The sequence below is a fragment of the Syngnathus scovelli genome, chromosome 1 (genome assembly GCF_024217435.2).
Source record: "Syngnathus scovelli strain Florida chromosome 1, RoL_Ssco_1.2, whole genome shotgun sequence".
NCBI classification, from domain to species: domain Eukaryota; kingdom Metazoa; phylum Chordata; class Actinopteri; order Syngnathiformes; family Syngnathidae; genus Syngnathus; species Syngnathus scovelli.
Genome location: NC_090847.1, coordinates 13,154,342 through 13,274,304, shown reverse-complemented (window position 1 = coordinate 13,274,304; position 119,963 = coordinate 13,154,342). Strand labels below are relative to the sequence as shown.

At 41.6% G+C, this 119,963-nt stretch overlaps 13 protein-coding genes across 40 annotated transcripts; 4 read left to right on the top strand and 9 right to left on the bottom strand.

The window, feature by feature from the left end:
* Positions 1-775: 775 nt before the first annotated feature.
* On the bottom strand, positions 776-11,609 carry LOC125993717 (E3 ubiquitin-protein ligase RNF38). 4 transcript variants are annotated; one of them, XM_049762542.1, is made up of 13 exons: positions 11,272-11,609; positions 10,445-10,851; positions 6,313-6,362; positions 6,012-6,193; positions 3,983-4,400; positions 3,771-3,911; positions 3,449-3,640; positions 2,870-3,031; positions 2,687-2,790; positions 2,469-2,550; positions 2,263-2,384; positions 1,962-2,061; positions 776-1,610 (listed from the first exon to the last, which is right to left on the bottom strand). In XM_049762542.1, exons 2-13 carry the CDS (start codon positions 10,731-10,733, stop codon positions 1,548-1,550), a joined length of 1,905 nt encoding a protein of 634 aa, XP_049618499.1. In that variant the 5' UTR covers positions 10,734-10,851; positions 11,272-11,609; the 3' UTR covers positions 776-1,547. The 4 variants fall into 4 exon arrangements, with proteins under 4 accessions (XP_049618499.1, XP_049618510.1, XP_049618521.1 ...); XM_049762553.1 differs by having other exon boundaries at positions 10,445-10,739; XM_049762564.1 differs by lacking the exon at positions 11,272-11,609 and adding an exon at positions 7,790-8,014 and having other exon boundaries at positions 10,445-10,593.
* Positions 11,610-15,088: 3,479 nt separating this feature from the next.
* On the top strand, positions 15,089-21,569 carry LOC125993744 (signal-transducing adaptor protein 1-like). 2 transcript variants are annotated; one of them, XM_049762611.2, is made up of 10 exons: positions 15,089-16,639; positions 16,722-16,793; positions 17,554-17,670; positions 17,766-17,822; positions 18,702-18,898; positions 18,973-19,104; positions 20,087-20,156; positions 20,570-20,672; positions 20,963-21,106; positions 21,193-21,569. In XM_049762611.2, exons 1-10 carry the CDS (start codon positions 16,538-16,540, stop codon positions 21,198-21,200), a joined length of 1,002 nt encoding a protein of 333 aa, XP_049618568.1. In that variant the 5' UTR covers positions 15,089-16,537; the 3' UTR covers positions 21,201-21,569. The 2 variants fall into 2 exon arrangements, with proteins under 2 accessions (XP_049618568.1, XP_049618563.1); XM_049762606.2 differs by having other exon boundaries at positions 15,092-16,639; positions 21,188-21,569.
* Positions 21,565-29,014, bottom strand: ankrd13d (ankyrin repeat domain 13 family, member D). Of its 2 annotated transcripts, none has more exons than XM_049762585.2 (16): positions 28,174-29,014; positions 27,953-28,088; positions 27,734-27,858; positions 27,438-27,483; positions 27,087-27,230; positions 26,813-27,002; positions 26,335-26,401; positions 26,031-26,112; positions 25,838-25,899; positions 25,383-25,513; positions 25,145-25,302; positions 24,952-25,065; positions 24,535-24,707; positions 23,911-23,990; positions 23,440-23,676; positions 21,565-22,692 (listed from the first exon to the last, which is right to left on the bottom strand). In XM_049762585.2, the coding sequence occupies exons 1-16, from the start codon at positions 28,255-28,257 to the stop codon at positions 22,629-22,631; spliced, it is 1,893 nt and encodes a 630-aa protein (XP_049618542.1). In that variant the 5' UTR covers positions 28,258-29,014; the 3' UTR covers positions 21,565-22,628. The 2 variants fall into 2 exon arrangements, with proteins under 2 accessions (XP_049618542.1, XP_049618551.1); XM_049762594.2 differs by having other exon boundaries at positions 27,953-28,085.
* A 612-nt stretch (positions 29,015-29,626) lies between these two features.
* On the bottom strand, positions 29,627-41,544 carry kdm2ab (lysine (K)-specific demethylase 2Ab). 4 transcript variants are annotated; one of them, XM_049762505.2, is made up of 23 exons: positions 41,310-41,544; positions 40,899-40,939; positions 37,464-37,602; positions 37,228-37,306; positions 37,099-37,145; positions 36,806-36,984; positions 36,600-36,706; positions 36,368-36,461; positions 35,515-35,668; positions 35,333-35,448; positions 35,066-35,192; positions 34,705-34,979; positions 34,541-34,618; positions 34,125-34,376; positions 33,861-33,989; positions 33,674-33,760; positions 33,361-33,585; positions 33,231-33,260; positions 32,172-33,148; positions 31,932-32,095; positions 31,531-31,677; positions 30,855-31,070; positions 29,627-30,758 (listed from the first exon to the last, which is right to left on the bottom strand). In XM_049762505.2, the coding sequence occupies exons 1-23, from the start codon at positions 41,314-41,316 to the stop codon at positions 30,577-30,579; spliced, it is 3,852 nt and encodes a 1,283-aa protein (XP_049618462.1). In that variant the 5' UTR covers positions 41,317-41,544; the 3' UTR covers positions 29,627-30,576. The 4 variants fall into 4 exon arrangements, with proteins under 4 accessions (XP_049618462.1, XP_049618470.1, XP_049618486.1 ...); XM_049762513.2 differs by having other exon boundaries at positions 33,361-33,582; XM_049762529.2 differs by having other exon boundaries at positions 41,343-41,544.
* Positions 41,545-42,743: 1,199 nt separating this feature from the next.
* Positions 42,744-57,234, bottom strand: stx3b (syntaxin 3b). 14 transcript variants are annotated; one of them, XM_049749596.2, is made up of 12 exons: positions 56,803-57,233; positions 51,761-51,835; positions 51,578-51,677; positions 50,953-51,027; positions 49,628-49,698; positions 49,438-49,546; positions 49,289-49,362; positions 48,883-49,017; positions 47,462-47,572; positions 47,139-47,249; positions 43,276-43,356; positions 42,744-43,193 (listed from the first exon to the last, which is right to left on the bottom strand). In XM_049749596.2, exons 1-11 carry the CDS (start codon positions 56,830-56,832, stop codon positions 43,279-43,281), a joined length of 969 nt encoding a protein of 322 aa, XP_049605553.1. In that variant the 5' UTR covers positions 56,833-57,233; the 3' UTR covers positions 42,744-43,193; positions 43,276-43,278. The 14 variants fall into 14 exon arrangements, 13 of the variants coding, with proteins under 13 accessions (XP_049605553.1, XP_049605608.1, XP_049605558.1 ...); XM_049749587.2 differs by lacking the exons at positions 42,744-43,193; positions 43,276-43,356 and adding exons at positions 44,802-44,931; positions 45,210-45,329 and having other exon boundaries at positions 56,803-57,234; XM_049749577.2 differs by lacking the exons at positions 42,744-43,193; positions 43,276-43,356 and adding exons at positions 44,815-44,962; positions 45,210-45,329 and having other exon boundaries at positions 56,803-57,234.
* Positions 57,235-58,116: 882 nt separating this feature from the next.
* ran (RAN, member RAS oncogene family) lies at positions 58,117-61,382 on the bottom strand. Its single transcript, XM_049749746.2, has 7 exons — positions 61,257-61,382; positions 60,418-60,464; positions 60,229-60,313; positions 59,084-59,209; positions 58,816-59,003; positions 58,570-58,740; positions 58,117-58,492 (listed from the first exon to the last, which is right to left on the bottom strand). The coding sequence occupies exons 2-7, from the start codon at positions 60,451-60,453 to the stop codon at positions 58,448-58,450; spliced, it is 651 nt and encodes a 216-aa protein (XP_049605703.1). The 5' UTR covers positions 60,454-60,464; positions 61,257-61,382; the 3' UTR covers positions 58,117-58,447.
* Positions 61,383-62,422: 1,040 nt separating this feature from the next.
* Positions 62,423-114,717, bottom strand: ndufs8b (NADH:ubiquinone oxidoreductase core subunit S8b). Of its 4 annotated transcripts, none has more exons than XM_049749706.1 (7): positions 114,712-114,717; positions 64,506-64,556; positions 64,357-64,416; positions 64,189-64,278; positions 63,603-63,775; positions 63,393-63,521; positions 62,423-62,817 (listed from the first exon to the last, which is right to left on the bottom strand). In XM_049749706.1, exons 2-7 carry the CDS (start codon positions 64,552-64,554, stop codon positions 62,686-62,688), a joined length of 633 nt encoding a protein of 210 aa, XP_049605663.1. In that variant the 5' UTR covers positions 64,555-64,556; positions 114,712-114,717; the 3' UTR covers positions 62,423-62,685. The 4 variants fall into 4 exon arrangements, with proteins under 4 accessions (XP_049605663.1, XP_049605653.1, XP_068507780.1 ...); XM_049749696.2 differs by lacking the exon at positions 114,712-114,717 and adding an exon at positions 66,605-66,704 and having other exon boundaries at positions 64,506-64,554; XM_068651679.1 differs by lacking the exon at positions 114,712-114,717 and adding an exon at positions 65,792-65,941 and having other exon boundaries at positions 64,506-64,554.
* tbc1d10c (TBC1 domain family, member 10C) lies at positions 66,097-73,652 on the top strand. 2 transcript variants are annotated; one of them, XM_068651668.1, is made up of 12 exons: positions 66,097-66,236; positions 66,888-67,102; positions 67,228-67,410; positions 67,524-67,612; positions 68,889-68,988; positions 69,067-69,174; positions 69,405-69,511; positions 69,609-69,723; positions 69,813-69,878; positions 70,090-70,279; positions 70,790-70,947; positions 71,772-73,652. In XM_068651668.1, exons 5-12 carry the CDS (start codon positions 68,971-68,973, stop codon positions 73,368-73,370), a joined length of 2,361 nt encoding a protein of 786 aa, XP_068507769.1. In that variant the 5' UTR covers positions 66,097-66,236; positions 66,888-67,102; positions 67,228-67,410; positions 67,524-67,612; positions 68,889-68,970; the 3' UTR covers positions 73,371-73,652. The 2 variants fall into 2 exon arrangements, with proteins under 2 accessions (XP_068507769.1, XP_049605364.1); XM_049749407.2 differs by lacking the exon at positions 67,524-67,612.
* Positions 73,445-77,535, bottom strand: rad9a (RAD9 checkpoint clamp component A). The gene is made up of 12 exons (XM_049749543.1): positions 77,290-77,535; positions 77,134-77,207; positions 76,957-77,030; positions 76,822-76,870; positions 76,572-76,686; positions 76,338-76,437; positions 75,972-76,078; positions 75,740-75,846; positions 75,587-75,651; positions 75,394-75,483; positions 74,355-74,556; positions 73,445-73,785 (listed from the first exon to the last, which is right to left on the bottom strand). The coding sequence occupies exons 1-12, from the start codon at positions 77,321-77,323 to the stop codon at positions 73,678-73,680; spliced, it is 1,125 nt and encodes a 374-aa protein (XP_049605500.1). The 5' UTR covers positions 77,324-77,535; the 3' UTR covers positions 73,445-73,677.
* Positions 78,333-83,330, top strand: zgc:113229 (uncharacterized protein LOC550612 homolog). Of its 2 annotated transcripts, XM_049749465.2 has the most exons (7): positions 78,333-78,576; positions 78,760-79,536; positions 79,600-79,724; positions 80,169-80,568; positions 80,917-81,025; positions 81,103-81,278; positions 81,620-83,330. In XM_049749465.2, exons 2-7 carry the CDS (start codon positions 78,760-78,762, stop codon positions 81,863-81,865), a joined length of 1,833 nt encoding a protein of 610 aa, XP_049605422.1. In that variant the 5' UTR covers positions 78,333-78,576; the 3' UTR covers positions 81,866-83,330. The 2 variants fall into 2 exon arrangements, with proteins under 2 accessions (XP_049605422.1, XP_049605431.1); XM_049749474.2 differs by having other exon boundaries at positions 78,333-79,536; positions 80,917-80,983.
* Positions 84,989-89,962, bottom strand: p2rx3a (purinergic receptor P2X, ligand-gated ion channel, 3a). Its single transcript, XM_049749530.2, has 12 exons — positions 89,675-89,962; positions 88,812-88,947; positions 88,542-88,613; positions 87,982-88,051; positions 87,593-87,689; positions 87,436-87,513; positions 87,222-87,363; positions 86,769-86,905; positions 86,610-86,703; positions 86,341-86,406; positions 86,182-86,259; positions 84,989-86,097 (listed from the first exon to the last, which is right to left on the bottom strand). Exons 1-12 carry the CDS (start codon positions 89,797-89,799, stop codon positions 85,957-85,959), a joined length of 1,236 nt encoding a protein of 411 aa, XP_049605487.1. The 5' UTR covers positions 89,800-89,962; the 3' UTR covers positions 84,989-85,956.
* ssrp1a (structure specific recognition protein 1a) lies at positions 94,029-105,690 on the bottom strand. 2 transcript variants are annotated; one of them, XM_049749446.2, is made up of 18 exons: positions 105,560-105,690; positions 104,944-105,017; positions 104,533-104,718; positions 100,345-100,450; positions 99,980-100,173; positions 99,798-99,898; positions 99,492-99,621; positions 99,254-99,357; positions 98,862-98,990; positions 98,541-98,762; positions 98,113-98,185; positions 97,348-97,480; positions 96,624-96,669; positions 96,410-96,545; positions 96,132-96,299; positions 95,596-95,693; positions 95,346-95,526; positions 94,029-94,471 (listed from the first exon to the last, which is right to left on the bottom strand). In XM_049749446.2, the coding sequence occupies exons 2-18, from the start codon at positions 104,995-104,997 to the stop codon at positions 94,406-94,408; spliced, it is 2,127 nt and encodes a 708-aa protein (XP_049605403.1). In that variant the 5' UTR covers positions 104,998-105,017; positions 105,560-105,690; the 3' UTR covers positions 94,029-94,405. The 2 variants fall into 2 exon arrangements, with proteins under 2 accessions (XP_049605403.1, XP_049605410.1); XM_049749453.2 differs by having other exon boundaries at positions 105,621-105,666.
* On the top strand, positions 107,385-119,741 carry clcf1 (cardiotrophin-like cytokine factor 1). The gene is made up of 3 exons (XM_049749519.2): positions 107,385-107,738; positions 115,720-115,874; positions 116,881-119,741. Exons 1-3 carry the CDS (start codon positions 107,723-107,725, stop codon positions 117,985-117,987), a joined length of 1,278 nt encoding a protein of 425 aa, XP_049605476.1. The 5' UTR covers positions 107,385-107,722; the 3' UTR covers positions 117,988-119,741.
* The last annotated feature ends 222 nt before the right edge of the window (positions 119,742-119,963 follow it).

Below are 119,963 nucleotides of genomic sequence, written 5' to 3'. Positions count from 1 at the left end.
CCACCAGACTCGCCAACAGCTTCATTCTCCAGGCTGTTAGGACCCTGAATATATACACATATACATACATATATACACATATACATACATATATACATACATATATACATATACATACATGTATACACGTATATACATGTATACACGTATATACATGTATACACACACACACACATATATATATATATATATATATATATATATATATATATATATATACATATATATATATAATGCATGCATCTTGCCATGCCCATACCAGCTCTGCTGAACCCCTAAAGCCGAATATATATATATATATATATATATATATATATATATATATATATATATATATATATATATATATATATATATATATATATATGTATATATGTGAGTTCTCTTTAAAGTGTAAATAAGAACGCTCGAAATGCGGCAGATCTTGTCAGATGGTCGTAGAGAAAAACGTCAACACCATCTTGTGGCAGCTTCACGGGAGCGCACCACTAAGACAAAAGTATCACCTTTCTTTGGGAAGGGCGCCAAAGAAGAAAATAAATATGAAATTTTATTTAATTGACACAGGATGAAAAAAGTAAGATTGCTCAAGTAAGTAAATTGTCAGTGTCAGAAATTTGGGAAACTGGGACAACAGCAGCCTCGGGCCTTAGATTACCTTCATACAAAAGGTTCGATCCCTAATATAACTGTCCTAAATAAAAAGGAAAGGGAAGGGGGGGGGGGGACAAACCAAACCAAACCAAAACCAAACCAAACCAAAACAAAGGCCAAGTTTAAAAACTTCTTATCAAGCCTTTTATTTGGTATACAGATATTCATACATTTATACAGTATACATATTTATATAGTGAGATATAGTATCTATATAACATGTGCCACTGCAAAGTCACAAACATTCAAACAAAGAAAAAAGGGGGAAAATGCATAATATGTGCTTACTTTTAGTGCTGTGAAGCTCTGGTGGAGACAAGAATGAGGTAAAATGCAAGGCAGGACAGTCACTCATTATGGTCAATATAACCACTAATTCATGAGGACCATCAAAAAAACACAATGATTAAATAGTGGCACCATGGACCCTTGAAGTCAAACTAAAGAAAAGGGAATTTCTTAATACACATTGTTATATTATACATAAAGACCCATAGTGCAGGAACATACAAATGGAATATTACCAATCACTCATGAGAAGTCGTCAAGTCTTTACTCTGACACATACATTCGGCACACATGCACACCTGCACGTTCATGCTCAAATGTCCACAAAAACCTCACACACAATCCTCTTTTAGAGGCTTGCATAATAAAGCTGACCAAAATACACGTCGACTCTTATGGTGCACACATCAACAGAGTAATTAAGTAGGAAGGTTGTGCCGGTCAAAAAGAAATAAACATTGGGCACACACAACTTAAATAGAAATAATGAAGGAAATTGTGTCTGTCTGTGCATATACAATCATGTACATGTATGTAACAGATGAGGAAGAGGCAGAGCAGGCAGTGCTGAAAATGTCTCATTTGTATTGTAGCGCATCATGTGATCACTCAGAATCTCTCTGGACCTCGGAGGCGTCAGCCCTGCAAATGGGACACGTCCGGTTGGCCTATAGAACGAGATGACCTGTTTAGTTCACCGTATTCAAAATTACTGCCACCTAAAGGACTGCAAATTGATCTCCAGTGGTATTAGTTATTCCCAGTGAGAATATATGCTTGCGAGTATTGTTGTAGGCTCTGTTTGTATTTATCGCTGCTCCTTGTGCCAAATGTTGGAAAATTGATAAATACTGTAACATCTATGCCAATTCCCTTCACGTAGTCCATGGAGTTTTGTTTCTTTTAGCGTTAATGTAGCGGACTTTGCTTAGATGAAAATATATGACTAGGTTGAATATTTTGATGTTGATGTTTCATTCCCTTTTCTTTTGTGTCAGTTGTCCAGAAAAGAAACTTACCCTCAGCCATTTATCGACACACTTGCCGTGGAATTCGTGGCTGCAGGGTAGAACTCGAAGCAGTTGGCGGGACTCAAAATCACTCATACACACCACACACCTGTGTGATGACAACAAAAGTACAACAAATTTGGTGTGCTAAATTGTGTTTGAAAGAGCTCCTACAGGAGTATATCTATGAGAATGCTTTAAATCAGTGGAAGCCATAGAACAAAAATTATTTTTGTGATGATCATATACTGAAAGAAGTTACATTTAATGATTTATTAAAGAGGTGTGATGCATTGGCGGCTGCATTTACAGTGTTTGTTCAGATTGATGGTTGTTTGGGTTGAAGCGATAGGAAGGAAGCTGCTCAATGTCGCCCTTGGTAAGTCCTCTGAGTTTGGCCTCCCCAAGACGCTCAGCAAGATTGAGGAGGGCCTGCAACAGAAAATTAGTCTTCGGGGTTCAATACAAACTTTATCGTTGTTTGTTTTGTTTTTTTTAACTGCCTTATCGACAAACCTCATAATTTTCCACTTCTCCATCATCGACATCCAACTCAAGACTGATTGCAGGGCCAGTTGGCTGGACAGGCAGCATTGATCTACAGAGAACACTTTTAACTGTTAACTACATTTATTATTATCCTTTTTAAAATGACCCTCACACCACAATAAAAATGCGTGTGCTTTCTCAGAAATGGAAGCTGTTTTTTTCAGTGAAAAAGGAGATCAACTCACAGGAAGTAAGGCAGGAGGCTGGGGTGATAAGGCGAAGGCGGCAGCGGCTGTTGCGAGCGGTACCTTCGGCCCGCGAGGCGACGGGGGATTAAGTTTGGGTAGGACTGGGAGACAATTGGCATATGCCCATCGGCTTAATGTTGTTCCATTCAACAGCAAACTTTAACTGGTCTTAGGACTCACCACTCCAAAGAACTCCTGGGGCATTGGCTCATGGGAGAGGAAATGGAGCTGTGTGGAGTGTGGGGTGAGGGCTGGGTGGGTGGCAGGAGGGTAGTGAAGTCCTGCACCCAAAGACAGATGCTCTCCCAACAGCTCCACGTCATTTTCTATCCTCTGTAAAGGCTAGATGAGGTAAATGGGGTAAAAAAAGTGTTAATATTACGGCACTGACACACTGTATGGATCATTATTACATACAAGCTGAGACTGATGAGGCTTGCTCGTGTTATTTTGCTTTACTGGTACGGAGACTATCATCATTGGGACCAAAGAAGATTGGAGTATGTGAAACACTATATATTCTCTTCAAAATGCCATCTTCTAAGTTGTATGTCAAATGCATGTGGTTTAAGTAAAAAAGCATTGGTCACAAACGACCACCAGAATGTTCTCATGAGTTCCATCACATAGGCACATATAAGCACAAAACGATTGAAATTATAACCAACTTTTCTTCCTGACTTTCTTCATGGGTTGCAAAGGTCAAACATGGAGAGATTATCGAAATTTTATAGCCCCAAACTGTTCTTTGCTACTTACTGAACGGGCCTGCTGTGTCGTGTAGGGTCCAAACTGTCCAGGCTGCGGCAGGTGAGGTGGATGGTGGGAAAGATGTGTGGGAGGATGAGGGAGGTGAGGAGGTGGGGGGAGGAGAAAGGCTTGGTCACCGGATAGCAGGGAAGGGAACGGGTAGGGCATGGGGAGGTGCTGCACAGAGCAAGTCTGCAGGACCTGACAAGAATTATGAGAGGTCAGAATACAAATGACAGTATGTGAGTAAAACTAGCCAAGCAAAAAGGCCTAGATGTAGACTGTACTGTGAAAGTGTAGGTTCTATAGCTGCCATACAGGACAAACTCACAGGAGGAGCGACACTGCAGACGGGATAGTGCTGTCCACTGAAGACGACTGAGCATGCTGGGATTTGCTGCGGGGCTGAACGAGGCGGTAGACCAGGCGGAGGCCCCGGGGGGGACACGGGATATGTTACCGGAGCTGAACCCTGAACATGGAGAAAAAGGATTGCAACCATTGTTCAGTCTGACAACCATTAAAGCAGTCATTTACACTCACCTGTTCCTGAAGGTCCAACACCCCGCTACTCTGTTGCTGCGATGGGTGTGGGTGCTGTGGGTGTGCCGCAGGGTGCAGCAGTCGAGGGGACAGGTTTGAGGACGGATGAAGGGGTCTCGGGGAGGGGTTTGGGGGGTGGTAAACTTGGCGCTCTTCCATGCTGGACCCGGGCCCTCTATGGGGCTGCTGGCCATAGGGCAGGTAGCCCTGAGGGGGGGCTGAGTGACGGTAGTTTTCGTCTTGGTGGCCGGAGGTCGGCCCATGGTGGGAGTGCAGGTGGTGATGATGGTGGTGGTGGTGGTGGTGAGGGTGATTGTTTGGGTGGTGATGGCTGTTGTTGTAATGGTGGTGGTGATTGTGTGTGTGGTGATGACGTGTCAGGCGGTCTCTGCGACCACGAGGGCGTCGCATTGGCGGGCTGAGAAGAAAGAAGAGTTTGCGGTATAAGCTTCTTTGTTGCCTATGATAAATATGAAGCACTAAATCAACCAATAGATGTTGATTTTACTAGTGTATTGACTCTTTAATATAGGATGTGCAAACTTTTATTGTATTTTTGAATCGACAGCTGCACCAGATCAAACTCATGTCATTGTCATTCTGAAATCGTTTGGCCACTATTGTGCCTATTGGATGCACCAAGGTGCCTCAAAGGCACCCAACCTCCTGCGCTGCTAGCCTTCGCATTGCGCCGTAGCAGCACATACTCAATGGGTTGGTCAACAGCACATGGTGAAAAGTTCTTTCCAGTCAGACATTACGATTCATTATCGCTTGGTTTCCTCTATGACATAAATTAAATGTACCGTAATTTTCGGACTATAAGTCGTGTTTTTGATCATAGTTTGGGTGGGGGGGCCACTTATGTGAATTTTTTCAAAAATGTTCCAAAAAAAAAAAAAAAAAAGTGAAACCGCGATGTAGCAAGGGATTACTGTAATTTGAATTTCAAGTGACGTCAGCAGCGCGGCCGTTGTTTACAAAAAGGACAAAGATTGATCACGGGATGACGAAGATGACGAAGGGCCCCACGTACTACCGGCATCATTAGCGGCTTTGTTTCCAAGTGACACGGAGGACGAAGAGTTTGAAGGATTTAAGTATTTGGAGTGACACAGAAGGTTTGAAAAACTATTATGGCTTTTACGCACGCCCGGTCCTACTCTACAGAGCTCTTTCACCTCCGTGGATAGAAGTCGGGGGCCAGCGCTCGGCCGGGTGGCTGTCCGGGGACGGTAGATGGGGCTCGGTCATAGCTTTTTCGCACGCCCGGTCCTATTCTATGGATCTCTCTTCCACCTCCGTGGCTGGAAGTCCACGCCGCCACACGCCTGGAAGTTGGTTTTGTTAAATAAAGATCCGTTTACCAAACCCATGTCTTTCCTTGTACTTTGTTAACGCTACAATATAGTTATATACTAGATCTGTGGAATAACAACGAGGCTGACAACAGGGCGCACGCGCGGCGTTGTTGACAAAGGACGAGGAATTTGATCAATGGATTTAATGATTTAGAGTGCACAGATGGTTCGACAATATTATTGCTTATATACGTAATAGTTATTTGATATCTAATTTATACACCGTTATATGGGCCTGTGGAATATTTAGAAGTGCAAGCGCAGTCAGCGGCGTGCACCCATTGTTGACAAAGGACGATCGATGGATTTAATGAATTGGAGTGACACAGATGGTTTTATAAACGTGTTATGTAATAGTTTTTTTTTAATAACTTTGAATGTTACGTCAGGCCCGTTCTCAGCTCTTCGTTTGTGTTTGTCACGTTAGCATACCTATCGTTTAGCTTATTGTTGCTCGTTCATGTCTGTTCTTGGTGTTGGATTTTGTCGAATAAATTTACCCCCAAAGTGCGACTTATACTCCGGAGCGACTTATATATGTTTTTCACGTTATTGTGGATTTTTTGGCTAATGCGACCTATATTCCGGAGCGACTTTTAGTCCGAAAATTACGGTACGCATCTGTTTAAAAAAAAAAAAAAAAAAATGCCAGCGTGTTGCGTACTTACCTTCTTCGATTGCGGACAGGTGTGTGACATCTCTCCGGTGCATAGTGGGCATGCGGCCTGCGACTGGGGGTGAGCTCCCAGGGACGAATGGGAGAGGAAGGGGTAGAGGAAGGGGCGGAGCTTAGATCTAAAATGGACTGCTGAGAAAGACGCTGTCTTTTTGGGCTAGGGCTATCTTCCATCTGGAAACAGTGGACCAAAAAAGTGTAGTGGTTGTCCAGGAAAATGCCGAAATTATTAAAACAAATGTAAATGAAAAAAAAATGTGTTAAAAAAATAATAATAATGTGTCGTGGCTTACTTTGTCTCGATCCTCATTGAACACATTATCTGGATGAAAGTGTAGCACCCCTGCAGGCAAAAGAGAAGCAAAGAATGGGGCAACATAATCAGATAAGATGATGCTGAGAAAAACATCATCACAAGACGCTTGTTGAGCCAGCACGACAAACTGGCTGCCTCAATCTGATTTTCCTGTGCAGGATCACAAAGGATATGAAACAGTGATCGGTCTGTTACCCCATGTATAAACGGGCATCGATGTAAATCAATCAGTGTTGTGCTTCTTTGGTCTGACAGGCTTTTTCAATGGTGGCTTGAAACAAAGCAGAGGAAGCTCTCTGTGGAAAACGCTACTCTGGATCTTTCATTGCCTCTGATGTAGTACCAAAAACATCTGCCGCTGTATGGCGCTTCTCTCCCAATCTTTGGATAGTGACATGCTGCTATGGTTGTTATCTTTATTAATTGTCAAACCAATGCACAATGTGCCACAAAAACGTGGCGCTCTTAACCCACTCCGAAACAGCTGTTGGGTTTAATTTATAGATCGGAGTTAATTTACAAAAAATAGCTTGAAATATAGCTTTAAATATGAATGTTGCTGGGAAGTACAGAGAGATCTAATTTGGATGGACACCAAATGGCAAAAAGAAAGTCCATGGATAGCTGGCCTCCTGAATGAATCAAGTAATTAAGATTCATGAATTATTCACTGACAAATTATCCCGACGAGCCCAGAGGTCATAGGTTCAGCAGTTTGCTTGATTTATTTTGGGCACGTCTATAAGGAGAACCACACGTTTGGCGGTGGGAAAGGAGAGCTTTGAGCCGGCCTGCCAGACAAGTGCAAAAACACTAAAACTCAATGTAAGTGTTCCAAAAAGCTCAAACTTTACAAAGTAATGGTGAATCCACTGGACAAATCTGTAGTGCAGTAAATGCTGGAGAACTGCCATTGTGGCCAAAACAACACTCTGCTCCTCCATCAACGATTGGTTCGTTGTAATTCCCAAACTGACCACATAGGCAAGGACATTTTCCACTTCCTCCATTCCTGTTTTCAGCAGGAGCTGAATATATTTGTTTTTGATAAATGTGTTTTTGTTGTTGTTGTTTGAAAGTTCAAAAGCATGATTTTTCTGTTCAAAACAATGCATTACAATCAAATCAAAATTTTGCCAAATACTGTTAACTAAACGTGCAGCAAAGAAACCTCTTGGGTTGGGCTAAATAACCAACAAACAGCGAAGAAATTTGATAAATCTGTTCTGAATAAAAACAATATATGGCTAGCCGCTTATCTGACAGGGCACATGTGCAATCTGGAAGTAGCACATACACACATTTTATGCAGCATGAAAAGACGTCCTTCAGATGACAAGACTTTGGCTTAAGCAGGGCTGAAAAAAATCTCATCACCAAAAGGGGTGGGGGAGATCCCCTCCTCTCCATTCCATGTCTCCCTCAGAAACAACAGATCTGAAAGCACACCCAACCTCTTTGTTGTCCTTTGCAGAGCCACTCTGGGGCCATGTGATGTCTGCGATAGTGATGGCTCAAAGACGCCCCGCTAGCGACTCTGAAGAACAGATGCAAAGACGGCTGACTGAGCAGCTGACACTGGAGGCAACATGCCGTCGTCATAGCTTTCTCCATCGACTTCTAGCGCTTGCTGGGTCGTTGTCCCGCATGCATTTTGGGGAGAACTAGATCTTTAAAGCCTTGGAGAGAAAACAAGCTTATTTCGTCAGAATAACGGTGCTGTTGAAGTAGAACACAATTGATTCCATTTTATATGTATTATTTCATTACTAAACTTTTCCTTAAACCAGTGCACAGTATAGACCTTCTGCTGAAAGTACTGTTGTGTTGTGTTGCGTTGTGTTGGGCATAAAAAGTAAGGCGATGCATAAATTGAATGTACAGATTTAGGCGACATTGTTAATGACGACCTACACAGATTAAGATAATAGATGCTTGCAGGAACCCTGTAGAATTGACAACATTCTGCGACCTAATAATTTGGGAAAACACAGTAATGTTCATAAGATATGTCTGCAGTGGATAAGTGTTAAAAAAATGTGATCCATGACCAAAGGGCCTTTTGTTTGATTGCCGCAGCCAGTATTAGTTTATTTTCATCGGTTTCGAGCTGCAATGAGACAACAAAGCGGTCCTAATTTGAAGTCTTAACTGACAACGGTTGCTTCTTAAACATTGTCTTGCAATGCATGTCAGTGAAATGCAAACAAGCAGACAAAACAGGACTCTGTGAAGCCTGCAGCAGCAAATGTGTAATAGGGACAGTCGGAATGGCGCACGCCGACACTATTAAGTGACATGTCACGCCTCCGACTGTGGAACATTGGCTCACCATCTAAGATTCCACGCTGAGGGGGAGCATGAGGACGGTTTTGTTTTGATCAGTGTAGCTGCCACAAAACAGTTTAAAGGGGGCGGTTAGTTTTAGGATGGCATTGTGTTAATGAATTCAAGGGGCCTACAGATTATTATGGGTGAACCGCTCACACACTCAATATCAATTCTTGATTGATGATTTTGGATCACTTTCAATCTGATGTCACGTAAACCTAAAATTAATCTTTCATTCGTAAAAAAAATAAAAAATCAGGGTTGGTTCTACAGCAGCGAAAGAGCAAACTATTCTCCGACTAAAATAAAGAAAACTGTAAATACTCTATGTAGACCTATTACAATCGGTTAGACTTCATGTTAATTTTTGCAAAATTATGCTCATGCCTAATGCGGCAGGAAAACAATTGAGGTTTGTAGAAAGTTGTCAGGCTAAGGACTACATGCACGTCAAAGTTTAGCACCCGTTTTTACACAGATACACTCACTGGCCACATACATGAGAAACACAGGAACAAGTCATTTGTGACCCGCTTCATAACTCAAAACACATATCTCAAATTATATTTCCAGCCCTACCTCACACCCCTAAAGAATTGTCATGTTTTTGGTTTTTTTTAGTATTTTATTCAGGAGCACTTCATAAATTGTTATTTCTAAAGACAAAGTCAGGAGATAGTTGAATATAATATAAAGAAAATGGCAAAAATTTTACCTGCAATTGACTTTACTTTGCTTATGGGCAAGGGCCCTTGACAGACATACTGCCACACTTGGCACCAGTCACTCTTTAGTAGTACATGGCTATTTGTTAATTTATCAATGACAGTCACATATAGTAACAGGAAAAACAAAGTAATGCTCTTCCACTGACTAGGTGATTGATGATGCATAATTAACCTGTATATCCACTTTTTGTTAAAGGTTTTGCAAATTTGGGCACCATGATTTTTTTCTTCCAATGTGAAATTTGTGCCCTGGCTCAATAAAGCTTGAGAAACACTGGCTTAAAGGGTTATATCACTGAGACACGATGCTATTGATTAGCCCGTCTATGGTGTTTTCATTTAGGTGTTGGCATTAAGCAAGCTACCTTTATAGCAAAGTGATATACTTGTTTGAAAATACACATGTAATTGTCTTTATGGCAAAGCTACGTGATTTTAAATAAACAGCGACGAACTCTTTATTTGGACAGTAAACCGCTTCAAGAAGGTTTGCTTATTTCCAACTGCAGGTTTTTATATACTTGAGCTCACTGCCTCATTACTAAAGTCATAGCTCAGATTTTGAAAACAAGAGGAACGATATCATGGGTATTTGTGAGATGTGTTTTTTTTTTTAATTGACATTGTCAGTGAGAAATGGTATTTTTTTTTTTTTCAAATTGGGATAGACTTAAATTCTTATAGTTATATAACACTATTGAGACTTGCACAAAATGTTTAACTAATCAGCTGAGGGGAGCAAATGTCTCATGTTAGATGTGGTGCAATCCTACAACATGCAAATTAGTGCTAACCTAATGAACAAACATGTCAAATAAAATCAATATTATCGTTGTAAGAGCATAGGTTGTAATATAGAACCACCGCACTGGATCTCACTGAGCTGTTGAGGTGAGTGCAAACAGTGGACAAACGTCCTTTATAACACACAAAGGGTTTTTGTTCGAACCACAGCTCCTCGATGAAGCCCAAAGGATGCTTGGTAATAGCCGTCCTCACCCCTATCAAAGACGAATGTAATGGTGTTTCAAACAGGCCCACGCCACTTACCGTTTCCAGGGTGCCGGTGAGCTCCGTGACGCTGCGCCCCTGCGGGCAGGTAAGTGCCCGGCTGCTGCTGCTGGTGGTGGTTCTCCGGATAGCCGCCGCGGCCGCCGTGATGCGGTGCCCAACCCGCGTTGCTCTGCTGCGGGAAGCTCATTCCTCCTCCCCCTCCTCCGGCGCTCATCATGCTCCCGTTACCGAGCGCGTTACCGCCGCCGTTACCTCCAGCGGGGTTGCTCACGGCAAAATGATAGAAGCCAGACCGAGACCGTGAGCGTGTCCTCGGGGGGTCCATGGTTGGCTGGAGCGGACGAGGAGGGCGGCGACGGTGGTGGTGGTAGAAAAGTAGGCGAGAGACTCAAAAGAGGAATGGAACCTCCCTCGTCAGACAGCTTCCCACTCTTGCTTGAAAGCTAGTTAGCGTGGAAGATGGTCTTATTCCGAAAGTAGTACTAAAATGGGAATTTTAACCGGAAATCTTGCACTTCAACATCCAAAACTAATGACTACAAACACAAACCGGACCAAACAAAAATACACTTTCTATTGTCTTTTTTTTTTTTTGTCCCAAAAGATTAGCACTGATGCCGACTGTAACTACTAAAAATTACACACAAAGTCAACTCATTTGGTTTTTTACCAACTAACTCGTGTCCGATATAAGCTAGATTTCTTGTACATATATCTTTACAGGACGAGTTAAAGCCCTCACTGAATCAACATGGCTAAGCTACAGCGGGTTAGCAACAAACATTAGAACCACCGAGAGCGAACTGTCACACTATTGTCGCATTAACTTTTAGGTTTTGAATTAGACGATCCGATCAACCTACCCGATCGCGGTGCAGTTCCACCCCTTTGCGATGGCAAACTATACTGGCACGTTCATTAGCATAATGTCGGTTCCCCTAAGCTAGCACAAGCTAACAGGAAGCAGGCTGCGATGGGGAAAACAAGTCCAACCGTGTCGACGTTAAGTGGACACTAAACGCCGTGTTATGTCGACGTAAGGCCGACAAACGGTGCTTCTGGGTGGACTTCTTCAGACCGCGTTCGTCCAAGGGCACCAAAATGGGGAAATATGAACGTTTTTTCGCGTTAATTAATTCCCCTCCTTGGGTTCGCTATCAAATGTTTTCTCCGGTCAGCAGGGAGTGTAGTGGAGATCAATCAATGGGATTTTTATACTATGTTCAGTTACTCTCAATCGATCCCTGAAACATTACATAACGCATACTTGCCTCGTTTTGAGATTAATCGACTGCACATTAAAGTTATTTTATTAAAGTGTGCACGGAAATACAATAAATGCGACAAAGTGGTACGATGGTTGAGTTCAAATATAACCTTGTTTGCAATTTCGATTACTAATGCCTGGCACTCTTGCAGGCACTTGCCCAGCTCATTAATAATTCAGCAGCTTCAAACCAGCAATACTACGGTAGTAACTGTACTAGTAAAACGCGATGGATTTCGTGTTGCCATTTCGAGCATGAAAAATAATAAATAAATAAATATAAATAAATATATTAATATAAATAAATAATAAAAAATGGGGCCCGGCCGGGCATAGCCCGAAATGGAAACGTGGGTCCCCCTTCCCATGGGCTCACCACCTGTGGGAGGGGCCGAAGGGGTCGGGTGCAATGTGAGCTGGGCGGCAGCCAAAGGCGGGGACCTTGGCGGTCTGATCCCCGGCTGCAGAAGCTGGCTCTTGGGACATGGAATGTCACCTCTCTGGCTGGAAAGGAGCCCGAGCTGGTGTGTGAGGCAGAAAGATTCCGACTAGATATAGTCGGACTAGCCTCCACACACAGTTTGGGTTCCGGTACAAGCCCTCTCGAGAGGGGCTGGACTCTCTTCCACTCTGGAGTTGCCCACGGTGAGAGGCGTCGAGCAGGTGTGGGTATACTTATTGCCCCCCGGCTGGGCGCCTGCACATTGGGGTTCACCCCGGTGAACGAGAGGGTAGCCTCCCTCCGCCTTCGGGTGGGGGGACGGGTCCTGACTGTTGTTTGTGTCTATGCACCAAACAGCAGCTCAGAGTACCCACCCTTCTTGGGGTCCCTGGAGGAAGTGCTGGAGAGCGCTCCTTCTGGGGACTCTATCGTTCTACTGGGTGACTTCAATGCTCACGTGGGCAATGACAGTGAGACCTGGAAGGGCGTGATTGGGAGGAACGGCCCCCCTGATCTGAACCCGAGCGGTGTTCTATTGTTGGACTTCTGTGCTCGACACGGATTTTCAATAATGAACACCATGTTCAAACATAAGGGTGTCCATGTGTGCACTTGGCACCAGGACACCCTAGGCCGCAGTTCGATGATCGACTTTGTAGTCGTGTCATCGGATTTGCGGCCGCATGTTTTGGACACTCGGGTGAAGAGAGGGGCGGAGCTGTCAACTGATCACCACCTGGTGGTGGGTTGGCTCCGATGGTGGGGGAAGATGCCGGTCCGACCTGGCAGACCCAAACGCTCTGTGAGGGTCTGCTGGGAACGTCTGGCAGAATCTCCTGTCAGGAAGAGCTTCAACTCCCACCTCCGGCAGAGCTTTTCCCACGTCCCGGGGGAGGCGGGGGACATTGAGTCTGAGTGGACCATGTTCCGCGCCTCCATTGTTGAGGCGGCCGACCGGAGCTGTGGCCGTAAGGTCGTTGGTGCCTGTCGTGGCGGCAACCCCCGAACCCGCTGGTGGACACCGGCGGTAAGGAATGCCGTCAAGCTGAAGAAGGAGTCCTATCGGGCCGTTTTGGCCTGCGGGACTCCGGAGGCAGCTGACAGGTACCGGATGGCCAAGCGGAACGCGGCTTCGGCGGTTGCTGAGGCAAAAACCCGGGCGTGGGAGGAGTTCGGTGAGGCCATGGAGAATGACTTTCGGACGGCTTCGAGGAAATTCTGGTCCACCATCCGGCGTCTCAGGAGGGGGAAGCAGTGCAACGTCAACACTGTTTACAGTGGGGATGGCGTGCTGCTGACCTCGACTCGGGACGTCGTGAGTCGGTGGGGAGAATACTTCGAAGACCTCCTCAATTCCACCTACACGCCTTCCATTGAGGAAGCAGGGCCTAGAGACTCTGAGGCGGATTCTCCAATCTCTGGGGTCGAAGTCACTGAGGTAGTTAAAAAACTCCTCGGTGGCAAGGCCCCGGGGGTGGATGAGATCCGCCCGGAGTTCTTAAAGGCTCTGGATGTTGTGGGGCTGTCATGGCTGACACGCCTCTACAACGTTGCGTGGACATCGGGGACAGTGCCTCTGGATTGGCAGACTGGGGTGGTGGTTCCCCTCTTTAAGAAGGGGGACCGGAGGGTGTGTTCCAATTACAGGGGAATCACACTCCTCAGCCTCCCTGGTAAGGTCTATTCAGGGGTGCTGGAGAGGAGGGTCCGTCGGGAGGTCGAACCTCGGATTCAGGAGGAGCAGTGTGGCTTTCGTCCTGGCCGTGGAACAGTGGACCAGCTCTACACCCTCGGCAGGATCCTCGAGGGTGCATGGGAGTTTGCCCAACCAGTCCACATGTGTTTTGTGGACTTGGAGAAGGCGTTCGACCGTGTCCCTCGGGAGGTTCTGTGGAGGGTGCTTCGGGAGTACGGGGTGCTGAGCCAACTGATAAGGGCGGTTCGGTCCCTGTATCACCGATGCCAGAGTCTGGTCCGCATTTCCGGCAGTAAGTCGGATTCGTTCCCAGTGAGGGTTGGACTCCGCCAAGGCTGCCCTTTGTCACCGATTCTGTTCATAATATTTATGGACAGAATTTCTAGGCGCAGCCGAGGCGTTGAGGGGGTCCGGTTTGGGGACCTCAGCATCGCGTCTCTGCTTTTTGCAGATGACGTGGTGCTGTTGGCTTCTTCAGGCCGTGATCTCCAGCTCTCGCTGGAACGGTTCGCAGCCGAGTGTGAAGCGGTCGGGATGAGGGTCAGCACCTCCAAATCTGAGTCCATGGTCCTCGATCGGAAAAGGGTGGAATGCCCTCTCCGGATCGGGGATGAGATCCTGCCCCAAGTGGAGGAGTTCAAGTATCTTGGAGTCTTGTTCACGAGTGAGGGGAGGATGGAGCGTGAGATCGACAGGCGGATCGGTGCAGCGTCGGCAGTAATGCGGACCCTGTACCGGTCCGTTGTGGTGAAGAGAGAGCTGAGCCAAAAGGCAAAGCTCTCAATTTACCGGTCGATTTACGCTCCTACCCTCACCTATGGTCACGAGCTATGGGTCGTGACCGAAAGAACGAGATCTCGGATACAAGCGGCCGAAATGAGTTTTCTCCGCAGGATGTCCGGGCTCTCCCTTAGAGATAGGGTGAGAAGCTCGGTCATCCGGGAGAGACTCGGAGTAGAGTCGCTACTCCTCCACGTTGAGAGGAGCCAGATGAGGTGGCTCGGGCATCTTATCAGGATGCCTCCTGGACGCCTCCCTGGGGAGGTGTTCCGGGCATGTCCCACCGGTAGGAGACCCCGGGGACGACCCAGGACGCGCTGGAGAGACTATGTCTCTCAGCTGGCCTGGGAACGCCTTGGGATCCCCCGGGATGAGCTGGATGAAGTGGCTGGGGAGAGGGAAGTCTGGGAGTCCCTCCTGAAGCTGTTGCCCCCGCGACCCGACCCCGGATAAGCGGAAGAAGATGGATGGATGGATGGATGGAAATAATAAAAAAATGGTGGCACGCAAAACCCCTTGCCATAGACTACTGACGATTCCACTGACAGCCTTTTTTTATTGGGATTTTTCCCCCAAAAAACGTATACTTCACTGGCATCACATTTAAATAACGATGTAACATATCAATGTAACAAAGACAACTGCAAAAAAATATTGATACAATAAGACAACCAAAATATTAGCCTACTGGTAAGGCCTATAATATTGGTGACCTTACTCATAATCGTAGATATACAAACTGGAGCGTCGGATGCTTTCTTCAATACTAAAGTGAATACAATGACACTGTAGCAAGCACTTTAAAATCTATTTTCACTCCTTTACAAGTAACATTGTTTCCAGTAGCATGTTTCATTTTACATGGGTTTGATGGTACCCAGGGAAATGTTTATCATACTGTTTTTAGTCATTTAGTTTTAGCCATTACTACCTGAGAAGGAAATTATTTCAACACTTGTACTGTATTTGCTAAGCATATAATCAGCATTTAGCAAAGTATCAAACATTTTAAGACCCCTACTAATTCACTACTAATTTCACTCTCCATTCAATTTTCTACTGTAGCACTGTTGTCAGTACTATTGGCTGTTGTTGAACATAGTATTTGGTGTTGCTGTGAAAAAGGTTGGAAGTTTTGATTTAAAAAACAAAACAAAACAAAAACGCTCATTTTCATCTCGGCTTTTCCTCTTCACTCCACTGGGATAACTACGCTTCATTTTCCTCACAGTTGCGCCAACATGTTTGCTTTTTTCTGATTCAAGTCTGCACATGAGCAGTAAGAACGTGGAAAACCCCAGAGCATGAGATGTAGCCACAACAATTATATCGGATTAACAATTATGACGTGTTTTATATGGCTAAAACAAAAATAATTGCTTTAAATTCAACAGAATATAACATTTATCAATTTCATGTTTTGGAAGCCCATGAAAATTATGGGGCCTTAGATAATTGGCTGTGTTAGGTAAGTATGCCCGTTTATATCAATGATTTAAAATGCACTGGATTCAATTTTAATATGGATGCATTTGTAAGTCTGGGTGTGAAATCTCACAGGTACATATCTGCCATGAAAAACAAACACTTGTTCAATAGTTAACCTGCCTTATATTTTAAGGCTTTGCATGGGATCTGATCATGTTGCATACGTGGTAAGAGTTTTTACAGTATATTGGGGGTGTTAAACTGTATTGACAAATGACTACTTCCTCATTAGTAAATCACCACAGTGCTTCCTCATTCTCGCTAGCATGACCCCATGATAACTGAGCGAAAAGGAGAATGACTAAGCTTGAGTCCATCATTATTGTCAGGAGCAGCACAAGGTAAACACAGAGACTAAGCTATGCGGAGGCTCTAAAGAGTTTCTGGACTCCAGTTAGGCCAACTTGGATTAAATCAGGAATTTGGAAGCTCAGAGAACCCGTAAGGCTCGAAATCATGTCTGTGCCCACCAGAGAGGTCCACAAGCGGAGGGCCCACATCACAGCTCTGCCTCTCTACTACACAGGGCACCTGCTCAAGAAACGCTCCTACGAGACGGTGAGGGCAAATGATAAAAACTGATTTGGGAATAGGAATGTAACGTGAAGCTCAGCCATCCTAATGTCATTATCATCTTCAGGATTTCAAGAAGTACTTCGCAGAGCTGCGTGGAGACACCTTGTTTCTGTACAAAGACGATAAGCAGGATACAGTGAGGCCACCTCTTGCATTTGCTTTATTTATGATTGGCTAAAATCATCATTCAACAAGCATAACTAGAGAGATTTAAATACGAATATATTGTGCTGAATAATAATGATAGCAACTAGAGTGGAAGGTCGGCTGGAATTACTCTCTATCCACTATCCACTGTATGATGGCTGTAAAAAATTCAAATTAATTGTAGTGGCAAATAAATCTTTTTTTTATATAGGAGCTGTGGGAATTGGTGAAAACAAATGCTTTTAAAACCGATTCGGGGGAAAATGATACAGATTTTGGGTCCAGTGAAAGGAACAAATCCTGTTATTCATAAATATTAAGTAGACACCTATTTTTTTGCTTTACTGGGCCACATAAAATTATGTGGCAATCTGTACCTGACGCAAAGTGATTTGGTTGTCGTCATTCTGTAAAATACACATATGTGAAAACGGCATAATAGTATTATAATGTATTATTTAGTCAATATTTGTTAGAGAAGAGTCACCCGCTGACATATAACTGGTACGTTGTATTTGTGTGACAGCAGTGACGTAATTAACTGTGCCCTCCAGTAGTGTTTCAACGCTGTCTTCATAACTGCACAATCCATCGTATATAAAAATGAGACTTTAGTGATTATTGATTTGGCAAAATGTAGAAGATTCCCAGTCATAATCCAATAATTAACTGGCATTATGTCTAATTATATATAATTAGACATAATGCCAGTCAATTAACATTACTTCATGATTTCCTTCCTCTGTCAGTATACAGAGAAGCTGAATCTGCTGCAGCTGAGGTCCATGCAGTTAGCCTCCCCATATCAGAGGAAGATACCCACCATCTTCATCATCATGATGCATACAGAGGAGGTCCACTTGAAGGTATTGGTATCTAGTCCAAAAACCAGGCTGTAATGCTATCACTACAATTTATTTGAGGAGAATGATGGTATTTATTTTTTGGTGGGGGGGTGCAGTTGGACAACCCTGACACAGGAGAAGAGTGGCGGGCCTATATCATGACTATGGTCAAAGTGAGTAAAAACACACACACGCACGCGCATACACACACACACACACGCACACGCACACGCACACACACACTCTAATAACAGGTAAGCATTTGAATAACTCAGCAAGCCATACACAATTTATGAAAACAATTGGGCATTTTTGAAAAGCACTAGAGAAACAAATTGCTGTATTGTATATTATTAATGGACATGGTACAATATGTAATCAAACCACTGTTCATAATTTCACATTAGGGGCACTTAGGTAGGATACAGTAGCTACGTAGTGTGGATGAACAGATGGACATCCGTCCATAAAAAGATAAAAAGACAGAAAAAAGAGAGAACGAAAGGAAGATATACATACATGGTGGGAATTTTGGAGTTCTTTTTTATTGACATATTCAGGGTCGGCATGCAAGGGACAAACCCACAGTATACCCAACCAGGAAGGATTCTTACATCAGGTCAACAATTAACTAACCCATTTAAACACAAACTTGCTTTCCCTGATATATAAAAAGAAGAACAAAAAACAGCACAGACCAGCATGGTTTCATTGCATTTGTTTTTCAACAAGACCAACAGAAAAAGCAAAACATCACAGCCAAGATTAGAACAGCTTAAACCTTCATTCACTGATAAACTCGCTTTAGGAACCAAGCCTCATCCACCCAGCTGGGTCAGCAACTCAGCATGTTGATGGGGCCCGCCCAGGAGCTGGTGATCGTTGATGACCCACTGGTTTTGCTGGTGTCACCAGGACAAATACAACATGTTGGCCCTGCTGGGTGTCTGTGGCTTAGTTGGTAGCATTGTAGAGTGACTAAACATTCGCCCATCTGTCCGTCTGTCCATCTATCCAGTTGGATGTAAAAGTATTTGTATGTTACTCTGTAGAAAGAGATTCCCAGCCAGCTGCAACTCCTGCCCGGCCAAAGGTTGCTGCTTGAAGATGCTCTGGCTCAGGAGAAGTTAAGAATTTCCCAAGTGGAGAAACCCCCGCTTCCTCCTCGACCTGCGCACCTTCTTGGGGCCTACGCATCCGTGCCCCCACAAAAGGAAACGCATGATCACATCAGTCCAGAGATGTTACCGTGACTATGTTTTGTTTATTTCTCTTGTGTTTATTTTTTATCTAGCCATTAAATCTATTCTCCGATTCTTTCAGGTGTTTCTTCAATGTAACCCGGCAGGAAGCTGAGAATATGTTGAGGCAGAACCCGGAGTTTGGAGACATCATCCTCCGCCCATCCGCCATGGCCAACAACTATGCCCTCACCCTCAGACATGTCACAGCCAAGTACATTACTGAATACGTATTATTAATACCGTAATTTCCAGACTATAAGCCGCACCAGACTATAAGCCGCACCAGCTAAAATTCAGGGATATTTTAGTTTTTTTCTTACATAAGCCGCACCGGACTATAAGCCGCACGTGCACATGAGTTTTTTTTACAAAGAAAGGCAGTACACAGAAAGCCGTAAAAATCCTTAAATACGCCACGCCGCCATTTAAGACTCAGGGTTCAAAGTAACCTTCTGAATAAAATGCATTAAAAGTTCACATTCATTACAACTTGTTTTTGGTGAGCAAAATGTCAGAAGAATTGAATTTAAATGCTGATTGATTGGGTTTTAATACAATGCAGATGGTCCAAACAGCGCCACTGCTTTGGGTAATCTCTGAGTCACATGGCAGAGTATGAAAAAGGGTTTAGAGCCCTTTGACGCAGGTCACCTAGCGTGCATTCCTACTAAAGCTCATAATAGTCACAAGCAACACAGCCAGAATAAGCAGCAGGCATAGTAGTGTTTCAAAATAGTATTTTTGTTGTTGTTTTTTTTCTTCAAGATACCGCACAACAGTGGTCCACAGCCTTTTTACGAGTGTATAAAAGTGATCAAGTCATCACAAAAATCACGAAAAAAAATCTTATATAAGCCGCACCTGACTATAAGCCGCAGGGTTCAAAATTTTGGAAAAAAGTCGCGACTTATAGTCCGAAAATTACGGTAATTACTTTGTCTGAGATGATACCCGAAAATGGCAAGTGTATTCCAAGGGTACGCTAAGAGTATCATAATAGTCACATAATGTAGCGTGAGACAGAGGAAATGTTTTATTAAAGTATTTGAGGCACTGTATTTGTAAGGGACGACAAATATAAACGTAAGTACCGTATATAAAAATGCTAGTATTGTTCTGAAGTTTAGTTTCTTATCTTTTTAGTGAACAATTTTGAATATGCATTGCAGTCATGATAACTTGTTTTGTTTCAGGGGGCCTGTCATGAAGAACTATAGGCTGATCTACACCAAGTCGGGATTTATCATCCAATTAGAAACAGCAGTATGTTTTTCCAGCTCTCATAGCATTATACTTATAAATGCAACCACAGCTTGAGTGAGTTTAGCAAATATGAAAACTCATCAAGCACTTTATTAGGTACACTCGCACAAACAGAGATTTGCATCCAAGATTTCTGATCAATTCCACCTTTACACAGAGATAATCAAATTCAAATATGAAAGATCACATTTGTTTTTGTTACTACACAGCAAGCACCAAAATCAGTGTGTAATATTTTTTGCCTTCATAGAAAAGGTCATCAAAATATTGGAACCAGCTTTGAGAATGCAATCACTGTAAACTTCACCCACAATAACCGGATTACAAGAATGTTGTTATATTCTGACATTGTCGACACAGCTTTGTGGTCAATGACATTTTTGACGCGCCTCACACAGTCGGTTTCCCTTCAGGTGACAGTCTCCTCCCTGCAGGAGGTATTAGAATATTTTCTAGAGAAGACAGAATACAGGCTTCATCCTTACACACCGGGGGGCATCTACGAAACTCGCATCGGTGAGTACTGCATGGGATTGGTGACCGTTTTAAAATATTGGAATGACTGAAATCCTTTCACACAAATGTGCTAATATAATATTCGCAAATGTGTTTCACTTGTATATATGAGTGCACAAATTACATACAAGAGAAAAATGTCTATCATTAGTGAATGTGAACAATAAAGAAAAACAGGAGCAAAAAAAAAAACATTTCAGTGATGCGTATGTGAGAGCATGTGAAAATAAAAATTCTGCAGCATTTCAGTAATGTGTGAGAGGTCATCCTTAATTGTCACATACTTACAGCGGTAACACATCCCGAGTGCGTCACTCCCTCAACACAGCCAAATGTACCCAAGGCACAAGTGGCGCCATCGATGCTGATGTGTTCACAGAACAAGCCTGGGGAAGGGGAATATGTGGTCCCAAATGAGCACAACTTGAATAAAGGTGCAACTAAAAATGTGCCAATGTGTTAACATAAATGTGTTGTGTTAAAATGAACTGAAAGTTTGCATTGCTTTCAAATAGTTCAGCTGGATGAAGAGCGACAAGTTGTACGATTGTGGCAGAACTACACGAAGAGCGAGCGCACCAAGTATACCCTCACTGGCACTCACTTGCCATTTATCATGCAAAATATATCCGTTTGTGATATTTAGGATATTGTTTCAGTTTTTGTGACTGTATTCTTTTCTTGAGAATATTTTGCAATGTTTAAAGACTACCGAAGGACACTGCAATGAAATCTCCCTTTATTACCACAGCTATTGTTTTGTAGGTTTATGAGATTGTAAACACAATAATTCACTCCCATGTTAATAAAAGGAGTTTTGTACAGTATGTCACTTCATCAAGATGACACAGGCTAACTCTAACATGCAAATGAGTAAATAAACCATCCCCAAGATGATCTATTTTTTTTATTATTTCATTTTTTCCACACAAACATGAGCAAGTCAACAAATGTTTCAAAGGTTCTCTTTGTATATGCTGTTTTATTATGGTTTTCTTCATCAGTACCATGGATCATTATACTGTAGGTTTAAAGAATTAAGACCATTCATCGTTCTTTAAAGACAGCAAGACTCAGCAAAATATAGAATTATTTTAATTTAAAAAAAAAAACTCCCTTTTGTTTTCCTCTGACATTGTTGTCTATCAGACTATTAATTTGCACATTGTGGGGCCTTATTTTGCTAAACTGAGGCCCATGCACTGGGCGTAACTTCATTTTCATGCCAGTGCAAGTCTTGTCTAGCGTATTTGGGGCTGTGCTGCGCTCATCTGTGCCGGCGGATAAAGCAGCTTCGCCGTCGACTCACCTGCTAATTTGGTGACAGAACGCAGTCTGCACTTAGCTTAAAAAGTAGATGATTCTTCATTTTTGTTCAAGGGTAATGGTTTAGTTTGGCGTATTTGTGAATTTGGTAGACGCACTATGCCTCTCTGGGCGTTTCTGCCTCACCCACTAGCGCATCTTCTAATTTGGTAAAAAACAGTAGAGATAAATTCAATCTAAATTCGAGCCTAAAAAAAGCAGGTCTACTTACTGCAATGTCAGGCACGGCAGACTCGGATTTGCGCTTCAACCGTGCTAATTTTGATGCAATAGAGGGACATGGCAGGATTTGCAGTGAAAATTCTACTTCCGTCCCACAACAGCACACAAAGGCACAAAAGGCCCTCGGTACACCCAATTCTACCCACGTAAGGTCTAGCAAAATACCAAAAGAAAGAAAACTCCACCCATGCGCAAGTAGACTGCGCTCTGCACTAGACTTGCGCCCGGAACGAAAACAGGGCCCTTTGTGTCACTCACTCTTGTTCACACTTTTTAGGGACAGTAATCAGGTAAAGGAATAAATAATACATCTGTAATAACTTACTATCTCTGGGTTTAAAAATAAAACCAGAATAAATTAGGAGTTTGCGTCCCCCAGTGAAGACCTGCCTCTGAATTAAAGTGACACTACTTTTCGGTGAGTGATAGTTGCAGGATCCTCTCGAGCTCCTCTTCTTCCTCTTTACGCTTCCTGTGAAATGAGAACAAATCATCCGACTCAATAAAATGATGTGGATTTGATAATGGACTACCATGAAATCCACATGGGGGCAGGTTAAAGTGTTGATCACAATTCTAGATTTAGACTACAATAAATCCCAGTTGTTTGAGAGGGACAGGAACAGAACCCTGCTTCAAATAGCGACAATAACAAAGGTTTTAGAACTGCAGAGAGTGGACATCTTCGTCGCTCAAGCAATATCTACACTCCGGCATACAATGATTCCTTGAGGTATAAAACTTCAGTTTTATCAAGATATGACATTGTGTGGCGCCTGTGGCTCAGGCAATAGAGCTGTTCAGAAACCGAAGGGTCGACGAACCCAGCTCTGACCGAGTCACGTGTCCTTGGGAAAGACACTTTATACACCTTGCCTTAGGGATGGACTACTGATGAAAAAATCCCTTTGGCAGAAATGTTCATTGTCCCTGTCAATTAAACAAAATGAAAAATAAATAAATAAATAGTTTCGATTTTTTTGCTTTGACTTGCAAGCAAAAAAATAATTGAGACCTGGGGGGAGTGAACTTAACTCAGTTCACCACTGTTTAGCAGATAGTAAACAATTATTAAAAATTATTATAAAAGAATTCAAGCTTTCAGCTGAAGTTTATACAAAAAGATAATTACGTGTTTTGTAGTTAAAAATACCACATAACTTTGTTTTAGCAATGTATTGATATCTCTATCTAAAAGCTGATAAACGTAGAGCCTCACTTGTCTATCTCCTCTTGCTCACGGCACGACAGCTCCATGGCAATGCGCAACTGCTCATCGAAGCTGCTCGCTCCACCAAAGGGTCCCGATAACGGCGGCTCAGTCGCTGTATTGTAAGAGAGAGGGTAATTGGGGGTGGGGTTCAATGGAGAGTCTGTTGGAGGCTGGCTGGGGTCCTCCGCATCATCTACCCCTTCTCTGCTAGCCAACGAGATGGACAAAGACTCTTGAATGGCCCTGTCCAAAAACATAGGAATAGGAAGAAAAGACAGAAATGTATCACTGCTGGGCCTCAGTCGAGGATGACTGGGAGTAGTCGCTGCCCCCCGAGTGGGTTGAAAGGAAGCGCTAATCACAGACTTCTATTCACAGATGCCTAATTATCTTACTTAATTACATGTGAGAGCCTTTCTTCTACCAAATCAGGCAGATACCATCATGATTTTGAAGCCTGACAAAATGTTAGCTCACCTCTCCAGCTGAGTATCTTCCTCATAAAGGGGCGACTGAGGTCCTGGACGACTGTTGGTCAGAGCCTCCCAGATGGTTACCTAAAAAAAAAAAAATAAATAAAAAAAAATCAAATCATGCTATATTGGTACCTCTACCTACGAACTTAATTGGTTCTACGATCGGGTTTGTAAGTAGAAACGTTTGTAAGTAGAAGCAACGTACTCCCTGAAATGTGCTCATGTACTCGTCACTTTCTGGTGCAATTATTGAGTTTTCCAACTGCGTGAGTGGTCATTAAACGCACCTCGTGCAGAACGCAAGTGAGAACTTGAAAAAAAATACAAGAAAAGACAAGGACTCTAGCTTCGCTGGAGCGTCGGTTCGGAAGTCGAAAATTGGTTCCTAAGTAGATGCCAAAAAATCACGAGGCTCCAGTTCTTATCTTGAAAAGTTTGTAAGTATAGGCGTTTGTAAGTAGAGCTACCACTGTATTCTAAGCTTTCCAGTTAACTATATTCAACTCATATTAATTTTGAATACTATTAAAGCCATAACTGATTCCAATGATTGTTCAAACTATCAAAATTGTTGTTCTCGTTTACGTGATAGGAAAGAGCCGTGTGATTGAGGTTGTGTTCTAACCTGGTCGCTCTCTGTGCCAGCGTCCAAAAGGCTCTGCTGGATGGCGAATTGTAGCAGGTTGTCATCCTCGTCTCTCATTGGCTCGCTGCGCCCTGGTCCGAGGGTCGTGTAGTCTGCTGGGGGCTCAAACACCGAGGGGTCCACCTCGCAGTGGAAGGGAGCGGCCGACTGCCCTGTGATGACGGTTTACAACAAATTAGAGATGACTACTACATGTGACTATCATTGCTAATAACTTGCTAAATATACTACTTTAAATGTAATTTTGCAAAGATGGCTGGACTACATGATAACAGATGCGATTGGCTGGCAACCGTTTCAGGGTGTCCCCCGCCTACTGCCCGATGACTGCTGAAATAGGTTCCAGGCTTGTGTGTCTGAGTTACACAGACCAAAACTGTGTGAATTCATAGTTACCTGCTTCTTCTGAGCTCTCCGGTTTGTGAACCGTCACTGAGCTCACAGGCTCGTCACAGCCGCACAAGTTACTGAAGGTCACTCTGGCATTCAGCACGTGAAACAGCGGAATCTCTGAAGAGCAGAGGCAATTCAATCAGAAAAGCAAATGAGGTAAATGATGACCAGCCCTAAAATGTGACTTTGCTCTCACCTATTTTGACTGGAAAACCTGGAGGCAAGCGTAAGGTGATGAAGTCACGCAGCTTAGCAAAGTGAGCGTTGGAGATGGCCATGAGGTCAATGATGGGCGTCACCTGTTCGGCCAACGACAGCGGGTGGGTCTCACTCAACCACAGATTTGCCTTGAACCTGGAGACAACCAAGGCAGAACAAATGTTGAGATCTATCATGCTGGCTCTTATCTTTTTTTATAATGGCTCAGTCAGTACCTCTGCACTTTGCTGGTGAGCTCGATGGGACGTCCAATGTCCCGGCCATTGAGGTTGAACTCTGGATTGAAGTATTCTTCAGCCGTGATGGCTGTGGGATTATGTGGACTGGCGCACTGGGACACATTACTCTACATGAACACGAGAGAGACGCTGATGTGTGAACTTATTCGACAGACAAGCACTGTCTCCTCACAGAAAGGTGCCACGTTGTCGGCATGCTTTTGTTGGTTCTATATAACAATACAAAAGGATTCGATCTACAAGACACTTGTCCATAGGTGAAAAATCAAATGTTGTATTGGATCACAAGGTAAAATTTTGCATGTTCGCTATAATAGAGCGAGAGAAAAAAAAAAGTTTCTTCATTCTCTCTCAGGGACTAATAAAGTGTTATTCTCGTCAAAGAGGCGGCATGGAGTGTAGGTGGGACCATTTGATTCAGTGGTGCTTACCCCATTGTGAGCAGTGTGCTGTTCAGCTATTCCCAGGAAGGACTGCAGAGGAGTTTTGGAGCCTGAATGGGACATATTGAAAAAAGCATATTGCATAAAGTCAAAGGGGGGCACATAATGTGTGTTACATTTTAAGGTTCTGTGGATGGAGATTGTACTTTTGGTCTGTCATGAAATTGCTCTACGATCTCACCTTTGCTCCGGGATTTATCCTGGTCTGATAAATGCTCTGTTCTTGACCGAGTTACCAGCTCCACATTGGTTGCACTGTAAACCTGAATACCATCACCATATGTTATTTCTGAATAAAAATAATATCTTAAGTACACCAGAGATTCTAACCTAACACAGTATATTGATTGTATACAGTTGAACACAAACAACACAAAATGGGTTCATTAGGTCGTATTTTCAAAAATACATTACAGTATACGGATTGCCCAAAAAAAAAATACTGCTCTGAATTCTATATCAAATAATGAAGTCATAAGTCTCACCTTGGCTTCATATCCACTGACCATTTCACTCTTCTCAGAACGCCAGCCCCATATGCCAGACTTGTTCCTAAAAAGAAAATGCACATGTGGGTCACAACTTTCCCATTTTATGTATGCCTCGGTTTAAAAAGAATTCCAGTTATGCTAAAAATATTCAGTTGAAAATTTAACTCTATTTATACTATATATTCAATATATACAAACGGTTTTAGTTGGATCTATGTGTGGTCTATCTATGCTGCAGAACCTATTGGTCATGTGCATAACGCATTGCTGTACACTAAAAAGTAGTTGTATCCCTCCGTGGCTTAACACACAAATGAGTTGTACTTAGGCATCCAATCACAAATGATAGATGTGCTAGTCTAATAGAAGATCAAAAATAATTTTATTTTGGTCAGACAATACTATCGACTGTATCTCGTTTCATTATTTGACTTGGGGTAGGGTTTTATTTTTGACAGAGCATGCACCTTACCGCTCAAAGGCAATGTTGCGCGTGTTGAGGTGCGTGGAGACGATGGGCGATGTGAGTCTCTGCGCAGTGTTCTCTTGCGATGGCTGCATGGCGGCCAGCAGGGACGGCGCATCGCGTGGAGACAAGACGAGCGGCTCTGTGTACACCACCTGCTTCTCATGGTCCACCTCCATGACTACCGCCCCATTGTCTACAGAAGAGGACAGATGACAGTGAAGCACAAAGGGCTTAGTCGGACAAGATTTTGGTTGCAGTCAAACTTTTCCATACAAACCTCCACCCTTAAAAATGTAGCTCCGTCGTCCTTTCAGCCAGGTCATGTGTTCAAAACCCAGGAGGGTTGTGTCTACACGGAGACACGAGCCACTCTTCCACACCCGATACACGTCACTGGGGCAGACCTTGGACACCAAAGGCACTGAGGAGGAGAATTGGTAGAAGTTATATTTGAACAAAGACAGGAAGTGTGATATCAATGCCCCTGGAATTTATTATTTCTATCTCCATTATTTCCTAAGGGGAAACACTCCAACTGAATCAAACTTTGAGATTACACAAATAGTGAGGGCCAGCTGGTTTCATAGAGGCCTTAGTACTGAAAAGAATGATGAATAAAAACAGTCACCCCAACTGGTAAACTCCCACTTCATCTCCACATAGAAGTCACGCGCCTGCAACAGATAAAGACAAAAACAGAAAGACTTGGTGTTTACCAAATTTTATTGAGCCACTGCGTGTATTTTATATCAGACAAAAATCTCAAGGCATACAAAAATGTCACTTAAAAGTAGAGTTAAATGCGACTTAATGTACAGGCATCATGCTTGAATCAATCGTGAGGGGGGGAAAACAAGCAGAAATTGCAGCTCTAATTAGATGAAGCATTTATTGGTTCTCTTTAAACTTTTTTTTTTTGGTTACCTGTCTAAGTTTACTCAGAAGCTCCGGAATTCCGGCCAGCCGCTCAGTCGCCCGCTTGAAGTCTCTGTATTGAAGCACCAGTTGAACCAGCTCAGGATCTCCAGTGCTCACAGCCTCTTGCAAAACTGAACCCCAAACACATGACCGGTCATCTGTGATGCTTTGTTGAACCCTGCCAGCCCTCAAGAAGCAAACGCGCAGGCACAACAGAGCACCCACTTGTCCAGCCTTGCGCGTTGCAGTGTGTCGGGTCTGCTGTGTATCTGAGCAGCACTCGGGTGGACTCCAAGTGGCCCAGGGACACAGCGAGCTCCAGTGGGGTGCGCCCCCTCGGATCCACTCGTTCCAAATCCTGCTGCGGTAGCGCACACACACGCAACAGGCAGCTTCAGCGCAATGCGGTGCGCCACAGAAGGGAAAAAGATGCCAAACAAACCTACCTCTGCCTTTTGCATCGCTTGGTCGAGTTCTTGATACTGATTGTTCCACACCAGGAAATGCAGTGGATACTCTTCTTGGGCCATCTTTGACCCTCGATTGACCGTCCAATTAACAATGGGGGGAAGAAAACTTGCGATGGGACTTAGCGACTTTTGGGGGCAAGCTAGTTGGTTGGTTAGTTAACAGGCTAGCTCTAGCAAAGCAGCAGCAAAATACAGTGCATAAACCAAAAACAAAAGGGGCGGGGGGAAGAAGCTTCACTGGTAAAAACCTGTCGCAAATCAAATATATCCGCGTTGCTGTCGCGAGGAAGTCAACGAAACTGTCGTGTTTTTTAAATTAGTGGGCTGAGTTGTCAACTCAGCCCACTAATTGGATGTAACGGTGGAGAACTAAGGCTAGTGAGCTAGGCTAACGTGGATAACTGGCGCTGAGCATAACTGTGTCTTGCTCCACCTTTCCATCATGAAGGAAAACCACTTAAGGCACCTTACATCCATGTGCGTTCGTTATCTTCCCTTAAGTGAGTGGAATCCGGTCGACGTAAAAGCTTGCCACCCACATCTCGGATGTATTCGCAGTACTTTGTTCAAATATTCGGCCTTTCTTCGAGTTGGACATCCACAACTCCCCCGGTGTCGGTGACAGCCGCTGACGGCTACGCTCAGCACTTGTCCAATTGAAATCCAAGCGCATCACTTGGAAAGTCTGCGGAATGTGCGTGATGACATTTTTTTTCTTAAACAAAACAGGACGCCAGATGCTAGTTTATTTATCCGTAGAGGCGGTCGCGGCTCTTCCTGGTTGAGGAGGGCGGAGCCGCCCATCAGCTGACAGGCTGCAGGTCACTCCTTTATCTTCAACTGTGGTTCCCAACCTTTTTGACACACACTGAGTACCTGCTCACTCATATATGGTGATGGTTATACAAAAACAGAACGTAACACGACTTCAATATATTTTTTCCTCCATAATTTTAACATTTAATTCTTGGCCATTCACTCTCCCTCTCAACAAATCAAACAAAAAAAATGAGAATCAAAGTTAAGAGCGCTCCTTAGTTATCCATAAAACTGGAGGGTTTTATTTTTACTAAGTCTCGTTTAAAAATAATTTAGAACCCTAAATGTCATGAACCAAAAATAATTTTGAACCCTAAATGTCATGAACCAAACACTTAAAAATAATATTCAGATCTACAATAGCAGCTTTATTTTCATCAGTCATTTGAGACTTAATGAGTCACTTGAGCTGACTGTGGTTGAGCTGTTGTGGTTTTGTTTCAGCTGTGCCCCAGGTTATTGATCTGGGGAAATAAATTGTTAAATGTTTCGACATACCGCTGGTTGGGAAAGTGACCTACAATAATACCCCTGGTTGGGAAAGTGACCTACAATAATTTTGTCATTTTCACATATTACGTGTGTGTGTGTTTGGGGGGGGACTCAGTACTCACTGAGAATCATTGTTTTTATTTTTCTTGAAAAATACATAAACGAAGTAAAAAAAATCTGAAAATAATTATAATGCTACAAGGATCCCAGTTTTGAACACCTAATAGAGGGAAAACATTTACACAAAAGTATATATATATATATATTCATTTGCAGACATGAGGCTACAAAAGCAGTCTCTGCCAGGTGTTTGTATCAGGTTAAAGTTACTTGTTGGGTGTAACGAAACAGACAATCCTATCCCTATTTATGCCGCCCTCCCTCAAATAAACAAGTTGTACATTTCTACAATGAACTGTGTCTTGATATTCTGTGAGAAAATTTAATTCCAGAAAAATATATCAGAGGTGGGGAGAAAGGGTATACATACCTGCATTTCTCTAAACAATCTCTGTACAAAAAACAAAGTGTTTGGAAATAATAGCACCTGATGTCTAATGGTGGTTGAAAATCCACCACTGATGTGACACCTGCTCCTTGGCTTGTTATTGGAAACAGCCCACCACCCCCTGACCGCTCATGGGGTAGGGTCTAGTTGCCGTATTGATTAGACTCATAATTCTCTTACTCATGCATACTTGCCAAGTAAACAAATTTACAACTTAGAGATTCTATTTCAGAGTTTGGCTTTAGTTTAAACGAATATCAAGCAACAGTTGCTGTGCATGAAGCAAAAAGGTGTCACCAAAATGGAAGCAAAAAGTGACAGACCCAACCAAAAGGAGTTGAAATGTAGTCTAAAACAGCTAACAATAACCTATTTTCTCCCCGCCGCTCAAACGGTAAGACAAAACCAAAAATAAGGACTCCTGAGTCTCTTTAGGTACATTGTCCTTTTCCTCAACAGCAGAAGAGGGAGTAAGAACTCTTGGTGAGGTCACTCCTACATTGCTGTGGTACATGTGTACTTGAATGTCCTCGCTCTGCTGTGACACTTAAAACCGAGCTTTAGGATATCCTTTGGATCAGTTTTTCATCTGACAGGCAGTAGAGCGTATTGACTGATAGCTCTGAGATAAAGGACTCGCACGCTTTGCGGGAGACACCTTTACAGCCTCGCAAGTCGAGTAGTGATATGCAAGACAGGCGGCGGAGATACGTTAAACACGCATCTGTGAGTTTACTGCTCCCTGAAACACAAACAGATGCAGAAGTCATCATTACAACTGGGGGAATAAGACCATGTATTGGTGTTCTGCATTCTAAAACATCCGTCCGTCTCTTACCTCCTAAGTTGAGCTCTGTTAGTGTGTTCCGGGTGGACGAACCCACCGCAGTCAGAAGGTTGATGGAGTGGTCTGTGAGGTTGTTGCAGTGAGAAAGGTCCAGTTTGGTCAAGTGGGGCATGTGGCGGATCACCAGGCGCAGGGTAGAGTCACTAATGTCCAAGCCGGCAAGTCGCAAACACTGCATGGTCCTCAACTGACTGCGGTTGTCACAACCTAGAACATCACCAGAAAGGAAATTCACTGGTTGGAATGCTTCATAGTCACAAAACGTCCTGGAAGGAATACTTGTAAAATATGAATATGCAAACATCACTATGACATAGTACTCATTTGTCTTTTGGGGACATGCCCTTGTAAGCGCTCTCAGTCGCTGTGACTCCAGCCCCAGTGTTAGCATCATCTGCATGCTCCTTGCAAGTGATCCCCTTTTTTTAGTTGGGTATTTGACTCCTATCCCGCTCAATAAATGGCTGAGTGTAGTGGCGACTGTCGCTCTCCTTTTTCTTTTCACATTACTCAGTAGCATGTCTGAAACTTGTTCTTAATCAATTTTTTACTCTCAACAGTCAAAGCATTAAAAATGGGGGGAGGGGCGACAAACAAAAAAAATATTAATAACTTCATCTACTCAAAGGTCAAGATACTATTGTATTAAAGACAAAAAAAAAAACACCTGGGGGAGTGACCAAGTCTCTTATCTGAGCATCTTTAACCCCATCTGCATACCGCACGTCCAGAGTGCGGAGGAGAGGACAAGCAGAGGAACAGAGTGCTGAAATGGACGTCCAGGGACAACCTGCCAACATCAGATCCTTCAGACCTGAAAAACAAGATTGCTGATTTCATTTTCCTTTATAATGTAACAAGAGCACATGCAGATGACCATTAGACATTAAACAGTTATTCTGCTTGATTTTAGTATCAGAGCCATCAGAGAGGTCAGAAGTAGATATTAACGTACTGATGACACTCATCCCTTCCACTTTTTTGCTGCTGTCTTGACAGTCAGATTGCTGAATGCCATGTTGCTACATGAGCCTGTAACTGTTCAATGGATTATATCAAAGAGATCACCTGGAAGGCGACCAACAAGCCAACCGAGTTGTTTTTTGGAGATGTTGGTCCAGGAAAGATCAAGTGAAGCAGGCTGTCTCTTTATGATTCCCGTCAGGGCTTGAGGTGTGATGGTGCGTTTGATGCTCAGGTCAATCTGCGCCCAAAGTCGCTTGTCAAGGCACCTGCAAATGAGCGGACATAATGGAGTATGTCGACATTAACAACAGGCCTAAGTAAAATAAAATGTCGAACACTTACCATTTGTACCAATTTTTGCAGACCGCCATACACACACAAAGATCTGCTCGACTTAAGTAGCGGAAGACGGACACCCATACTTCCCTCTCGCAGTCTGGCCTACTCTCACCACCTGCCCTGTCAGCTTCACTACCTCCATCTTGCAAGGCAGACAAAGGGATGCGATGGTGCAGAAGCTCAGAGGAGCAAGAGGAGGAGGCACCGTTGCTCAGCTTAGCTGCACTGCTCTGCTTTTTTCGTTTGGTGATTTCGTGCCCCTCTGTTTGGTGGGATGTCCGTGTGTGGCCACCGCGATTGATTGCTGGCACCTGACCGCTGGAATGTTTATTAGGGTTTCTGATAGGTGGCCTGATGAGGGTTTTGTTGGGGTTGTGTTTTGCCGCAGGGGCAAATTGAGGTGTGATTGCCTCTAGTTTGGGAACAATTGCTGAAGGTTCCTGCTTGTCATTGGTTGGCCTTTGGAGTGTCACTTTAATAAACGAGCCATTGGCGCCCTGCTCCATCTCATTGCCACCATCCTCTCCACCATTTTGGTTGGTGTCTCGCCGCTCTTCCTCTTCTCGATCTTTGGCTGCTTGTCCTCCTGAACTTGACAGTGGCTGGTTCTCTTTATTGCCTGCTTGCTTGCCATTTTGCACTCGCTCCCCTTCTTCGTCATCGTCAGAGCTGCTGCTGTTAGTGCTGCTGCTGCTGCTACTGTCTTCACTCTCCACTTCCAGCCCCTGATGGTACCTACTGCCTGTCATTCCTCTTCCTGCTCCTCCTCCACGCAGCCTCACCCCTCTCCCCCGCCCTCTGCAAGGCTCTACCTTGGGTTCGATGGCCAGACTGGGAATAGACTGTAGCTGGAGGGACCCAGTCACTCTGGAAGAGCTTCCGTGAGGGTAGGAGGTGCCCCGACCTCTTCCCTGAGATAGTGCATTTACTGGAGAGCGCAGGCGCGACTGTAACCTGGCACGCTCCATTACTTGTTTTTGCTACAAATGAGAGGGAATATTTTTTCAGCACACATCATGGCTTTACAAAAACATTTCTTGCAGAAGTATGTGTTCAACTTACTGCAAGAATTTTGCTGCGCTCTAGTTTTATCTACAATTTAAAAGAAAAAAAAGACAGCATTACTCTCACATTACATGGCACAATAATCAAATTTAAATGCAGCAATTTTTACACTATAACGATTGCTTACCCTTTTCTTGAGTCGCAGCTCCAGTAGACTTGCTCTTTTACGGCTCCGTCGATGCTGCAGTAGCAATTTCTGAGAGGGTGGCGGGGCTGTGGGCCGAGCAGTGGGTCGTGATATGGCTTTGCCCCGTCGGCCCCGTACGCCAATACCTTCCCGATACGCAGGTTTTGATGGAGGCAAGGACGTTGAACTCTCTGATTCTTCACTTTCCCCCTCACTGAAAGACTGCTATTTCAAGAAAAAAAAAAATCGTATCATTGTAAAGAAAATATTGTGGGTTATTGGTTAGAAAAATAAATAAAAAATGAGTACATACATCTGACTCAGAGCCTTTGCTGTTATAACACCGAGGACATTCCCAAAGGCTTGGCAAATCTGTATTTATTTTACCCTCACCAGGATCCTAACAAAATAAAGACATTCAGAGATGTAGGCAGCCATAAAAAATAACAAAAAAAAAAAACCAGTTTCTATGTGATTAACTTTTTTTAAAACAATTTCACCTTCATGCAACGCCGATGGGTGATCCGTGAACAAACAGAGCACTCCATGAGCGTGTGAGTGCTTGGGTGAGATTCCTCTGCTTCGCCTTCTTCACAAATTGCGCATCTAGCTGTATTTGGCAAAGCAGGCTAGAGAGACAAGAAATGTTAGGTTTAAGCACGTGCACATTTTGACCCCAGACAACAACAAATTAAAATGTTATTTTTATTTCAATAAAAAAAAAAAAAAAAAAAAAATCCCAGGCCCCTTATAGAGAAACTTACCATGAGACACTGTCTCATGACGCAGCCCTTCTTCATTCTTCCAGGCCCGCCAAACTTCCTCATGTCAAGACAGAACTGGCAGTCACCACACTCTTTCCTGCTGCACCCGGCGCAAGTCTTGCACCGCACTCGTCGGCGCCTCAAAGCAGAAATGCGCGATCGTTTGTGGCCCAACGATTTGTGGAGCGGAGGAGCCAAGCGGGAACGGTAAAGCGGCGCTGGTGGAGGTTCTGGGGGTTGGTACCATGATGGCTATATAAAAGAAAGCCAAAGAACTTAGTAATTGAAATTGGTTAAAAAAAAATTGTTTAAGATTGTAATGGCACATTATTGCATTTAAGTTGCTTGTGCATCATATTGCCTGGATGGTATTGAGATTTTTTTGTATAACTTAGTAATCAATAGATTCTACTTACTCTTTTGGGCCACTTGACAATGGGTTCTCCAGTGTAGGACAGCTTGGGGATATCCATTGCATGCTCTTTCAGAACAGCCTACACATGAACAAGAGGGGACAAACAATAAAACTCCTCTGGTTGTGTATTATTGTTATCAAGGACCTTAGTTGATGAATACCAACCCTCATGTCTTCTAATAATGCTTCAGGATTCCCAATTCCAGAAGGAACACACTTTTTGCTTGCAGGCAATTCCTCCAGCTTCCCCACAAGGTTCCACAGCCCCTCAAGCTCAAAGGGTGTCATAATATGCCGCGGTCTGATGACTGGATTGTTTTCTTCCGTTAGGACTTCTTCGTCTTCGGATTCCTTCAACTTTATCTCGACATCATCGTCAATCCCATTGGAGGCACCGTTACCTGTGTTGTTATGGATCCCAAGGTCTGCTCGCGTCAGGCCTGTAAAGAGACAGTTCTGCCTTTAAGCAACAAATTGAGATAGTTGCAGAGCAGCAAGGTTAAATGTTTCTGTAAGGAGTCCTAACCTATGCCGAGCGAGTATTTTTGGAACTCGGGGGTGAGGTGGGAAATGTTTGTCAGGCAGTAGAGGTACCTCTCCAGGACATACCAGCACATCTCGTAGTAAAATGGATAGCGAAACTTGGCTGGGACCTAAAAGGAACACACCGAAATAATTAAGAAAAATACCTATCATGCAACAAGTGGAAAGCCCAACCAGGATTAAAAAAAAAATAGACCTGCACTGATACCTAAAGAGTGATGGCCTAAGAGGTACAGATCATGTTGCTCACCCGAGTACGATCTTCAATGCTGTAGATGTTGAGCTGCATGGGAATATTGAAGCTGTGAAGGAAATTGCCCCCAAACACCAGGGTGTCCTCAGGTGTGTACACAGCATGGATCCACCCTGCAATGATGGTGATTAGCATTTTTACACTGCAATACAGAGTCAGTGTATTTATTGGTGAGAGACCTGAGGGAATCATGAAGGTGTTGCCCTGCTTGAGCTCTATCCTCTGGCAGTCGTGACACTTGTCTCCCAAGAAGATATCTCCCTGCTTTCCTGACAAAACCCAGTTCTCATACATCTCCAGATTCTGGGGGCTGGGTGGAATCAACCAGAACACCTGCAGGAGACACAGATGAGGGAGGGTGAGGGTTTCAGAACAAGCCGGTGTAAAGCACTGCCTTGGCATGGCAAAAAGACATGCACTAATTGGGAAGGGATAATAAATATCTTTCAAATCGACCATTATACCATTTATCCCACCGATAAATCAAAAAAATAATTTTGCATGTTAATTATTACCAAGACAAATGTGCACAAGGTGTAGGCATTCTTTTCATTCACTTTGGGTCACCATCTTCAGTGTATTATCTGTGAATTTAAATGCATTCACCTAGTGAATGACACGCACGTCAGCAAAAGTGTGCAGGTGGCTGTTGTTAGCTCAGGGTAGCGCATTGAGTACCTGCGCGTCAGTTGTGGTCACAGCATCTTGTGTAGGAATGCATTTCTTTCTTTTGTTACAGTTTATTCAATGTAGCAATTCAAAGAGCATTAGCAACAGCAGCTATTTTTCAATCCTTGGGAGAATATTTAAAGACGTTCTAATTAGCGGTGACAGGCTGTTTTAAATTAGCCTTGTGTTGTGGCTGTGTTGTTGCAGTGGGCACATTGCACATCATCTTCTTTCTTAAATGTCTGCAATAACAGTAGTTTGTGTCGAAAAATGGTCCATGCGAAGCTTTGAGACAGAGATTTTGTTTCGACTTTGTTTGTGATAAGAGTTATTTGATTAACTGCTTCAGCTGTAGGCACTAACCTTTCCTCCTCGGAGTATGTGATACCAGACTGAAGTGCCGCCAAAGTCGATATGGAAATCTGTGAAGCAGCCCTGCACGCTCATTAGACAGTACCTATGACAGGCGGGAAAGGGATAAAAGTGCTTGTTAAAAAATAAATAAAATAAAGATAAACAGGGTGCGAACTTTGCTAATGTTGTAAGACTAAATCCAAGCTACTGTGTGTTTTGTTCATGTCTTGGATGAACTTACTTCTGTACTTTGGGATAGTGCATGTCAATGATGGCGTTGGTAGAGTCCCTCTGTCTCTCCTTGAGATGGCGAGGCCACATGTTGTCCACCCAGTCAATCAGGTCCACCTGAAACAACCAAGCATTAGTATGAAACATCGTCTCTGTAAGTGTGCGTCCTGTATGCACTTTTAAAACCATGTGGCAGAAAAGCTGGTGTCTTCTTACTGAAGCAGGTCTTTGGACCAGATTCTCCAATCTGGTGTGGCTGAACTCCAAGCTGATAACATTATAAAGTTTCTCTCTTTCAGATGGCGGAGTCTCGTAGTAGCGCCGCCACTGTGCCATTGACATCTCGATTCCCTTCTGGGTGTTTACATCCATCACGTCAACGATGCGCCGACTGCCTGTGAGAAAATAAACGGGACTTCAGTTTAGCGCAAAGACAAGTCAGATTGGGTGTATTGTACATTTTGAACTCAATATTCAGCGGAAAATATTTAGTGACGGAGAATGCTTACCAACAAACACCTTCACATCACTCACGCTAAAATCAGAGTCTGGCATTCTGCAAGCGTAAATGAAGCAGTTTGTAATCCACATGGAAATGATTAACATTTGCTAAAATGTGACGTAATGAGGAAACTAACTGTATTCCAAGGCCTTCATCTTTCTCAAAGATGATGGGATCCCTCAAACCTTCTCGTTGGATGTATTCAAACGTGAAATCTTTATAAAAATATAAGCAAACATCCAGTTTGGCATGAAAAATCATAATAATTGTATAAAATAATGGCACTTTACCTGCTAAATGTTTTAAATAACACTAATGCAAATAATCTTTTTGACTCAAATTTATCTAAAGATGTAAACATTGTGAGCTCACCTTTCCCTTCCATATGTTTGACCAATTCAGAGCCAAACCTGCTACACTGCAATTTTTCATCCAGGTCGAACATACGTCTCCCTTCGATTTCATCGTCAGAGATTCCGTCATCCTGGTACCGCCGCCGTGTCCCAGTGCGCTGGTGACAAAAAAGGTACGTCTTAGCATCTAAATCGCATAAAACACACGCACACGCGTTCAATAAATGCTTTTCCAATTTCAAAAACATAATTGTGTAAATGATCAATATTGGACAGAATAATTGGAATTATGATTTTTACCCATAATCGAGCAGCCCTACGCTTTGCAAGTTAACATGGTAAGCTCCTTGATTAGTTTGTCCCCATGTTTCAAGACCAAGACTGTGATACATTGTTGTGTTTATGATTATGCCATAAAAGGTACTTTACGCTCTAAGTCACCATTTTTGGCTGGTCAATACAATAAAATAAAAACTATACAATAAAATAAAAACTAGAGTGTTTAAAATAATAATAATAATAGCTGACAGAAATTACATGTTATATTTAAAAAACAAACTATGATTAGAACAAATATGTTTTGGGGTTTATCTTTGTTAATTTAATACATAAGCTTTCAAAGTCTGTGGAGTATTTACCGTAATTTTCGGACTATAAGTCGCGTTTTTTTTTTTAATTTTTTTAAAATAATTTTGGTGAGGGGCGACTTATACTCAGGAGCGACTTGTGAATTTTTTCGCAAATTTTGAAAATGAAAAAATCCGCGATGTAGTGAAACCGCGATAAACGAACCGCGATGTAGCAAGGGATTACTGTCATTTGACCTGCAAGTGACGTCAGCAGCGCGGCGGTTGTTTACATAAGGACAAAGGATTCTATCACGGGATGACGAAGATGACGAAGGGCCCCACGTTTGAAGGATTTAATGATTTGGAGTGACACAAGGTTTGAAAAACGTATTTATGTTATAGTTATTTGATATATTTTATTTCGTGTAGCAACTTGTATATGTTTTTATCGTTACAGTTCAGTAGTTGTTGGCTCGTTGAACTCTTTTTTGTTAAATAAAGAGCTGTTTACCAAACCCACGTCTTTCCTGGTACTTTGTTAACGCTACAATATAGTTATATATTAGATCTGGGCGGCGCGCGCGCGGCGTTGTTGAAATAAAGGACGAGGAATTTGATCGAGGGATTTAATGATTAGGAGTGACACAGATGGTTTGATAATATTGTTGTTATATGATAGTTATTTGAAACATACTTTATATATCGTTATATGGGTTTGTGGAATAATTAGAAATGCAACTTACGAGTCCGACGTCAGCGGCGCATACGCGGCATTGTTTACATAAAGGACGATCAATGGATTTAATAATTTGGAGTGACACAGATGGTTTGATAAACGTGTTATTTATGTAATACTTATTTGAATAACTCTGAATGTTACTCAGGCCCGTTCTCAGCTCCTCGTTTGTGTATATGTCATGTTAGCATACCGTATCGTTTAGCCTGTTGTTGCTGGTTCATGTCTGTTCTTGGTGTTGGATTTTGACACATAAATCTGCCCCAAAAGTGCGACTTATACTCTGGTGCGACTTATACGTATGTTTTTTTTCACTGTATTGTGCATTTTATGGCTGGTGCGACTTATACTCCGGAACGACTTATAGTCCGAAAATTACGGTAGGTAGTTCTTGTATTTGATCGGTTGATGGTTGTTCATCTGCTATTTGGAAGTTCAAACTCAATTTTAGGTAGATCTGATCGGCAGACATTTTGCAGTTGTTCCAAATTTGGTGATCGCCTGTGATGTCAATTTGCCAATCGATCATCCTCAAAATAAGACATTGAAGCAAACAATCTTGCTCACTCCAGGGAAGTTTTACACTGCCATGGTTAATCATTGGAGCTTTCTCATTATATACAGTGGTTTTGTTTTCCCCCTTTGGGAGGGGGATGTCAGGATTTCCCTCCTACTTTTGGTGTATTGAATGTTTAGCAGCGTTTTGGGGAGAATTTTTAGGGCTTAATTGTTTCCCCCCCCTACATTTTAATATGCACCTTAACGTTAATTTGGGGCATTTGTGGGCGAATGGCAAGGAATTGGCAGTAAATACGTTTTAACTAGATTGGACAGAGTGGTCCATATTCCAATCAGATTGGTGATACATTTGTATCTAAACTCGCAGATCAGCTCCAAAATTCTGATCGTGCAGAGCCTAGTTATGCCATTTTTAAATATTTATATATTTTGCATGTAGTTTTTAATTACACAATGCATAGAATGATCTTTTATCAACCTTGTACCAAACAATTTTCAGAAAAAAAATGCTAGAAACGAAAATTTAAATGCGGTGAAACAAAGCTAAGAACACACTAAAACTCATTTTGATAAATGAAATGAAAACTAACACTAATGAAAAAGGCCAAATTAGTGATCCCAGGATTCCTGCATGTATTGTTGCTACTATGTCTTAATATTGACACTATGAAAATACTTTGTTGTTAGGACAAAGACTGGCATACAAGTTGGCAGCCTTAAACCTATTTCCCCATGAAGCATGAGTGCACCAGAACTGGTGTTGATATTTGGACAGAGAGAAAAATATAAAACAATGACTTTTTGGGACGTTGACAGAAACAGAAGGATAAATTGCATTAGAACAGCATTCTAGTTCATGAGGGTCCCAAACAATACAGCACGACAAGAAGGGGTTAATCTTCCACACATTGCCCCTCCTCAAATGCCCCCCTCCTTGCCATTCTCCACATGTAACACTGTTTGGCTAGACAGATGGATCAGGCTCCGAAAAACCGCTATCAGATATCCCCACCCCCACTCCGTTCTTTATGTCAGTCAACTGTATTAAATCAAATTGTGGGCTTGAAAGCTGTACACAAATAAAAGTGTGTTATAGCTTATAAAATGGCATAATAAAATGGTACATGTTTAATTCGTACATTATTTCAATGTTTGCTATATTTGATCAGGTTACACTCCGACACATTAAAAAACGTGTTGGAAATAAAGTGTTAATAGTGAAGAACGATATCAATAACGCTGATGTAGATGCTTGGATTTAAAATCTCCCAAATGGGGTCCCAGCACCCAAATGACAATCTACTCCAATATAATTAACGATTCTGGAATCAGAACAGAATCTGATAGTCCAGGGTGTGAAGCAGATCACAGCAACACCGTCAGGTCAAGACAATGAACTTGACCCTCTCTTGAACCTAGAGTCGTTCAGACACGTCCATTGCTCCAGTTTTACGACCCACGCCAAACCAAACGACAACAGACCACCGCCGCAGTGTCATGTGGCCCAACACACGAAACAAATTATATTAATCAAATTTTAAACGCAATCCTAAACTTGTTAATAACCATAACGAATTGCAATCAGCTGCTTTTTACGACACAAGAGACAGGAAGACGCACGTTTACTTACCAGGCGTTTGCTGTATCGTGTATGAGTATCCTCCATAGCCTCTAAACGACAGGACAAGTCTCATGAGAAGCGTAAAGGCAAAAAATAATTAACTACAAATCCCGTGTTCTGCAATGTTTTTGCGCTGTTTTGACACTTGGGTTCTTCTCGGTGGGGAAGCTAGCTACACATCAAAGCTAGCATTAGCCAGCCCTGTTGTTTAAGCCAGGAAGCTAAGGCGAGCATCTCGTCTAAAACAATTATTCAAAAATAAATTGCGTCCATTAATATAGACGAGTGTCGACTAAAGGTGGGTATTTAAAGAGGGAAATTCCAGTGTTTAAGGGGTGGTAATTACACGGCGCTACTTCTGTCTTTGAAAGTGATCGCAAGCTACCTAGCCGACGTTAGCATCAGCAGTTGTGAGCGTACCAAGCATTTTACCTCTACGTTGAAACACACTACGTTTAGTCGCAGCAGCCGGGGTGACGCTTCACAAGATGCGCGAGAAAAGCTTCTCCGATAAGTTTGTCCACATGTTACGAGGCCGAAACACTGCTGTATTGTTGTGTTTATTAATCTGCCATAAAGTTAGACGGATTCGACGCTATGAGCCGCCATTTTCAGCTGGTCAAACAACACACATACGCACGAACCTAGCATGGAAAGAAAAAAAACAGATTTACCACACCCCCTACTTACCACAGTGTTTCCATAAATTTGCGTAGAAGCCCTCCCATTGGACGTAGCCTGTGCTATTTAAGCAAGATTAGAATACGTTAACATACAAGCGTGTTTGATTTGTACATGGGTTTGCGCCGTTCAGTAACGTGGGGTCAATCATTTTTACGACGTATATATTTTTATTAAATCAGAAGCAAGCAAATTTCACCAGAGTAATGTAGGTTTCTTTTGCGCTAATTCTAAATCTGCCCTCTTTTTTCCTCTATCACAGTAGCTTTACATATAAAACAATAATGATGATGATAATATAATAATAATAATAATAATTATTATTATTATTATTATTATTATTATTATTATTATTATTGTTATTATTATTATTATTATTATTATTATTATTATTATTATATGCATCCATCCTTTATCTGAACCACCCAATCTCACGAGGGTCGCGGGTGCGCTGGAGCCCGTCCCAGCTGACTTCGGGCAGTAGGTGGGGTACACCCTGAACTGGTCGCCAGCCAATCGCAGGCCACACACACACAAACAAACATTCACACTCATACTCAGACTTACGGACAATTTGGAGTAGTCAATAGGCCTATCATGCATGTCTATGGAACGTGGGAGGAACCACGCAGGCACGGGGAGAACATGCAAACTCCTCACAAGAAAGTTGGAGCCGGAATCAAACCTACAACCTCTGCACTGTGAGGCGGACATGATAACTCGTGCTTCACTGTGCGCCCTCACTTGAGAATAATATAATATTCCATTACAGGGGGAATTTTGAATGCCTAAAATTACGTTATTATACATTTGTATGGTTTCAAAGTCATGAAGGCCAACAGAGGAAACAAAACAATAAAATAAAAATAAACATCCACGACGTGGCCCCAGAGGAATGGCACCCCGCTTTAAATGGGTTAGTTTTGGTAAAAATCGAGCGCACCATTCACTAAACTCCGCCCCTTTATGCTGACAGCCGGGCGATTTTCTCTACTTGCATGTTGGAACATTGATAAAGACAAGGAAGATGACGTATTTATGTAATACTGGCAGAGTGATACAGTGCTACATCGATTTGGGCCAGGAAAACCAAAAGAATAACCTTTCAAAATTCTTGATATATTAAAAAAAAAAAAAAAAGTCCACCGAAGAAACGACATGTACACCAGCTGGTACAACGCACAGCTATCGTTTATTACGTAACACGCTTTTCTGGGTTGACAGGCAGCCAGGGAGTGACAAGAAAAAAAAAAGAAAAGAAAAAACACGCATTTTGAGAGCCTACATGCACGCACAACATAGTCACACACAAATCATGACAAACAAATCCTAAAATACTTCTACCTGAGTAGTCATTTGCACGCTTGTAATCTGCCTTTTAAACCCCACAAAGGACGAGTTAAATTTCAACACAATTTTGGAATGCTCAGTTTTTTTAGATTGCCACCAGAAGGTGGTGTGGTGCAGCGTTCCAAAAACATTCTGGCAAAAACATAGATTCATACATCAATAAAACAATTTATAACAAACAATATATTTAGAGGGAAGTACGGAAGAACACATGACTTAGTCACTCGAGTCAATCGAGGTGAGTATACGTTTGTTTTTACCTGATGAAATCCTCTTTGAAGCAAACATCACACAAGGCAAAGACGTTGTATAATCAGACTATGTTTGTTAAATCATTAATGTTGATGAATGATACCTTTTATGAGAAGAAGCTGTAGAGATAGGAGAAAACCACGATTCCAATGATGGCACAGCACAATGTTATCATCATCTTTTTCTGTAGACATGGGACATCAAATAATTATTCAAGCGTTGTGAACTTAAAATGCATGGGGCACATAAAGTTGGGATGAGGGGGGAAACCAAGGGAAAGAAGTGTGTGCATGTGCGTGCATAGAAAAACTCAATTACCACAATGTGGAAACAAGAACTTACCTTTGTTGACATTTCCATTTGAAAGGTCATTCAAACTATATTTACCAAGCAAGGAATTACAAGGAAACACCAACTCAACCACACAAACAGAAAACATCTTTAATTTGCATTGAAATAACTTGTGAACTTAAAACAGCATACAATTAAATACTTTTGTTCCCTTGTTACAGGTGGGTGGCTTCAAACAAACAAACAAACAAACAAACAAACAAACAAACAAAAAGGCACCAGGCTGCAGTCCACATGGAAATATGCGTGTTTTTCAATGGCAGTGGCTACTGCACACACTGTGCAACTCATGGATTGCAGTCACTGAACACAACAAACAGAGAAATTATATCTGCGAGACTCAGACTTTAACTTTTATAAGAGCTCTTGAAATTAATTGGATTATTTTAGCAAATGGGAAAAAAATTCTTGCAATGTGACATCAAATGCTCACAACGAAATTGAAGATAACCGTTATTTCATTCAAGTGTATTGCCTCGTAGTACTTTCACTGTTGCGTATGGGATGAGCAAAATTTTAACTGTATTTCTGAAAACAATATACTTTGGCGTAAGTATGATGGAAGGTACAATTTGGGTTTTCTGTCATTATTTGACTCACTAATTTGAATTAAAAAAAAAATGTTGGTAAAAGAAGCCACCAGCCAGTCTACAGCTTTGAATGGTGCCCTTTGTGTAGGTGCAACTTTATTAGCAAAATATCCATCAACAAGTATAAAATCCAAAAGCTTAGGTACCATTGTTACTTGTGGTACTACCTGAGGCCTTTTTTTTTTAGCCCTCTGCATTAAAATCGTTCATTAAAAATGTTGTTTTATGGAATGCTTTGCTCATCACAAGCAAAGAAGAGCGATGACTTCAACATGTGCACTTTTCAGTCAAACAAACATGTTCAGGACTCGAGGTTGGCAACAAACAGCAGTAACTTGACTATGCATAATAAAGTAATATTTACAACCAAGCTCAATTATAGAAACAAGGTCAAAGTGCCAAAACGCCCATGAACCTTATAATTCCCAGTTCATTGTGAAATGTGTCAAAGACTCATTAGAAGTGATGTGCTTCGAGCAGAGGGTCAGGTCGTTAACCTGTTAGGCATTATGGCACTACTTGAACGATGAAATGAAAAAAAGACACTGGAGTGGAGCTGCATTGTGGCCCCACCAGCCTAACATCAGGTTCAGTCTTGTGTCTGGCAGAACAAAGTGTCTTTGGCTTGAAAGATTTACAAAATCATCGTATACGACAGGCCGTCCCTCCAGGTGTTAAGGAATGACAAGTACAGCGCTAGAAAAGTCTTTTCTTTGGTTTGCACATGGGTGATGGATGGAGTGGAGATGATCATGGTGACCGAGATCCTCGCTATAGAGTCTGTGAGAGGATGATGGCGAGGAGGATGACAAGGAGCACTGCACAGATGACACCGATAATGATCATCTTCTACAAAGGGGGAGGACAAGAATTAGCATGGGGTCAAAGTCTCTACTTGCATAGGAGGGGAAAAACAGTCGCCACGAGCACCCCTTTTTGTTTGCTCTAACCAAGTGAGAGAAAACACCCGCCCGCACTAATGCAAACTTTAAGTCACCTTACACACAAAGCCTTAGCAGGAGAACAAACCCATGCAAACCCTTTTCAAGACGGCCTCCACCCTTTGTGAGAGGTTATTTGTTCCCGTGTTACTCACCTTTAGCAATCGTCTTACTCAAACATCTTGTCAGCTACGCGTCAGGCCCACTGACAATCCAATTATGAGAGCTAGCACAGCCACCAACACCAGAACAATCAGCACTATGTACACCAATCTCTGTTGGGAAGTACAGATGGGACCCTTCAAGAGAACTTTCTACCATCCAGTGTCAGCCAGCACGACTTATTTTTCTGTCACTGTCTATGTGTGTATCCCTAAGAGTTGATGGGTGTGTTGCCCACTTGAACAAGTAAACAAAAACGTATTTTGGAGAGACTACTAGGAAGTTCGAATTCAGTCATCGATAAATATCTGATATTCGTTAACAGAACAGAAAAGAGCAACTAATTTTCAAAGAAAAAAAAAAGTACTTTTACTGTTGCACTACATTTTGATTTTATTCACCAGTTTTTCTCCCACACGTACTTAATTTACCTACGACGCATGTTGAATGAAAACATTTCCAAATATTTTATTTTTTTTGTAATTGGAGAAAATACAGCATTAATGATTAGACACAAATGCAAAGCATCAACGATAGTTGTGTGCTCATAAAATATAGCATTAATGATTAGACACAAACGCAAAGCATCAGCAATAATTAGTGTGCTCATAAAATAGAGTCAACAGAAGGAAGCGGATCAGTTCCATAAGATTAACAGTTTGTCACGCCGCTTTCTTACAGAACTACACAGACCCATCAGAGCTGGTTAGAAACATCAAATACATTTTACTTGTCATCCAAGTCACCGTTCAAATTACAAATTTTCACTGAAGCAATGAACTCATTTTCTCACCAATGCTGTCTTACCTTGACTGTTGAAAAGAAACTTTTGAAACACACAAGCTGACAGACAAAAAGTGAAAGAACCAAAAGTGTAGAAAACAGTATGTTTGTGTGTTTGTGTATGCATGTGTTGTTGATACGCAAGTGTGGTTTAGTTTTGCTGTGGTTGGGGGGAGGGGGGGGGCAGGATCACAAAGGAAGAGGCAGGATTACACTGAGGCTCCAGGGTTGGGTACCAATTTCTCAAAAGCATGCTTTACAGGAATTTATCTTGTTTGCATTTTTCTTGTACTGACTGGATGATTTTGTAGGGGACACTTATGAACGGATATAAAACGGACTGACGTGTACTCGCAGTTCACCACTCGCGGATTAGCATATGCAATTTGACTGCGGGAATTTGGTGTGGGTTATTTGTTTAGTACAATTCCCCTGATGAATTTCAATGGTCATGGATTTTATGCATATCTTCACTATTACCGGACCAGCCAGTTCTCTATCCCTCGCGAATAGCAGTCATGACTGCATTTAGTTTCTACTACAAAGCAATCCATACAATTAATGATCCATTACCACGAGGGGCAAAAAATGCAAATAAACTTTGATTGTTACTAGTGAATTGTAAAAGTGTAATGTGTTGCTGGACATGCGGCTCCGAGTTGAGTGAGTCAGTCTTTTTGTTTCGATTATCCTGACCACGACTACTTTCGCCCATCACAACTATTAAAAGTATTGGAAATAGCTTGTAGTGGAGTTACACACTGCAACAAAAAATGAATGCGTCTCTCACAGAATCAATTAAAATCTAACATTATAATCATTGTTAAGGCAGCATTTTTTATATAGCTCTTGATCTCACTGGGATGCACTGAGGTGAATGTTTTATCATCACAGTATTCATTTTGTCTCAATTACAATAACAGTGTTCTAAATACTTTTCTAAATGCTTGACCGCATTGGCAACTCAAGCCTTATTGTTACGCTGTACCACGTGGCCACTTTCATTTTATCATCATTATCGCTCGACTACAGAAAACGCTCGGGTATCGCCGTGTCACAGTTGGACAAAAAAATGGACAAAAAAATGATTTCCATGCTTTTGGGAAACGGAACCACTGATTTTCACGGTGGTAACTCACGCGTCGGGCCTCTTGCTGAAACTTTGCAGCTTTCTTAGTGTCCGCAACTGCTCGCTCCACAAAGCCCACCGATTGGTCCATGTTGCTCTCAATCCTGTCAATCATCCCCCCCTTTCGTGGTTCCCAGAGCAATTATGGATTAATTCATGCATAATTAACACACAACGTAACAGGGGGCATGTTGTCATGAATGGATTGTAACCACGATGAATGGCTTGGCCTGTGTGTATGTGTATGGGCCACAAAAAGCAAGCAGTCAGAGAAATGAGGAAAAACAAAGACCAGAAGGGGAAACTGATTATCAGTTGGCTGGACAACATTACCTTGCGTGCTTTACTCTGGTACCTTAGAGCCTTTTTGGTCTGCTCTTTAGCAACCATGATGTGGTCCACTGACTTGGAAACATTCTGCTCTATGTTGTCTACTATGTCACCCTGAAAAAATACAAGTAGGTTTACTTAGGTGACGTTCAAATTACAAGCGAAACAAATAGAATGGTGCCTTAAGATACAAGCTATAATCAATGCTCCTAACCTAAAAATCCATCTCAAAAGAAATGAATGGAAAGGACATTAATCCCCTCCAGCCTGCACTTTCCACAATATTGCAGTTTATAAAAACATATAATAATGCCAAAAGAATAAAAGAGCTTTAGCCAAACTGTTGCTCCACCAGGGGCAGTCACATGACAATAAATGGAGGCTTTCAAATTTCAGCAGGTCACACTAATATTAGTCAATCCTTGCAGACGATAAGGACTATATGCATGTGAATATTGTTAGATTAGAGATACATGTAATATCTGTGTAAATATCCTGCTCCACCATTTGCATTCATGCTTGTTATCAATACACAATTTAGGGTTAGTTTGATAATAAACCGCAACTCGAAGTGGAAATCCCGTCTAGGGTTTTATTGGGCTAATCAGTCTACTGCATTTTTTGTCAAATTGTGTAAAATGAGAATTAAATTCACCACCACCGGACAGCACTAATATTTCAAATTTATGGTCTGAAAAAAGAAAAAAAAAAAAACCTCAAATTGAGTCACTTATCTTGAGGGATTAAATAAATAAACATGCATTAAAAATCAAGTCAAATCCTTTAATCACAAAAACGTCTCAAAGGGCTTCACATGGCCACAGTTGACAATTACTTTCGACATCCCCTGATCTTAACCCCCAGGAAGGCAAGAAAAAATATTATAGTACTTGTTTATGTTTTTAACAATTAAATTCACATGTACCCATGTTAACATGAGAGAAATAAAATAGTTTGTAAAGAAACAGTGCGACTAGAAACATATACCTCTTGCCTCTTACCTCAATAGAGACTTCCCCTCAGAAAGCATGATGCAAGGAAATACATGCAATTATACCATTTGTGTAATTTATATATAAAAGAAACATGGCTTCAAATAATTATGAGAGTTAGTCTGATGCTTTGAGTCATAAAATGCTTTTGTGTTGACCCATAGTTGATGAGTGATGAGATGGAGGTGGCATAATTGAGTAACCGGAAAAGTGAAAATGTCATGGCGCTGGAAAATACAGAGGGAAGACAGACAGTCAATGATCAACACTAGCAGGCAGCACATGAAGAGCAGAAATGCTCTGAATGCAGTCAGGATGCACACAAATTAGACAGAAAGAAGTCAAGGAATGCAAAATGTCAAGTACTCGAAAAATGAAGGTGACAGAATTTTTTATGAAAGGGAGACATGACGGACAGGTAGATGGGCGTACCTGGCTCTCCACCAGCATGGCGATGTCTACAAACATGTCGTGCAGCTCCTTGATGCTACTTTCCAGACGAACTATGTCTTTGTGGCGGGCTTCTATCTCACTCAAAGCTTGTTTGGAAATCCCAGAGTCAACAATCTGCAGTCAGTGCAAACATTTTAAGCATATTATGTTTTCTACCCATATTGAGATCACTACTTGCAGAAGGCCAGGGGGGCAACGTTTAGCATTTATTAGCAACAATGCTCAGCATTATCACGCGGTTCAACAATGGGAAATGACTGTTGAGCTCACCGGACCAAATCTAAAGCGAAACATTAACTAGTTGTTTTGCATTTTATTGAGACACTGAGAGCTGGGATTGAGGACTTAACGAGTAAGGCAAAGTGCAACATAGCATCACACTCACCCCTGCAGTAAACACCGCAGCATTGCCGCTCTCCAACATCTCCTCAAGTTCTTCATCCGTTGTCGCCTTCCCGGCTAGACAAAACACCAAATGAAATCATACGACAGTCACACTTTTACCCGGACTCTTTATAGACAGGCGTCACTCACTGATCTCCAACTGTCTCTGAATACGTCCTTTACTCCTCTCCCTGAAGTCCACCTGAGCTTCATTATACTTAGTCATGACCTCCACAAACTTCCTAGACAACACTGCATGCTGGAAAAGAATAACATAAAATGAATGGGAGAAAAAAAAAGCAATTTGATAGTCCAAGATCTAACAAATGATGATTCTAACCTGTGATTTACGTATCCGCACGTCAGCTGACACCCTCTCCTGTTCTTCTGACTCCAGATTCCTCTCGATGGCTGCAGAGAAATTCATATTCTAGCCGCATATTTTTTTAAGTTTGACTTCAAAGCATCAAAAGTTGGCATCACTTAAAAATGAATGCAGTTAGGATGATGTAAGGCAGCGGTGTCAAACAAATTTTTGTCACGGGCCGCATCATAGTCAGTTTCCTTCGGAGGGTCATTATGACTGTCAAAGCCTTATATTGTATACAGTATAGGCTACACAACAAACTGATGAATAATTAGCTTTAAAATCAGAGAGTAGTAAAAACTTAATATTTTAAAAAATGAATGCTAATGAAAATATTGAGCAATTTTTCTTTTTTTTTTAAAGTGAATACAATTTTTAATTTTAGTATTGACACATGAAGTCTGTTAGAATAATTGTTTTTGCAGAAGCGCTGGTCGGCCTGAACCGGAGGTCTCATATCTTCGCTCAAGCCAACATATCTGTCTAGCTTTAAGGAGTTCTTATACTCCCTTCCTTTTCTTATCTGTGAGAGGCCCTCACTAGTTATGAACAGAACACCTTTGTTCTTTGTTTAGTTCAAGAGAAGTTCTCTCTCTTTTACACTTTGTAGCTTCTTTTCATAAATTGTTGTTGACCGGGACAGTTTTTAAGTTATCCCATATTTACTCAATGTTTGGTTAAGTAGACTTCATGCAAGTTATCTCACATCTACTTTACGTTTGTTGGAGTGTATGCACGAGAGGTATCTGATTATTTACTCATCATTATTATTGGGTGAAACGTAACAAGAAAGTCTAGAGCATTGTTTTACAGGGACACGGCCCAACCACCTAAGAACAGACTCTGCATTCCTGGGGTCACGAATCGGCCAAGGCCATGCGTCCTCGCACCACACAACATTGTTAGCTAGTTAATCAGCATTGCTACAGCCACAATCTCCCCTCCCTTTAGTGTAGCAACGCCTCTTGTAACCAGGGCAACCCAAAATAAAAATAGGAGATAGCGGAAGAGGAGTCCAGAATTGGTGGAGGACTGTAACTGGGCCTTCTACGTAATTCTCCTCGCGAGCAAAAGGAATACTGTTTGTCTTCTCCTCTTGTTTCAGTGTATAAAATGTCTTATGGTACTTAGACCTGACAAAGTCGATGCGCAATTTGTCTTCGCGGGCCGCATAAAATGATGTGGCGGGCCGTATCTGGCCCCCGGGCCTTGAGTTTGACACCTATGAACCAAGTCACAAACTCCGTCATATGAATGTGTGTGTGTGTGTGCGAGTGTATTGAAGGGTTCAGGCTCACTCTTGAGTTTGTTTCTAGCATTGTTTGCCATTTTCTTGATGTCGTTGGTGATTGCCTCCAAGTCATCCTGTGTTTCTGAAAGAAAAACATGTTTGTCCCAAATAAACATCTACTTAAGTAAAAATGTTTTATATTTAAAACAAGCGGGTTTTTAACACAACCTACTTTTATTCTGCTAATATTGAATAAAAACATTTATACCTGCACCATCTAATACAATTTGATACAAAAGCTGTATGAAAAAAGAATTAGACTTCATAAAGAGGAATAATCTCATTTGTAATTGATGTGTTAAACTAACAATGTGTTTCATCGACAAAGTAGTTTGTACTGCAATTCTGAATACTGCTGAGAATTTTTTTAACCTAAATGAAAAGGGCATAAAAGGAAATATATAGACTGAATTGCAACGATGTTAATAACGTACAAACTACGGCATTTCATTTTGAAGGAGCTGCTGTATCCGCTGTCAACTCCTATTATATCCTGGATGTGTAGAAAGACCATTGAGTGAATCTGTTTAAAGTGACAAGAACATTGAAAACCTACGACATGCATAAGTAAGGAAGGAAGATAGGCAAACAAAATGACATGAACACAAAACAGTGCGGTTGAGATGTCTTACTTTGATCTGATGTTGGAGCAGACAGAATAACAGAGAACAGCTTTTTGACCTCCGCCACATTCTCGTCAATTTTGTCGATGCTGTTCCTGATGTCCTCAATCTGAAACATAGAAGGCAAGTTGGCTGTATGCTAATGTCTGAATGCGCTAATTTGCAGTAAAATTTTAATTGTCAAAAACACACCTGGGAGAAGAAGTCATCCATAAAGGCCGCATTGTCCATTGCAATCTCCACTTCATCGTCATCTTGATTGCATGTCTGAATTGGCAAAAGCAGAGCAAGTGTCAGCATTTTAAGCAATTGTTCCATAAAATTAAATTAGCTCCCTTTCCATGTTTTTCTAATAGAGGTGATAAAAACATTTGTTGTAATTTTATTCATGGGTGTCGGACTTGAATCACCAAACCACCACATTACACTGTGTGGTGTAATGAACACATGATTTAGCGCACATCGAATACCTCATGCCTGACACTCTCTTCCCCTTGTTGCCATAAAATAAAGTATGTGACATTTATCAGACGCTAACGCGTAGCACAACATTCGTCTCCGAAAGAAAGTGGATCCTTGCTTAGTTTCACTGCCAAGTCAATAATAGCTTAGATTTAGCATGTATAGAGCAACTTGGTGGAGAAACCCCACGTCACAGTCAAGAAAAAAATTTGAAGGACCCAAAATGAGATTGAAATTTCACACTTGATGGGTGGCGAAGCATTCCAAAGACCCAATTATTTGTATACAAGCAATTAAAAACTGAATTATACAGAAGAAACCCATTTGATTTGTTTTTATGTGTGTACATTTTCTTATGCACTTTCAGAATTACACATGGGGGTGTTCTTGTTTTATTTGTCAAAGTCTCAAAGCAGTCACAGTCTTTCCTTTAGCAGATAACAATCCAGCCACCTAAGTCAAACACCCAGCGCTCTTAGAGGCATCCTGCTGAACAAACTAACTTGAGGCCAAAATAGCTGCAAACAAATTCAGTGTACACAGAAAGGCTTGTAAAATAGTTTAGAAAATAGGAAGTTGGAAAATCTATTTCCTACTGGGGAGTGTGTGTTGCATGAAAAACCATAACAGCCATTTTAAAACAATACAGTGCAATAATAAAAATGACAGAGCCTTACAGAAAGGTATTTTTCCCATATTAACAACAATTAGTTTATCTTAAAGAGCTATAGGCAGACACAAACAAACTATAATGAAAAAAAATGTTGTTGGGGTTTTTTGGGAGGTAGGGAAAATGTTTTACAATGATAAGGATGTCTCAACATGTCAGGAAAACATCTGACAGTGAGAAAGACGCCTCTCCAAATAACATTTCAGTTTGTCAAAGTTGATGCAAGACTACACCACTCACTTAAAGGTAAACAACATTGTCATATTATTTTCATACAAGCCAGGGTTTGGTGTCACGCTCCCGAGCTGCACAAGTGCCTTTCGCAGCCATTGATGGCTATGCCAAAAAAAAAAAGATTCCACTGTAACTATCACGCTTGCCTGCTCTTTATTTTTCAAATACATTTCCCACAATATTGAAGCCACTTTACACAGTCTGCATAAAAATTGTAATAATTTTAAAAATTGAGTAAACAAAGTAGCCAACAACAACTTTCAAGGGCAATTTCAGATGTATGTAGAATCCATTCCAAATATCACATTAGTTTTTCCATGTACACGCTCCCATTTTTTTAAAATTAGACTTTTTTTTTACTAAATATTAAAGCCGATGGAATAGTATTTGTGGTTTACTTGGCATAAAATAAAAAGATGACCGACTACTTTATTACTTGATGAAAGGGGGTTTGTGCTAATCATATTCTGAAAATATTAGAAGAAAAACTCAATTTCTTTTTTTATTCTTTTCACGACACAAGGTTGCTTTTCCATATTGCCTCGTAACTTATTGGTCCAAAAACGTGACGATTGTCACCAAAATGGTCTATGAAGACATCCATACAAATTATCTAATCATATTCTGAAATTATTAAAACAAAACTCACAAGATTGTAGATGATAAAAATGTAGGAAGCAGTTCCAGAATTTTATGCATTTGCATAATAATGCTACTGAAATTAATATCATCCAAAATAAGTGAGTTTTGTTCTAATATTTTCAGAATATTATGGTTAGGAGGAGTGTTTATATCACAAATTAAACACGGAAACCAGTCCAGAATGACAGTACCATCTTACAGTACATGCTACGTCAATCCAGCATGGGAGCATATTGGTGAGGTGATATGTTGTCCTTTGTTGCTTGGATGACTTGTTATATACATCAGCCTTGTATCTATTAGCAGCAGTCATGGAATAAAGACGTGTTCCTCACTTCTGCCACAATGGGTCTCGCTATTCTTTGATGATATTTTGATATTTACACGTTTATTTTTCAAACACGTTGAGTTATTGAAAGCTAGAAAATATATATTTGACTGGTTTGTTTTTGTGTTAAACGGATAAGGCTGATTCTGATAATGGGCAGAATGACAAATATTGGCCCAGACAATTTGGAAGGAGTTGCCTCCTCATTAGCAGCAGATACGCACCAGTCCGATCCTGATCACACCAAACATTTTGCACGCTTAAAAAAAGTCACAAGGTCAGTAAACACAGATGGCGCAGCAGTCTGCACAAACAGCTCTCTGCATAGTGAAAGTGGCAGGGATGGGTTTCAATTCAAGTGCTGAAGACTCACATGGGCTTCGCCAAGAAGCTAAATTATGTACAGGTATGCATGTATATTAGAGATGCTGACGTTGCTGAGTAGATTATGCTTTACTATATCACATCAATGAAATTCATGAATCGTTCACTTGGAAACATACTGATGATGCTAAAAGATTGGAATGCAGTTTCTGTCATGCCTTGATTATTTTTGTCTGAAAACACCTATTTATCAAAGTAGTTGGTTTTTTGGGGGGAGGGTGGAGTATTTGAGACTTGTTTTATTAAGTAAAGGCTTTGTCAAATGAAGTTCTTGTTATCAGTTGTTTACAGTTTTACACCTTTCACGTTCAACACAAATTCTAAATTTGGATTTCAAATTGCTTCTTTGGATATTTGACTTTGGCCCCTCTGTGGCGGCGGTGGACACATTAAGACATGGTGACAAGTGTTTCTTTTCCTGATGTTTCAGCAAGTCAAGCCAGAGTATGAGGAGAACATTCTTTGGCTTGAACGAGCTTCAGATGAGCAAACACTAACTTCCTTCCATTACCATTCACTCAGCAAAATCAAGTTAGGAAGCACAGTACACAGCAAGAGACAAGTCAGTGGTAAATAGGACTCAATTTAGACAAGCATAAATGCTTAAATAAAAGAATCTACCCACACATCAGTATTCCATAATTCCTTCTTTTTCTACTCTGCTTGTCTTTATTAGGGCCATAGCTGAGCTGATGCCGATCACTGACGGCCGATATGAGCACACACTTCTATTACAATCCGGTCCATTTCTTTATCTTGCCCAAAACTTGTTAAAGGTGCTAAACTGTTGGACTATCCATCCATCCATTTTCTGAACCGCTTAGTCCCCACGGGGGTCGCGGGCGTGCTGGAGCCTATCCCAGCCGTCATCGGGCAGTAGGCGGGTGACACCCTGAACCGGTTGCCAGCCAATCGCAGGGCACACAGAGACAGACAACCATTCACACTCACACTCACACCTAGGGACAATTTGGAGTCTTCAATCGGCCTACCAAGCATGTTTTTGGAATGTGGGAGGAAACCGGAGCGCCCGGAGAAAACCCACGCGGGCCCGGGGAGAACATGCAAACTCCACACAGGGAGGGCCGGAGGTGGAATCGAACTCGCACCCTCCTAACTGTGAGGCGGACGTGCTACCCAGTGCGCCACCGAGCCGCCCACTGTTGGACTATGTCTCCATAAATCATGAAGTGCGCAAGAGTCACAGTGAGACAAGGAGGTCACGGAACACATCAGGGGCAACAATGCACAAAACACACAGTGGCACTATGACACAAGCAAACATATCATAGGTTGGTAGGTGTAAATGTTGCAAAAAATATGATGACAAGATTTGAAATGTCTACATTACTGAAGCTACAACAGTGTTGGGTCAAACAGTTTGTGGACTCTGTTTCATAGTTACTTTTATAAACTGTACAGGCAATTTAAGTCACGTCTTGTATTAACTTTATTGACAAATGCAAAGGCGTAGTCTGTCTTTGTTTCGTGTATAGCTTTGACAACGAAACTGCTTTAATGCCAAGTCGTGGACAAGTAGAAAAAGAAGGAAGTTCAAAACAGGTAAACGGCAAGTGACCTCAGAAAGCAGATCTCTTGAGTGATATGCAGCCAGAAAGTAAACATATTAAGATAAGGGACATTGCAGGAACATTGCACAGGTAATAGAACCACGAGTTGACTTCAGAAGATGGAAAAAGAGATACAGTAATTAAAATAGCTATTTGTACTCCAATAAGGTCAAATCTATTAACTTCCCAGCTTGCTTCAGCTGCTATTTGTTCTTCATTTCCCTGAAAAACAGACCAGCTGTGGGAGACACAGAAGCCTGGGGTGATACCACAGTTGAATAACTTCAAACACAACAAATATTTGGCCAGGACTTGGCTGTAGCTATGGTAACATATCCCGAATTGGTACATGGTACGATAACATTTGGCCTCACCCCTTATTATGTTATGTCATGTCATCATCTGATTTTGTCACTAATATTTCCATTGATGTCAATGCTAAAAAAAAAAAAAATAGGCTGTAAGAAGTATCCACGTTTGGCATGTAACCATGAACCATATTCTCTCCTGGCAGGTGCTGTAACATTGATAGAAGTCTCTCCTTTTTCACCGGGAAGAAGTACATCAGGACATAAGTGACCTATTTTCCAAAAGCTGTAAAAGCATTAACTGTGAGGCCAAATACACATAACATTTTACGTATATTTAATTTGATTACTCACTAATGACATGATGTAATCAGATACGAACACGGAAGATGATTAAGAGATATACTATATAGATCACGTATCATACAAATTAATGACAAGCAAAGTAGTCGTTCTAAACACATGACGCTTCTCATTACAAGCCGTTACTTTCAAGATGAGAATGTTAAAACATTTTTTAAATTTAAAACATGCGTTTATAACACCCATTTGTGATAACACTAATGAAAGGTTTATGAGTAGGTTAGTAATAAAGGACCACGTAGGAAAAAAACCGTTGCAATCTCCGGACTCACCGCTCTCAGTTGTTCCAATCGGTCCTTCATATTTCAGCGTGTTCAATAAACGCCTCGAAAGCAAGTAATTGGGCCCAAATAGTTTGAGAAAGCTCGCCTAGGTCTCTCTTCTACTCAGACAGCTGACGAAGCTAGCTGTCCGACATGTAACCCACCGCCAGTGGCCTTGAAGGCGAAATGTAAACTCCTCAAAAGTCTTGTTAGGGTGGTTAGACCAGAGTACTTTTTTTCTGAGAATCGGAGTCCTCTCTTCGTTTTCCCATACAATATGGCTGCTGGGTTCGAAGCCAGTGTTTTCTCCTGTCTAAATCTCCTCGCTCAGGGGATTAAAACAACAGTTGTGTGGAGCCGTATAATCTGTCTCTCCGCTTGCCTCCGCCGGTAATCATTCTAAAACGCACTTTTCAGACCCGGGCATGCGCACACAAATGCCCGAGCACAAGGATGAAGCCACGCCCACAGCCACCTGCGCTGCCGGTGCATTCAGGTGTTGTGGGACGAGCCAATATACTCCCGAGACACCTTGCACTATTTCATAAAACACGATGGATTTAACTATTTTTTCACCATTGAGCATCCAAAGAATTAAGAAATATTTAGATGATCAGAACTAGCTTCAAATTGTTACAATTAGATCACTTAATCATATTGACATACAGTAAAAGATGTATCCAGATGATGCGTGATGGAAAATAAGTACCACAGCCCAATATAATTTGCGTGGACATGCAAACTGCATTTCTAAATCCAGATCAGTGTTGCGGGTATATTGGTGTCACAGTAAGCACAAGATTGTTACGTAAGAGAAACAAGGAATACTATGCAAACAGCTGGACTAAGTATGACTGACCCCTGGTGGTTTTACGAATGAAAATCTCATTGTAATGATTTTTTTTTTCATTGTAGACAAGGGGGCAAATAGGCTGGACAACGTTTGTGAGCCAGGCTGACGTTAACAAGGAGGAACCTCCGCACGTTCGGTCTTCTGTCTTTATTTACCATAATGTGTATTTCAATATAAAACTGCGACAATCATGGGTTTCTTCAAAACATCGAAGTCCTATGGCATGGGAAAGCAACTTTCCTCAAGGGCCAGTGTCCTGCGTGTTTTGTCCCTCTGTTGCCACACGCGCGATTCAAATGATCAGGATTGTTACCAGCTTCTGCAGACCTAATTATTTGACCATTTGAATCGGTAACAGGGAGACATGGAAAACATGCAGGACACCAGCCCTCAGGGACCAGAGTTGCCTACCCATGTCCTATGGTGCTTATAATGGCCCCACAATAATAATAAAAATATACATCTCAACATGTCTTGAGAACATCTTTATTCAAACTTTCCTCCCTTAGTGCTTCCAACACACCGTTCAACAGCATTGCAAGCTGGCTAAGTGTAGGATGGTGCTCAACAAAGAGAAGCATGTCATGCTAATTACACTAAGGAGGGTGTCTATACAATGAAACAATGACCCTTTTTCCACCAGATCTTTTCAAAACTGACTTTTAAAACAAAATAAAACAGGAAACAAACACCCCCCCCAAAAGAGGAGGGAAAACATCAGAGGGTTTTAACAGTTATGGGGTAATTTCCAACAAGTTGACCCACAGAGGGGAGGGAGAAGAAGGGAGACAGCGTAGCATGTTAGAGGTCATCGTCTTCCTCTGGGAGTGCCGTTTGTGAGGCAACCTGGACAAACAACAATTAGATGAAGCTAATACATTCTGAGGATTAAAGTAGAAATCATCCATCCACATTCCACTCACTTGAAGCTCCTCCTCATACTTGGCAGCCATGGCTGGGTCCATTGCAACTTCAGGGGGAGCGAGAGCAGGCATTTCTACAAACTCCATGTTGGGATCCCCGGCTAATTTCTTTGCCAGCCACAGGAAAGGCTTCTCAAAATTATAGTTACTCTTGGCAGAAATGTCGTAGTACTGCAAAGACAGCAGTCAAAATGTCACATTCAGGATTGATGTGATTTACATATGCAAACTTTGTTTGAGCATTACCTGCAGGTTCTTCTTGCGGTGAAAGACGATACTTTTGGCTTTGACTTTCCTGTCTTTGATGTCGACCTTGTTACCGCAGAGCACAATGGGAATGTTTTCACACACGCGCACCAGATCACGATGCCAGTTAGGCACATTCTTGTAGGTGACGCGTGAAGTGACATCAAACATGATGATGGCACACTGGGCTGTGAGAAAACAGTTTGTTTGCTTGAAAAAAAGTCTTTGTTTAGATTCATTTTAATGCCACATGGAGTACGACAGTCACCTTGAATATAGTAGCCATCTCTCAGGCCTCCAAACTTCTCCTGGCCAGCTGTGTCCCACACATTAAACCTGATGGCGCCTCTATTTGTGTGAAAAGTCAGTGGGTGCACCTCCACTCCCAAAGTAGCTGCACATACAAGAGAACAGTAAATACGTCATGATGATCAGCAAGTGGAAGTTTAGAGCAAGTAGAAGTTTAGGGCTTGGTTGGTTGCATTTTAAATGGGTAAATTTGAAGTGATTTTAAGATCCAAAATGGCATTTCTTCATTATTCAATTTTCACCTAAGATCAAAGCAAGGACTGAGTTTGATTTTAATGTTCAATTTGCTGGGTTCTGTAATGAGCATTGAGGTAGAGGTATGTTGGCTTGTTTGCCAACACAATCAGTTTAGACCACGATCCTGCACACGCATTATGAGACAGACAATTATGGTCCATTTGAGAGCATTTTTATTGAGGCAAAGCACACCACCAAATCTAAATTAGAAAGTTTGTACATGGGCTAATTATGTAGCTCCTGCCATCTAGTGGAAGAGCATTTAATTGTCAGTCACCCTACACCACTGGCACAGATCAATTATTTGTAATGAATATTCTGTGTGTACTGCAGCATGCTACTTGCTTCATGTAGAGGCAGTGTTTATGTTAGTAAAAGTGCTGCTTGTTTACTTTCAAACTTAGCTTGTGGGAAACTTAGCTTGTGGCTAACATAAGTGACTTCAAGCATATCTGTACCAGCGGTGATGGGAGATTTCAAACCTCTCCCATCTATAGCCACTTCAAAAAAACAATGTAAATATGAATGAAGAGTTTGTTGATTGTGACTGCATTATTTTTCTTGTTTCCTGTCATGATTTAGCAACTGTGCTACCTTGGGAATTAGTTACTTCAGAGGTAAAAAAATAATAATTTTAATACCACCAGGATTTGTATTTTTTCAAGCATGGTGTAATAATATGAGGAACTGTATGTTACTTGTCTCAGTCGAGTGTGACGGTCACCTAAGTGCAATTAAATAATTTATTTAAAAACAAAGAAGTCACTCTTATTAACATTGATGAACTGAAAAGAACGAATGATACACGGATTTACACAGACTATATCCCCCTTAATAGTCGATATGTTTTATCGCAATAGCACTCACCAACATATTTCTTTTCAAACTCTCCTGTAAGATGTCTCTTCACAAAGGTTGTTTTGCCGGTGCCTCCATCACCCACCAGCACAAGCTATCAAAGAGATAAAAGCAGTTGTTAGAAGTGGATTTAAATCTCATATCCCCCCTAAAAATGTTGTGCAATACTGCAGAAATCCATCCATCCATATCACCTACCTTAAAAGTAACCACTGCACTATCATCCAGGGACATGTCTGCGAAATCTGGAGACACAAAGCGGGATTACAAACTAGCACGTATGTGTACGTCATCCTCAACTTCATGCTGTATCATCAAGCAAGAGCGGTGTTGCGCCAACAATGGACTTGAGCCAAATACGACTTTTTTTTAAAAAAAAAACTAAATTAAAATGAAACAATTTTTTTTAAAGTAGCTAGTTTTGTATAACGCCGCCCGTTCACGACACAGCGCCCCGTTCTGGTATGTTCCATGGTAGCCTAGCTCAACGTGCAACGTACTTAGTCAAATGAGATGTTACACTACGATAACATGTTGGGAAAAATAAACACAACCGAGAGGCTTGTAAATGAACACGCACGTAGTTTTACTGTGAACCATTCAGACACTTTTGCTGAACAATCCAAGTGGAGGAAACTAACACGTCTCAGGCCGTAGCAGATCTTAAAGGACAAAGCTCACACCGCAAAATCTAGCGAGGATGACTAAATTGTAATGTGGATATTTTTTATATACTCAAGAAGTCGAAGCGAACAAACCAGCATTAAATCCGCAAAAGCCTTTTGCTAGCTAGTTAGCACGCAGGATGGGCGCCATTCTTTCTTTACGCCATGCTAACATGCTAACCGAGCTACGAGTTACACAAACGGCCAAGTAAAAAAAAAATTCCATTACCGACACTGAAGGCCGCGAGACAACCCTACAGACCTTAAACGCACATATGTATACTCAACGGAGTGTTAATATATATATTAATGGATTATTGTTAAGATTTTTAACGTGGAGAGGCCCACGAGGGAATGAGAAAGCGGACTTACCAGTGGTATTTCGAACCAAGGAAAGAGTAAATGGCTGCGTGCGGCGGGAGATTCGGCGTGGTCTATGAGTCAGTTTCCGCCCTTATCACGTGACCAACACAGCGGCAAAATCGCCCTGCGAAGGCAGCAACCATAGTTGTTGTGACGTCACCCTGTTTTATCCCCCTCGTCTATGACTTCACAATTGAGAATACGTCGTTTCATGTGACGTGTGAACATATCTGTTGTACTGATTGAGGAGAAAAACGGGGAAACGTTTGTAGGACCCTTCAGCTTATTCCAAAGCATACGCATCTTTATTTATTTATTTATTTATTTATTTATTTGGGGGGGGGGGGGGGGGGGTAATATTTCCGAAGAGCCGTCAAAGCGCGCTTAAAACCTGAAATAAAATGCTGGATTTTAGATTTATCTCATTTCTTGAGAATGTGCAGGGATGGCGTTATACTAGGATTGGTGGTGCCATAGCTTTGTCAGAAATGTTTAGCCAGAGTTAAGATCCCAGTATTTTGGGAATAAGAACAGTGCCCAAGATATCCGGAATAAAATAAAAAATACATTTTGAAGTTGGAATAGTTTGTAGAAGTCATGAAACGTGAAAGGAGGAAACATTTTGGTGTATGATAATTTGTGTCAACTCTCCAGCATTCACAAATTTGCAGCAGCAGAATCTTCGAGAGAAAAAAAGACAGCAGCAGTCTTGGTTTCTTCAGAGACCCTATTATGGTGCACTTGCGTCTTTTTTGGGAGGGGAGGGGGGGGGCATTGAATACATTCCCTGAAGACTCACCGGTTGTTTCTTTGTTGAACATAAACACAATCATCACAGATAAGTCAGACAAGAACATCTAAACGTTGTTTAGCTTCTCACGAGAACAGGGTTCACGAGCAATACACAATAGGATTTGATTAACCCTACCATAAAATAAAAAAAAGAATAAAACAGAAGCATCATAAAATTGTGAACACCCCCTTATCTACTTTTTATTTACTAATAACCTGATTCCACAGCCTACAAAGTGTACATATTATGAATGCTTGGTCTTGATAACGTAATCACACATTTTTATATATAATTTCTGCCCATTAATTGAAAAAAAATAAATTGTGACATTTTCAGACAACAGTTGAGCACTAATAACAAAACAGAAAAATAAATACTGTAGTGAAATTTTGGAAAAACGACTTTATTTCAAGATTTTAATTGCATCAAGAAAAATACAAACAGAACGCTGCCTCAAAGTCCTGACTGTAAAACAAATACAATAATTTATTTATCTATGTGGCTGGAAGCGTGTGGAGACACTGCCATCTATAGCTAGACTTAAGTCCTTCTTTGTGAGAAAAAATTATGATGCACTGGAGGATAAATGATGTTTTCAAGGTGGACACATACGGACAGTTTGGCCTGGCAGCTCTCCCGAGCAGTCTATCTGTAGAGGTAGTCTGCTTGGATGTTGGCTGCAATCTCAGCCTCCCATTTGTCTCCATTGTTAAGCAGCTTCTCCTTGTTGTACAGCAGTTCCTCATGGGTTTCAGTTGAAAATTCAAAGTTCGGACCCTGGAGGAAAAACAGAATCGCCACAAGTCTTGCCACATCTGAACTTGAGGAATTAAAAAATAGCATGCTAATATTGCTCACTTGTTGCTCCAGTGCGTTTTTATGCAATGAATACATTTTACCGGCTCAGTGGCCTAGTAGTAGAGTGTCCACCCTGAGACTGGAAGGTTGTGGGTTCAAACCCCCGGGTCATACCAAAGACTATAAAAATGGGACCCATTGCCTCCCTGCTTGGCACTCAGCATTAAGGGTTGGAATTGGGGGGTTAGCTCACCAAATGATTCCCGAGCGCGGCACCGCTGCTGCTCGCTGCTCCCCTCTCCCCCAGGGGATGGATCAAAATCACATGGGGATGGGTTAAATGCAGAGGACAAATTTCACCACACCCAGATGTGTGTGTGACGATGATCATTGGGACTTTAACTTGGGACTTTAACTTGGGGACTTTTTACTACATGAGTATGAGTCTTAATCTTTCTTTAATGCAACACAGTCTACCAAAACTGAGCATTAAAGCTAGCCAGATTGTGCAAGTGTACCTAATTATATTTCCCAAAAAGCCCTAAAGTTCCCACCTCAACAATGGCATCCACAGGGCAGGCTTCCTGGCAGAAGCCACAGTAGATGCACTTGGTCATATCAATGTCGTAGCGCGTGGTCCTCCTGCTGCCGTCAGCTCGAGTCTCAGCCTCAATGGTGATGGCCTTGTTTGAAAAGAAACCATGAATGAATCACTGATGTCAGACTTAAAAGAAAGAGACTCAAAATGGTATGATCGTGTGCACCTGAGCGGGGCAGATGGCCTCACAGAGCTTGCAAGCAATGCAGCGCTCCTCCCCGCTGGGGTAGCGACGGAGGGCGTGCTCTCCACGGAAGCGAGGTGAGAGGGGACCCTTCTCAAAGGGATAATTGATGGTTGCCGGTTCACGGAAGAGGTAACTCATGGTCATACCCAATCCTGAGGGAAGGAGGGGTGCCCAACAATGTACAAGTCAGTGTATTTTACCATTAAGAGTGGAGAGAGCTTTGGAAATTACTAAGCAATGCCGTCTCCAAGCCAAAATAGTTTAAGATTAGCTTACGTTTTAATTGCTTGTATACATTTGCATCTCTGGAGTGCACCCATCATGTGAAATTAAACAATCAGATAAATATTTTAACTTTTGGCGGATTGTGACATAACAATGGGGCTATTTCACACAATACCCCCAACATTGTTTTTTTTGGCCAGGACTTGCAAGTTAGGTAGGTAAAAGCAAGCCACAGCCATACTGCATGTTATCATATCAAAGCGGCTGAGCAAAACCTCAGTGTTAGCAGTGTTCATTCATTCATTTGATTAGGAGGAGAGGAGTCACACTAGCACAAGACCTCTGAAGAGTTCGGTCCATAGGAGAGTCGTTGCAGCACGGTCAGTGATGGACTTGAGGTCTGTCTGCGGCTCCACAGCATTTACATACTCTGTAATTGGAGGGAGACATTTAAAGGCATGTATTGAATGCAGATGCAATATATGAATCAGTTGATTGAAGGACTCACTGAAGCCACTACGTTGCACACCAACGCTGAAGGGACGTACACTAGTGCACCCAAACGAGCCTGCAAACATACACATTTTTTTCGGAGTTAAATTAATTATGTCCTTGTTTTTTATTTTTTTTATTTTACATATTTTGAAGAGGCAGCACCTGTCTTGGAGTAGCAGTGGAGAAGGCGCTGACCCAGTGAGGCAGACATCTGAAAGGCGGTTTTAAAAAAAGACATAAGCAGCGTTTGGAATCATTCACTCCCTATTCATTACATTGGGGTTTTTATACAGTGGACCGTAAAGTTCACTCATTTGTCATTTAAAAAAGAAATGTTTAGCACTACCCTCGCACACCGTTAATTATTTCATTTCTGTGTTACAATTATAATTTACCAGATCAACATGAATAGAAATAGTAAATCTTTTAGCTGTATTTGCACAGTACATCATGGGATAATTACCATTGCCATCCACCATTCCTTAAGATGCATTTAGGGATACATTAAAAAAAGCTGCCGAAAGCTCAGCGCCGCCTGTACTTCTTGCGGAAGCTCAGGCGTGCATGTGCTCCTCAGGCAGTCCTGTCTACATTCTACCGTGGCACCATTGAGAGCGTCCTCACCAGTTGCATCACTGTCTGGGGTGGTAACTGCACTGAACAGAACTTGAAGGCCCTGCAGCGCATAGTGAATACGGCTGGTAAGATTATTGGTGCTTCGCTCCCCTCCCTGAAGGACATTTACACCTCCCATCTCGCCCGCAAGGCAACCTCGATTGCGAGTGATGTGAGTCACCCGGTTCACTCTTTGTTTGACCTTCTGCCCTCTGGGAAGAGGTACAGGAGCCTGCGCTCCCGCACCACCAGACTCGCCAACAGCTTCTTTCTCCAGGCTGTTAGGACCCTGAACTCGCTACCCCCTTCTGCGTAGCGTGCGGCACTGTTGCGCTATTTTCTGGAATGTCTGCTGTACGCACACTTGCTCCTTTTTGCTCCTCTTATTTATTTATTTGTTGTGTTATTTATTCATTATTTATTTAGCACGCTGTTGTTTACTTGATTGTCTATTGTGGGCCATGTCTTGTCACCGTGGGATAGGGGGGAACGAAATTTCGGTTTCTTTGTGTGTCTTTGGCATGTGGAGAAATTGACAATAAAGCTGACTTTGACTTTGATTAATGACATTATAAAGAGAATGTGGTCAACTCAATATATAATGCACAATGTAGTGGATAGGTAGTGCTTCCAAACACAGATTTAAATCCTTAATTTTAATCCAAACATAGAAAACTAACTCCCAGAACTGCTGTCACAAAAGATATTTTTCAAACCCAAAATACGACTATTCCTATTCAATTTCAAGCAGACGATCAAACATCTTTGTATAATATGTGAGAAGCAAAAGTTGTGGCAGGACAACGCATAGCTGCTTTGCAATGAAAACTTGCCTGCTCACAATGCCCTGAATACCAGTTTTGAAATTAACATTTTGACATTGAGATGGCCATGACAACAGCGCTGCGGAAGATCCCGGAGGAACTCTTTATGGAGTGCATGAAAGCAGCAGTGTAGATTGGACAGTAGAAAGACTCCAGGGGGATAAGTTCACTGGGGAACACATTTGTGACGTCAATCCTGGAACATTTCTGACAGAACTCGTTGTAGCAGCGCCACTTGTAGGCAATCCCCGATTCTACGACAGAATTGTGCCACATTCAAGGGACATGGGAATAATAGGAAACAAAACGTGTGAGGAGCGTTCGCGTGTTATTACAAGAGCTTTAGCTACGACAGTGGACTAGTAACTGTTGACGTTAAATACGTACCCGTTCATCAACGCATTTAATAATTTAGCGGACTGAGTAAATGTTTTTACCACACTAGGGCATCGAGGTATGTTGCAATATGTCTCATTGGTTACATTATATATATGAACACACTTGAAATTTAGCTAATCGTCCGCATACTGACCTCAACTTCGTAGAATACAAGAACATAACAGTTCCATAAATATGACCCTGATTTATTGGCACGGCTTCAGTTTTGACATTTAATAGCATTAGAAGTATTCGTCGATTTGTAATTTTACAGGTTAAGCTAATTTAGCTAAATAGAGGACACGCTCAGAGCACTGGACCTCCCTATTTGTTCTTGTAACTCAAAAGGGTGGCCATCAGTCACTCTCGAGTTGATTATGTTGACGTCTGGATGAACAAGCGCTATGTCATATGTTGTTAACGATGACCTTTGAAGAGTCTTACCTCTGCTGTCCGTCGATCGCCGACCGGAAAACGCCGCTAACTGTCATGCGCAGTGAATGCAAAAATGCGTTCACGGCCCCCGGTTACTTGTGTTTCATCTAGGACTTGCAATAAAAATAAATATGTAAATGAATTGTAACTTTGCAAGGAATTCTGGTCTTTTCCAAGGTTGGATTATATTAAAGAGGAAAATGTATATTTTTATAAAGTGTGTGTGTGTGTGTGTGTGGGAGGGGAGGTGCATTGTTACTCACACTGATATGATGAATGTGTCATCTTCCAGCAAAAAATATGCCTCAGACAAGTTTATTTTCCAGAAAAACCCACGTGGTTTAGTTACAGAGAAGTAGATTTGAGGCAAGATTCTGCCCTGCGTCAGTAACAGTGGGAGATGGCAGCAGAGAGAAGAGGAAGTTGTTCATTTTCCACCACCACAGAATCTCACTCATCTTCAGTTCAGTGACTTTCAGTGATGAAGCAGGGCGGACATGCCAGAAGGTAATGAACTCCTTTTAATTGTATGTTGAACGACTCTTATGTATGTTGTTTAGTTACAAGGTGGAAAGTGATCTAAGGCTACATGCTTAAGGTTGAATCTTTTTTTTTAAATGTATTTTTCAAAGCTTGAAATAAGTTTCATCATCTCTCATCTCGTCTTCCAATGAAATGCTGAGGACATCGAGTCGTAGAGGTCTAAATATGTCCAGTGATGAGGAAAGTTGTGGATCTGATGCAGGGTCAGAGTTCAGTCCTAAACTTCAGACAGACCGCTTTGGCTTCATAGTGTTGAATGGATCTGAAACCAGGTAAGCTTCGTGATTGTTGGTAGCCTCACTCCTGACTGACTGTTCATGTTCATTAAGCAGATATTGATTAATCATAAGTTATGATTTTTTGTTTTCCAAAAATGACATCACAGGCATGCAATCTAGTACTTAGCACGTCATCTCCCTCACAGTTCTGCGGTTTGGGGTTCAAATCTCAGGCGGATGTTCTCCGTGTGTTTAGGTGGGTTCTCTTCAGGTACCCTGGCTTCCACCAAAATTCCCCAAACCTGATTGTTAGGTTAACAACTCAGTAAAAACTGTAATATTATCGAAGTACTAGGTTTATCTTGTATGTCATTCCAAATCTGCCAAAAATGGTTAGGCCTACTGACATTCTGGTACAGGGAGGTTTAAGACCTGTGCAAGTGCAATCAAGCTGTCTACCATCTAGTGTTGGATATTTCTACTTAAAACTATATAGTGGAAAGTCGCTATTCGTGGGAGATAGGGCCCAGGTCAGAATGTAATTCACGGCTAAATTGCAGTGGGGAAAAAATATATTACTGTACATGTCATTAAACCCCCAAACTTGTTGAATAAGTGGTACACTGCCAGTAAACGTAACCATGGGTGTTAGTTCGCAAAATAATCTACAAAAAACGTTGATAAACCTCCAATATGCTTTTTTCGTTAAAACAGGATGATAAACATGTTAATAATTTGTTAAACATGTTTATAATAACTATTTTCTTTTTTTTAAATCAAGGTGCCATTCAGTGTGGTTACCTGTTGCACATCCTTGCTTATTCTATGACATGGACTCTATGGACTTTGAAATTCACATTGTGCTCTTTAGTAAAACCATGATTATCAGCAAAGTGTATTTCCCCCCCCCCCTCGTTTTTTGGGGCACATAACTAGCACAAGCCTTTAACAATAAATATGCGTTTCATGGAAGTAAGAAAGTTAAAAGTCACCCAATCTGACGCACAACTAAGTGATTTGATTTCATACTCGGAGTCCTGACTGACAACACCCTAACCTGTAACCATGGAGCCATCACTCTGCCGTCGTGTGGTTTTCCTGTTTCCTGTCCTACTTCTGGAGGGCTCAGCACTGAAATCAAGTCCTGCAAGCAGCAACACTGCACAACTGTTTAATTACCTACATTGTGTACAATACTTAGTTTGATGCTGTGAGCAGTACGTCTTGGCACATTGGAACATGTTTGAGAGCTTGTACTGTACAGCTGGAAATTGTCCAATGTCACCGAAATTGGCCAGGAAGTTATTTATTTATAAATGTTTCACCTTTTTTCATCTATCTATGCCACTGGCGTATAGTGACAGACAGTTCAATGCTCTTCTACCTGATGACAAATATCTGTTTTTCTTTCTTGTATGCCTTGGCTCAGTTTTTCTGTACTATTTTGTGATTATATGGTTACGTGATTAACATGATGGCATTTCATTATGTTTCAGAGGGAAGTGAAATGTCATTTGCTTTTTTGTCATCAGCATTGTGGGTCCACATCCTCAATTAGTCAGACAGAGGGAAGCCAAGTGGATCAACATCATAGACCAATGGCAGAGCATCTTGATGAAGAAGACTAACATGGTGTGTAGTTTGATTCAATGCTCCAAATTAAGATGAATGGCTGTCATGCTGGTAGACACACATATGACCTTTCCACAGATCAAAGTGCAGTGTCAAAAAGGCATCCCAACTTCTCTTCGAGCAAAGTGTTGGCCTTTGCTGTGCGGCGCCACCAATAGGATGAACCAAAACAAACAATTTTTCCAGGTATTAAAAAAAAAAAAAAAAAAACATGACCGTATCAGTCAAACAAACAACTAAAAGTTCAAGATGCATGCAGCAATGAGCGATTTTCATTGTGAATCCTCAAAATGATTATGTATTAGATTTAAAAACCGAATGTAGTTTAAATTCACTTAACATCTGTCACTGATTTATCTTTTAGTTGATCACGCTATGTACCCGTTTATTTACTTTGGCTTTTTTTTCTGTGTCAGTCTCTGGACTCACAAGTCGCTCTGCAGAAGTGGGTGGACATAATCAACAGGGATCTGGACCGACAATTTCCTTTCCATGAGATGTTCCGCTCCAAGGACGGCCATGGGTACGGGACCTTTCCTCTGACGCTGTTATGCAGAAAAGACATGAAGGCTGTCAAAGGCAACTTTATCAGATTGTAATGGTGTTTCATGTGCATTTAGGCAGCAAGGTTTGTTCCAGGTGTTAAGAGCATACACTCAGTACCAACCAGGGGAAGGTTACTGCCAAGCACAAGGGCCAGTGGCCGCTGTTCTCCTGATGAACATGCCGGCAGAGGTAGTTGCAATTATAATTGTCTAATTAGCACATACAGTAAAATGTCAAATGCGATTTTGATGTCATCTTATGAAAGCTACTCTTGGCAGGAGGCCTTTTGGTGTCTGGTCCAGATTAGTGAGCACTACCTACCTGGGTACTACAGTCCTCTATTGGTGAGTATACCCTGTTTCTCAACCTGTAGTGACCCAAGGAACATATGCTCAATTAATGATGTGTGTTGACACTGGGATATAATTTAATTGTTCCGCTTCTCTATAAACATTGCTGGCTCAAACAGAGGAAGAAAGATACATTATTTGAGGTAACTAAATAATAATTGTTAGAGCAGTTAGGACATAAATATGAACTTCACGTGTGGTGCAGGAGGGAGTCTTGTTTGATGCAACCGTGCTGACCTGGGTTTTGAAAAAGACGTGTCCATCGGCATACAAACATCTGCGGCGCCACGAGGTGGAGCCCCTCATGTTTGCCACAGATTGGTTGATGTGTTTGTTCACGCGCCATCTACCCTTCAACACTCTCCTCCGAGTGTGGGACCTGTTTTTCTGCAATGGTAAATTCCTGTCTCACACTGACAAAACATGAAATAAGTGCTGTGCCTCAAAATTTACCTGCAAGACAAGATACAATAACGCACAAGTCCGGAAGACCTGAGAGGATAATGCTCAGTTTTGCTTAACACTGTTGGAGGAATGATCCTTTAATGTTGACATGTAGACAATTGACTTTTTAATGACTTTTATAAAAGTAACAGGGGTCTCTGGACTAATTTTTAATACAGTGAATCCCTGATGTTTGCTAAAAGGTTTATAATTGCCGATAATTGTCATAAGCCCACGACAAAATATTACAAAAAGCTCCTTTATTCACTTCAGCTTAGTTCCATGGAACCAGGATGCCACAAGATGGTACCAAAGCACCACTGTTTTTGCTTTAGTAAATTGTGAAATAAACGCGTAATACCAATTGCCTTATGACAGGATTTGGTTGTAAAATAAGACACTTGAGATGATTTTCTGTGTGTGCGTGCGTGTGTCCCATCACACCCATTTTGTGCTGCCAGGGGTGAGAGTGCTGCTGCAGGTGGCGGTAGTGCTGGTGCGTCGTGTGCTGGGTCGAGCCGAACAGAGAAAGCAGTGCCAGGACCAGATGGAGACTCTGCAGAGGCTGAGGGATGTCAAGTGTGAGGTCGAAAAAGAGGACGACGCATTCATAGTAGAGGTAAGGCATGAGACATTGACAGGACATTTAGGCATGATGGCAGAGAATCTTTTTTATATTGGGACATTTCCGTTTCAGTTTTTGTGATGTTCTCCAAGGGACACCCTAAATTCATGAATAAAATAATAAGGGCTGGTCGATTAATCAATTTGATCAGTTAATTAAAATTGTAGCAGCTTCCATAATTCCTGGTTTACCTGCACGTCTCACACTAACAGCATAGCTACAAACAGAGAAATTAGTTTACAAAAGTGCAGTCAATGTTACCAAGTTAACAACTTTATGAGCCCTTTAATGATTACTTTTAAACAATGCAACTAGTAACTGCATTTCCTGCAAACAGGCAATGTGAGCACAATTATTTTCATTTTACATACTATGTTTACATTACCGTACAAAAGTTTGGGGTCACTTAGAAATGTCCTTATCTTTTTAAATAAAATTTCTATTTTTTCAATGAGATAATGTTAAACTAATAAGAAATACACTCTATACATTGTTAATGTGGTAAATGATTATTCTAGCTGCAAACGTCTGTTTTTTAATGCAATATCTACATAGGTATATAAAGGCCCATTTCCAGCAACCATCCCTCCAGTGTTCTAATGGTCCATTGAGTTTGCTAATTGTGTTAGAAGGCTAATGGATGATTAGAAAACCCTTGTGCAATTATGTTAGTTTTCATGGAAAACACTAAATTGTCTGGATGACCCCAAACTTTTGAACGGTAGTGTACATAGGTTTAAACACACATAAACACGGTTATCTATCATCATAAATAGTTTTACTCTTACAAATCAGATAAAAATATGTTGATATTGCAGGTGTGTGCCGTGCCACTTTCCTCCAGTGATTTGGAGAAACACACAGAGAAGGAGCTGGCAAAGTGGAAAAAAGACAGACCCTCATCGACCTTTGACCCTCGAGGTCGCTGCTATGGATACCGTATGGCGTGGGAGAGGGCTCAATTGAACCAGGCAGAGCTGGACAGGAAAGCAAGAGAGACGGGAAACCTCTCTGTGCCTCTTGCCCGCTCGGCCTCCCACCTGTCGCTGTCCCCTTCGCTTCTTCACAAGAAGTGGAGCAGCGGGGGGAACGTCAGAGTACAGAGGGTCGGGGGAGGAGTTTCAAGGTATCACTCAATGGGAGCAAATGATTGGAGAAGTGACAATGAGTTGAATTTGGAGATGAGACTAGAGCATAAAGCAAAACAAAGACAAAACTCTGATGAAAAGAAGAAGGTGGCAAGTGCGATGACAGAAATGACCCAATGTACAAATGGACAAAATCATCCTTTGCCTGTTGAACACACCTCTTGCAAGGACCCAAAGAAAGACCACATACACGTGCGCGGAGACTGTATAGATGAGGTAAGAAATCAGATTGCGACAAAACCTAGAGCGGAGGTAACTTTAAACATGAATGCCAAAAAATCAGAGTCAGGCACGAACAATGTGGCTAAGACAGACACAACTGATAAAATAGCAACATCTGAGCTCCAAACATGTCCAGAATTGGATCAGGACAAGTCTATTCAAGCTGTCAACAGGCATGTTGTCATGATGACTGAAAGGACTTTGTCACAGGAAGAAAACCACCGTAGGACTGAATTGTTAACAGAAATCAACCTGGAAGCGCAGACAGAGAGACAAAGTGACGTCCTGGCACAAACCCAAAAAGATGAGGTCGGGAAACATGCAACCATGCAGCAGCAATTAGATGACGTTCAAAATCGTGCCAAGTTTTGCTCCACAAATACTACCTGTATGACCTCGCTTCAATGCATCCATCAGATAGAAAGAACAAGTGAAGCATGTTCTCCTTGCTGTCAGGCAGAAAGCAACAACACAAATGAACCAAAAGAATCACATAAGGAAATAATTCCCAGCCTGAAACAAGCCTCTGTGAACGGGGCACCCCACTTTTCTGGTGACATTTGCATCCGTAAGTCCTCCGGCTCCCGCGGCTCAAAGTTAACGCGACGCCTGTCAGAAGATCTCTTCAGTGACCCCGCTCAAAGCGTAAATGCTAAACCTCCGGACAACAGTGCTCATGAGAGCAAACCTCCTGAGCCGGCTAAACATTTCAGTCTTTTCCGCAGGCAGCCCAAAAAGTACGCAGAGGAGGGCACAGCTAAAATCCAAATCCCCACCATCTTGATCCAGGATTTTAGTGATGGTATGGAAATACTGGTTGAGGAGGAGGACGGGGAGCAAGTGAACTCCAGGGAGAGGAGGAGGTGGTGGCAGCGTAAGCAAACACAAAAGGACATAAAGGATGAAAAGTTGAGGAAAAACAAAGAGAAAGAGGTAAAGAAAGGGAAGCAAAGAGAGAGGAGAAAACCACAAACGAGAGGAAAAAGTTTTCAGGTGCAAAGAGAGACAATGAAATGTTCCCCTTCTTATGCTGAAGCGTACTTTTAATATATCCTCTGCTTCTTCTTCAAATTGGGTTAATGAGTTCAAATGCTTAGCTCCTGTAAATGAACAGAATCCTGTTTTCTTTCTGTTGTTTGGTTTATTTTGAGGAAAATATTTTCTTTTTTTCAAAAGAAACTGAAATACCTTCATGTCTAGTTTCAACATGATTGCCAGTTCACAATGTAATAATAACAATAAAAAAATAAGTTTATATTTTACAAAGGCAGGTGCTCTCCACAACGTTATCTCAGGCCATCACTTAAGAAATGGAAAATGAACACAGAATTTTTTCAACCCACAGTCAGTCTAGTTATGTGTCGTCCTCACTGTCACTGGCGAGCACTTCCTGGTTGCTCAGTCGCTGAGTGCTCATCTGAGACGACAGCGGAAGCACCGATCCAAACAACAAGGAACAGAACTGTGACAGTACACAACACGAAAAGAGAAACTGTCAGAATTTCATCAGACTTTTCTTACTAGCATTTTATTTTTCTAGTCAATGTTATATTCTAACTAAAGTGGTGCCTTGGGATATAGTAAACAACTCTTAAAAAAAAGAGGCTGTTAAAGGGAATTTTGCAAGAGTTGGCTATGCATTAAAATGTTCTCCGTAATCTCAATCGGCGATTCGATAATAAATATTGCATTGTGGAATATGAGTTAAGCAGCAGAAACCCCATGTTAAAATCCATCTCAGGCGGCGACCACAGTGGCCAAGGCACACAAACCAAATGGAAGCATACAATTATTTCAATATTATATGATTTTATAAAGTACAAAATTATGTTATTTTTCTAACTTAAAAAAAACCACCCGACTTGTTTTTTGGAGAGGAGTCTGGAATTGATTAAAGGTATTTCCAAATGAAAAATATTACAAATTTTGAGTTACGACTATGTTCATGGAACAAATTAAAATCTCTAGGGACCCATTGTACGTGTTTATATGGAGAGTGGAGCAATGAACTTTTTATGTGGAGAAACGAACCTTCTTGTTTGGTGGCCCATATATTTCCGCTGTTTCCTCTTCCTCCTCTTGTTCACTGTGCAGCCCTGTCCTATGATGAGCTCCCATCTGCCGCTTTGAACTTGTGGAATCCGCTGTGGATGGACCTGCCACCATACTGGTATCCATGGCGATGAGGTAGGAGTCCATGTCGTCGTTCATACAGTCGTCAGGAGGGGGCACACTGGAGGAAAGATGATGAGAATAAAGAAGTTAGACATTTTTTAAGTTTGGTAACGGAGATGAATGGAAAAAAAGAAAGAAAATATACACCCATAAACGTTTTCCGTGAATAACGAGGGTTGGCTCCCAAAAATAAAAAAATAAAGAATTACATGAAAAAGTACTTTTTTAAAATCCATGACAAGGTGAGTCCACGAGTGTGCGGTATAATGCAGAAATCATTCAGACAAACATAAGGTCGTCATTGAACAGCATTGTCTTTGCAGCTTTTGAAATCCTATGTATGTATCCTGTTGTGTATTATTTTCCTAACACGTGACCATTTTTACTTTTGGAATGTGGCATAAACCAGGCCTTGTAGCTTACCTATAAAAACTCATTTACAGAGCAACTTGCTTGAATTTCCCAATTCTGACATTTATGTGAGGAACATTACCACGGGACAGTTACTGCAGTATATTTTGTAATGGGATAGAAATAATTCTGCATACTGTTTAACATGTGCAACATAATCATTACTTTGTGATCATAATCCTTCAAAAAAATATGACTTTAATATTTGTGATTTTATAGAGTAAAAAATGAATAAGTGGAGAGTGAAATGAGTGATGCTTTTCATTGCCAAGCTGTGAGTATAACAGCGATTGAAAAGGTAAACAACATTAAATGTTGATTCATGTTGTTGAGCCCCTATCCCACTGAGTGGCAAACCATTGCAATGAAAACTAAACCCCACATAGTGCCTACAAAGTTGGAAAAATACCAAACCCAAAACCCAGCTTGCATAACTCAATACTTTAATAACATTACTAACATATGCATGGTTGCTGTTTGTTACCTTTTTGTTTCGTTTCTGGTATTTTCTGAAAGTGTGGCCAGCACAAAGTTTCCTTCCAGGACGCTGTCTGATACCGAGAGCACAAGAGGGCTGAAACATACCCACACAAAAACACAGGCACATATCGATAAACGACAGTGATAGTGATGTCCATTCAGTTAACATCGCTTCTTGAGTGAACATGCATGCATACCTGCCCGGCTCATCGAAGTACATAGAAATAGGGAAACCTGTATTCTCAGCAAAAAATAGCAAACCCTGCAAGAAAGATGACATCAATTAACGCTGCACTCCAATTTTTTCCAAATGAGACTCTGTTGAAAAATCTCTTTAGTTCTCCTCTCACCCGTAGTTCCTTTAGGCAGAAGGTTATGCTGATGTGAGCTTGGGCAGCAAAATGTTCAAACTCCTCGGAGGCCAGACACAGTTCGGTAAGCATGGCCTTGGACTGTGCTGAGAGAGAGAGGGGAAAAAAAACTCTCAACATGAAAGCGAAGACAGATGAATCTATTTTGACATCATTTTAACAACAATTGTGACAATCAATATAACGTAAGAAAACAAAATTTGGGAATCACCTAATTCCTCATCCACATGATTTCTTAGCCACATTCGCTCATCGCTGACAGAAAGAGTCACTTCTTCCAGAGATGGTGAGAAATGTGCAACTGTGTCCAGAAGCAACCTCAGAAAGACAAGGCAACACTTGATGAATTTTATTTTATATAGTTTCTCTATTGCTTTCAAATGTTTATGTGCCAATTGCAGTTTCTTCATGACGATCAAAAATAAGAGTCGATTAATTTAATAATCTACTAGCTGTTGATTAATAGATTCATCTCTATTATCTAGTATTGGTAACTGGTATCAGTCAGTACTCAAACGTAACGTAAGTATTTTCAGTATGAAAAGTGGTATCAGTGCCTCGCTATGAAACAACAAACCTTGGAATGGCTCGAAGTACATTTCTGCAGCTGTCCTTATCAAATACTGCTTGTAAGCTCTCACTGTCCTGGAAAGACAGGTTGTAAGTCTTCAAGAGGCCTGCCGATAGCAAAACAGTGATGGCATGCAAATTAACGGAGACTGAAATCTCAGAGTGAAATGATGAAATTAATTGTTTCACTCATGCGAGCGTAATGTCTGCCAACGGGGAGGAGGAGGTGACGTGACCACACCGTATTTGCAATGCAGTGTAAAGATGAGGCGATCCTTTTGCTCATCCAGATGGATGTGACACTTTTCCACTGTTTTTTCCAGAGATGCCATCGATCTGAATACTGCCTGCACGCTCTGGATATTTGCATATGACAAACACACAGAGACACACGTGTGCGCACACGTACACAACAGATGCACATATACATGAAAAGACATTCAGAAATATGGACTGCAACATTATCATGGAACTTTCATTTCCTAACCCACCTTTATTAACATCCTGCAGCGGAAGGCATGGCCATTGGGGACAATGTACCTGCACAAAAACAAAAGGAGAGGGACACTTGGTGTCAAAATATCCCACGCATGGACACACGCACACAGTCTACCCATGGTCTGCACCTGCTGAAGAAGAGAGGCGAAAACAGGAAGCAACCATAAGCCGACCGAGAAGAGTTCACAGACCGCAGAGCGAGCTAGAACAATAACAGAAAGAAAACAGCATACGTTCAGAACAGCAACACTCATAATATAGAAAGTGTCTCGCTGCGGGATGTTTCATCATTTGGCGAAATTTACCCCATTATCTTTCTGAGGCTCGACGTAGAGCTCCTCTCCAATTCTGGACAAGGAGTGGATGGCTTTGGCCAATACTGGAGCATAAATAAGCACAGAGAATATACTTAGAGCTTGCAAAAAATAATAGCAAGGCATGAAATTAAAGTAAGCGTTTACCTTTCACGTTTCCACTCATCACAACGCAGTCCATTTCTATAAGTACAATCCTTTTATTAGCAACTAAACGAGCAAGCTCCCTACTAAGGAGGAACAGCAGAGTTTTGCGCAGCTGGAGAATGTATTCCGTATGCCGTAGTCATAGTATGTTTTGGGAGATACTTAGTTCTGTTAATCTAGCAGTGACCGGACTGGAACAATCACACTGTGCATCTGTTGTTTATGCCGCCCCAAATCACTTCCGCCCTGTGGACCAATCGGAATAACAGACTATCAAATAGGGGCGTGTTTTGCCATACGCATGCGCATCAAACCTCATGAAATAAATGGCCATCAATTTGTGCATAAACTATTATGGATATTTATTTATTTATTTATTTATTTATTTATTTATTTATTTATTTATTTATTTATTTATTTTTTGCCAACTTAACATTGGCTAATATTCAGTTAACATCATTGGTCATTTTCTAGTTTGATTTCTAGCCAAATATACTTGTGTAATATACTAAAAACTTATGTGAAACCTCCCCTTAAAAACAAACAAAAATCCGGGTTACTTCTACAAAATTGAAACAAAGCACAACATAACTGTATTAACAATTTTAAATAACGATAATATTTTCAAAATGCTTAGTGCAAACTTATTTTTTTTCTGTTATGAATGGCAAACTTAATGTAATTTTTAAGTCAATCATTCAGTAAGGTTTCCACAAGTTCACTATGAAGAAATAGCCGTTAGAGGCCAACTCAACCCTAATAATCAACTCCATAAAGAGGCTATTTATATTTTTTGTTCCTCAAAGCAGCACACACCACTGTGACATTTTATTATTACTATTAATATATAAAACACCCAAGGCAAATAGGTATCAGGTGCTCTCAAGATGCTCTCTCCACCACACAGCTGAAACCATGGATAAAACTATAAAAAAAATAATAAAGTGAGAGAGCATGAGGGTTGTTGTCAAGAGCCAATTATCTCACCTCACCGGTCTTTCTTGTTAGTCAGCTTTGGCGTTCCACCAAGCACTAGGAACGTACTGCCTCTCCTCCCATCACTGGGTGCGTGTGACTGCTTGAGTGGAGAGGAGCCACTGGACCCTGTGCAGAAAGACAAACGTGACAAATCTTGGGACACCAGAGCTTGACTCAGCTGCTATATCGGCAAAAATGGCTAAGAATCAGGGGCGAAAAATATGCACAGGTTGAGATAGAGTATGATAAGTAGCTCTCACTTGTGGAACGGTGGATTTATTATGCTTGCTGAAGAAGTCTGAGAAAAAGGTAAAGAAATCATGGAAACCGACTGGAATAAGTCCAAAATGGATAACAACCATTCAGAGATTCTTTTAAACAACATTTATTCTGTTTTCAACCACTTTTCTGAATGAACTGTGTATGGGTGTGTTTTGTTTCATGTCCTCTATGAACGGTTTAGGACTTAATGTCTTACAATTTTTTAATTAGATGTCTCAGTTGAGCAATCCACCAAACAGTCAGGCGTTACTGCAGTCCATGTTGGAGAGACTGAAACTCCAGCCTGGAAGAGAAAGGCATGCACAAGAACATCCGGGTGAACTGCTCGCCCCTGCCCCCACATGGGGGACAGATGGAGTGGGATCGATCCAAAACCACAAGAAACAAAGTGATGCCCTTACAAATGGCTTCATGTTTGGTGAGCCTGAAAAAAGATTTGAGGTGTCTTCTGCGGAAAGTACTCTTAGCCCCAAAGCTGAAGAAAGACTTCATGGCTTTGAACAATACAAAAGTCACCTTCTCTTCCCACCCCAAAGAGACAAGAGCCACACGGGTGTCGATAAGGTGTCGAAGAACATTACGTTGTCTCAGATCTCCAATTCGTCAACAGGACAACGCTTGTCGACAAAAGCTCTTCCTTCCTCAGAAAGAACGGATACCGGGGTGCAAGAGGACAAGATATTTGGAAGTAAAGAGCCAGACCGTGGATTTCAACACAATGCCTATGACTGGTCATGGGGAAGCACTGATTTTACTGTGGACAATCAAGGGAATAAACCATTTCATGCTGTAAATGGAGGATTTGGAGATTTGTCTAAATGGAGAGACATGCAAATGATTCCTCATAAAGGTAGCAGCATGACCAAGAGAAACCAACGGTCATCAGAAAACAAAGCAAGGAGATGGACTCGGAAACTCAAGGAGAGATGGCTGGAAAGGCCTGGCAAAAAAGGGAAAGAGGAGTCCGAGGAGGATGGGACGAGCACGGTGAGTTATAGATAGTTAATTCATTTCCACTCACGAGTCTAAAATGCTCTTTATGATCCCCAGAGTTCAACACAAAGCCATCTTATCAGCACATTAAATCAAGACACAGAAAGGAACCTCCCATCGGCAGGAAGCGGTGAAAACCCCACTGTGCCATCAGAGGATGACGCGATTGATGCATTTGTCAGGTAATTAATCTGCAGTACTGTACTTGAATTGATTGCAGCAGTCTGTCAAACACTAGCTGAAAGTTCTTTCGGATCCTGAATCTAAATATGTACGATGTTTGTGAATTTTTTTCCATATTATCACTGTGATTATATCGTTGGGCTATTTTCTTCCGTCGTTGTGTTCGATGTGTATCACACTCTAGTCACTTACAAGCTCCTAAAACAACGGGAACAATCCAGTTGAGATTGATTCAATGCCAGGATGAATTCCAACATTCAAAGGCGTGCGCAAGTAACTGTGCGACAATCAATTGACAAATGAGTGAAATGAAAATGCTCGGTATGTGTTGTTTTTGCATTCATTTGCAACACTTTGATTGACCAGACTCATCATTTACATTTGTAGGAAAGCGCCTATTGTCATGTATTTGCAACTTTAAGTTTGATTTTCTTTTCCTTCAGATCAAGCGACGACTTTCAGTTTGCCTTCAGCTCAGGCAGCTTGCTGGAGGAGATTGTCTCAGGCCAAGAGTGGGCCAAGTTCCTTAATGCTGACTTGTCGGTATCCTACACTGACCAGGGAACACCGGAGAAGACGCTGAGCAGCCTGGATGTCACACCTAAACAAAATCATAATGGTCCATCCATTTTTGCTAGCCACCAGTCAGGAGGGTTGAACAGGCAGCGGAGGTTCGGCAGTGGTAACTTGCCAGTTCCCGTCAGAGCGAATTCTCCGGAAACACCTATGCAGAACAGCACAGTGGACAGTGAAACTGATCAATCAGAGCCAATGGAACAAGGTCAAACTCAAACGCAACAGAAGCAGAAGGGACACCCACAAGCAAGAACTTCCACTGTTGAGGTTAGATACCACTGAACTGTTAATGGTGCAGTCCAACTAGAATGAATGGTATAGCAACAAAGTGTTTCCCAAGCTTTATTGAGCCGCGGCACATTCTTTACATTGTACCCTCCACCATCTTGTGGGCCAGCATTTCATTGTTCTGCCTGTCACTACACAGATAGACAGATAAGCATAAAGGTATTCCATAGTAGATCATTTTCAGAAAAATGACGTATCCGGATAATTTCTCAGGACACTCCTAATGAGTTCTCACAGAACGCCGCGGCACATTGGTTGGGATTCCCTGCATTGCTGAACAAATGTAAGAATAAATAATATTTTGCATCCTTTACTCTTATCTTCCAGCGTGCAGACATTCTAGATGACTCGCCGCCGACTAACCGAGTCAACCGGAAGCGACAATATCAATCAGGTGAGACGAGCCCCAGACGAGAGGGACAACAAGGACTGGAAGGTCAGAACTAAAATAATATATAGGAGTAAGATGGATGTGAGTCATGGGTGGAAACTGTATTCTTTCTTTTGTTGCAGAGAAGTTGCCAAACAGCCATGAGATGGGCGATGCAGAGCTGCATGACACCCCACCCTTCTTGAGCCCGAACAGATCTTCCGCATCTCCTGCTCCCTCCCATTTTCCTCCTTGTGGTCCCGTGCCCCGCGGAGTCCTCAGACACACCAATTCAGATTCCTCCTTGGAAAGCAAAAGGGTAAGGAATTCGGAGGTGGAGTACCCCACGGCGAATCTCGCTATTTGTCACAAAACTCCGAGGAGCGGTGCCCTCGACTCACGTTTATTCAATTATTAAAACTCTATGCACATCCACATTAGCATTACGAAATGTATGGTGACACTATTAAAAGAAATTAAGGCTCATGGTAAATGTTGGTTATACTGCTTGTGTGGAGGCATTTATTGCGTGCTCTAGCAGAAGGCCATATTCAGGTTCTGGTTTCATTTTATTGCTCTTATATATGTGACAGAATGCACTGACGAATAAGTGAATTAAAACTTTTTGTTTTCAACCGGATATCTCTTCCTCTGCTTCAGAGACGAGTGGAGCCCAACCGGCGAGTTTGTTTTGCAGAGACAGTTCAGGTGATTCCACCGCTTGATGTGGATGTGGATATCTGTGACTCAGAGGACGAATACGGAACAGAACTGGGATCAGAAGAAGTGGAGGATGAGGAGCATGTAGCAGCAGAGGAAAAGAAGGAGGAGCCGGCACGTCGACCTGCTCTTCCTGCATGGATACGGGCCCTGAAGAAAAGGAACACTGGCAAGAAACACAGATAGCCATGCAGTGAAACCTGTCTCATTTATTTAAACTACACATTGACACACCTATTTACGGGATCTAATAAAATACTATGCAGTGTGTATAAAAAAATGTCTTTATGAAGATAACAATGCACACACTTTAAAAGAAACAAAAAGGTAGTAGCTGAACAATCTTTATTATTATGGTTGTTTGCAGTGGCATAGAATTGCATCATCTATCATCTATCTATTTGTATATCTCTACATCTTTCTAGCTTCCTAAATGATGCCATGCAATTCCACACCACTGCAATCCACACCAGCATTGATAAACATTCAATTAAATACCATTAAAAGTGCACTCCTAAATTGTTTTTGTAATACAATATAGTACATATGTTTGAAAATAATTGCTGCAAACATGCAAAGACTAAGAACTATGTAGTACTTAACTGTGGAGCTATTGCTATAGTTAGCCTACTTTTTATTACTCGGCCCAGTTGCCTACAACCCCAAAATCTCTTGATGCCATAATTAACAGAACATTTTATTGTCATTATTTAAATCCATAAGTGAGAAGGTGATGCGGCGAACGAGCCCGCCACCCGTTTGATGGAAGTCCCTGAAGCTTGTTAATTCCAGTCATACATTAAACAGAACATATAATTACACTCTTCTGTCTAAAGACATATTTGACATCACAGGGACTTTAACACCTCTCCGTCAGTGTCAATCAAAATTAGCTTTGCAAAGACAGATTTTTTGATACAGATCTTTGTTTCATGTCATTATATTGTGCAGGTGGTCATAATGTCGTGATTGGTCGATGTATAAAACACACACACCACTTCATTGTGTACACTTGCACAATCTAACAATGTCATGGTCTTTCTGAAAAGAATGCACAGTTTGGATTGGTAGTGCCAGTATTAATGAAGAATATTTGCAGTTGTGTACATACTAAGAGACATTTCTAATATTTAGTAACACAAAAGCGGGCAATATATAATTTAATCATCCCTCAAGTGTTTTGTTGTGGGTCACAACAGGTACCGAGTGACTTGTGGGTTGTGTAATTTTATTTGCCTCACAATACTGGAAGCACTGTGCCTTTCCTTAACGGTTCTCCAGAATGCCTCCACCAAAGTGGCGCTTATTTCAAAATTTACGTGACCTATATGCCGCAACCATGTGGCTTTGTCCTTGTTACAAGGATGTTCACCAAAATCTCACAACTCAAGCATCTTTTATAATCTAAAAGGACTCGTTATTCCACCTGAACTTGTTGTTTGCTCGATATCAGTGTTTTCTTTTGGATGAGGAGTCATTGTTATTTTAGTGGACAAGTTAAAGCTCCAATAAGCTTTGAGAGTGTTGCATCATTATAACAGTGGCAGCCCATGTTACAAGATGTTGAAGGAATTTGCTGATGGAGATAATGAAAGTATTGTTTCTTGTAATTTTATTTCTTTATTTCTTTATTAAAAGTATTTTTTGCTCAGCTTTTTTTTGGTTAGTCTTCAGTCTTACCATTCACAACCTATGCACTCATTAGGTTACTTGGTAATTAAAAGATTAAAGTGCTCTTACTTCTATCTATCTTTTTAAGTAAGGATGTAGCAGATTTTAGCTGAAGTGGCCAGCATGATGAGGAGATGTTTAAGGCAAAAGAAAAAATCGCAAAAAATCTCAAAGTTGTTATAAGCGAAGACAACTTTCTGGAAAAGAAACATACACTTATGATTTACCTTCACAGGCCACATAAAAGGATGTTGTGAGCCAGACCTGGCCCCCGGGCTTGGAGTTTGACACCTGTGATTTAAACCATTATTTTAAGTGGGTGACATTATGTGCCCTGTTTGACACCTATGATTTAGCCCATTATTTTAAGAGGGTAACATTATGTGCCCTGTGATTACGTCACAACCAGTTCAGGGTGCGCCCCTTTTCTTGCCCAAATGTCACCTGCCATAGGCTTGACTCCAGCTTACCCGCCCGCAAGTTTTGCAACGCTAATGAGTAAAGGTGGGATACAAGAAAGTACAGACGGACAAGGAGCAGCAAGTAGTCATTGTCTTGAGTAAAAGATGCTTCTTTCCCAAAGACAGCAAAGTATGTACTACAACTATTGTCATGTCCAGCATGCAAGACAGGCAGCCTGACTTTTATCTACCCTTTTATGTTTAATCATGAGGACACACAATCAGAGTTGAAGAGTGGAACAAATTTTAGCCACACCTCATGATGCAATGAAGAACTGCATTTCTGACAGATCTGAAAAATTATTAAATGATTACATTAGATCACAGTAAACTAGATTCGATTTGTCTCTTAATGGGCAAATTTGCATCGTTGGTTTTGATTGTTGATCATGATTTTTACTATCAATCTATTTTTTAAAAATGAGTCCCTACAAACTCAAGTTCTTTTACCTCACAATAAGAGGTTTTGTTATCCATTTTCATATGCTAATTGCATATTATATGGATATTAAAACATAGTTCCTTGCCCTTTAAAGGACTACGACCAGCTACAATCCAAGCTCCACTAAGGAAACCAATATTTTTTACGTTTGAATTCATGCCTTTCCGATTGGTTTCAGTGACAATCAGAAAGCATTCAGTGAGTTAGAGTACTTAATGGCACTGTCATTTCCTTTATATGCACGATATTGATTGCTGTGATCAGATTAGTGCATCAAACATTGTGGCTAACAGCTGTCAATTCTTCAGAGGCCTCCCTTCACAGTCACTGTCTTGGCTCAATCCCAATGAGAGCCATAAAGAGCATCTTAGTTGATCTAATAGCCACTTGGTGAAAGGAGCCCGTCTCCATTTCAACATTTGCTGCGTGTTTATAACAGACAATCATGTTAGTACTATCTGAAATGAAATTGTGGATGTGCCAAATAAACAGAAATTCCTTGTGATAATGCAATTTTCTACTCAACAAAGTAGGAAAACTCACATTAGTCCATTAGGGCTCAGCCGGCCATGATTGACCAGAGAGCGACTAATAATGGTCCATTTGGAAATTTCTGGCCAGGCAAGCCTCATGTTGCCACGCTCACACACGCACAGACACACACATACAAGCACAGTTCAAAGAAGTGGAGGGAGCTCATTCTTGTGTATATCTGTCACAATGTCCAAACAAAGATGAGAACAAAGACACACAATATTTATTTTGAGCCAGGAAGAGAGGAATTACTACAAGTATGTTTTATGCCTTGCCTCTTATAATGACTCATTTAAGCAAAGCAAACAAGAGATAGCTGTCATAGCATGGAGTTTGCTTGGGTTCATAACCAAAAGGGCGAAAAATCGGTTATGCTGATATACAGGTGCTACTGGAAAAGCACTTCGTTACTGCAATACTTATTTACAATAAATTATGTTTTCGACCTAAGCGTATGATTTTTGTTTTGTTACCTGTGCTGTACGACTTGCATGTTTTTTGGGTTTGCTTGCGTGACGTTTACAATACAAGTCGGAGGGCACTGACGTTAAGGTCAGTCGACAGCAGAGGGCGGTCAATTGTCAAATTGCCTGCTGGCCCTCTGAGATGGATGAAAACGGGTGGATTCATCTGCTAAAGTTTTCTTCCACCAACACAATCAGAATACTGTGCTTATAATAGTGGGGGCATATTTTTGCAATGTTTTTTCTAATTTTAGTTCTCTTTTAACTCTGTAGCTTATCTTTATTTTTCCAACACTGAATCTGAGCGGTTCAGTGAGTTAAAGTTTTGTCGTACAATTGTGGTTTGGTTCATGTGGTGTGTTAGAAAATTGGGTGGCTCATTGAGTGATTCTTGATGTTGTGTAAGAGTTTGTTCTTCTGCATGTATCTTGTGAGTTAACAATTAAAAACATAATTTAAAGATTAATTAATGTTTCCCCTCTGAGTTTCATTCCTAGAAACACCTCTAACAAAGTTCCAACCAAAAGGGCAAAATCCTGCGGGTGTTGGTCTTGAATGTTTACTTCTTGATTTGCTTATCATAAATACTCCGTAAAGTGCAGTCCGTCTTTACACAATTCCTTAAGCTTATTGAACAAAATCTGCAGGATCCATAATCACGAAAAGGCTTAGTGATTGGTGGGAACAGCAAAAGGTTCTGTTGTGTCAAACGGGCTGATCAGCAGCGGCCAGAGAATGGGCTCCAGAGTCGCAGGAGCGTTTCATAACTTCTTTGATGGACATTTGGCTGCTGGGGCTCGGAGCGAGGGACGCTTCCATCTGAGCCTCTATCTGAGCCTCCGACACCTAAAGATGTGGGTGGAAAATAAGTTACAAAACACAGATGATTACAGGCGATTGTGAGCAGCTCAATGTCATGCTTGCTTTTACCTCTTCAAATTTCTTGGCCTTGTATTGCTTTGCTCCTTTGAGGAAGTTCAGCAGGATGAGGTCACAAAGAACCGTACCCTGCCAAAAACAGAAACTCAAATGAAGATAATGGCAACATTGAATAAAAAGCATTATCATTTTCATGATTTGGAAACTTACAAGTCCAATGGAAGTGAAGGCAGCGACCACGTTGATTAATGTTGGGATCGTGTCAAACTTTCCCGCCTAAAACCAGAAAATAAGGAAATCAAAGTCTTGCAAAATTGTGACTATAATTTCTAGGACTGCTGAGGGGCACACAAATAATCTCGGGGACGATAATCAGGAAAGTAGTGCAATTTTCTTCTGTTAACATAACTACAACAATGTACTTGCATACAGTTCCGGTGCACAGTGCTACTTCAAACCACGGTGATCAACTGACTCACTTTGCCGGTGACCATGACATCAAAGCGGATGGCGAAAGCTTTGTGCAATGTCCGATATTCAGTACCGTTCGGCGTCTTAAAATATTTGGCAAACCTACATAAAGAGAAACGTCAGAAAAGGGAATGAAACGGAGCGGGATGAGCGAATGAGCAACCTACCGGAAGTTGAAACCTCGGGAGATGGCGTTTTTGGCAAAAGGAGCATCCAGTCGGGTAAAGGAATACTTGGGCACGCAATACTCAATGTCCAGGTCAAGATTACACTTCCACTCAATATTTATTCCAATTTCACCACCCTGGAAAAGGAGGCCGGACATACATAAATGGATCTATAAGTGCTTTTAACGAAATCATGAAAGACAGACAAGTTAGACACAACACAAGACAAATACTGCGGGTATGTTCATACGTTTTATGAAATATGGCATAAAACGTTATAAAGCAGTTTCATTAAACGTGGAGGAAAATAATTTTCAGAAAGCAATCCCAGGGAGAGCATGCAAACTCCACACAGGAAGGCCGGAGTCCAGATTCAAACCCCAAATGCGATGTGCATATGCTAACCACATTTTCACTGACCCCCAAAAAATAAAATAATGAATCTAGGAAGACCTGTGTCGCCAGGCTGGTCACATTCTGTCCAGTGTATTTCAGAATGTCGCCCACAGCAAAGATGGGGCAGAAGGGGTTGGTGTCGGGGTTGTATTTACACTTCTTTATATCATCAGACGTCATGTTGGATAGAAAATTTCCTCTGGGGGAGAAATGCTCCAGTCGGTTACGATGTAAAAAGTCATATACTGTGCGACAAACGAGTGCAACCTACCTGGTGATGTTGAAGAGAGGGAAACGGATGCTGTTCTTGATGAAGATCGTGAAGTGTTTCACGTCCTCCATTGCTTCACTGCAGGAGCATGAAGGCAGAAGGAGGATGAGAAGAAAGCAAAGCGCACATTCCAGCACATTCGAGAGATATGTCTCACATTTGAATCCTGTCGTTCTCGACGGGACACCATCCCTCCACCTCACACTGACCTTTAGACTCGTTACCGTTGTGAAGACAAAAACCAGTAATCTTCCCTGGCGCATCAGAGGGGGAAATTGAGGGATTAGTGAGGTGAGACTACTGTAGCCTACGTTCAAATCTTGCTAGTGGTTTTAAAACTGCAACAAAAAAATTGAAAACAATAAACCAAAAGCGTTTTATTTGTGCAAGAATTTGAGGCTGGAACAATTTCATGTCCCAAATTTCCCAAGGGAAATCTGTTTTGAAATGAGAACAACTTTGAAAGCCAACTGGCATCGATTGGGCTTGACTTGACTTTGGAGGTTCTGCTGTCATCATTTCCACAAAAAGAAAATGTCCTTTTACCGTTTGTAAGGATGGAATCAATATGCTGCTCACAGTCGTCGTGTGTGTCACAGCTGTACTTCTTCCCATTCTGAAACATGGAAAGAAGCATGATGACATTATGAAAACCTGAATGAGAAGAAGCTTTGGAACCAGCTCTAAAAATTCATCCAAGAAAATTTCACTTGCATCTCTAATGATAAAATTTAGTTCAGGTTTGCTGACCATGTTTCAGGCAGAACAAAGATGCTTGCGTAACCGTTCAAATCTATGCTGCGAAATCATCTGTTTCACTTCTCCACTAGAAAGTTGCCAATGGTATGGTTCAGTAACGGTATTATTTTTGACTTGAGAGGTTCCACAAAAAATTTGTTCACCAGCGTTTTTATACAAATTAGAGACTCATGAGACATAACCTGGAGAACAATGCCGTGAGTAGACAGAATTAAAAAAAGCGACTGTTGTGTTACGTGATACACTCGATTCCTTGTTTCGGTTCATCGCACAACTTGTGGCTCCTAAAGAGTATCATGAGTGCAAAATACAAAACACTACAATGGTAAAACAAATTATTGCCTCACCTCTCCACATTTTCCTTGGAACTGATTCTCCGTGATGATAAGTTTAGTCATGATGCAGAACACAGCTGCACCCTGCACACACACACACACACACACACGCACACACACACACACACACACACACACACACACACACACACACACACACACCCACACACACACACACACACACACACACGCACACACACACACACACACACACACACCAATGGGAATACTTGACGAGGTAACAAACACTTTGCCTTTGCAAAAAAGTCAAACTCGTCATACCTGTTGGGGGAAGACGTAGTCGGCCACATCCATGGTGCGGTTTTGATGGTAGCCGAAGCCCTTCACCTTAGTCATGACAGATGACTCTATGCCGGTGTCGGACACCTGGTAGGCTTTCTCATGGATGAACACCCAGCTGCACGGAATGTTTTAGTTAATGCTTCAACGCTACCACTACCATAACTAGATCACTGATGTCACATAGTCAACTGTCACAAACTTTGAGTGATTAAAATTTGTTGACTTAATTCAATCATCCGCCTATCTACCACATGTATACTCCTCCTAAAATTTGCAGGTGAGCGAGATCCTACCCCAGCAAAATTTGGGAACTCGTTTCTTCCCACATTCCCAAAAAACAACCGAATGAAAATTGGTACAAAATGTCAATGGAAAAAATGAATACAATAATGAGAGCTTTCTTCTGTGCTTTTCTATGTGGCCAAAGAAACCTTACCTATATTTACACTGTCAAAGAAGTATTTAGAAATATGTAGTATGATAATAATGTTAGCCGAATAGGAAAAGTAATTTTTACCTTATTGTCACAATATCAATTTCAAGAAATAGCACCGTGCTCGTGAAAAGTTTTTTTTTCGGTCCAGGGTAGCAGTTGTGGTAAATGGCAAAAGTTGAATCAAGGTAACAAGACAATTCTTGTCTGATCATTTTCTTTGTTTCCAAAAACATTTTAAACTTAGGCAATTATGTCATAGTTGTCAAGTAGAAAGAAATGCTATTGTCACAGTTTGCACTACCCTCGCAATGCAAATATTATTTTTAAACGTGAAACGTCATATTTTCTGCAAACATGCTGGTTCGAGTGACCAGCACAAACACGGTGCCTGCCCCCAATCACTCACCCAATGAAGTAAGCGATGATGAAGACCTGCACGACTCTGTTGATGATGCCCACAGACCAGCTCTTGACCACCACAGATTTGGTGGTCTCGTAGGTGAAAAAGTCCGTAACCCAGCCCCACACCATGGTGGTCTTGCTGGAAACCAACCCTCACTTCTGAATGGGAAATTTCTGTGGAAAAGATGAGGGAACTGGCTCGCTACAAAAGGACTTCTCTTCAAGACTAACCTGGGCTCAGCTGAAATTTATTGAAGATGTGGTTGATGGTTGTCCCACTTCTTCTGCTACTCCATCGCTGGACCTCCCCTTCCTCTGTGCAAATGAGGGGATGAAAGTATCCCTCCCTCTTTGTCCTCATTCTCATTTTCCATTCACCACAAACCCCCAATGCCAGTGTATGCATTTGCACAACAGACAGACTTTGTTCAATAGGTTTCAAAGTATAATAATAATAATAATAATGATAGAGTGCCCTTTCTTATGGACAGCCTAGAGTGCACTTGTGCCACCATCATGTTGTCCAGGAAACATTTTAAAATAATCCACATAGATTATTACATGGTTGAATTATTTTGGCAAAAGAACGGTGTTCAATAACACGCTTTTTCATAGAATTTTAAATAGTAAATAGGAACAAACCTTTTGTGTACATCTTTGAGTTTTGCTTATGACAAATGGAGAGGGGAGGGATCAGAAGTATCTTTTTATTTTTGTCCATTTTATAGATTCATTTACTCTCCATCTATGATAATAATAATACACTCGTGCTGCTACTTCAACTACCAATAATGAACAACATAATGATAATAAATAAGGGATAGACATCATAATCAGACAGGAAACAGTCAACAACAAAAATGTTTAACATATTTTTTATGATTGAACATTGTTTTTAACCCTCATCAAAACTACTCCAGTCACATCATGAACAATGCACACTTGCTAACATTCCGTCTGTAAATGTTCAAGCTATGGGCCATACAGGAGGACAACCTGCTGCTGATGTTGATACTGAATACATACCAAAGGCTGGGCCATACATAGATGAGACAGAGAGGCCAGGACAGTAACTGGGAATGTATGGTGTTGAAATTGGCATAGGAGGGGGAGAAATAACTTCTTTCCTTCCCTTGAACTTGTCATAGCACTAAAGGCCCAGAAAACCAGCCTGGTTGGTGATGTGATAGTGCAAACCTTACTGTCTATCAATGCAAGCCAAGGAAAAATTTCTCCATACCGAGCATTGTCCACACAGCGTCAACATCAGAAGTGGTGGCAAGGCCAAACCAGAGATTGTTACATATTTCAACTGAACCAATGTTGGAGTAGATGTGGTTGATCAAATGGCGAGAGAAAATTAAATGAAAGTACCTGGACATGACTGCCATAAATGCTTCAATCCCGTTCTAGAAATGCACCAGTGAGATGTTGTAGTTGAAAGGTGCAGGTTACTTGTGGTGACTGTGAGCCATACGCAAAACAGCATAGCATCATAACAGCAGAGTGTCTTGAGCTGGCTCTTAGTCATCACAGCATTTTGGAATGTTGATATCATTTCATTTTCATTGGCAAAGTCTAATAATAACACCAATCTGTATTGAAAGCAAGATGCACTAAGTTTTTTGGGTCATTTTTACAAAGAAAATGGTTGCTGTTCAAGTTTGCAACTTTGTACTTGTAATTGCAGAAGAGTTGTTACGTCAGTTAAATAGATATGAACATCATAATTATAGTTTTCATTTGGTGGCCTGATGTGTTTTGACCTAATCCACCAAATGATTCATAGATCTTTTTAATACAAATCAACATTTTTTTACAAATAATATTAGCGCAGTCAAAATGACTGCTATGGTCATTCTAGTAGCTGCAGAATTCTGGGAGACCGAGTGTTAAACATCACATCAAGTACAAATCAAATAAATGGGATTCCAAGCCACCATTCTAAATGCATTGTAATACATTTCAAAGTGTAGCATAATTGCTAATAACAGCGACATACGATAGGACCACTTCTCAATACACTTGGCAGCATTAATGCTTGAGATAATGCGGTCACGCAATGACAGTGTATGTGTGTGTGTGTGTTCAATTGGACCGTGTCATTTCTTAAGTGGATCCATTATGTTTGTGGTCAGTTCATTGTAATGTGATCCATGACCAAATACATGTTCATGCTTGGCCGTTCGTGGGTGGCCGAGATCCCAAATGTAGACTCCCTGTTATAGATCGAGTGGAACCTACTGTATTACATTGATGCAAATAATGCGTTTGTTTTTAGCCCGGATGAAAATGAAGGTGGTATGTCTTCTTTGGTAATGAGGAAAGCCTTTGTGCTCGTGCAACTTCTGACTGCCTACGAGATGAGCGTGCCTACACATTGATCGGAGCCCATGATGGAAAGAAATGATGTGGTCTGAACATCAGAGTGAAACATTCAACGTACGGGGAATTAGGGCCAAAATTGCCAATTTTGAACTAAAATTATTTGTAATGGTACATGATTAAGTTGCAATAGAACATCTTTATGCTACAATGTCATTATATAAAGTTAAAGTCCCAATGATCATCGTCACACACACATCTGGGTGTGGTGAAATTTGTCCTCTGCATTTAACCCATCCCCATGTGATTTTAATCCATCCCCTGGGGGAGAGGGGAGCAGTGAGCAGCAGCGGTGCCGCGCTCGGGAATCATTTGGTGATCTAACCCCCCAATTCCAACCCTTAATGCTGAGTGCCAAGCAGGGAGGCAATGGGTCCCATTTTTATAGTCTTTGGTATGACCCGGCCGGGGTTTGAACCCACAACCTTCCAGTCTCAGGGCGAACACTCTACTACTAGGCCACTGAGCTACTATGAGATACTAGTTGAAATATTAAGAGAATAAAATCACATTTTTCCACAAAAAAATTTACATTAAGATTAAAAAAAAAGTTGAATTTAAAAAAATGCTTTAACTTTTGAAAACAATCACATTTTCTGCCTATTTTCTGACACACTTCAGCCCAAACCAGAAAGTGAATCATAATTTGTGTTTTCTGCACTGTCAATCTGAAATGTCCTCTTTTTGAATTAAAAAAAAAAAAAAAAAAAACAGCAATCAAAACATTATTTTTGCTGCCCAGCCTTATAATCTCTCAAATATTTACTGACTTCTTTCTTCTGAAATGAGCCATAAAAGTGGTGGACAGCGGAAGTGACAATGTGATTATGCGACAACATTCTGCCAAACGGATGATGAACAGGAGGAGGCCACTCAGGGATCAGCCAAACAGGAAGTGCAGGGAGAGCAACTCATCACGGAAATTGGAGTCAGAGTGGTGGGAGGCCAACCACACACGCTGTTTGCATCTTAAAAACCAAGCTCTTGAACCTTGAGAAAAAAAAAAGCTGCCTTTTAACAAACCTCCATATACTTAGCCGCCCGTTTGAAACCAAATCTCTCCAATACCGCCGGTATCACCGGCCGACTTCCTGCCGGTAGAGCACACTCGCAAACCGCCTGCCTGGTTAATTTGGCCTGATGCACAATGCAATGAATCCCGCGGGAGTTGTTCAAAGGGGTGGACCTACAGTAAGAGCTGTTTGTAATGGGGGAGAGGGTATCTCAAGATGTCAATTACCCAGATGCATTGTTAGTGCGGTGTATGGAGGAAGGCGAGCGGGAATCCCAAATGTGGCAGAAAAGCCCGAACGGTGTTCACTTTGGAAAGAATGCAAAACAACCGCCAAGGATCCATTGTACTTGTCCTTATCAGGGTCACGGCTGGCTGGAGTCTATCCTGAGGAAGTACAGGAGAAAACATGCAAACTCCTCAAAAATGTCAAGTAGTGCCACCTGACCACGTGATATAGGGAATAAAGATTCTGGGCTCAAATGACGGCATTTTATTCTACCCAGAACCAGGACATTGCTTGCATTGTTTTTCGTTGGTGTAGAAGCACAAGGCATCATAATGAGAATTGGCTTGAATATTTTGTTCGTCGTATCTAGCTCGATTAGATTAAAAACGAAACACTCACTCTCTGGGAAATTGTATTTGAAAGGGAACGTGGGTTGACTTAATGCTTCAAGAGACAATGTTTACATTTGAATGTTGTAAGTAACATCGAAATCAAAGAGCACGTCAATTACGCAATACTGTTTAGTGTTTATAGTAAAAGCCCACACAATATTACCAAGATCAATTTAGGCTCACAGAACATGCGTGTTGGTGACTGATTGGTAAATTAAAGAGATTAGCTGTCATTTCCTGCCATGTGTTTCATTCATTTGAATTGAATTACAAGCAACCATAAAACTACACTTCATCTGTAGAAATTAGATGCTGGAAGCAAATATGCACCTAAAGGACATGAGTTTTTGATTTTTTATTAAAAATGTGTTTTATTCAATCCTAGAAACATGACAATGGAATCTGAACTAATAACTGCACCATTAAGCGCTACAAAACTAAAGTATACACATGAAACACCAAAAGGAGAAAAAAAACAAAAAAAAAACATCAACACAAAATATGTCAAGACTAAGCTTTGAGAAAAGATGTCAGTGATGGAGAGTTGGTGATATTGTGCTAAATTTAAAGCAAAACTTACAATTTTGGTGATTAGTTTTGTTTTCAGTCCGATTGAGAGAACTCAACATGAAAAGTGTAAATGCCTGGTCCTTGAGTGAGATATATTGTATGTCAGTGTATGTGTGTGTGTGTGTGTGTGTGTGTGTGTGTGTGTGTTTAGTCAGACTCTTCCTCTGAGCTTGCAGGTGTGGATGCAGCCTCCTCTTCCTCCTCTTCTGATTCCTGGTTTAAAAACAGATGTTAAGTTAGTAAATTTATTTTATATTAACGGCTAAGAAGTGTCCATGCATCCATTATCCAAAGCACTTTATCCTTACAAGGTTGCGGGTGTTTTCATTGGTCAGACCATTTTTTGGTGATCAAAATATGAAATGAGTTTGCAGTTTGGTACAAAATAAAATATTCTTCCAAAAAGCTGTTCATTGCCAGTCCCAGTTAAAGTTTGCCCTCAAACTAACAGAAAAGAATGACTACATATTTAAAACCATTACTTTACTGCTATGTTTGCTAGCTTTATGTTAGCACACATTGCAAAATTCAATACACAACAGCAATATAAAAACATTCCCAGGCAAATATTCTTAATCCTGTGAGGGGAACACCCCCTCCCCCCACACACACAATATTACTGTAATCTAACAGAGTAACGTATTGGTAAACCTCTTTTGCTTTCGTCTGTGTGACTGTATTATGCTGTACTTTCCCCCGGTGGCTAAGGTGTGCACATCAGAAGGGCTGGAATGTCTGACTGGCTTTGTGATTCATTGCAATAAGAAAAGATCTGACATTTTGAGTTCCAAGCTTGGTCACCGTATGAATTAAACAGGTAAATCGAAGCACAGATGTACTTAATTGAGTGGCGGAACGAGTTACGTTTGTGAACCGAAGCGCCGCACAGTGTGACTGGCCAAGTTGACGTTTGCTTTACGGGATTTTGTTTAGGCTTCATGGACGGATTACTCAGAAGCAATTTGGAACTTCAGACGATGATGTTGTGCAGTGATTTGTTTTTGACCGCAGAGATTGGAGGAAGTGAAAGAAAGCCACAGATGAAGTGGATAAGATAATGCATGTCATCATTGCCGCTCATACGCACCTCCTTCTTCTTCTTCTTCCTGGACTTGCTCTTGTGGTCCGAGTCGGACGAGCTCTCACTGGTCTCAATAAACTCTTTGCTCTTGAAGCTCTCATTGCCGCCACTGCGCTCCCTCTCCTTGTCTCCTCCAGAGGACTTGGACTTCTTGTCCTCCCTTTTGCCTCCAGACTTCTTGGCCTCCCTGATGAGGAAATATTAGAGAGGGTAGCCTGACCGTACGTAATAAGTCATGTGAGGTTATGAGTCTTACCTCTTAGAAATGGAAGAGTCTCCTCCACCGCTTTCCTTGTACTCCTTCTTTGCAATGTCGTATTGCCTCCTGGCTTCTCCTGCCTTGGTTTCCCACTCCTGAAGAAAGGATAACATTGGCGCAGACCACGACAGAATATGATGTTAAGCAGAATAGGGTGGCAGCTCTTGAATATTTTTGAACTATTCTATAATGGATAGGAATTTGTTTTGCATTATAAAAACACACTGCCAAACTGAGGAGCATGCATCTTCGCGTTCTACAATTGTATCTGTGACTGAGTGCGAATGGCGTTAAAAAGTGCCTGACGAGGTGAGTGACGAGCAAGAAAAATCGTGTTTACCAGGATTATACAGTACCCACAAGAGTATTTTGCTTTATATTTGAAGGGGTTATTTTGTGAGTAAGGCTCAGTTTAGCTTTGACTTTTCACAACAATTTTTCTGAGTGAGAAAATGATTTTGTTTTATGATTTTAACAAACTAAACCAAAATCCCAGCGCAGTCAGCGTATCCGTGGTCCTCCTCATCCCTCACCTCTTTCTCGTCTTTGCCCAGCTGCCTCCACAATTCACCTCCCTTCTTGGTGATCTCTGTGACAGAGATTCCGGGGTTGTCCGATTTGATTTTCTCACGGCTGGATTTGAGCCACAGCATGTAGGCACTCATCGGCCGCTTGGGGCCACCTTTGTCTTTCTGCTTCCTCTGTGGTGGTTTGAAAGAAGGAAGAAAAAAAAAAAAAAAAATCATGAAACTGCTGTTCAAAAGGGTCAGCGCCATCACATTTTGCAGGATTCCAACTTCTTGCTTGTCACCTCTTTGCGTGGCTTCCTTTCCTTTTTCTCCCTCACCACTTTGGGCTTTTCAACTTTTTGCTTCTTCTTTGGACTGTCATCTTCACTCCCGTCGCCTTCGTCGCTGCTGTCGCTGGCCGACGCCTTGCTGTCGTACCTGACGGCAGAGAGGAAAAATGTTTTCTTCACGGTGAGAAGAGCAAAAAGTGTTTCCAGGAGTTGACGTTTTCCTTACTCCTCTGCAATGTCGTCATCCTCCTCACCAGGATTGAAAGACTCATCTAAAGAAAGAAAAGGGAAAGAAAAGTCTAACTTAATATTCTAGACACAAAGTGTCAAAGTCAATGTCCGTATCATAAAGTGGCCGGCGGGAATATTTATTGACTTCTGCTCAAAACAATCTATAAAAAGTTATAATGCACACACCAATAAATCATCCATCCATCCATTTTCTGAACCGCTTAGTCCCCACGGGGGTCGCGGGCGCGCTGGAGCCTATCCCAGCTATCATCGGGCAGTAGGCGGGGGACACCCTGAACTGGTTGCCAGCCAATCGCAGGGCACACAGAGACAGACAACCAATCGCACTCACACCTAGGGACAATTTGGAGTCTTCAATCGGCCTACCAAGCATGTTTTTGGAATGTGGGAGGAAACCGGAGTGCCCGGAGAAAACCCACGCGGGCCCGGGGAGAACATGCAAACTCCACACAGGGAGGGCCGGAGGTGGAATCGAACCCGCACCCTCCTAACTGTGAGGTGGACGTGCTACCCAGTGCGCCACCGAGCCGCCCACCAATAAATCATTACAATTTAATTAATTAAATGACAGTGACAGAGAGCCTCTTAAGGTTCCCAAAAAGAACATATCAGGCAAGAGTTAACAAGTAGAACTGCCTCTCACCAAGCCCGTGAACAAATTTGCTGCTCCTGCTCTAAACATGTACTCGTCAACTCACCGCTGCCGCTGTCGGAATCATCGCTGTCATTGCCCTCCTCTCTGATTTTGCCCTCAGCCTTCATGCGCTCCAAGTAGGCGTCGTGTTTGTCCTCGTCAGAGTCGCTGTACTCGTCGATGTTACCCTTCATTCCCTGGAAATAAAGTACCTAGTTAGAAAACAAATGCTTTAAAAGAGCCTGCCTACACAAGCCACCATCCCCATGGAAGCGCTGACAGTAGAAGTTCAAAAGACATCAGAGTTTTCATTAAATGAGTTCAATTCAGTCACGATAGCATTCTTCAGCAAAAAAAGCCCCGATTGATTTTCCAGCCAGCATTGTTTGCGCATAAAAACTTTAAATGTCTGTGTTTTTGGGTTGTCTCCAACCACAGTTGTATTTGTGTTATTGCCACACCAACCCAACCCAACCCAACCCAACCAACCCAAGGCCACAAATCTGCACAATGCAAACCCCTACCCACACAGTTAGTTATATGCCACGCGCCCGCACCCGTCCAATGTTAGCCAAGAATCACTCGTTGAATTTCTCCCAATCCAAAATAAATGTTTGCAACACACCCAACCACAATGTAAATTAACAACACGGGGCTGGCTTTCGGGCAGCACGCCATGCAAGCATATATCACGCCAACCACGGGACGAACATACGCACCTTCTTCTACACGAGCACGAGTACAAGGAGAAGGGAGGGCGACAAGTGTCATTAAGTGGGATTATGATTGACATAAGGGTGCCTTGTATGAGATAGGGCGACTGTGTTACCTCTTTGAAACCTCTGTTCTTGATGTTGAGCTTCTTGGCATTGACAAAGTCAAACAGCTTGCCGTACTCTTCCCTGGAGGGGGAGATGGAAGATGTTCGCCAATGTGAGGATGGTGAATGAAAGAAAAACGTAAGGAATATCAGGAAATGAGGGTTCTCAATGACAGTGCTCTCACCATGTTGAGGATATTTGAGTTTAAGGTGACCTTTTTTTTTTTTTTTTTAAATGCGCTCTTTACTTTTACAAGCGTGCTTGAATTGAACTTTTCTGAAATTTTGGATCTATATGTCTACAAATTCAATGTCTGACTATTATAATGGAGTGCATTTTGGGGTCATTCTGAAATTTCAACCAAAAGCCCAGTATCAAGATGTGGTCTATTCTTGACCGGTGAAATTACTCAGTATGAACAACACAATGGCGTCACCTCTCAATGTTGCTGAAAGTGTACTGGTTTCCCTGCTTGGTCTCAATCTCAAAATCAAAGGAACGAGTCGTGGTGGTGCCTCGGGCAAAGTTGACGCAGGAGATCTCCTCGAAGCGCAGGTGTACAGGGGGCTTGTGAACATAGATGAAGCCCCTCTCCAAGGGATAGAGGAGACCCGAGGTTGCCTTGTAGGAGCAAGTGATGCACTGAGCACCAGAGTGGCTGGGCAGGAAGTGGCAGAGGTAAGATTATTTACGTGGGGGTCATATAAAAAAAAAAAAAAATAAAAATTATAGAAATGATTTGGCATTTTGAGCGTACCCCTGAAAGTTACCGGGCACTGTGATCTTTCTGTTGACCAGGGCCTTCATCACCCTGCTGACCAGCTCATAGAGAGACCCTGACATGTTCTTGCTCAGTTTGCCCTCAAAGCGGCGCTCCACGTCATCCCTGATGAAAAGAAAAAAAAATACTGTCAACCAGTAGAACTTTGCTTCCCCCCAGTGGGAAAAACTATTTAGAACGCCCGTGTGAACTGCAAGCCAAAAAGGGTATCATGAGGACACATTTTATTGACTTAATGGAAACACAACTGCACAATTGAATGACCTGCACTGTTAATCGTGCATTATGGTAATTGCAGTTTCCGGAGATACGATGCATTTCCTGTACATCAAGTGTCTCTCGAGTGTACTTGCAGCACATAAACTCACTCGCTCATGGTAAGTGAGAGGCTGATGTTTTCTTCTTTGGAGAATAGCAGAATCAGGAAGTGGTATCGTGTCTGGCCCTGCTTGATGGGAGGATCCAGACTAATCTACACCAAAAGACAATAGGCGGGAAGGGAAGATGCATCATGTTGACAAAAAAAAAAAAAAAAAGTTATGTAAAAATACAAAGTAGACAACATCACATCTCTAAAAGAATTTGAAAGCAAAAAAGTCCACGTACCACAAAGAACATCTGCCTCTGGTCCTTGTGTGGCAGCAGGAATAGACGAAGGACGGTGGTGTAGGGAATCTTGTAGTCAAACGTCTTACCATGGAGGTGAAGGAAGGTTGGGTAGATGCGAATGTCATATCTGGCCACATACACATACTGTGTTTAATAGAGTTGAGAAGCGGCAAGGTTGGAAACATTCGATTTTTGAAACTGACAGACGGAGGAGTCATGTCATTTGTAGATTCAAGAACAGAGCTGGCTGGACTTTGCACACCACTGATCTGAATGACGCTTTTGGCTTGTGGGTGATTTTACCTTCCTCTGGGTGTAAGACACTGCAGCTCTTTGAAAATACACACAGCATCTCCCGTGGCCTGGATCACATCCGCCTTTGATAAGACATTCTGGGCAAAAGCCTAAAAAGAGGAAAACATTCGCTTTCAGCACAGGGGCGAAATAGCTTCAACGAGGAAGCGGCAAAGGAAACGCCCTCTCACCTCCACAGGGTCCTGCCGCTCGTCCGCCTGACTGGGCGGGACGTAGAAGCGGACCTCCATGAGCGAGACCTCGGCGTCGTCGTTCTGGTGGAATTCCAGCGTGACTTCATTCTTACCCGTGGCGCACTGTGACACGTTGGCTAGAGGGACCTCGAAGGCTGTCGTGTCATTCACATCAAACGATAACAACGGCCCTGCAGTGGAAGATTTGATTGGAACTGATTTTCTTGAGAAAATTATTTTTAGGTGTGCACATGCATGCAAATTGAACCCGATTTAATTCAGACTGTGACCTGTGTTCTGTGCCTGACAGCAACAGGCACTGAATTGAGTAATGATTGCTGATTGGCGTGTTGTGTTTTTACCAGAAAACTTGGCCGTTCCCCAGTTCCACCCCTTCACACACATGTCCTTCTCTGTTAGCTCCATGTTGTAGTTTGCTTTGAAGAACTCTGAGATCTTCTCAAAGTCCTGATGCCGGGAGACAAACACAAAGAATTTGTAGTTAGGAAAACCCTGAAGTGATGCATGGGTCAAAGCTTAGCAAAACATTTCCTCACCAATGAGAAAAAAGTGCACAAGGGCTCGGGGGGCTAATTAAATTGACGCTGTTAAAACCACGCCTATTGTTCGGGCCTCCCAGGACCACAGGAGGTGAAGATAATCCATCTAACTACTTTGTCCTCCTCCTCTCAACATTGCCGCTGACAGACAGAGTTTATTTAGATTGCGGGCTCGCTTACAACCACACAACACACACACATCCAGGCACTGTCCTCGTCACATGTGGAAGTGATTGTGGCATGCACGGAAGAACAGAATGAGACTCTGTGGGGAAGGGAGTTTACACACCTGGATATCTGCCTGTCTGCGTGCTTGATACTGCTAATTAGAGCCCGCATAATCAGTGCGTGTATATATACGTGTGTGTGGGTTTGTGTTTGTGTGTGAGAGGCTCCTCATCAGTCCATTCGTGACGTTGTTTAAAAAAAGAGCACGTGTTTTAGTGGTTGAGCTCAATGTGGACCGTTTTCTTCCATTGTACGCCACCATGTCATCACTGTAGTTGTTGTCCTAATAAACGCAAGTCTTACAACAAACACCACACAGCTCAGTCCAGAGTAGCCATGGTGTCTACTGATTCTATTCTGCTCTGCAAACAAACTACATTCACGCACTGGTGCAGGTTAGTTAGGTTAATTAATAATCGTAATAAGATTAGATAGGACTCTACTAATTTGGAACATCATTACATTTATATATGAATCCTTGGGTTTGTATATAAACCACCATTCCGATGATGTTACATATGTCAATACAGTAAGAATTACGAGTGAAACGAGTCCTCAAGTAATTTCAGTGCCTTGGTTATGTCATGTTGGAAAAATTTATTATTTAAAGGCGAGCTTGGTCCACAACAGAGCTGCTCGCAGGCACACGTTCAACATCTCGCTAAGGTTACCGTGTCTACACAGCCAGAGGGGCTAAACCTGCAGTCATTGACCAATTACTGACACTGTCTGAGGGATACTAAACAATGACATCACGCTCCGGTGCTTGGCAACATGAGGATTTATCTCTGAAAAGTCGTCTGATTAACCCCAGGAGACGCTGCTCACACCACCTCGGGTTATACCAGAGCCTTCTTTCCACTCATTTCCTGGCATCCTGACAATCTCTGTGCACGCACGGCAGCGAGCGAGAGGGAAAAGAAAAACACACATGAAGATTTAAAAAAAAAAAAAAAATTCCTCCACAGCAGTCTTAGCCAAATTGTTTCAGTGAACTGATATAAACACTGACTTACATGAGCCCATGATTACACTGTTTATGCAGCACATGTGCGAATGCCGCGCTCGCTCATTAATCCTATTAGGGCCTGACATACACACACACACACACGCAGACTTTTCAACAACTCGTTCACATGGGGGCAGCACAGTGGCGCTTTGGTTAGCGCTGCTGCCTCGTAACTAGAATTCTAGGTCGGATTCTCATTGTTTAAGTTTCTTATTTTTTTTTGTTATGAGCTGTTGATGGATTTTTTATTTTTTTATTTTTTTTTTACAATGTCCTGCCAGTCAAAATTTCACTCCTGATGTCTGTCGTCATTATACCAAAATGACTGATGCTATGCCCAAAAAAAACCCTGTTGAAATTGTTAGTGTGTGGAGCTTCAGACTGAATAAAGTACACTACAGTCTACCAAGGTGTTTCATTTTCAACAAATACTGCCCGTATTTTCCAGGAGTGACAAATAAACAGCTTAAAGCAAGCACGCTTAGCTTTCTGAGGAGAACTATTCGCTAACTGCAGAAATGTGTACAAGTAGTACTGGTACTAAAGGTTGGTACTTGGTAAAAGGGCCGGATGATTTCAGGAAAAGATTAAAAGGCGATTTTTCTGATTTGTGTGACAGATATTGCAATTTTTAAGTTTTTTTTTTTTAATCAACTTCAGCTTCACACATTCATCAATCAAATATGTACCATCAAAATTCATTGCTATTAGTCTAATCATGAAAGAACACTGTGTGAGGGAGGCAGTAAAGTTTTGTAAATGAGGCGAGGCTTTTGTATCGTTATATTATGCAACCCCTGTTACGAGCAACCATCAGATATGCCGGCGCTTGAGGGAAGGGGGGGGGGGGGAGTGTAAGAAAAGGAGCATCTGCCAATGCACTTTCATCTTTTTATCGAATGAGACGAATAGCAAAACCAACAAACAAATACAAAATGAAAGCTTTCACACAGACCACAGAGAAGTCACTATCACTGAACTAACCGTGTGGCAAACAGTCAACCTGCCGGCGGCCTCTTGACTTGGCCACACCCATTTAGACAAATGTATTATGATGTGAGCCTGACTTTCAGCGTAATTACACTGTTTAACCAGTTTATGGCTTAAAAACCCCCAAAGAACATTTCTTCATATGAATAAATCACAATCGTTTATTTTTCATTAAAATTCTAACAAAAAAATTCGGGTGGTTTTTCTGCGGACAGGAACGGATTAATAAGATTACAACTCATTTCAATGAAAGAAACTAATTTGCTATTCAAGTGACATCAGTTATGATGAATGAACTCTTGAGTCAAGGTACCACTGGGCTCTATGTTGCACATAGGTGTAAATGTCTGCCTGCCTGTTTGTGTGTGTCATATGTGTGATTGACTGACTGACTTCCCCAGAACCCTCAAACCCTCAGGGAGCTATAAAATTAATAGGTGGCCATTAACCCAAGATCTTTTCAGAGAATATAAATCATACCCAAACGGCAATATAATTTGCTTTTAAGTAAGGGTGCTCCAACTGGCCACCGATTGCGGCTGGCCGATTTTTATAGAAGCGCGTGATCAGTGATCAATCATTTTAGATGACCTATGATGTCATATTGTGTTTATAGAGAAATTTACATTCTAATTTTGTTTCTTTTCAATAACAGTCAGTGAAGCAATTTGTAAATGATTCTTTTAATTTAACTTTCACCATCGTTGCTCAAATGATTGATATAAGATGTCACTATTTCACACTCAAACTTAAGTCAGTTTGTTTTAAAAAACGGACATAAATGAGACAGTTAAATATGACACATTTGAATGCTAGTAACACAAACACACTTAAGGAGTGAAGTCCTTGAGTTGTTAGATATGACAGTGTTGGTGAGTTCTACGTTAATCTGAGTCTCCCCCAAAAATTTTTATCAAGCCTGTTACGTTTGCAATTGATTACACAGGTTTGGCGATGACCAAAAAAAAATCTGTCCCATGAAAATCAGTTGAGAATTGAGTAAGCTATGGCTTATTTTCAATGCTTATTTGCATTTGACTTCGATGGGAAGGTTACCGCAGGCACTGGCCTAGCATTAGCATGTAGCTTTGCTGCGCTCCGCTCATCAGTTGAAAACCTTTGATCACCGAGTTTTGCAGAGGGGCACTGTCTGGACTTATAGCAGACACTCAAGTTTGGATGCTGTAATATTCTCAATAATCAGTGATTATCTTTGTGTCTGATCCATATAGGACAATTGCAGAGACCTACCTTGACTAGGGTAATATAATGAGCCACATTTCTCCTATTTTCTGACATGTTACAGACCAACAAGTAACTACATAATAATTTGTTGGTGCATTTTCTTCATTGTCAATTTGAGGCAACATCGTTTTTTTGAATAAGCAAGGGAATGAGATTTAAGAATGTGAAAAAAATCGAACAGATCAACTAACTATTAAAAACAAAAACAACAGATTAATCTTTTAAGAAAAAGAAGTAACTCGACACGGAATCTGTATGATTGGCATTAGTATCGGCCAATCACACTCATGATTGGAACACACCTACTTCATACACCTCATTAATTTCATTAACACCCCACGAGATAAGCACGCCTGGATCTCTTGCCAATGTAAGGTAATGTTTATTACAACATTTCACTATAGGCTTCCAGAGAGAGGAAACTACATCAAGCATGAACACAAAAACAACTGGCAGATCACTCCTCGAAATGTGGACGCAGAGCTGGTGGAACTGATGTGCATGTATAATACACTCACCGTGTCCCTGAAGCCGTCATATTTGTATGTGTGTCCCGCGCTGGTGCTCAACTTGATTCCGTGACCTAAACACACGCGTCGCCATTGCGCCAGGCTAAGTTCGCCTGCCGGGATGCTGTCCACCCTTCCCGTCTTGCTGCTCTTGTACACCACATTTTGCTTGCTGAAGCGCAGCCGGCCGTCATTCTGCAGAGAAAGAAAAAAGCCTTGTTCAAACTTAAGCGTGCAGAAAATGTACAGTTTAGACAATAATTTTAGTTTGGATAAGAAAACATGACACAATACATACATGTTAGTGAGGTAAACATTTAACACTATACATTGTCAGCATGTCTCATACTTCAAATCAGGTATCTTTTACGGTCACAGAACATTGTCCATTCGCAAGAGAATTTTTGATAGGGCACATACCCAGGAGCCTTTGACTTCCTGGTAGATGTCGTTGAACTCCAGTGTGTCTGCCATCTCGACTACAGGCTGATGCTCTGCAGATACAAATAGAATATAAATGAACTTGTTTTCATGTGCACGGTAAATTACGTTATGTAGATAAGAGCAGGAAGTAGTCATAAGGGAGATAGATCACGTCATGTGCACACACTCAGGAGGAATGATTCTGTAAACTTGCACTGTTGCTCAAGTGTCCAAATCTCAACCACTGCTTCATCCTACTTCATGAAGAGTTTCATGTCAGCACTGTTTCCAAACATCATGTAGTGTTCCATTGGATAAAGTACGCGGAACACGTTGAAGTTATCGCTACGACGTTCGCTGTCTGAGCTAACTTGAATTGCACGAGGTGCGCTTCTTTGACCATATTGCATTGCGTTGCAGTCAGAAAGACTGCAGCCATTATGGGAGTTAAAGCAAACGGGATCAAGCACCGCCCCGTTTAGACGCCACACACTCCACAACGAGCGCTGCGAGCGAGCAATGCCAGTGTAAGGAAACAAAGTGATGGCATGCTGAATTAAATAGCGAATGGAAACGGAATAAAAGGACAGATAAAACACGTCTTGTTACTTACAGATATTAGAGGCTTGCCTACAGTTAACCATTAACACAGTGGGAAAACTTTAAAGCCCTACTGTCAATATGATGAGGAGGTTCGCCTGTTTCCCGCGTGTAGCACGGGCGCTAACCCCACGTCACAGGAAGCACTTTACGATGTTCGCTACTACTTCCGGTATTGCGATGAAACGCACTCTCTAAAATCGAAATTATTATATTCCGATGCAAACGCCATTTTTTTACAGTGAATTTCCAAATTCGGCCAATTATTTTGTTAACGTAAATTTTTTTTGTTTTTGTTTTTAGGCGCTCTGTGACCCAGTGATGCAGTGATTACTTTCTACCTTTAGATGTCGCTAAACCCATCTAATGTAAATAGACTGCCACGTTCAAATGGAAAACGCTTCACGATTTTTCCCCAAATAAAATTGGAAGCACGTTTTATTTAAAGGAAATCACGAAATTATAATGATGATCAAGATTTGAAGTCGTTTGAGAGATATAACGATATGTGCAGATCCACGAATCAATTACAACTTGGGGGATAAAATAAAATAAATTTTAGTGAGTGATTCCCCGAAATATACTGCTAATATTTGTGCCATTCATAAATTAAATAGAGGAAAGAAATTCAAACACCGCATAAAAAATATGAACGGAAACCTAGAAAAACCAAGGCAGAGTTGACACGTTCAACAACTTCCATGCAGCTCCAACAGTACTTATTATAAATTTTAATTCTCGTTATATCAAAGAACTGCATCTTCCCAAGTTGTTTCCTTCCCATATTTACGTAAACTCTCTGACACATTTAGTATGTTGCTTTTTGGGAGGTCTGCATGGGGGCTGGCTTGTTTTCCAGCATGATTATAATCAGTGCACATAGTTTGTCCATCTACGTTCTGCAATACAAACCGACCGGCGCTTGAGCACTCTTTGGGAATATATATCCTTGAGTTAACTGCATGGGATGGGAGTATTTGAGGCCTCGTCGGGGACACCGTTTGCAGTTCATTGAGAATTCAAGACGAATCAGACCTATACGATCGAAATCACTCCTGTATGACAGTTGTTAAAATCATTATAACTGTTTTATAAAAAAAAGAAAAAGAAAAAAAAAGAAACCACTCAAAAGGAGGACATTTCGACGTTTAAAGAATAATCGAATCAATTTATTCCTGCATTGTGGTGTTGCAGCCTTTTAAAAATAAATTTAATGTACTTATTTCAACAGTTTTTTGAGCTGCGAGCAGCTCATCAGTTATCTAATTCCACTTAACTGGTGTGAAAGGTATTATTTATACAAATAATTTGATCATCTATCAATGTCTACTTTTTGTCACATTTTGTTTAGTGGTTTTCTTTGAGAAGATATATGTGCTTTGGATCGATGGGAAAACACTGTTGTAGAATAATTATATGCGTTGTCATTTATATTCTCTGCTGTTTGTGCATGTATCTCATAATGACTTATGTTTTTTTTTTTTAATGTCTTTTAATGATAGGTTGATGTCATTTTTTTTTTTGCCAGTTCAGCAGCTACGGCTATATTATGGCCAATACAGACAGAAAAATTGATAGATTGATAGAGCCAGACAGGAATGAACTTGAATTCGCAACTCGAACACTTTGCAACCATTTTATTGGATTAATACTACTAAATATTTGAAAACAGATTGGGGGGGGGGGGGGGGGGGAGTGGAGGATGCTGAAGCGCGGAGACATCAAACGACCACAAGTCAGCGTGCGTGAAGGCTGATGACGCGTGCGTGCATGAAGACCGAGATGAGTTGAGACAAGTCCCGTGGTTCCGGGGCGAGCAGTGATGCGTCAAGCCGGTGAATCAGCCGTCGGGATAAAAAGAAGAAAGGGGGAAAAAAATCGGGATTCGGGGATGAAAAGGGGGAGGAAAGGAGGAGAACAAGGAGGAGGGAAGAGAAGGAGGATATAAAAAGCCTTCGTCGCCTCGGAGTGTCACACGGATCACAGAAGTCCGAGCATATGCTCCATCCTGACGCGCCTCTACTTCGGAGCATTTAACGATCTGCTTTAGACCTCCACCATTCGCAACTTTTGCTTTAGAGAAAAAAACAAAACGAGAGAACATCTTCAAGGGCTCCTCTGGTGATTGATGAACTTCTGAGTACTGCATGGAAATAAAGGATTTCGAGAAAGGAAAATGACATATTGCACAGGTAAGTTGGCCTACGGAACTGAAACCATTCTGTTATTTATTTGGAAACATGTATTTTCTTCTTATTTTACGCCTGTCTTCTCTACATTAAGAACTCATATTTTATATTAAAACGTATAAAGGTGTTCATTTTGCTGCATTCTAACATAATTGCCAAAGTCGTTTTTGAACAAATTTCAAAAACAAGAAAAAATCCAACAACAAAACCCACAACAAATTCAACACAGTTGCCTCAATTAAATTTTTGGGTTTAACATTAACTGGATGACTTAGAATATAACAGACATAACTGATATTTATTATTGTGAAATTGACAAAGGAAATTATGATAGTTATGGACATCTGTGATTTTTTCCCTCATTTTTCTGACCATTATCCCGATTTAAATACTAACCAGAAATGACTCAAAATTCAAACGACAGAAAGGAAAAAAATAAAATTTAATTAACATATTCTCAACGTGTTTAAACAGTAAATTCTATACTGAAATGGATACATTTCAAGAAATGAAATAAAATACCAACACGCCTGAGTCTTAGCCATAGTCTTTATTTTACGCAGAACAAGGAGAACGTGTGTTTCTAGTGCTTGTGAATAGTCATTAAAATGATACATAGTTAAACAAACCCAAAGGTTTAGGGGTCACAGCAGGCTTTAAGCGCTTGTCTCGTTAGCTGTCACTGATATGTGAAAGTTCATGATTCATGTTAGTCACACACGCCACACATACACACGCACACGCAAATGCAAACACACACACACGCACACACACATATTTACAATCCCTTTTACAAAGAAGTCTATCCTCTGGTGATTAAACAAACAATACAGGCATAAACACAAAATGTATTTTTGTGATGGTTGAGTGGATGACTGTGAGTGAACACACACACAGTCACATACACACTCACACAGACTCTCAATCACACACACACACACGCACACACACACACACACACACACACACACACACACACACACACACACGCACACACACACACACACTCACCACAAACACACACACGCGATGCTATTTGATTGGCCTACACGATATCAAGCAGTAACGGAAGGGTTAATTCCAAGCAGACTCCCCACTGAAACAAGTCCACAGCACCCACAGGGGAAGCGAGAGCAGCGGGAAGAAAGGGGGATCATATAAAATGAGTCGGTCACGCTTTGAACAGTTACACATGCTGTTTACATTTTTGCCAAATTAACATGGCCCCTCGGCATAGAAAAAAAACTTACCGCAGCCCCCCTTTCAGATCCTCTCCTCCTCCCTCTGTCTGTCCTGCAACACTACTGCAAGTCAACATACAGTATCCTACAAATGTTAAGTAGCTGTCACATGCACAAGTGGATCACTTGGATCTATTTAAGGAATTTATTGCAGAAGAATTTTAGCTGACAAGGGCTCAACTACATTCTCAATTTCATAGCCGTATGACACATTAAACTGCCTTTAACGCAATTGGTAATAAAAGCGTCAAAGGAAAACATTCTTGCAGATTATGTTCTCAGTTAATAGATTCATTGTTTCCTTTAGAATGCATCAAAAGGGCACCAACAGGAAAAAACTACTAACTTTTCCCAGTTGCGTGTCTTCCAAAACATTGTAGTTACATTATTAAAACAACATGAAAAAGAATTATCTTTGAATCCCAAAGTTAAAAGTTGAAGATTTAAAATGTCTTTAATTACTTACGAACTCGTTTTTACATATTTTCACAAACAAAGGGGTGGGGGGGGGGAACTATTGTACTATTATGAATATGATGTAAATATGAATTAACCTCGGCGGGGCTGTTATGACAAGTCCAAAAACATGTATTCCACAAATGCGCTTGATAAAATATACTTGACGGCTGCATCATTTCCCCCACTAAATATAAAGCTTTATAAAATATGGTATAAAAAGTTTCCCCACCCGTGATCTAAAGTAGGGGGGGAGCTGATGGGAGGCTCTGAAAAAGAGGAAGCAAGCAATGAAAGATGAGGATGGAAGCAACAAGTGGAGCCAATTAGTGAAAGGAAAACAGAGTGAAGGCAATTAGGCCGAAGCCGTAGCCAAGTTTCACTTTTCACCGAGATTTGGGAAGAAAATCCGGAGCAGGGAAAGGCAGAAATTGACAGGCTGTGTGAATAAACGTGACTATCAAAGTAGATTAGGGGCGGTGCAGTCAAAAGTGGAAAACAACACAGATGCTCATGTTTGACAGGTTGGTAGTGAATCCGGTGTGGGAGAGTGGACCTGTGAAATGTATGTGACAACACACTGGTTTGGTTATACGGATTCTTCAGCCTGCGTGTGCGCTGCCTTGGATGCATATGTGTGTGTCTACGCCTGCTCGTTTGTGTGTGTTGAGTTAGTGAAGGAATGCGCGTTTGATTGGCTACAGGCTGCTCATAAATCTGGCCTCTAACTGTACACACACACACACATGCACATACACACACACCACACTGACCCCGACCCCCAACTGTCACCCGCACTAACCTTTCCAATGGCTTCACGTGTGATGTTAAATTAGCCTTTAAAACAACAACAACAACAACAACAATAGCAACAACAAGTGTCACGGCTTGACTTCAGACAAGCTCTGGTATTAGTGCAACCATGACAACTAACCTATGCCATATCAAATTTGACCGCAAGTCCTCATGGGATTGGCCGGAATCGACTTTGTGTTTTGACGTTGCAGATACAAATATAGTGCGAACTCTGACAAAGCAGTGAGGCTGTTTTCTCACAGGTACATTTTCATGTTACGGTTTCAAATGAAGTGTGACTGCCAAGGTTAAACACAGAGCAAACTCACATGTGTCGTGAACTTGAGACATCATTCTCCTGTCTGCGTTTGAATCAAACCACAATACATTTAAAAATATATATTTTTGCATCTGGTTTCATCTGCTGGGAAAAAAATACCACATGCCACTTTATCAATAAAAATGTTATGTAGATAATTGTTTCTTATCCATTTTAATTCTATCAATTTATATACGTATATATAATTTTTTGGACAATTGGCTGTGTGCTACCTGAATTTCCTCTCTTGGGAGCATGTGCAAATAGTGTCATAGAGAAGGGAAGGCCAGAGAAAGCAAGAGAAGCGTCACAGCAAGTTATCGGCTGTTCTAATCACGTGTGCCAAATTCTAATACACACTCACACACAATCATTTACATTCAATAATGCTCCCTTAAGGTTTTATATTATCTTATGTGACTTTTGTCCAAAAAAAAAAAATCTGATACAAGATATATGCCTTGGTTCAATAAAATTTGAGAACTTAAATATAAAAATACCCCCAGAAGATACGTACATGTGAATGTAAAAATAAAGAAATGAACAGAGGAATTATAATAGTACTTAATAGCAATATCCGGGCGTTTTACTTTATTACCGTTCAGTGGAGGTTTGACATGATCTGGTCCTATTGTGGAAAAGAAAAAGTATTTTTTCAGAAGTGATGAGAGAAAATCACAGCTTTCAATAAGGAGCAACACATTTCAGTTTGAAATGGATCTGAACATGTGTGCTTCAATGGGGGTGCTTCAAATGAGAGCAAAGATGATAAAAGTCAAAAGATAATCCATGATGATGCGCGCTCGCATTAGTCGGTTTGATTGTTTGTCTCAGCATTTGCACGATCGCGACTTCAAACGCGGCCTCTCTTTCACTAATGGTTTCTTTCACTTGGATAATGGAACACAAAAAAATCTGGAAAAAATAATTTAATGTCTGCCATCAGTGAGGGAATCAATGCTTACTCAAAAACTAGCGGGTTACCATGTTGTCCTTTTACACAGAACTCAGTGAAATAAGATCATTTTGAAAAGCCTGAAAGACTTTGTTGTCCATTATGTTTCTGTTTGTGTGTCTTTGCACATCTTGTCCAGCTACAAAGTCGGCTTAACTCATACCATGCCAGTTTACTTGTGCTTTATATTTAATACAGAGTGGTGATTCAATATGGATGAGCTGCCTCATAATCCTTAGAGGGCTTTTAGTATTTTTCCTTGTCTCCCTGACTTTATGTTCCTGCCAACTCCCATCCTGCATTCCATAAAATGGGGAAAGTCTGAAGTTTTTAATCTTTAACTCGAAAAAATGTGTGAAAACGCCACTCAACAACAAAGCTGACGTGCAAACCTGCAGCCGTTTGGGCGTTTTGCATTCTTTGATAGCATTCCTCTCAATTAAACTGTAATTCTTTTTGTTTTTATGTTTCGATTGGCATGCAGTAAATTTCAACTGAGAGTGGCAATAAACTGCTTGTGGCCTCATGAAGAATTATTTACTATCCGCCAAACTGCCGCTTGTTGTTGAGTGAGTTTAAGCTGAGCGCTTGTATATCAAATTCAAAGACAAAATCTACTGAACGATCGACAGCCTTTGTTTCGGAAAAAACAGTGAGATGGGCCACCTGTACCTCAAGGCACCATTGTACATTTAAATTGAAGTATTTGTTTTACAAAATAAAATGTTTATTTAAGTACAATTATTATGAAACTTTATCATCCAATACATTTTAATTGGATCTTGATAATTTTTTATTTTCTGATATTTGAGCACATTCTTAAGGTTCAGAATGTGCAAGTCCAATATTGCAGTGGCTTAAAAAATGAATAGAATTTACTTTTTAGGGATGAAATCTCACTATTAGACTTATCACTTGAGACAAACGTAGTGTTGACTACTTTTTTTTCATAAGATGAAAGACCATCGCGATAGGCAGGTAATGTTTGGACAATGTTCGCTTGTGTTGCTGTAATGCAGTTGCCCCAAAAAGAATGTTCAGGTTCCAACCACACGCTGAAAAGAAGGTGCTTCCACTCCGCACCAGGTACATGCATGCAGCTTCAAGCCTGCGGCACTCACCTCTAAATCTGTCCTAGTGCCAGCTCTAATGAAGTCACTCATTATAACATTACATAACAACAACATGGAGGTGGGTTTTACGATATGCTAGTCATGCTGCTCCAACAAAAACCGTTTAGGCACGATGGAGGAGGATGCCTCCTAAAATAAAAAAATATCAGAATGTCAATTCACCATGACCATCATGGAACTTTTTGGGCATTTTGTGTACTTTTCTCTGTGTGGGAACAGTTTTTCCACAGTGAAAATGATTTTTGTTCAATTTTGTTCCCTCGTGATGGGATGCCATTAGATGTTCCACAGGAGGAAGCTCTGCATGACCTGATTGTCTTCTAATGTTCACATGTGGCACAAAGATGCTTATTGGTCCTGCTAGGTGATAGGCTTCTTTGGGATGAACGCATTCTTTCGGCTGATGGGGTTTGTTCTCAGTGTCTTTATTTTAAAGTGTGTGTGTGCGTGTGTGCAAGCATGCGTTTGTGCATGTGTGCGTGTGCATGTGTGTGGGAGCGGCCCGGGACTACGGAAGAGTTTTTCGAGATACTTCGAAAATACTTCATGGAAACGCTTTGATGTGGGCAACCGGAGGTTCGACGGGTCGTGGTACAAGTCATCAGCCCTAATTAGAAATGTAGCCACGTGCACGTCAGACAAATTACAAGGCATCCATTACTCAGTTTGTTTAAAGCGACCAGACCTGCTGCTCATGACCAGAATTAAAATATATATGAAATATGGTTTGTATAAAATTGTATATACTGTATATGTATGAATCACATACGGGACTATTTGTTGAATATTGCATTGAATATGATTCTCATCAGTAAGATGTCTCAAAAGAGTAAACGTAAAAAAAAAAAAAAAAAAGATTTTTTGAGCCAATTATTTAGATATCAATTTTGCTCACTCACAAATGAAGTTAGAATCTGTTTGAAAAGACACACTATATGTTAGTGTCTCTTGTACGTATTGGATTGGATGTTTGAAACATCACTCAAAAAAATTAAACATTGGCTTTTATTCATATATTCTTGCCAGATTTTCCCCACAATTACTTTGTCAGCTAACCATAAATATATCATAGATCAAATTAATGACAAAACAATTATGTGGTGGAATACTGTATAATTAAGTGACACAGTGACTATTGTTTAATTAATACCCCTCTGTCAATGAAATCTGAACATTAGAATAGAATAGAATAGAATAGAATAGAATAGAATAGAATAGAATAGAAAACTGCAATAAAAAAGTCTGAACTTGGCTGTTGTATAATTTTCAATTGAGTTTCTTTAAAAACCTGTATGGTAAGACAACATTTTTGTTGATAGAATCGTAACTGGCATAATTGTATTTTTGTCAATACAATCTTTCATAAATAGGATTTTAGAAAACTCACTTTACTTCACTTGAGTCTTCTTTTCCCACCTAATGCACAAAGAAACAAATTTTTTTTTGATTTTTAGCATTCACATTCGGTCCGAATGTACGGATTACACACGCAAGACAAAGCAGGAACAGAAACCCCTATCTTTGACAGACTTCCATGTTATTGTGCCAAAACGGTCCGAGAATTTAGTCGTCACTGATCCAGGGTAGCGACAATTACAAGAACAAATCAAAACCCACTTCCGTCTACACTCAGTCCGTCCTTTTTTTAAATTTTCTCTTTCTTCGTCTTTCACCCGCAAAATGGGAATTCGGTCAGAACGGACAAACGGATTTTTCCATCACTGGGACGGAATGCCCACCTTTGTATTTTCAGGTCACTTCAAGTTGCTCTCTAGTTTTGCATTGTTCATTGTTGACATGTTCCATGACAGGGACACGAAGGCTTGGAGGGTTAAAAAAAAGGGCCAAAAAGGGGACTATAGGTGGCTAATCAGGTTAAATTGTCTACTGACGACATAAGCAAGGAGCCGTAACTGGGCGGAACAAAAAAGGACGAATAGGGTGACGCAAACGAGAGGCCCGAGGTGTGTCAGTCATACAAAAACTGGCAGAGTCGCTAAAATCGTTGTGCAATCCATAATTCACACCTGTTAAACAGCGGCATGTTTCGACCATAATTACACACATGAATCACCGCCTGCTGTCTGGGTGTCATGCGGTGTGAGACAGGCAGTTTGCAAAAGAGAATATGTTCGTGTGTGCGCGTGTGCTTGAGTGAAACCAGAAAATGAGAGGCCGACGAACATGCAGTCCCTTCTTGCTGAAAAACACCTTTCAGCTCCAATCTTCTCTGTTTGAAACTCGAGTTGAAAGCACTGAACACACACACGAATTACATTACACAGCGGTACCTTGACTGACAAGTTTAATTTGTTCTTGAGACCAAGCTCATAACTCAATTTACTCATCCTTTACTGATTTAATCAAAGCTATTTTACCAATTAAAATGAATTATTAAATGCCTTTCATCCATCGTGCCCCACCCAAAAAGACAGTGACTACAGTGAATGGACAGGTGAGTTCAGTGTGAGCGTCTGGCCGTAAGTAGTGGCCTGCAGCAGCTCGTTGTGAGGGTTCTCAGTTTTTAATTGTGGTCCCATAAAAAAAAAAAAAAAAAAACTGTGGCTCTCCTTTCCAACATGCCCTCCCATATCTTAACTGTAACATATCTTAACCTCCACAAATGTTCTGCAAACTACAAATGACCTCCAAAAATATAACTAATGCAAAAACATTTGGTTGAAACCCTTTTTTTAAACATACAAGTGTGCGTGCGTTTGTATGAGAACATGGAAGTCACTCATCCCTCGCTATTAAGTGAGGTTTTATTTGAAGCCAGTGTAAACCTCTGATAGCCAGAGAGCCCAAAATAAGAGTGGAAACGGAAAAAGTTTTATTGGCAGTGTTAGATGAGTGTGCTGGCAGTGTGTAAACAGACAAGGCCATCGCCATAGAGACAAAGAAGTACACTGGAATATTGTAAGAGAGAAAAAAAAAAACTATGACGGAGCAGCAACTTAAGTTTGGAACTCATCGCCGGTTGTCATTTCTGGCGCTATGTTGTGATTATGAAAACCTCTTAAAGCTATTATAAGTATTACAGCTAGAACACTTTGACTAATATGTGTGTGTGTCGCGTTTGCAGTTCATCAAATCCACCTTGTGTTCTTATTGGCTGCTGCCACAGTCGCCACCGTGAGTTCTTCCCACAGCCTGGCCAGTGAGAGAAGTTCAATAGAGAGCACGTACGAGCTCACCAAATTTCTGGAATATCAGCTCAAGGAAATCAAAGATGTCTACGTGAGTTTTGTTTATTTTCTTTTTATTTCATTGAGTTTGTTGTGTGCTGTCTGCTTCCAGTTTTTGATCGACAGAAGTACAGAAGCACTCAAAATGATTCAACGCTCTTTGTAAATGTATTATTTTTCAATTTACCAATTTTTAGCATTATAGGGGTAAAAATACAAAAGCATGATAATTTAAAGCCACAATTAAAGACATAATTTTTCTGACACAAGTCAGATTACCATTTTGTAACTGTTATTTATATATTGGTCATTTTCAGTGTTTGTCAGTATTCCTTCATAAATGCTCAAATGAAAAATCCCCCTCCTCAATTTCTATGCTAATGGTTGATGTTGAAATAGCATAGTGCCTCTCTTTCAACTGTAATTTCAACAAAATTTGTAATATGCATGTAGAAGCCTAACATCAAATGAGGTTTTATTTTGATGTAATCCAGGATACACAGTTATATTTAAGAAGAAAAGTCTCAGTCAACATGTACACACACAGTCAAATATTATCAAACGAAGTTGTAATTTACCCCCACCCCCTTGGATCCATAAGAAATTCTGGATTGATCTGAAAATGTAGCTTTTAAGTTGATCTGGTTAGGGTCTATATTGGTAACACGCATGGGAAGAACTGCAACACAGATAATCACATTTCATCTTTAATCTTTTTACCACATGAGTACTGCAGAGCAATGTTACTTCTGGAGAATTACTCGTGGGAATTATTTGAGTTGAAAAGAGATTTATTGACCTAGAATACCATTGTGCCATTTCTGTGTCAGTTTATATTATTTCTAATAGTTTAGGCAGATATGTCAAGGTTGGGTTAGTGTTATTTCAAACATTTACTGCACATATGTGTTTCTCAGACAATGGAAGCATTTTGTTTTTGGCGACCCTCCCGTGGGTCTTCATCAGAACATGCCTGCACATCTGTTTGGTTCTGCTTAATGTGCTTGACAAGATCTGAAATTCTTAAAATTCAACTTGTTTGTGTGTCGCCCCCATAGTTGACATACCTCGGCCCCCCGTTCAACGATAAAGACTTTTCGCCGCCGAGGCCCAATAGCACGGCTCTTTCCTTGCCCAGCGCCGCCACCCGCCTGGAGTTGTGGCAAGGCCTGGAGAACCAAGCCCGTCTGGCTCAGAACCAGAGGGCCTACTCAGTCCTGTTGGCGGCTGTGAGGGAGCTGGCCCGCTCCACCCTTTGCCCCTCCCTCAAGACTTCCCTGCTGCACTTCTGCACAGGCCTGGACGGCCTGTTGGGCTCCATATCGGCGCTGATGAACACTCTGGGCTATGCCCTTCCTGAAAAGAAGTTTGGTGAGCTTCAGAGGAGGACAGGGGGAGACCGCCCGGCACCTCTGATCAGCAGCAGCTCATACAGGTCCAGAACCAGGATGAGGACAGGGAGACGGGGCCGAGGGGAGAGCGAGGGCGGCCTCAGTGTGCATGTGAAGCGAGGGAAAGCGAGGAGGCGGCAGGAGGCGGCAGACGGAGGAAGGAGCGGTGAATCGAGGCAGAAGGCAAGAGGAGAGAAGAGGAGAGGGAGGAGGGAAGAACCGACCGTCTGGAAGTGGGACTGGGAAGAAGAGCATCCATCGGTAGACACAAGAAGATGGGGGAGGAGCTTGTTGAGCGTTGGCGAGGAGGCAGAGAGGCAGTCCGGTTCCGCCGTCGTCAAGCCGGCCGGCGAGGGATACAGCTACAACCTGGACTTCCTTCACACGGACACGCTCAGGAAGGAGGACGGCGCCATTGTGGATGGAGAGAAGAGCTTCATCGTGGACTTCTCCTCATCGCATCATCAACGCCGTCCTCGCTCCCTCCTCCCTCCCACGCTGCATCCCCCTCCATCCACCTTCTCCCTTCTCTACCAGCTGGGGCCAGGCGAGGAGCACGGGCTTGTCCCCACGCCCTCAACGCTGTCTTTACACGGAGGCCCCTCGCTGCTCTCTGCCTCCTCGTCATCGTCGGCTGTGCTCCTCTCTGTGCGGCCGTCCATGAGCGACTTTGCCAGGAAGGTGGAAGGCTTTTGGATACTGCGCGAGCTGCAGAGCTGGTTGTGGCGTTCGGCGAAGGACTTTAACCGCCTTAAGAGGAGACTGAGAGGCTGAGAAGATGCAGCAAGACACATCCAACTCACACAATGTGCAGTGTTAACCTTGACAGTATTTGCACTAGGGGCTGGGCATTGACCCCGTTTTCGACTCTCGGTGAAATTAGCAATCAATGAATAGATTCTTTATTTTACTTTGTTAATTTTGCTTTATTATTCTTATTAATGTGGGCAGCGCAATGCTCAAATTGTTAGCACATTCGCCTCGGTTCTGAGATTGAGCGGCTCCGGTCTGCCTTTGCCGCTTCTCACATTCCAATATGTTTATTGAAGACTCCTATTTAGGTATGAATGGCTGTCTTGTCCCTGTGCCTTGCAATTGACTGGCATAAAGTCCAGGGTGTGCCACACACACACATGCGCGCACGGACGCACACACACACGGACTCACGCATGTACGCACACACACACACACACACACACACACACACACACACACACACACACACACACACACACACACACGCACACACACACACACACACACACACATACACTTAAGAGTCAGCTGAGTGACAGTGCAGCCATTGAGCAAAAACAGATTCAGTGACACAACTGGTGTGAATCAGCAAACATTCATCAGAAATGTTATGAATGGAGAGTAGACAAAAGGAGTTTGGCGGAAGAGGAGGAGGAGGAGGAGGAAACCGCCGGAGGGGTGAACAAGTCGCAGACGAAGGGGCACGAGAGGAGAGCAAAATGAGATGAGTCAGTGGACAAGCGCTGGAAAGAATAGCCAAAGGGGGAATGTAATGCTGAGTAAGCACAAGTCAGCTGGTCAGTTACAGTAACTGTACAAGAGCGCTTTACACTTCAGTCGGACAGTGGTGGTTGCACACATGCACACACATAGCAAAACCTCTAAGGTCAAGCACAATCCATCATGGAATGGTATTTTTGCAGACAAAATATTGGAAACTGCCACCTTTATAGAAACTGTACTAACATGTTCCTTAATGTTCCAAATATGTTGGCTTCCTACAAATTCCACTGTGTTTGTGCAAAATGCAACAAAAATATTCAGAGAACAGGTTCTACCAAGGACCGAACACAGTGAAAAACATACCAGCAAGTTATTACTTGGATCATTTTACACTTATCAAATGAGAAGTTTTTATTGGCTGTAACATTTAGGGCTTAGCAAACACAAGTGATCCAGAAAACTGAAACACTAAAACATGATGCAGCCTGATGGAGGTTATACCTAATATGCGAGCAGGAGAAACTCGATGCTCCACCATAAATCTTTAGCGCAGGTATCTTTGATGCGGTTCTTGATAACCTCTCTTCTCAGCCATAAATCCTCTCTGACTGCATCTGCACAAGAGAGTGTTGTGCATGTGTGTATGTTGCTTTGGACCTCCTCAGTGTTTGCGTAGAGGACAGTTTACAAGAGGAGCAGGATGCACTCTCATCTACTGGAAATAAAAAGGACAGAAGTTGGGTTTTGGAGACAAAAGGCAGAAGGCATGGCTTGATCCAAAACGGACATCCATAGACTTTGCCCTGAGGAGCTGGCATGGAAACACTCTCTTCTGTGTATGTTTGCAACTCACATGTGAAAGTGATTATTTATGGCTTTTTAAAAAACGTATGTAGCTTCATTTTCCCCCCTCCAAAGAATTTATGAATCTTACAATGGGCCTTTAAGATGTGGTTAAAGGTTGAGATGAAAGTCTTGGGCCATCGCTAGATTTACTAATGCTATCATAATCAGAACAGTTATTTTTCAGTCTTATTATTAGGTTACAATCAGAAAAATGACTGAAAAAAAAACATGACTCAAAGTAAAGTGTACGCCATTGCTAGTAATGTAATGGACAATAATGACTTTTCATTCATTTAAATTCATTTAAAAAAAGCAATGCAAATGCAAATGATTATGAACTTAATTGGGTTGACTCTAAATTGCATTTCCCACTATTGTGTTGTATGTCAGAATCATTGCTGCATATTATAACACTAGTGGTGGTC

Excerpts from the sequence above, each read along its gene's own strand:
- ankrd13d (XM_049762585.2), bottom strand. The coding sequence starts at position 28,257 with ATGGCCCAAGAAGAGTATCCACTGCATTTCCTGGTGTGGAACAATCAG. Across the intron at positions 28,089-28,173 it reads AAGCGATGCAAAAGGCAGAG|CAGGATTTGGAACGAGTGGA; the intron begins GTAGGTTTGTTT and ends GCGCTACCGCAG. Across the intron at positions 25,514-25,837 it reads AGCACACTGCTCACAATGGG|AGTAATGTGTCCCAGTGCGC; the intron begins GTAAGCACCACT and ends GTGTTCATGTAG.
- stx3b (XM_049749555.2), bottom strand. The coding sequence starts at position 56,832 with ATGAAGGACCGATTGGAACAACTGAGAGCG. Across the intron at positions 51,836-56,802 it reads GATTGGAACAACTGAGAGCG|ACATGCAATCAAGATGACGA; the intron begins GTGAGTCCGGAG and ends TTGCCAATTCAG. Across the intron at positions 49,363-49,437 it reads TCAGAGACAGTTGGAGATCA|CCGGGAAGGCGACAACGGAT; the intron begins GTGAGTGACGCC and ends TGTTTTGTCTAG.
- p2rx3a (XM_049749530.2), bottom strand. The coding sequence starts at position 89,799 with ATGGTGTGGGGCTGGGTTACGGACTTTTTCACCTACGAGACCACCAAA. Across the intron at positions 87,364-87,435 it reads CCTCTCTTCAACATCACCAG|AGGAAATTTTCTATCCAACA; the intron begins GTAGGTTGCACT and ends TTTCTCCCCCAG. Across the intron at positions 86,260-86,340 it reads CCTTCACTTCCATTGGACTT|GGTACGGTTCTTTGTGACCT; the intron begins GTAAGTTTCCAA and ends TGTTTTTGGCAG.
- LOC125993717 (XM_049762542.1), bottom strand. The coding sequence starts at position 10,733 with ATGGACCCCCCGAGGACACGCTCACGGTCTCGGTCTGGCTTCTATCAT. Across the intron at positions 2,551-2,686 it reads AGCCTCCTGCCTTACTTCCT|ATCAATGCTGCCTGTCCAGC; the intron begins GTGAGTTGATCT and ends TGTTCTCTGTAG. Across the intron at positions 2,385-2,468 it reads GAGAAGTGGAAAATTATGAG|GCCCTCCTCAATCTTGCTGA; the intron begins GTTTGTCGATAA and ends TTTCTGTTGCAG.
- rad9a (XM_049749543.1), bottom strand. The coding sequence starts at position 77,323 with ATGGACTGCGTTGTGATGAGTGGAAACGTGAAAG. Across the intron at positions 76,438-76,571 it reads TACACTGCATTGCAAATACG|GCCTCTTGAAGACTTACAAC; the intron begins GTGTGGTCACGT and ends TGCTATCGGCAG. Across the intron at positions 73,786-74,354 it reads ATGGGCCACCAAACAAGAAG|TTCTGTTCCTTGTTGTTTGG; the intron begins GTTCGTTTCTCC and ends GTACTGTCACAG.
- ran (XM_049749746.2), bottom strand. The coding sequence starts at position 60,453 with ATGTCCCTGGATGATAGTGCAGTGGTTACTTTTAAG. Across the intron at positions 58,741-58,815 it reads ACCGCAAGAAGAACCTGCAG|TACTACGACATTTCTGCCAA; the intron begins GTAATGCTCAAA and ends CTGTCTTTGCAG. Across the intron at positions 58,493-58,569 it reads AGTATGAGGAGGAGCTTCAA|GTTGCCTCACAAACGGCACT; the intron begins GTGAGTGGAATG and ends TTGTTTGTCCAG.
- LOC125993744 (XM_049762606.2), top strand. The coding sequence starts at position 16,538 with ATGTCTGTGCCCACCAGAGAGGTCCACAAGCGGAGGGCCCACATCACA. Across the intron at positions 19,105-20,086 it reads CTCAGACATGTCACAGCCAA|GGGGCCTGTCATGAAGAACT; the intron begins GTACATTACTGA and ends GTTTTGTTTCAG. Across the intron at positions 20,157-20,569 it reads TCATCCAATTAGAAACAGCA|GTGACAGTCTCCTCCCTGCA; the intron begins GTATGTTTTTCC and ends GTTTCCCTTCAG.
- ssrp1a (XM_049749446.2), bottom strand. The coding sequence starts at position 104,997 with ATGGCAGACACACTGGAGTTCAACGACATCTACCAGGAAGTCAAAGGC. Across the intron at positions 98,763-98,861 it reads GTGCCCGGTAACTTTCAGGG|CCACTCTGGTGCTCAGTGCA; the intron begins GTACGCTCAAAA and ends CTTCCTGCCCAG. Across the intron at positions 96,300-96,409 it reads AAAGGAAGCCACGCAAAGAG|AGGAAGCAGAAAGACAAAGG; the intron begins GTGACAAGCAAG and ends AAACCACCACAG.
- kdm2ab (XM_049762505.2), bottom strand. Across the intron at positions 37,603-40,898 it reads CACGATACAGCAAACGCCTG|CGCACTGGGACACGGCGGCG; the intron begins GTAAGTAAACGT and ends TTTTGTCACCAG. Across the intron at positions 36,985-37,098 it reads TGATGTGAAGGTGTTTGTTG|GCAGTCGGCGCATCGTTGAC; the intron begins GTAAGCATTCTC and ends ATTTTCTCACAG.
- zgc:113229 (XM_049749465.2), top strand. The coding sequence starts at position 78,760 with ATGTCTCAGTTGAGCAATCCACCAAACAGTCAGGCGTTACTGCAGTCC. Across the intron at positions 79,537-79,599 it reads AGGAGGATGGGACGAGCACG|AGTTCAACACAAAGCCATCT; the intron begins GTGAGTTATAGA and ends TATGATCCCCAG. Across the intron at positions 81,279-81,619 it reads CCTCCTTGGAAAGCAAAAGG|AGACGAGTGGAGCCCAACCG; the intron begins GTAAGGAATTCG and ends CCTCTGCTTCAG.
- tbc1d10c (XM_049749407.2), top strand. The coding sequence starts at position 67,271 with ATGCTGAGGACATCGAGTCGTAGAGGTCTAAATATGTCCAGTGATGAG. Across the intron at positions 67,411-68,888 it reads TTGAATGGATCTGAAACCAG|CATTGTGGGTCCACATCCTC; the intron begins GTAAGCTTCGTG and ends TTTTGTCATCAG. Across the intron at positions 69,879-70,089 it reads GGTACTACAGTCCTCTATTG|GAGGGAGTCTTGTTTGATGC; the intron begins GTGAGTATACCC and ends CGTGTGGTGCAG.
- clcf1 (XM_049749519.2), top strand. Across the intron at positions 115,875-116,880 it reads AGGAAATCAAAGATGTCTAC|TTGACATACCTCGGCCCCCC; the intron begins GTGAGTTTTGTT and ends TCGCCCCCATAG.
- ndufs8b (XM_049749686.2), bottom strand. The coding sequence starts at position 65,030 with ATGCGCTGCAGGGCCTTCAAGTTCTGTTCAGTGCAGTTACCACCCCAG. Across the intron at positions 64,555-64,967 it reads CCCAGACAGTGATGCAACTG|ATGTCTGCCTCACTGGGTCA; the intron begins GTGAGGACGCTC and ends ACCGCCTTTCAG. Across the intron at positions 63,776-64,188 it reads ATGGACCGAACTCTTCAGAG|GATTGGGTATGACCATGAGT; the intron begins GTCTTGTGCTAG and ends TCCTTCCCTCAG.